Source organism: Pteronotus mesoamericanus, unplaced genomic scaffold (genome assembly GCF_021234165.1).
Source record: "Pteronotus mesoamericanus isolate MK-2021 breed Mesoamerican mustached bat unplaced genomic scaffold, CSHL_Meso_final contig_68, whole genome shotgun sequence".
Taxonomy (NCBI): domain Eukaryota; kingdom Metazoa; phylum Chordata; class Mammalia; order Chiroptera; family Mormoopidae; genus Pteronotus; species Pteronotus mesoamericanus.
Genome location: NW_026555234.1, coordinates 24,328,174 through 24,472,352, shown reverse-complemented (window position 1 = coordinate 24,472,352; position 144,179 = coordinate 24,328,174). Strand labels below are relative to the sequence as shown.

At 36.2% G+C, this 144,179-nt stretch overlaps 1 protein-coding gene and 1 pseudogene across 5 annotated transcripts; one reads left to right on the top strand and one right to left on the bottom strand.

Moving 5' to 3' along the window:
- Nucleotides 1–34,891: 34,891 nt before the first annotated feature.
- PDS5A (PDS5 cohesin associated factor A) lies at nt 34,892–135,059 on the top strand. Of its 5 annotated transcripts, none has more exons than XM_054582072.1 (33): nt 34,892–34,987; nt 35,849–36,026; nt 62,042–62,245; nt 63,101–63,187; nt 63,901–63,998; nt 65,240–65,366; nt 67,282–67,362; nt 68,222–68,362; nt 72,536–72,651; nt 78,023–78,117; nt 79,025–79,170; nt 81,274–81,425; nt 82,811–82,924; nt 85,176–85,257; nt 86,472–86,520; nt 86,990–87,129; nt 90,989–91,104; nt 93,079–93,184; nt 95,433–95,593; nt 98,224–98,347; nt 99,185–99,343; nt 102,206–102,274; nt 103,422–103,558; nt 106,515–106,638; nt 106,778–106,982; nt 107,444–107,558; nt 113,622–113,754; nt 114,721–114,840; nt 117,153–117,215; nt 117,947–118,092; nt 119,031–119,139; nt 126,950–127,302; nt 132,445–135,059. In XM_054582072.1, exons 2-33 carry the CDS (start codon nt 35,889–35,891, stop codon nt 132,446–132,448), a joined length of 4,014 nt encoding a protein of 1,337 aa, XP_054438047.1. In that variant the 5' UTR covers nt 34,892–34,987; nt 35,849–35,888; the 3' UTR covers nt 132,449–135,059. The 5 variants fall into 5 exon arrangements, 4 of the variants coding, with proteins under 4 accessions (XP_054438047.1, XP_054438046.1, XP_054438048.1 ...); XM_054582071.1 differs by lacking the exon at nt 34,892–34,987 and adding an exon at nt 35,053–35,103; XM_054582073.1 differs by lacking the exons at nt 34,892–34,987; nt 106,778–106,982; nt 107,444–107,558; ... (5 more) ...; nt 126,950–127,302; nt 132,445–135,059 and adding an exon at nt 35,053–35,103 and having other exon boundaries at nt 106,544–106,633.
- LOC129077442 (40S ribosomal protein S7-like) lies at nt 62,342–62,974 on the bottom strand (annotated as a pseudogene).
- Nucleotides 135,060–144,179: the final 9,120 nt, after the last annotated feature.

Genomic DNA, 144,179 nt, shown 5'->3' with positions numbered 1-144,179 from the left:
TCAGAGGGAATTACAAAAAACTACAGGGAAACTACAGGGAACTTACTTCAAACTCTATCAGCATGAAAAAGGACGTAGAAACTACCAATAAGAGACAAGAGGAAATTAAAAATGCAATCTCTGAGTTGAAGAATACAGTAGAAGGAATAAAAAAACAGGCTAGATGAAGCAGAGGAATGAATCAGCAAGCTGGAGGACAAAGTAGAAAAAAGCTCCCAGAAAGAGCAAGAAAATGAAAAAAGGCTCAAAAGAATGAAGAGGCATTGAGGGAAATGCAGGACAACCTGAAACGTAATAATATCCATATAATAGGGATACCAGAAGGAGGAGAAGAGGAAAGGATAGAGAACCTGTTTGAAAAAGTAATGATGGAAAACTTCCCTAATTGGAAGAAAGAAAAAGTCACACAAGTCCAGGAAGCACAGAGGGTCCCATTCAGGAAGAACCCAGTCAGGCCCACTCCAAGACACATCATCATTAAAATGGCAAGTATCAAAGACAAACAGAAAATCCTAAGGACAGCAAGAGAGAAAGAGGTAGTAACATATAAGGGAGTCCCAGTACGGCTAGCAGCTGACTTCTCAACAGAAACACTGCAAGCCAGAAGGTTAATGGCAAGAAATATTCCAAGGCATGAAAAGCAAAGGCCTGCAAACAAGACTGCTGTACCCAGCAAGGCTCTCAATTCAAATGGAAGGTGAAATAAGGAGTTTCCCAGACAAAAGAAAGCTAAAAGAATACACCTCCACCAAACCAGCATTGCAAGATATGCTAAAGGGACTGCTTTAAGATGAAGAAAAAGAGTCTATGAATACCCAGTTCCTTTCACAGTTGCCAGTACTTGCTATTACCATTATTTTTTAATACATATTCATCTGATTGTGACAGTGATGTGTTATTTTAATTTTTCCTTTATTATTTGTTGAAACTAAACCTGTTTTTGTGATTTCTTGCCTATTTCTATTATTTTTAAAAAGCTTTAAATGACTTTTTGGTATTCTTTATCCATTTTTTGATTAAATGTTTGTAGAATTTTTTTCCTAAAAAAAAACCCATTAACCTTTTTGTAGATGTGTTGCAAATACTTTCCTATTCCATTAGTTGTCCTTTACCTTTTTTATATGTATATTACTGTACAGTCTTAAATGTTTAATATAGTCATATTATCAATATTTTACTTTACAGCTTCTGGATTTGAATATTTTACTTCAGGGTAAGAAAAATATTATTTTGTAAATTTTCCTAAAACTCCTTAGATTCTACATATTGATTTTTAACTCACCTGAATATTTCTTGTATAACATGTGAAATAGGGCTCTATATTTGTTTTATTTCAAGTAATAGTGGTCCACGCACCTTATTTGTTGAATAAGCCTTATTTTACCAATTGATTTGAAATATCAACTTTTATATTTTATAATTAACTTTGACATTAAAAAAATATATATGCATTTAAGGAAGAAAGAAAGAAAAAGAAAGAAAAGAAAGAAAGGGAGATGGATCTCCCACCTTTCGTGACAACATGAATGAAACTGGAGAATATTAAGCTAAGTGAAATAAGCCAGTTGATGAAAGACAAATACCATATGATCTCACCTATAAGTGGACTCTATTCAACAAAATAAACTATCGAACAAAATAAACCCCAGGCATGGAAACATGGAGCAGACTGAAAGTGACCAGAGGTGAAGGGGAAAAAGGGTAATGGTGGAAAGAAGGGGAAGAGACTAGACAAAGAACATGTATGAATGACTCATGGACATGGACAACAGAGTGGGAACTGGCTGTGGAGTGGGATGGGTGGAGAGAGGTAAAGGGGGAAAAATTGAGACAACTGTAACAGAATAAACACGATTTATAAATTTTTAAAAATAATAGACAGAAAGTAGTAACAACTCAATAGATAAAATGTGGAATAGCTGTAAAAGGGAACCACAAAATTTGCTCATAAAAAGGAATGAAATATTGATTCATGCTACAACATAAAGTTTGAAAACACTATGTTAAGTGAAAGAAGCCAAACACAAAAGTTCACATACTATATTGCTCCATTTAGATGTAGAGTCTAGAACAGGCAAATCTGTAGAGACAGAATGTAAATTAGTGGTTGACTAGGACCAAGACTGGGTGGAATAGAGAGTAAGGGCTAATGGGAAAAGAGTCTCATTTTTAGAACATGATAATGTTTCAAACTTAGATTATGGTGCTAGTTGCACAATTCTGTGAATATACTAAAACCATGGCACACTTAAAATGGGCAAATATTAAATTTTCTATTGATTGATTTTAGAGAAATCAGGAGAGTGACAGAGAAACATCAATTTGTTGTTCTACTTATTCGTGCATTCATTGGTGGCTTCTTGTATGTGCCCTGACCAGAATCAAACCCATGACCTCGATGTATCTGGACAACATGTTAACCAACTGAACTACCAGGCTAGGGCTGAAATGGGTGAATTTTATGGTATTTGAGTGATTATTCAAAAAATGTTTGTTTTTTCTTAAAAAGCCAATATTCTTTCCAATAGGCTACTATGTTGCATGGTTATTTCTATTATTATTATTTTATAGGTTTCTCTTAAATATATGTTACATAATACATGTGCTATAAAAGGGTTATACATTTTGATCTACAATGTTCCTTTCAAAACATTATATTTTTACTTCTTTATCCATTTTATCCATTTTAACATAAAATTTCCTATACAGAAAATGGTTTTAAAAGTTCCCAATCTAGTCATGTTCTTGTTTTAGTATTATTTCTATCATATTGAAATTGTAACATTTGCCAGGGCACATTGCAACTATAATATAAGAAACATTGGAGATGAATTTTCCATATACACTTTGTATTTTAAACAAAATTTAAAATATTGAATATAAAAACTTGTGAGTTCTGGAAATAAAATAAATATGATCTTAAAAGAATATAAATATATGTTACTGTTTTGAGTTGAGAGAAAACAAGATAATATGTGTAGGCAAAAAATTCATTGTGCAAAAATGTTTTCTTGCTCTTAAAGTGTTACATTTTTATTTGATTTTGGACAAATATGATTTAAATATTAGAAGGAGTATTATTTTCTGCAATATGTACGTATTTCAGAAATATCATTAAATAAATACAGAGAAGAATTAATCCATTTATATCTGAAACCTTAAACTAACCCAAGGAAAGAGACTTTTAAAAAGAGCTTAAAAGTAGTGCTTCCCTGATTATAGAAAGCATATAAAAATATGTAATGCTTGAAAGAGAACCAAATAAATAATGTGACAACTTTTGTAAAATACAATAAAAATTAATTACTAGAAAATGAATTTTTAAAAAACAAGACATCAAAAATACAAGCTGACTCTTTTTTTTGTTATTCAACAGGCATTAATTATTCTGTCAAGTTGCTATAAGTATTTCTAAATGCTTGTTCTCAATTTCCATGATTATGTGGCTATACACAGGTAATACTCATTCAATAACTAACTCTAGTCTACATCTTCCTCAGAGGTGTGTTATGGCAGGTAACATGAGGTAGCCTCTCTCCCTTTCTTTATTCAGTGGTGACTCTATGGCCTACAGACAGAGCATCTCAAAATAGTTAAGACTTTCTATAAACATGCCAGGACTGAGAATGCCTTCAATATGACTGTTCTTCACTGTGGAAGTGCCCAGTGGTGTACAAGACTCCCCTACGTCATCATAGTTAGTTAAAACAAGAACTCAAAAAATGTTTTAAAATTCACTCTCATTGTATCATAGGGCCCTGGGGCAGCCAAAATATCTTCCTCCTCCAGCCCTCTCTCTGCCAACAAAAATCTTGTAATCAGCAAGGGAGGATCCTTTTCTGATTCTGCCAGTGTGTAATAGTGAGTGTAGAAATTCTCAAAGAATGTTTACTTCTTTTACTTCGTCTGAAGGTTTTTAGCAGAAAAATCAACACCAGAAGAATTTAGAGGAAATGCTTCTGATTCTGCAGGTGCCACATACTATTAGTAAGAAAACTTGTGAAACTAAGTATTATCGGTGTGTCACATTTTACATTTTACAACATGAATCAATAAAGCTCTGGCATCTCAGTTATGCCAGGAGGAACTCTCAATAGAACTCAATCCTATGTTGTCCTAGAAGAAACCAACTGTTGCTATGACAGAGAAGAGAACTCAGGAATTACCTATGTAGGAGCTCTTAGAAAGGCAAACTGATTGGAAGGGTGATTGTGGGATTTGTCTTGACTAAGTAAACTGCTTTTACTTAGGTTTTATGTTTATTCATCATCATTTGATGGGGGTAAGGGATATAGCTGATAAAGAATGTAATACCCTCACCCAGTGCCAGGCTTAGGGTGAGGCAAGTAAGTAACTCAACCTAGGTGTAAAATTTAAGATGTGCCAGAAAATTCAGTAATCAAGATAAATAATATTTCAATGCAATGTTTTTTAGTCCAATGCAGGACTTTTAATTGGACACTTCGACCCTGGCTCAGTTGGTTGAAGCATCATTCCATAGACAGAAAGGTCACAGGCTCAATTCCTGGTCAGGGCACATACCCAGGTTGTGGGTTTGATCCCCAGTCAGAGTGCGTATGAGAAGGTAACCAATTGATGTTTCTCTCTCACATCAATGTTTCTCTCTCTCTCTCCCCCCTCCCTCTTTCTCTCACTCTCTTCCCCCCTTCCTCTCTCTAAAAGCAATGAAAAAAATGTTCTCAGGTAAGGATTAGAAAAAATCAAATTGGTGCAAAACTCCCCATAATGAACACAATATCAGAATTTTAAATAATGATAGAATCAGTATTACTAATTTTCTTTTTTGTCGCAGGCTCCAATAGAGCTAGGCACAAACACTGCTTGGCACTACCACTGAGCAAAGAGAACATGCAGACAGAACTGCTTTCAGACTACTCCTGTATTTTTTTTTTCAAGTAAGTTTAGATAGTGATGACCACAGCAAATGCTAGGATGTCACCTCCACAATTTCCAGGATTAAGATGGCCGAGCATTGACTTTTCTAATCTGTTCTTTGAAATTTCCTCCAAGCACAACTGAAATAAGAACTAGAAACACAAACCCCATCTTCAACAAAACTGGAAATATCTGTATCAGGAAACCTACAATATATGAAGACAAAAAGCAGATGAAGTGCTATTGGATAGGGAATGGCCAGGAGGGGATCTGCCTCAGGCCAGGCTGTAGTGTGAGGGTTCTTTGTGCAGGAAAGATTTCACAACATGAGTCCAGCTGACTTTGAGAGTACATTTATTAAAGCTGGGGACAGTGAAACAAAGGAGGGTTTATGACAGAAGCAGCAACAGGAGAGAGCCCAGGCAGTGCACTGCTTTGGCTCTTTAGAAATGTCATAAGAAAGGAGTGAGCCAAGGTGGGGCTGATGTCAGCTCACTGGAAAGTCAGAGAAAAAGGAGTTCTTGGAGACAGGATGAGGGGGGTAAGCCTGGGACAAGCTGCTGCTGCCCACTGCTGCCCTGGTTGCAAGTCTTGTGGGGACCTTCTGAGTTTAGGAAGAAATAAGAGTTCATGCCCAGGAAGGGGCATGGGCATGTTCTAGAGCAAACCTGCAGTGAGTCTTTGTCTTGAGGGTTTTTAATCTCTCTTCTGTGGGTAAGAATCTTAGGGAAGGGTTTCAGCAGAGTATTTATCAGCTTTCCAGGTGTGTTTTTAATATGCTGATGCATCAAAATGAGCATATAATGGAGTTTGGGAATATTCTTTGGTCTGCTTTACTGTTATACTTTTATCTTGGGTCTCTCTGGCTTCAATGGGATTTTCTCTTTGTCCTCCTGACTTCATTTGTCCTTGGGTTTACCTGGCACAATGGCATTAATTGAGTCTTTATTCTCTATTTTCCCAACCAGGGTGATTTAAGATATGTATTCTCTGGTTAGGGAAGAAGGGTGTAAACCATTTGCTCTCAAGTGTCCTTGGTTAAGAAAGATAATGTCTTACAATTCATTAGCTGGCTGTAAGTTGTTCAAATTGTTTGGCCTTATTTAATTTTCTTGTTTTAGTTTCCCTATTCTATTTGCCCAGGACTTTTCCTAGCTTCTTACTATCCTGGAATAGTGACTAAATTAGCAGAGCAGAGGAAGCCAAATATTGTGGGAGGACACCCTCAAGAAGCTTGACAACCCATCCCAAGAAGGCTTAGGAATCGAAGCCTGTACCCTGGAAGATAGGGGTAGGAAAAGGCATTGAAAACAATGGGGAGGTGTCTGAAATGATGGTGGGTGGGGGGAGCAGTTAGCCCTACAAGCCCCTCCCCGACTCCCATAAGTACTTTATCTGGGAAGAAACAACCTGAGAGGCTTCTGGGGGAGCACCAAGCAGGAAGAGGGCAGGGGTGAGGATTTAATGAAAGTCTGCACACTGAACTGTGAGATTCTTCAGTCTCCTGTGCTGTGGCGCCAGCAGCCAGGCTTATCCTTCCCAGACAGCAGATTAGAGAGGCTCTTCCTCTAGATACACAAAATTACTGCAGAGAAAATACCTACACAGACTGACATTTGGAGGACCACACCCTAAAACTGGCTGACCACTGACTCAATCTAAAAATAAGCCCACAAACTGACCAAACTGGCCCTCTCGCACAGTTTCCAATCAGCTTTGCAGTGATTCATTTAAAAATCTGAATAAACATCCAAGGATCACCAGGTCTTTGAGGAAATTCCAACAGTAAAGACAAACCAAAACAAATAAACCAGAAGGAAAAAAAGAACTCAGAGGAAATAGATAATACAGACAGTTGAAGATTTTTTTCAAAAAGTGAATTAATATTCTCAGTGAGGCAAGATTTGACACCCATGTAACAAGACTAAAATTCTATCAGGAAGGGAAGAAGGAAGGAAACATTTAGACTTAAACAGAGGTGCTCGGGCAGAAAAGGGGAAATGGAGATACCATTATTTTGAGTATTCACTAACACCAGGCATTGTGCTAGGAACTCTACATGTATATAATTTATCCTCAAAACAATCTTATGAGGTAGATACTATCATTTATCTCTTTTTTATAGGAGAGGAAACTAAAAGAAATGTTAATCAGGTAGTAAACAATGGAATCAGTGTCTGCTAGCTCTAAAACTTGGGTTCTAATTCACTATAATGAGACTTTAATCAGAACATAATCATTTATGAAATTTAGATCCTTCTAGAGACGCCATGAAAGCAATTTAGGGGAGTAAGAGTATGGCTGTCGCAAGAAGGTGAGCAGAGGAGTATGACTGAAGAGTGAAGGCCAGAAAGCTAATTAGGAGACTCATGGTAGTCCGGGTAAGAGGTGTTTAGGATCTGAGCCAGGCTGGTTGCCGAAGGATGAAAAATAGAGTGCAAATTAGAAGAAGGAAAAAATGGAAATAGAATTATCAGTTCAAATCCTGGACAGTCCCCCAAAATGAAGAAAATAAAAGGAATTATTGGGATTTATTGACTTAAATTCTCACCTTGGGGGCATGCCGTGGAGAGGAGGCTGGCTGTACTCTGCATGTGTGTGAAGAGCCAAGTGTGTTGGGAGTCTGGGTCTGTGAAGATTTGAGCCAACTCGAGTGAGGAGCGAGAGTCTTTTCATTTTGTTGCTGACCCTTGTACGTAAAAGGTCATAGAGGAAATGCACAGGGAGGTTGTGGGAAACAGCTATTGAGGATGTGGAAGGAGGGATAGGGGTGACCCGTCATTGGGCACATGCCCAGACAAACACTGCAATGAGCCTACAATGTCTTTCTGCTGACTCACAGTAGTGGTAAGAGAAGTGGCTATGACAATGGTAGCAGACCCTCAGCTTCAAGGGTGGATATTTGAGCTTTAGCCCCCAAGGTTCCTTGGGAAACTCAGTGGTCAGGGTCTGTTGATGGCTGACCCAGCAACGCATAAAAAGCAAATAAAACAGGCTCTCTGGTTTCTCTGAGGCCATTGTTTTCAGGCCTCAGTAAATCTCCAGGGTTATTAGACATTTCATGAGTAAAGACACTTTTGGAAGAAAATAAACTGTCCCTTAACCACAAAATGGAGGCTCCAGCTGTTTAATTGGAATACTTAAAAAAAAAAGTGACCAGTGCAGTAGCACATCCATAAAATATATCTCAGGCAGAGGAAACAGCATGCACAATGTTCAGAGTTCAAAGGAAAACACTGATTTGAAACTGATTATACCAACAATATCCTGCTACATCCATAAACAAGATGCCCCTCCTCTTGTATTGTTTGTTTATTCTAATTAATAAGTGAAGTGTAAAGTTGGAGGAGCGATGACAGAAAAAAAATTAAGATGCCTAAGAGGGGTTATCACTTGAGGTCTTGAAAGACATGTTAAAATGTCTGTTCACTGTCAGTTTTTGATTCTGGAAAATTCTGAGTCATTATCTGTTTGCATATTTTATTTTATTCTATTCTCTTCTCTGAACCACTTAGAAATATATTAGCTCCTCTTGCTCTATTAGTGTCTCTTAACCTTTGATGGTTTTCATTTCTTTAGCTCCCTATACTATAGCCTATATGTTTTCCTTAGATCGATTTTCCAATTCCTTAACTCTCTCTTTAGCCAGTTTAATCACCTGTTATACCTGGCCAAAAATTTTAACAATGACTACATTTTTCCTTTTCTAGAAATTCTGTTTGTGATCTTCTTTTCTGTCTTTATTCCTCCTCCTTCTCCTCTTCCTCCTCCTTCTCTTCCTCTTTTGTGGAATGGTAAATGTTCTTTTCAAAGTTCTGATCTTTCTTCAACAATTTCTTGTTTTTGCTCTAGTGTTTTCAATTCCTTAGTATATGTCTTTATAATTTTAGTATATACTTAATTTATAAGCTCTACTAAATAGTCTAGTTATCTGTGATCCTTAGGGGCCTCCTTTTGCTGATTATTGTTTCTTTATTGATGGAGGTTAATCATTTCCCTCTGTGTTTTGAAATTTTTATGATAATCTAATATTCAGCTGGGTTTTATTTTTTTGGAAATCGCATATTAACAACAGACCACATTTTTTTTAATCAGTTTTACTGAGATATAATTTACATAAAATAAAATTCACTAACTTAAAATGTAAACAGTTATGTAACTACTGCCATAATTAAAATATAAAATTTTTCATCACTTCAAAAAGTTCCTTTGTGCTTCCTGCAGTCAATCTTTCCTTACCCCTGGTCCCAGGCAACCACTGATTTGCTTTTTGGCATTGTAATTTGCTTCTTTTAGAATTTTATACTAATGGAATCATACAATATGTAGTTCTTTGTTTTGAATAATTTCATTTAACACAATCCTTTTTATAATCTTCAATGTTAATAAGTATATCAGTAACTTACTCATTTTGTTGCTATTCCACAATTTAACTATTCACCAATTGATGGACATTTATATTCTTTCCAGTTTTTGATGATTATGAATAAAGCTGATATGAACATTTGTATATAAGTCTTTGTGTAAACATTTATTGTCATTTCTCTTGGGTAAATACCTAGAAGTGAAATTCCTGGAATGTATGATAGATGCATGTTTACCCTTGTACGAAAATGCCAAACTTTTCCAAAGTGGCTACTTGGAAACTGCCAAGCTTTTCCAAAATGAGCATTTGTACCCCCCCACTCCCAGCAACATATGAGAGTACAGTTGGTCAACATTCTCAGTGACAATTGGTATTATCAGTCTTTAATTTTAGCCATTCTAGTGTAATAGTATGTCATTGTGATTTTAATTTGTTTTCCCCTACTGACTAATGATATTAAGCATATTGTCATGTGATTGTCACTCTTTTTTTTTTTTTTTTTGTGAACTGTCAGTTCAAACCTTTGGCTGTCTTTTTTTATTATACTGTTTGTCTTCTTTTTATTGAGCTGTAAGTGTTTTTTAATATAGTCTAGATACAAGTCTTAATCAGATATACATTTTGCAAATATTTCCTCTCAGTATGTGGCTTGTCTTTCATTTTCTTAGTGTTTTTCAAAAAGCAATCATGTTTAATGTTTATGAAGTTCAATTTCATAAATTTCTTTTCTTTTATGGGTTGTGCTTTTTGTGTCCTATGTAAGAAATCTTTTCTCAACCTAACTTTTCTTTTGGAAACACTTAGGTTTAGGTTTCTGCTCCTTTTCAAATTAATTTTTTATTTGGTATGAGGTAAGGATGAAGTTTTATTTTTATGTTTTGCCCACAGATTCCCAACTGTTCAATGCCATTTTTGAAAAGACTGTTCTTTCTTCCATTGAATTACCTTGGAACATTGACTATATATGTGTGGGTCTATTCTTGGACTTTTTAGTCTGTTCTGTTGATCAATACATCTATCCTTATGCTGATATCATACTCTCTTGATTACTGTAGCTTTATAGTAAATCTCAAAATCAAGTCACATGTATTTGTCAACTTTGTTCTTACTTCACAAGATTGTTTTAGCTATTCTGGGTCCTTTGCATTTCTATGTAAATTTTAGAACCTGCTTGTCAGTTTCTATAAAAAAACTATATGCTGAGATTTTTGTCTGGTATTACATTGAATTTATAGATTAACTTAGGGAGAATTAATATTTTATCAATATTGAGTTTCTAATCTATGAACACAACATATCTATTTATGTAGATATTCTTAAATTTCTCTCAGAAGAGTTTTATAATTTTCAGTGCACAGGTCTTGTACATATTTTGTTAAATTTATCCTTAAGTATTGCATGATTTTTTATTCTATTGTAAATAATATTTTTAAAGATTTTATTTATTTATTTTTAGAGATAGGGAAAGGAAGGGAGAAAGAGAGGGAGTGCCACATCGATGCAAGAGAGAAAAGAAACATTGATTGGTTGCTTCTCGTACATGTCCCATCCAGGGGCTGAACCCATAACCTGAGCACGTGCCCTGACCAGGAATCAAACCGGCAACCTTTTGCTTTGCAGGAAGACACCCAACCGAGCCACTGGTCAAGGCTGTAAATAATATTTTTAAATATTAATTCCAATTGTTTATTACTAATAATAAATACAACTGATTTTTGTGTGTTGACTTTATATCCTGAGAGTTTGTTGAACTCAGTTACAGAATACTTTTCTGTAAATTCTATAGGATTTTCTATACAGATGATCACACTACTCAAAGACCATTTTTTAAGTTAAATTCTAACTGGGAGTTCCCAGACTAATAACTAATATTCTGGAGATATATATTCTAACTCTAAATCTAAGTGAGGTCAGATTGGGCTAGAAGTTATAAATTGAAATAGAATTATTTGCTTTTTACTGTCTAGATCCCAGGCTATGATAGACAAGCTTTTTTGTCCTTTCCTTATGCCAGGAGCAGTGTTTTTCTCAGTCCACCTGTCATTGAGCCTTTGATTCAATCCCAGCTCCCTACCTCATGAGATGTCAAAGCCTTATTAAATTTCAAGCCTCATTGTTATGAAGATGGGAAAACCCATCTAACCTTGACCTGGAGGTACCTCAGTGAAAACTCACATCCTTCTTGCTTTGGTTTTACCTCCTATGTTGGCTCCCAAGTATCAGTTATCCATTGCTGCATAACAAACCATGCAATGATTTTTTTTTTTAATATCTCACAGGTCTTTGGGTTGCATGAGGATTTTCTCTGCTTCATTTCACCTGGGGTCATTAACAAAGCTGCATTGAGCTGGAGGGTCCAAGATGGCCACTCTCATGACTGGCAGTCGGTGCTGGCTATTGGCTTGTGCATGTTTGTTGTTCTCTCCATGGCCTCTTATCCTCTTCTAAACTGGATCAACTTCTTTATATGGTAGTCTTAGAGCAGTGTTCCAAAAATACTAAGTGGAAACCATAAGGTTTCTTAAGGCTTAGCATTGGAAGTCATATAACATCATTTTAACCACACTCTATTGGTTACAAGGTGTTGTATGATACAGAATTTGACTAGCCTCTGTCCCTGATTCCTGGGAGAGAGACAGTAAATCACTGGCATTTCCTGAGTAATAGGAGTGCCTTTGTAATCCATGAACCTTTGGATAACATCTAAGCTTATGCTATGAGAAGAATGACTAGGATAGGGGTGGTCACCAGAAAGACCAGCTATGTGATGAGAGGATTGGAGCTTTGAGCCAGCCCAATCTCCAGCAAGGAGAGAGGAGGCGGATATTGAATTTAATCGTATGGTCAATGATTCCATTAATGATACCTATGTAATGAAACCCCAATAAAACTCTGACCCCCAAGCTCAGTTGAGCTTCCTGGTTAGTGAATACACTGAGGTGCCAAGAGGGTAACACAACCAGATTCTACAGGGAGAGGGCATGGAAGCTCTACATTCAGAACCCTCCCAGACTTCGACTTATGTGTCTCTTCATTTGGCTGGCCCTGACTTACATCCTTGATAACAAAACTGTTATTGTAACTATGGTGCTTTCCTGAATTCCATGAGTCATACTAATGAATTACTGAATCTGAGGGTGGGTCATAGGAGCCCTCCATATTTGTAGCTTGCTCGTCAGAAATACAGGTGGCTGGTGAATTTCACTTGTGGCTGACATATGAAGTGGAGCAGCCTTGTTGAAGATCATGCCCTTTAACCTGTGGAGTCTGACAGCAACGCCACTTTTTTGCTGGCTCAGCTCTTCTTTTAAAAGAATGTTTCTTATATTTTATCCAGCACTTCTAGATGTTTTACAAAGAGGTTTTTCCAGTTACCAGTTCACAATATTATCAGAAAAAGAACCTCTCATTATTTACTGTACATACTCAAGTGCAGTAGTTAGAGGCTAAGAGGGAAGGGCTAGAAGGAAAAACCCTTCTGTGTCACTTTCTGTGCCAGGAACACAGAAAGATCTATTTGAAAGAAATCTAGACAATAGTTAGAGAAGATGATGGGACAGGAAGAACTGGTTAAATGTGTGAAAAGAATGAATTATCTTGGAGGCTGGGATATGGTGTTGATTTTGAGCCAAAAAAAAAATAAAAGTATAACACAGAGAAGAACATCATGTGAAGAAATAGAGACACAAAGAAGAGACTATGTGATGATGGAAGCAGAGATTGGAGCGATGCAGCTGTAAGCCAAGAAATACCAAAGACTGCCAGCAACCACTGGAAGCAGAAAGAGGCAAGGAAGGATTCTTCCCTAAAGCCTCAGAGAGACCACAGCCCTCCTGGAAACCAGATGCCCTTGCTTTGAGACTTCTGGCCTCCAGAACTGTAAGAGAATAAATTTCTGTTATTTTAAGCAAAGTAATAATTTGTGATACTTTCCTAGGGCATGCCAGCCCTAGGAAATGAATAACCATGGGGCTGCACATTGGCAGAAGAGAATGAAGTCCTGGACATAATAACCAATATCAATTATCCATTGCTGCATAACAAACCATGCGATGATTTTTTTTTTTAATATCTCACAGGTCTTTGGGTTGCATGAGGATTTTCTCTGCTTCATTGGCTTGTGCATGTTTGTTGTTCTCTACATGGCCTCTTGAAACAAGGTATGACAGCAGCGGTGACGATGGAGAGAGCTGAGAAACCATTTTCAGAGCAAATCAATAAGACTTGGAGACTTAAGAGCTATGTGGACAAAATGAGAGGGAAACAGTAAAGATCCAAAGAGCTAAGGAGCTTCTATTGATGTAACAAAAGACCAAGAGGAAGGACACTGGTTCACAGGCCGTGTGTAGAGGCCCGTGGGTTTAGCTATTATGTGAGTAACATAAAGGACATCTGGGAGAATATTGGTTGGTCTCTGCAATGCGTAACGACAGGATTCATCCAGGGAAAAGTGGATGATTTACATGGAGTATGAGCCCAGGCATGCTGCTTCCCTCATTTGTCCCTTGTTGGAATGTACCGTGGTAAATCACAACTTCCAAACATCTTAGTTAAACAGTCCTTCCACTGTAGCTAGAGATCTACTTCTGTGTGCAGAAATTCCGCTCCAAAACACATTCACATGGGTTTAGAACTATTACTAACTGTGGAGAACTTATGCTTTATTTCAAGATCTTTTGAAAAATAATCAAGACACGCCGAAAAAAAAGTATGAAATAAAGAATAACATAGAAGAAACAAAAAGTATGTACAGCAAATTAGGAAAAGACCATAGAAATCCTCTCTGGAAAGAAAATTTCTATAAGAAAGATGTCGCTTCTGAGACAAAAAAAAATAAAATACTTCAAAATACTGTTGTTGTTTTTTACCTACAGAAATAAAAATTCACTGAAGGCTGTCATGTTTGTACAGTGTCAATTTGAAGTCACAGATACAGTAACTAAAATCGGAATACTCAGACAGAGATGCACATGGGAGTAGCTGACTTTGCCTAGCAGGCCTCAGCACACTGGTTGTTTTCATGCTGCAACTGCTCCTGCTGAATGTGCAGATACACTAAAAGTACCAGGGGTTATACAGTGAAGCTAGAGTTACAGGTCACTGCTACCAGGTCAGCCCTTTTGGGGAAATAGGAAAGGGACAAAGGAAAGTAGGATTAAGACCATTTGGCAGAGGATAAAGTGTCCATTAGGTAGTTACAAATTCCTTTTTTGACTGAAGGATGGAGACGAGATCAGTTCCCCATCTTTAGGCATCAGCAAGAGCCCCTTCATACCTGGATATCCTCTGTCTCAAAGTCTAGTTCATGAATCAGGGGTGTTGGTGATATGGAACTAAGGCCAAGCTGCTGCTGTGTCTGTGTTGAATTACCTGATCCAGCTCTTCTTATCTGTGGATGCTAGAACACAGGTACCTCAGTGAGGTCAGCAAAGGATCAAGTAGGTATTGAACTGTTCTTTGTACTTTTATTAAAACTTCTGTGCAACACAGAGCATATTCTTGCTTCTGTAGTACAGTGAGGTGGGAGAAATCTTGAACTAAAATCCTCACATCTCTTATGTAAGAATGTTAATAGCACCTCTATTTATAATTGCCAAAACTTGGAAATAATCCAAATGTCCATCAGCAGGTGTGTGGATAAATAAATTGTGGTATATCCTTACAATGGAATAATGTCCAGCAACAAACACCTACAAATACATGCAACAGGATGGATGAAATTCAAAAACATTATGCTCAGTTAAAGAAGCCTTATCGAAGAGCATATCTGTTGTATACTCAATTTTATTTACATGAACTTTTAGATCAGGCAGACTCATCTGTTGTACTTATTCGCCACCTTTTCACTGCTTATGGTAAGCTAGTTATTATACATTAGCATCCTTTTGGTTCTTTGAAGTCAGTAAGTACCTCCCCCCTGAACTCCTGTTCATATTCTTCCCCCTCAGTGCAATATTCTTTTTCCCCCCCTTCAATCTGAATTACTCCTCCAGTTTACACATGCTTTTTTCCCCAAGGAAATCCTCCCTAACACCCAGACTTAGGTCAGCTTTCAGAACACCTTATGCTTCTCTTTTATCACAATTATCCTAATAATAAATAAATAATTATTGATACAATAACTTGTTAGGGGTCTGCTCCACCTTAGACTATTAAGATCTCAATGTCAGGGACTATCTATGTATATTCATGGTTCTATTCCCAGTCTCTAGCACCATTCTTGAAAATATATAGTAGTCAAGTAATAAATATTTGTAGATTAAACAACCAAATTAATGAATCTCTCCATATTTTCATATTCTCATTTTCCAAAAATTTGGTGATCTTTGATCACCTTTTCATATGACAGTTATTTTGTTATATTATTGTCTACACAGAGAATAAAATAAGTATTCTTCTCTAATCTGGTTATTCAATTTTTTTCCTGTTGCTAGTTTTTAAGAGTTTATCTGGCTCCAAAATTTGTTTTAGCAACATCATATAAATTGTTAGAATCATCATCAAATTTGGGAAACGCCCCATCCAGTTTCTTTTGTGTATGAGGTACAAGATTACAAGGCATCCAAAGATCTCTTGTGCAGTGACAAACCTTAAATACTCTGTCTGCATTGTCAACATTCATTAACAGTTTTCTGTAGGAGAATCCTGGAAGCCATTCCTACACTAGGACAACTGGCAGTAAATTAACCATGCACAGAAATGATTGCAAACTAAATTCCACTAAACTCCACTAAATCCAAACTAAATGTCCCAAATACAACTTCCCCTCAGCCAGATCCCAAAAAACATTTAAGGACACTCCAATGTCTCCTAACATGAGAGAAGTACTAAGAAGGGATAGTCAGAGTGGATAGAGACAGTAGTCTTAATCTGTTGTAGTTACATTTACAAATTTTACAAAGGCTTATGACAGTGTGACTCTGCTAAGGTCCTTCCCAGGGTGTAAAACTTCAACTTTGTTAGCTTCATCGTAAATCCATCTCTGCCTACTTCGTTGGATTGTTGATAACATTAAAGAAGACATTAGCTGTGAAATCACCTTTTAAACCATAAAGTACTGTGCACAAGATGATTATAATGACGATGGGCTCCCAGCCTCCATCAAAGCTTTGACTGCTGCCTATATGTCTGAAGATACCTAGTTAACTGGTGGGAAGATCTAAAGAATCCTATTTGCAAGAAAGGAGGAGCTCTGGTGAGAAAATCTATCTTAAAATGAAAGCCAAGATTGACCCATTCGACTCAGTAACAAAGCCCTTGGTGTCCACAATAAGAGGGGATTATTTTCTAGCCAAGCCTTCTGTGGACCATGTCTCATCCCTTTGTGTGTTTTGGGTGTATTATGAATAAATACTAAAATAATTATTTCATTAAAATGACCTTGTAAGTCATTGGGACAAGGAATTTTTTTGGAAAACTTTCCAAAACTCCACAATTTCTTAGAATTTTCAAAGGTCAGAGTGATCTCTTCAAACCTTAAAAGAGATCAGTTGCCTGAATAATAAAATATTCTTAATACAGCCTATGCAGTTTCATATTCAAATACAATAAGAAGCTATTTATTTGTATGTGTTTTTATATTGTTACACATAATTAAAGCAATGGTATTTTTATTAAAACATTTTTAAGTTAGTGTGTGATACTCTCACATTTTTCCTGGGTCTTACATTGAGCCAATCCATTTTAGAGTTGACATGATTAGATCAATACTGGGAAAAGGAAAGAAGAAGAAAGCAGCAGATTCTACATTTAAAATGTTTTAATAATATTTTTAAAAATCTAATTCTATTCCATTGTTGCCCTTAATTCCTTCTATATTTGAAATGGAGTCCAGGAAAATAGCAGTTAAAGTCTAATATGATTGGTTGTGACTCTTAAAGTACCTCCTTCTCTTTCTCTTCTTTTTATGCACATCACTTGACAAATGTTTTGATTCATATCTAATGAAACCCCCGAACTATGCCTTGAATAGGGAACGCAGGAATGGTATAGTCCAATATTAAATAACCATATTGTTACCCAGTCAGGCATATACACATTGTCCAGAATGTTTTTATTCAATTGAACAAATATGCATTGAGTGCGTACAGGTGCCAGGCATCGTTGCAAGCATGTGGGAAATGTCAGTGAACAAAATAAAGATCCCTGCCTTCACACAGCTTATATTCCAGCAGAATGAACACAATAGTCCATTGCTTCAAGTTAATGTCAGATCTCTTAACTCAGATTCACAGGAAATTAGAGTTTGGAAAGGGTTCCTCTATTCTCTTCATACCAGCCTCACCAACTCTCAATGGGCAGGGGTCCTTCCATCTAGGCCCACTTGGCTGCTCTACCTGGCTATCTCTCCCTCTCTCAGCCAGCATAGGAAAAAACATCCTCCCCTCTAGCCCTACCCTTTCTTTTCTTCTCCCTCCAGTGATTCGTGCACCCTTTCTCCAGGATTCTATCTCTTCATCTCCACCTCTGGCACAGCCTGGAGCCAGTTGGCTCTATTCTACTTTAGATGAGATCTGGGATGTGTCAAATCCTATCAGTGGAGAATATACAAAAAGATTTTCACATTGAAAAGACTGACCTCCCTCATGTGTTAATATTCCTTTTTTTTTTTTTTTATCCTCACCCAAGGACACTTTTTTCATTGCTTTTAGAGAGAGAGGAAGGGAAAGAGAGAAACATCTATGTAAGAGACAAATATCAATCAGTCATCTCCCACACGTGCTCCAATGGGGGATCTAACCTGCAACCTAAGCACGTGTCCTGACTAGGAATCAAACCTGCAACCTTTTGGTTATCAGACAACACTACAACTAACTGAGCAACATTGGCCAAGGCAATATTCTTTTCTTTTTTTAATCAAATGTACTAGGGAGACATTGGTTAATAAAATTGTATAGGTTTCGCGTGTATATGATTCCATAATACATCATCTGTATATTATACTGTGTGTTCACCAGCCCAGGTCAAGTCTTTTTCTGTCACCATTAATCCCTGCTATAACCTCTTCTACCCCCACACCTTCATGTGTCAATATTCAAAAAGAGTCTCTGTCTCTTCCTCTGTATTCACTCACACTGCCAAATGCCCTTTCTGTTCCCCATGGTAAGTGGTGTGCCCCAGGAAGGGAACAGCATATGGGGAGGAAAAAAATGTCTGTCCTGCTCACTAATATTGAGATCAGGGATGCAGATCAGGACATAGAAATGAAGTTTCTTGTGGATAACTTCAGTTTATCTTCTCTATCATTTCATGAAAAAAAGATAAAAATTGTGTTATGAACTTTGAACTTATTACTATATTAATTATTTATTTATTATAAATTATTTATTAAAATGTGAATTGTTCTATTTTTAAGATTAAAGAAGTCAAAACTCTGAAACTTGCATTTAAAATATCAATCCTGATGCTATGAAGAGGGTTTTTTTTACAGGTTGGTGGGTACATTGTGAACTGTGTGTGTGTAAATATAAGGAACTCAACGTCAGTACTACTTCAACAGAGATAGAGCTTTGGTGGAGATTTTTTGGAGGACATACCTGGTCTATGATCCAATAATCCTTCCTTTATCTGGAAATTGTCATTGATCTCCCAAATCATTAGCAGTTGCTCATATAGAGGTACGTTTTAGACATGATCCTAGTCACCTGGCCCCAGTTGGTTAGGCCAGGCACGGACACCTGGAGAGACAAAGAATAAACATTAAGCAAAATAAATAAGTAAACTATTTACTATGCTAGGTGATAAATGCTATGGGGGAAAAAAGGAGTAAATTTGTTGTCTGTGGCATCTGGAATTTGAACTAAGAAGTTCTAGTTTTGTCCGGGCCAATCTAAAGTGAAGGAAACCTACATGCAGAAGATGAGGGGTGGTTCTTCTGCATGCCATGTGAACTGAAAAGCAAAGAAGGGGTGTGTCTCTCCAAAAAGCAAATAATGGAGCAGGTGTCCAGAGATAAATGGACAGCACCCTGATAGCTTTTCAGTTCTTACTTCCATTTCTTTCTTGAGGCATAGCTGTAATTTCATTCTTGGGTTCTCTGAGATACCACATTGTTTATCTATCTATCTATCTACCTATTTCCTGCTCAAGCTAGCTTCAGTTTCCTATGTTCCTTGGAACCAAAGATAACTAACTTATAACAGTAATTATAATAGTTTTAACAGTAGTAGCCAATATTATTAAGCACATACTATGTGCCAGCCATGGTGCTAAGCACTTTAGGTGCTTTATCTCATTTGTCACATTTTTTAAATAAATTAATTTTCCGATTTTAAACATTTTGGAACCATTTTATTCTGGACAAACTTTTTCAGGAAGTTTGGAAAGCACATGAGATTATGAAGAGAACTGCCGGTCCCATGATCTCATTAATGAGAGACAGCAATGGTTAACATTTTCTTTTTGCTTACACCAAAGAAAATTCTTCATTCCCCACTATCACCCCAATTCCATTGTCTTTTGTCCATACTTCTGCTTCCCAAATCAGTAAATTAAGATAGCACAAATACATGGAAATATACTAATAATATTTCAATAACTCAAGAAAACTCTAAATTGCCCATTGAAACCAGGGAAAATATCTTGTCCGTCTTTTTGTCCTCAACATTTGCTATAGAATCTTCCACATAGTAAGTGCTAAGTGAATCAATGTCTCAAAACCCAATTTAGCTCTTTCCACCATCTCGGAGCCTGCGGAGGCCTGCTGGGAACAGGACTCTATAACCACAAATGTGTCTGCAAGGCTGTGGGTCAAGGCCTTTTTTGCCAGCCATAGGCAGGGTCTCTGGAACCGGAGGAAGCACATAGCTCTTCTTAAAACTGAAGGTGTTCATGCTCGAGATGAAACTGAATCCCATCCAGAGAAGAGGTGTGCTAGTGTGGGCAAAGCGCAGAACAACACACTGACTCCTGGTGGCCAACGGAACAAACCAGAACGACCTGGGGAAAGGAAGCTCGCGCTCACGGAAACAGTTACTGGTTTGTGCTAAATTCCAAAGCAACCTTCCTGCTAACGCCATTGGACACAGAATCTGTGTCATGCTGTACCCCTCAAGGAATGAATCGTAATGAAAAGTAAATAAATAAAATGAATTTATTCTCTTGTGTTTTTGTTAAAAAGAAAAATCCTGTTTTATAGAGGCTCTTCACTGGCCTCTCCCCATTCTATTTTTTAAAAACACAACAACTCACATGGAGATGAAACTAACTTTCATGGAAAGTTCTCGTCTCAATACATGATAGGCTCAATCAATCTCTGATTCTACACCTACAGTTTTGCAAATTTACAGTGGCTTTCAGATTGACAAATCCTGAGGCACTGGGGTATGTTCAAACACCAAACATTTCCTATTATGTTCACTATCTTGGGCTTTCTAAAGACTAAAAAGAGAACTGACTTAGACTAGAAATACTTTCAATAGAGTGGGAGGAAACAGAGTTTTCTGAGTAAGTTTTAATTTGTCCAAAAATTCAATTAATAGGAAACATCTTATCCTGTGACAATCATGATAAATCTGTTATGATTAGAAAGTGAAATAGCTCTTATTAAGTTACCTGAAGAATTATTGCTTAATTTTCTTTGGTCTCTGGACAAGTTTATGCATAATTGAATCTGAAGAGTGCTTCTAAAATAGTACTTATATAGGTAGACCACATTCCAAGAACAATTCAGTCTCTAGAATTACTTGGAAAAACTCTGATGACAGAAGTTGCACAAATTCAGCAAATTCTTTGGACAAGTCAGATAGTGCTGGCTACCAGTTTTGATATAGTTACCTTTCTAGTTAAACCAGAAATTTGAAGTTCAGCTACTCATTCTTACAATCTGCCACAGTTATTATAATGGCACTTGGTGGTTATAGTCATAGAAAACATTGCATTTATAAAAATTCTTCATTAATAAAATGAACATAAAATAAGTACTACTTGATTATTGAACAAAGTGACCTTGCTTTTAGTCCTTTAAATTTTGCACAGCTTCTTTTGGAACATTACATATTCTCATTTCTAAACTGCAGTTTCCTAAATTCCATTACATATTCTCATTCCTAAATTCCAGTTTTGGACTTTTGCATATAAATATGCAAATACTGACAAATACTTTGGGCCAAAGCTTGGTGGAGCTGCCTGCCAACCAACGGTTCCATTTTTGCAGTTTCTCCATCTTAGTTGTGTAATTATTTAAATATTTGCTTGCATATTGTTCTTATTTCATAAGAATATAAGTAGAAAAATGAAAATGCAGATTCTAGAGATAAATTGAGCTTCACAAACAATTGAGAACAATGTAGAAATAAGACGAGCTGTTGGTCACAGCTTTTTAAATGTTCTACAGGTCTCTTTCAAAAGCCAAAATTTAGTTTCAAAAATGGGAGTGATGAAATTTGCTTTCTTACAGCTACTAACCAACGCACTTTAAGACAAATTGCATGTATGGCTGGTGTATTAGTTTCCTAGAGCTGTTGTAACAAAGTACCACAAACACAGCATCTTAAAAGAACTGAAATTCAATAAACTCAAGATGGATAAAAGACTTAAATATAAGCTGTGACACCATAAAAGTCCTAGAAGAGAACACAGGCAGTAAAATTTCAGCTATCCCATGCAGCAATATTTTTGCTGATATATCTCCTAGGGCAAGGGAAATAAAGTAAAGAGTAAACAAATGGGACCATGTCAAACTGAAAAGCTTCTGTATGGCTGAAGAAAACATCAGCAAAATGAAAAGGGAACCAACCATATGGGAAAATATATTTACCGATGATATCTCGGACAAAGATTTGATCTCCAAAATATACAACAAACTCATACAACTCAACACCAGGAAGACAAACAATCCAATTTAAAAATGGGCAAAGGATCTGAAGAGACAATTCTCCAAGGAGGACATACAGAGGGTCCAGAGACATGAAAGGATGGCTCAACATCAGTAGCCATCAGAGAGATGCAAATTAAAACCTCAATGAGATATCACCTCACCCTGGTCAGAATGGCCATCATTAACAAATAAACAATAAGTGCTGGCAAGGTTGTGGAGAAAAGGGAACCCTAGTGCACTATTGGTGGGAATCCTAGCACACTGTGGAAAACAGTACGGAATTTCCTCAAAAAACTAAAAATATTTTTTGACCCTTTTGGCCTGACAATTCTAAGGCTGAGATTACACCCTAAGAATTCTGAAACACCAAAAAAATCTATGTACCCCTATGTTCATAGCGGCATTATTTCCATCAGTAATGAGTGGATCAAAAAAAACTGTGGTTCATTTACAGAATGGAATACTAGGCAGCAGAAAGAAAGAAGGCGCTCCTACTCTTCAGAACAGTGTGGATGGAACTGGAGAGTATTGTGCTAAGTGAAATAAGCCAGGCAGTGAAAAACAAATACCATATGATCTCACCTATTAGAGGAACCTAGTGAACAAAACAAACAAACCAGCAAAATAGAACCAGAGGCATGGAAACAAGTAACAGACTGACAGTGACCAGAGGGGAGGAATTAGGGGGAGAAGGAGTGAAAGAAGGAGAAGGATCCAGTTAAATAACATCTATAAATGACCTATGGACATGGACAACAGAGTGGGCATTGACTGAGAGCAGGGCAGGGAGGGAGGTGTGGCCAGGGCAGTGGAGAGCAAAGGGGGGAAATTGGGACAATGGTAATAGAACAACAATTTAAAAAAAAGAAAGGAACAGAAATTCATTCTCTTACTGTCTGGAGGCCAAAAGTCCAAAATCAAGGAATCAGAAGGGCCCTACTCCTTAAGGCGAAATGGAGGACTACTTTCTTGCTTTTTGCTTCTTGCTGATAATCTTTGGTGTTCCTTGGCTTGCAGCTCCACCACTCCAATCTCTGACTGCATTTTCACCTGGCCTTCTTCCCTACATGTCTTCCTATAAGGACACCAGTCATTCACTTAGGGCCCACCTTCATCCAGTATGACTTCATTTTAACTTACCACATCTGCAGAGACCCTACTTGCAAATAACGTCACATCACAAGGCTCCAGGTGGACAAGAATTTGGGAGGCACTGTTCATTCCAGTAAAGCTGGGTTCATGGATCATGGTTACAATTTCATTAAGTCCAATTGTTAATTCTAAATCAGGTCGTTTGGTGGTTAAAGATCAGAAATTTATTCAAATTAGCTCAAGTAAAATGGATTTTTACCATAAGAAAATAATTCTTATGCGGAGTCCAAGGAAAACCAAACAATAAAGACAGTAATTAGGGCAGTTCAGGTTTCCTTAGCATATACCCATATGTAGAGAGCTAAAGGCCTTTACCATTTTGCATTGATATAATTCAGCTAAAATTTCCATCTGCTGCTAAGTCTTAGTTCATAGAGAGCCTCTCCCATGATATTTTGTTTTGCTCAGCCTATGAATGGCATTTTCTTGATTCAGGTGTCACTGTAGGCTCAGTCAGCTGTTGAGTATGTGTGTGTGTGTGAGAGAGAGACACACACACACACAGAGGGCAATGGGAACGGGGAGAGATGAAACACAGAATATATAGGGCTGGGATAGGAACACTTCTCTTAACAGTTTGCAGGAGGGGAGATAATGACTATCCTCTCTAATACATTTTGGTAAATGAATCTCTTCTGCCTTTACTGTAGTGAAGAAGTATTTGTCATAAGTTTACTTTCTTAATTATTTTAATCATATAAAACAATAGGAGGCTGACATCTCAAGCTTTATAATAAAAATATACTGTAATGTGATTGTTCAAAGTTTAATTACCCTGAAAATTCTTTCAGTCCCATAATCATTTATTGTCCTAGTATTAGCAAGTTCAGAAAGGGCTGCAAAGTGTCATCTATATAAAATATAGCTCCAAATAATTTCTCACTTTACTACCACTATTAGAAAGAAATATCAGGAGACTTTGGGGGGTAGTACTTCAAAAATATTAAATTATAATTTTTTGAAATTCCTTGAGTTTGTCTTATTTATTTTTTAATGTTTATTGTTGATGCTATTACGGATGTCCCCTACCCCCACCCCTGCTTTGCCCACCTCCACCCAGCCACCACCCCCAATTCCCTCTGGCCATCACCACACTGTTGTTTGTATCGATGGGTTACACATATACGTTCTTTAGCTAATTCCTTCACCTTCTTTCATACAGTCTCCCTCTCTCCCTTCCCCTCTGACAGCTGTCAGTCTGTTCCATGTGCCCATGCCTGTTTTCCATTTTGTTCGTCAGTTTATTTTGTTCATTAGATTCCACATATAAGTGAGATCATATGGTATTTGTCTTTCTCTGACTGGTTTATTTGACTTAGCATAATACCCTCCAGTTCCATCCACGCTGTCGCAAAGGGTAAGAGTTTCTTTTTTATAGCCACATAGTATTCCTTTGTGTAAATGTATCACAATTTTTTTTATCCACTCATCTACTGATGGGCACTTGGGCTATTTCCAAATCTTGGTGATCGTAAATAATGCTGCAATGAACACAGGGATGCATATATTCTTTCAAACTGGTGTTTTGGGATTCTTAGGATATATTCAAGACCTGGGATCAGTGAGTCAAAAGGCAGTTCCACTTTCAATTTTTTGAGGAAATTCCATACTGCTTTCCGCAGTGGCTGCACCAATCTGCATTCTCACCAACAGAATGCAGATTGCACCAACCACTTGTTGTTTGTTGATTTATTGATAATAGCCAATCTAGCAGGTGTGAGGCGACACCTTACTGTGGTTTTAATTTGCATCTCCCTGATGATTAGTGACATTGAGCATCTTTTCATGTCCATTGGTCCTGTGTGTGTCCTCTTTGGAGAAGAGGTCCTTTGTCCATTTTTTAATGATCGCTTTCCTTGTGTTGAATCATATAACTTCTTTATAGATTTTGGAAATTAACCCCTTATCAAATATATCATTGGCAAATATGTTCTCCCATGCAGTGGACTCCCTTTTCATTTTGTTGATGGTTTCTTTTGCTGTGCAGAAGCATTTTAGTTTGATGTAGTCCCATTCATTTATTTTTTCTTTTATTTCCCTTGCCCTAGGAGACACATCAGCAAAAATATTGTTATGAGAGATGTCTGAGACTCTACGGTCTAGTTTTCTTCTAGGATTTTTACATTTTTGCAACTTACATTTAAGTCTTTTATCCATTTTGAGTTTATTTTTGTGCATGGTATAAGTTGGTGGTCTAGTTTCATTCTTTTGTATGTACCTGTCCAATTTTCTGAACACTATTTATTGAAAAGACTGTCTTTACTCCATTATATTAATTGGTCATGTAGGTATGGGTTGATTTCTGGGCTCTCTGTTCTGTTCCATTGATCTATATGCCTGGTTTTTTGGGTGTTTTTTTTTTTTCCAGTACTAGGCTGTTTTGATTAAAGTGGCCTTGTAGTATAGTGATATCGGGTATTGTCATCCTCCAACTTTGTTATTGTTTCTCAAGGTTGTTGCAGCTATTCGGGGTTTCGGTTTTTGGTTTTGTTTTTTGTTGTTGTTGTTGTTCCATGTAAGTTTTTGGAATATTTGTTCTAGATCTGTGAAGTATGTCATTAATATTTTAATAGGAATTGCATTGAATTCATAGATTGCTTTGGGTAATTTGGACATTTTAGTGATAATAATTTTTCCAATTCATGAACAGGGTATGTGCTTCTATTATTTGTGTCTTCCTCAATTTCTTAGTTCAATGTCCTATAATTTTCCAAGTATAGGTCTTTTGCTTCCTTGAAATTTTCCTGGGTACCTTATCTTTTTGTTGTTGTTGCAATAGTACATGGGATTGTTTTCTTTGTTTCCCTTTTTGATAGTTTTTTATTGGTGTATAGAAATGCCAATGATTTCTGAGTATTAATTTTGTATCCTACTGTTTGGTCAAATTCATTTTTTAGCTCTAGTAGCTTTTTGGTGGAGACTTTATAGGGCTTTCTATGTACAATATCATGTCATCTGAGAATAATGACAGTTTCACTTACTCCTTTTGCCTTATTATTTTTTTTCTGTTCTGGACTTTAGTTGTCTGAATTGGATTAATTATGATCCTTGGGTTATAAATACATCCCTCATTGGTACATAGATTGCCCTCACTCATTTATACATTCATTCATTCATTCATATAATGAACATATGAAAAGCCACCACTCTGCCCAAATAAAGCTTTAATAAGTATACATCACCTGGGCAGTGTGGCTCAGTTGGTTGGAGCATTGTCCCATATACTAAAACGTTTCTGGTTCAATCCTTGGTAAAGGCACATACCTAGGTTGGAGGTTTGATCTCCAGTCAGGGGATGTATAGGAGGCAGCCAGTCAATATTTCTCTGTCACATTGATGTTTCTCTCTCTTTTTTCCTCTCTCTCTAAAAGCAATGAAAAACAAATGTCCTCGGATGAGGATTAAAAAAAAAAAAAGCATATATCTACCCATGTATTCATTCTCTTGTGCCCACGTCTCTGCTACCCCTTGTTCTTGGGGGTAACCATAACCCTGAGCCTGGCTTTGGAATTTTATAAACAGGTTATCATGCTATGTCACTAAGGTTTACCCATGTTGTTTGTGCCTGTAGTTTCTTTCATATTTGAAAATATTTAGTTTTAATTTTTGCTGTCCTTGCTTGCTAAATAATACTTAATTTTGATTAAACAACTCTAAAGAAGCTAATATAATTAATGATGCATTTCAAACTTCACCCTTAAAATTAAAGAGAGATGTGCAAGGAGACTGATATTAGACAGAATTCAAATAAAGTCTTTAAATTACTATGACAAACAAGGTCATCATTAACATCTTTATTATACTAGACCAAAATGATTCAGACTTCATTTTTTTTGTCTTTATCACTCAGAAGTCATTTCATTCACTACAGATATGTTATTACCTTATGCCTAAATATATTTAAGTTTTAATAAATCTAAGCCAAGATGTCAGTGGTATCTGGAAAGACACTAAAATTAAAGTACCATTTTTTAGATTCATGGTGAGTATGACACATTGTTTAAATTTCTCTGTGACCAGAGGTATATGGATGATTCATATTTATAATTTGTAAAATTACTCAGGATAGATTTAGCAAGTTAACTTTCTGGTGTGTATATGATTTTTATTGTATTTTTTTCATTGCCATTTAGTCCCTTTATCACTCCCTCCACCTGCAGTCACAACACTGTTGTCCATGTCCATGAGTCCTCTTCCTTTTTGCTCAAACCCTCCACCCCCTACTTTCTCCACACCCTTAGCTGTCATCCTGCTCTCTATCTCTGTTTTGCTTATTAATCCATTTTGTTCGTTAGACTCCACATATGAGTGAAATCATATGATATTTGTCTTTCTTTGGTGTATTTCACTTAGCATAATGTTAGCATATAGTTGTTCATAATATTTTCTTACAATCCTTTGTATTTCTTTGGTGTCAGTTGCTATTTTTCCTCTCATTTCTGATTTTATTTGTGTCTTCTCTCTTCTTTATGAGTATGGTTTGTCAATCTTGTTTATCTTTTCATATAACCATCTGTTGGATTCACTGAGCTTTTGTATCTTTTTTTTAAGACAGTATTTCATTTATTTCTGCCCTGATTTTTATTATTTCCTTCCTTCTAGTCATGTTGGACTTTGTTGTTTTTTTTCAAGTTCCTTTAAGTGTAAAGTTAGATTGTTTATTTGAGCTTTTTCCTATTTTTTGAGGCAGGCCTGTAATGCTGTGAACTTCCCTCTTAGGATTGCTCTCCCTGTATCCTACAGATTTTGGATTGTTGTGTTCTCATTTTCATTTGTTTCAAGGTATCTTTTGATTTCTTCTTTGATCTCATTGTTGACCTATTTGTTGTTTAATAACATGTTATTTAACTTCCATATCTTTGTGTGTTTTAAAGTGTTCTTCTTGTGATTGATTTCTAGATTCATAGCATTGTGGTCAGAGAAGATGCTGGGTAACTATTTCAATCTTCTTAAATTTATTAAGACTTGTTTTGTGTCCTAACATGTGGTCTATCCCAGAAAACATTCCATGTTCACTTGAAAAGCCTGTGTATTCTGTTGTTTTGGAATGAAATGCTCTGAAGATATCAATTAAATCCATTTGATCTAGTGTGTTGTTTAAAGCTGCTGTCTCCTTGTTGATTTCCTGTCTAGAAGATCTATCCATGGAAGTCAATGGGGTGTTAAAATTCTTGCATTTCTGTCAATTTCTCCCTTTATGTCTATGAAAATTTGCTTTACATATTTAGGTGCCCATATGTTGGTTGCATAGATGTTTACAAGGGTTATATCCTCTTGCTGTAGTGTTCCCTTTACCATTATGTAGTGCCTTTCTTTGTCTCTCACTATAGCCTTGGTATTAAAGTTTATCTTGTCAGACATAGGCACTGCTACCTCAGCTTTTTCTTTTTCCTTTCCATTTGCATGAAATATCTTTTACCATTTCTTTACTTTTGACCTTTGTGTATCTTTCAATGAGGTGGGTTTCCTGGAGGCAGCACATATGTGGGTCTTGCTTTTTTTATCCATTCAGCTACTCTACGCATTTTGGTTGGAGCATTTAAGCCACTTACATTTGAGGTGATTATTGATAGATAATCACCTAATTAGGGCCATTTTATTGTTAGAGTAGTTTCCTCTATTTTTGTGTTTCTTTCTCTTCTTCTTCATAAAGCAAGCCCTTTAACAATTGTTGCAGTACTGGTATGGTGTTAACAAACTTCTTTATTGTTTTTCTTGTCTGGGAAGCTTCTTATTTCTCCTTCAATTTTAAATGATAGCCTCGCTGGGTAAAGTAGCTTTGGTTGTAGGTGCTTGCTTTTCAACACCTTGAATGTTTCATGCCACTGGCCTGAAATGTTTCTCTTGAGAAATCAGATGGCAGTTGAATTGGTGCTCCCTTGTATGTAGATACCTGTTTTTCTCTTGCACCTTTTAGGATTCTCTCCTTGTATTTAAGCCTTGCCAGTTGAATTATATAGTGTCTTGATATAGGCCTCTTTGGGTCTAACTTGTTTGGTACTCTCTGAGCTTCCTGGATTTGTATGTCTTTTTTCTTCACCAGATTAGTGAAATTTTTGGTCATTATGTCTTCAGATAGGTTCTCAATCCTTTGCTCACTCTCTTCTCCTTCTGGTATTCCTATGATGCAGATGTCGTAATGCATCATGTTGTCCCAAAGGTTTCTTAAGCTCTCATTTTTTTTTAACTCTTTTTTTCAACGTTGACTTCCAACTCACTGATTCAGTCCTCTGCTTCATCTAACCTACTCTTTGTTCCTTCCAGTGTATTATTTATTTCAGATATTGTATTCTTTAATTCTGACTGGTCCTTTTTATGGTTTCTATGTCTTTTTTCATGCTGTTGAGTATCCATATAATCATTACCCTAATCTATCTGATAAATCACTTGCCTCCATTTCATATAGTTCTTTTTCTGGAGAATTCTCTTGTTCTTCCATTCAGGGAATGTTAATTGGGGTTTGGGGACAAAGAATTTTCCCATTTTGGCTGCTTTTTTGTATTTGTTTCTATGTATTAGGTAGATCTACGAAGACTCTGGTGTGATGTTACACACTGCCTGTGATTGGTCCTGGGCCACCTGTTTGGAGCTATCAGCAATCCATAGCTTGTGGCTACCCCTGCTGGGCCTCGGTGTGTATAGAAAGAATGAGGCTGTGCACCAAAGCTGGCTTTTTCCAGCACTGGGCCCAGGGGCGGGTCAGCTAAAGTCCCAGAGATCTGCCTCTGCTTGCAGACTTTCTGTTAGTCTTTGTCAGTGAAAGTCTTCCAGCTGTACTCCTAAGCAGCAAGGCAGAAGCACCACAGGGTGGGGGAAGAGTGATTCCTGTGGGTGGTGCTATTGCTTCCCCTCAGGCTAATTCCACTTGGAGGGGAGGAGGGGAGTTCCCTGACTGAGAAAGATAGCTTCTGTAGTATGGAGAATGACTCAGCACAGGGATCCCCACAGCTGTTTCTTCAGTTTTCTCCCCAGAGCCACCAGCCCCACACTCCCCTCATGCATCTCTAGTCCACTCTGCCCTCCCTCTGCCAGAGCCCAGGGTAAATGGCTACAAATAGAATTTTGTGCATTGGCTTTTTGGAGGCTCTCTGTATCTCCAGCCATCTCTCCCTGGTGAACAGAAACCCCACTGCTTTTCATAGCTGTATGTTATGCGGGTTCCTTTCCCAGTTCTGGTGCTGTAGGTTGGGGAGCCCTGCTTGAGGTGTAGACCCCACATTCTCAGGGGAAATCCCCCAGCCACTGAAATATCCCTCCAGATCTTCAGCTGTCACCCATGGGAGCCCAGCCAGCCCTCTTGAATCTCCTCCACACTCCTTACCAGTCTCATTGTGGTGATGTGGCTTCTACCGTCTCTTTGTGGTTATAAGGCTTCTCTCCAGCTAGTGTTTAGTTGGTTATTCAAGATGATTTTTCTATAATTTAGTTGTAATTCCAGTTTGGTCCTGGGAGGAGGCTAGTGTAGCTTCCACTTACTGCTCTGCCATCTTGGGTCTCTGCAAGTTACATTTCAAATTGAAAACCTAACTAAGTAAGTTATTTCAGATAAATAGAATAAGCACACTTTCTCAAACTGCTTTAAATATCTTAAAATTTTTGCAATTTTTTCTGTTTTGTTATATTTTTACCTTAGTTCACTTTCACTATAAATGGCTTTAGTCTCCTATTACCCCAATTCATCCTTTTAACCTATCACTGTGCTCCATATCTACAGCATTCACTATGAATACAATTTTTCTTCTACCTTCATCTGCTGTCAATCACTCCTAAAACTCTATACCCTAGAACCTCACTGTCCAATGCAGTAGCCACTAGCTATATATGGCTGTTTAGATTTTAAAATTTAAATTAAGCTATATTAAATTAAATTAAAACTTCAGTTCCCTGGTTGCAGTAGCCACATTTCAAATGTTGTAGAGTTACGTGTAGCTAGTGGCTACTGTGCTGGACAATGCAAGTATGGAACATTTCCATTGTTTCAGAAATTTTATTGGACAGAATTGTCCCAGAGTTTGCATCTGGAATTTCTATATAGAAAGAGTCTGGTTAGCAGTATGGTTGAAATAGGGATTTAGGGATTTATTCTGAAGCTGAATTAGGTATTATTCTGTACATAAATTGTATGCTTAGATGTGTGTATATGGGAGGGGGGCTGATTGTAATTATGTGTGGTTAGAGTAAGGCTCACAAAGCCACTCCTTTATTCAATCATTGTTCTGACCACACCAAACTCCACCCTCCCCCCAAATTGCACTTAATTAGCTAAGTTCACCTTAAGGCCTTTGTTCACCTGCAGTTATCTCTATTAGCTATTGCCCTACCCACAGCAACTACTTACCACAATAACTCACCATTCAAGGTCCAGCCTCAAATGCCCCTTCCTTTGGGAAGCTACCATAGGCAATGTAGTTCAAAAGCTCACAGACAATGTAAAAAAGCTCACAGTTCAAATCCCTATTATGGAATATATCACAGCCTTGCCTAGGATTATGGTTCATTGTATGTCTGAGTCCTCCAATAGATCCTGACCCTACAAGGACAGAGACTTTGTCTTTGTTTTTTAGGTATTTCCCCAGTGCCTAATACAATAACTTACCCACTGCAGGAGCTCAGTAACTGTTCATTAAGTTAATTTTTAAATAGCTTGGATGTCTAAAAGACATCCTGACCCTAAATCTGCTCCAAGCGTAGTCCTCCCATTCTCAGTTAGTGGTTACATTATCCTAGTTACTCAGGTCTAAAACTTTGGTGTCATCCTTAATTTCTTGACTCTTCTCTTTTTCTTATGCCATTTTCCATCACTTCCACTGTTATTATCTGGTCCTTATACCATCTCTCATTGAAATTTTTGCAGTTGTCTTATACTTGGATTATTCTATTTCAATACATTATTTTCAACCCACTAGCTGTACTGATTCATTATTTATATACACACATATATATGTATAAATTCATGTCCCTGATTGGTGTGGCTCAGTAAGTTGGAGCGTCACCCCATACAACAAAAGGTTGGGTCTCAATTCCAGATCCTGGCACATACCTAGGTTGCAGGTGCAATCAGTGGTTGGGGTGCATATGGGAGGCATCCAATCAATGTTTCTCTCTCACAGCAATGTTCTCTCTCTCCCCCCCCCACTTCCTGTTTCTCTAAAATCAATAAACAAGCAAGTAAACAAAAAAAGAGAACTGAAAAAATTTTTTGTTGGGCTTAGTATGTGCCAGTTACTATTCTAGGCACTTTACAAATGTTAGCTTATTTATTCCTTATAATGACCTTCTGAAATAAAAACTATTATCCCTATTTCAAGATGAAGAAAATGAGGCATAGAAAAATGATGTAATTTGTGCAAGGCTGCCTAGCTCATAAAACTTAAATCATATCACATCACTTCTCTGTTTGAAACACTCCGATAATTCCCCATTTCAGTCAGAGCACAAGACAAAAGCCAAAGGCCTAAAAGGTTATGTGTGACCTGCATCCCCCATCATCTTTATTTGCCTCCATAGCAGTTTATTGAGTTTATCTCTCCTCCAACAAATTAAGCTCCACCAAGGCAGGCAGGAAATTTTGTCTACTTCCCCACTACCAATTTTTTTTTCTCAGTGCCCAAAACAATGTCTTGCATACTAGGACCTCTTGAAATAATTGTTGCACAAATGATTCTATCTCATTTACTGTAAGTGGAAACAAATGTTTAAGAAAAGAAGTAAAAACAGAAATCCTGGGAGCTTATTATATTTTGAGCTCATAAAGTCAATATTAACAAAATAATAAGTTGTATAAAATTAAAATTTGTGGGCATATACAAGACTCCATTTAATAATAAGTAAATTATTTAGAGCAGCAATGAAAACGAAAATCATCACCCTTTGTTAGCACCACACTCTAACCAACTGAGCTAACCAGCCACCCAGCAAGAGCATCATTCTTTAGTTATTTAAATGACATTTTAAAAACCCTGTGATGGACAGCCTAAAAATAGAGGAGGTTTTGGGTGTTTTAATAGTTTGGATAAATGCAATCTTGAATGGATTCTGCCAACTACTCTAAATGCCCAAGAATAAAGCATAGGCTTTTAGGCAGAGTTCTAGCAAATCAGCAACTGTGACACCTTAGATTCCAAGATAACTGGGATCTCCCTTGTGTAATGCCCCCCAAAAAAACAGTTCAGTGACGGCAGTACCCTTAACATTTTTAAGATCAAGTAAATGATGTGGAAAAAAACCAATGAGTATCTATCAAGAATAATTTAAATGAATAATTGCATATTATTTTAAACTATGGCCATTGTCAGTTTCAAGAGCTGGATGCTATTTTATATTAATTTGTTTTTTCCCAAGTCCATTTTCTGATATTATGTGCTTTTGAGGTTCATTTGCTCAACTTTTTACATTAAATTGCTCAAACCCACTGCACTGTGTTTTCCTCTCTATGAAAGAAAAAGTTATTCTCTGGTATATTTATAAGATTCTTTAAAAAATGAGTTCTTCCGCGCTCTGGCCGGTGCGGCTCAGTTGATTGGAGTGTCCTCCTGTAAACCAAAGGTGGCGGGTTTGATTCCCCGTCAGGGTACATGCCCAGGGTCCCTCCCAGTTGGGGGTGCCTCTAAAATCAATAAGCATGTCCTCTGGTGAAGATTAAAAAGAGAGAGAGACAGAGAGTTCCTCCATATTTACAAGAACCATCTAGCAAATTTTTAAACTTACTTATTTCTGGGTTCCACGGTTTGGGAGTGGAGCCCAGGGACTTTCATTTCAGACCCTTGTCTGAGAACCACTTAACTCTGCTATTTTTATATTTTACAGCTTTCAAAATATTAACTTTAGAAATCTAAAGAGGAGAGGGCTAACTCCGGTGATTGTCAGAAGGTACAAGAATGAGCAGCCCACGTTGTGCCATGTTACAAAACTTTTCCTCAGTTTGCAGATCTTCTTTCCCTAGGGAGGAAAGCAGTTCTCTTTCATCGAGTAATTAGCCGCCTTTCAACAAGTTCCGCGCAGGTCCCTCAGGATGACCCCCAAAAGTCAGGAACTCATTTCTGCGACGAAAGTTAAAGCTCTCTTCGTCCTGCATGCCCTGCCAGCGCCTCAGGGACCGGGTTCGCTTCCCGCCACCCGGGCTCCTCCTCTGCTTGCCTTTTGGGTCGCGTCTTCCCCAGGGCGCTCCGCGCCGCAGGTCTTGGCGCCAACCGGGTGGCGGCGCTGTCCGCCCCACGCGCGGCAGGCACGGGCCCGAGGGAGGCGGAGGCACGGCCGGCAGAGGAAGGGGTGGGAGCGAGGCGCGCGCCCTGCTCTCGCGTGCTCTCGCACCGCTCGCGTGACGGGCCGGTGTGTGTGCGAGGCGTCGGCTCCGGGGTACACGGATCGCCGGGCGCGCGCCGCTGAGAGGGGCGTCCGGGTCCGGGTCCGGGTCAGCGGACCCGGCCGGCGCGAGGTGCGGACGGGCGGGCAGCGGGGGTCCCGGGGGACACAAGCGCACACGGTCCCGGAGGAGCCTTCTCCGAGGCTGCTCTTCCTCGGCCAGACGGAGAGCGGCAGTGTCTACCCTCCCAGCGCACATTCGCCCCGCGTCTCCCCCCGCGGCGGCTGCTCCTCCTCGGCTCCGCCAGCCCAAGCGCCGCTCCGGGGCGGGCGGCGGCGGCGGCGGCGGGACCCACGAAGCCGCTTTGTGTGCAGCCCGACGAGGGGCGGCGGCGCAACCACCTGACAGAGGCCCGAGCGCTGGATGCACCTTCCGCCCGCATGAGGAGGAGGAGGTAAAGGCGGCGGCGGCTAGGCTCCCGCCCTCGGCTGGTGAAGGGAGGGGACGGAAGGGGAGATCGGGGGGTGGGGGTGAGGGACCGAGGCCCGGCGGGGCTGCCCGGAGGTGCTGGTAAGGCCTTGGCGGCGCGGGACGGTGCTTGGTGGCCGGGGGCAACAGAAACCGCTGGGGTCCCTTAGCCGAAGTTGAAGGAACAAAATGTGAAGTGCGGAGCCGCGTCAGCCGCTTCCTTGCGTGGGGTTTGGGGTGGAGGGCGGCTTGTTTTCTCCTCCCGCGGGGGTGGGAGAGCGGGACAGGGGAGGGGAGGAGCGTGGCGGGGACGCCGGAGGTCCCGAAGCTGGGCCTGGCAAGGGCGTTCTTTCCCGGGAGCCGCCGCTGCGTGTGGGTCCAGTCTGGCCCCTAGTTTTGAGGCCTAAGCCGAACCCTATAGGCCTCTGGTCTCCTTTCCCGAAGGGGACCAGCCGTACGGACACTCGGCGTTTCTCTCCGATGGAGCCGGGGCCTTGGGGGCCACGCCGGACTCCCGAGGCCGCCAAACTTCGGACCTCCGTGCTTGGGGATGGATTTCATTGTGAAAGGCGGAATGGGAAACTCCTGGCGCTGCTCGGCGCTTCCCGCGGCCGCAGCGGCTGTTCCGGAGAACCCCGTGGGCCCGGAGCTGGCGGGGCCCGCGTGGGTGGGGGTGGCGGGGCACCCGCCCGGGTCCAAGCCCGGGGAAGGAGCGGGTGGTGGGGCTGCCGCCTCGTCCCCGGCCTCCGGGGAGATAGGGCCCTTTGCAGATTAGAGATTGTTGAAATGAAAAAAGAGGTTACAAAGTCGCCCCTTTCCCGCTGAACTTTTGTTTTCTGACCGATAGAGGCCGGTAGAGGACTGTGAAAGAAAAGTTGTCCCCCAGGATGGACTTCACCGCGCAGCCCAAGCCTGCCACTGCCCTCTGTGGCGTCGGGAGTGCAGACGGGAAGATTGCTTACCCTCCGGGGGTAAAGGAGATCACCGACAAGATCACCACCGACGAAATGATCAAACGACTGAAGGTAGGCGGGTGGACGGAGCCCCCACGCTTCAGACGTGCGTGGTAGGAAGTGCTCTCTCCGGTGGTGGGAACTGCTCTTCTAGGCCTGACTTTTAGAGCTTCTCTTAAGAGGCTTGTAAAGATAGCTCATCTCCTTTACTCCATCTGAAAGGTATTCTATTTTGGCCGTATCTTTGAATAATAAGTTCTGTGGTTGGGGGCGGGGAGGGGGAGCATAACCATTATGGAAAATGAAAAAGAGTGTATGTATGTGTTTTTTATCTTGTTTTTTAAGCATAAGAATTCAACTTTTAAAGTTTTTTTTTCCTAGAAATAGTTATGAGGATATTGTTCAAAGTAGCTTACAACCTTAAATGTAGGTAATAATTAGTCTAGGAAATCCTATTTTCATCAGCTTCTGAAGAGACTTGATTTAAGTACAAAAGTATTTTGTCAAAGTGTCATAATTTTATAGTTATAAACTTAAATGTGTGTATAGTATGGTTAAGCTTTGAGAGGAGGTACTGGCTTTTCAAAATTCAGGCTTGAAGTAAGGTGATGCTTTAGGTGCACATGTTCAAAGAGTTGTAAGAAAGACTTATGGCTCCTTTTGTAGAGAATCAGCTTATAAGTAGGTATTTAGTTTAAGTATGGTGGTCCTAAGGTCAAAATTGGAAGTTTCAGCTTTATATTGATCAGTTTTTTGCTGTGTTGCATGGGCATAGATTGTGGCCACAGCCTTGCAAAGTAAACTCTGTTCTTATTAAGGGATCAACTTGATGCAGTGGTTCTCAACCACCATGTCTGTGACCCCTAAGAGGACATTTGCCAATGTGGAAGACATTTTGGTTGTCAAAGTTGTCTAGATTGGAGCAGGGAATCCAGCTAAGAAACTGTTGATAGTAGTCTAAGTGAAAGGTGTTAAAATCTTGGCGTTCTGATAATGGGAATAAAGAGGTAGGGAATGATCCAAGGGACAAGTCAAAGTTAGAACCAGACCTGGTGGGAGGCTAGGGAAGATACAATGTTAATAGTGTTTCTACCGTAGTGCTATGTATTTTTAGGGAATGATCTTGCCCCTTTCTTTGCTTTTAGAGCTTAGTATAATGCCTAGTAAATGTTTACAATGTTGTGAATGCTTAATGAATATTCAAAGTATTCTTTAAAAAAAATTTTTTTTTTATTGATTTGAGAAAAACATCTATTTGTTGTTCCACTTATTTATGCATTTATTGGTTGATTCTTGTATGTGCCCTGACTGGGGATTGAATCCGCAACCTTGGCTATTGGGAGGACACTCTAACCAAGTACCAGGCCGGGGCCATTTTAAAGTATTCTTGTAGTTTAATGTTTAAAAATCTAATTAGTTGTTGTCTCTTTAAGGTGTAGGACACAATACCTTCCTTTAAAATAAATCTTGATACTAAATATTTTACAAGAAGTGAGGTGCTTAATTGATGATCCATAAGGTTATATTGAGTGTTTCTGAGATGTTGAAAAATTATAAAATATAAAACTGTTAAGTAAAAATTTTATTAATCTTTTTAATTGTATTCATGTGAAAAATATTAAAACTTAAATTCTAGAGCTGGATAATCTGGTTTAAAAAGTTATGACTGTACTTACATTTTCCACTTGAAAATAGATTAAATGGCAGAAATACTGTGAACCAAGTCCAGAATGAGCATTGGATTAGAATATTCATTATGAGTTCTTTTGGAAGTTAAAATTGATGTGCATATTAACTAATTTTAATTCTATGCTAAAATTTTGCTTTTCTGAAGAATTTTTAAGATTTTGTCTTCCTCCTGCTTTTCTAAGTCTATTTTGGAAGTACCATTTTGACTTTTTAAGGATTCCTGTTTAGTTAAAGTATTACTGTCTCATTTGAAGTGTAGCTTTTTAAATAATGTTTAACTGTGTTTTTGATAATTTGTGTTTTAGACCCTTAGGCAGATTTTATTAATTCAACAATTTATTATTATTGTAACATAGCAACAATGTTCAAATGCTTTTTAAATACAAAGAGGGCTTAAAAGCAAATGGAATCTTGGTCCGTGGAATTCAGAGATATTTGTCTAATTCTGTTCAGTTTAAAGAACAAAACAAGCATTTTTATAGTGAAAACATAATTTTAGAGTTAAAAGCTCTTAAAAGAAATTCTGGGACTCTCTCTGTTTACAGATGATAAAAGTTAGGTTCAAAGTGGCCAAGTAACATTTAACAAGATCATTAATAGGGCAGGTTCGTGGCAGAGCCAGAGCAGTAGCATTATATTTATTTTTATTCTTATAGCTACCTTCATCTAAGAAGTAGAGCTAAGAAGCTGTGGTTTTTACTGTGCAATTGAAAACAGTAAAATGAAAAGGAAAGGGAATCAATGAGAGTTAGTCGGTCTTTTGCAGGGAGATATAGGACAGCAATTTTTTCTTTAAGCGGGAGAGAGAGAGAGAGAGAGAGAGAGAGAGATTGATTTGTTGTTCCACTTATTTATGCATTCATTGGTTGGTTCTTGTATGTGCCCTGACCATGGGCTGAACCCGCAACATTGGCATATTGAGATGATGCTCTCACCCATTAAGCTACCCAGCATAGCCTAGGACAGCATTTTTTTTTTAACATTAGAGAAAAACTATTGTGATGCTTTGAAGCTTCCTTAAAGATAATCCTTAGAGGATATCTCTGAAGAGCTAAGGTATTTTTTCATATATTAGAAGTTTTGATTTCTAAGAAACTAAGTACTTTTAAGTCCAATCGCATTGGCCTTCTGTCAGTTCCTTGAACATGCCATATTTATTTCTGCCTAGACAGATCCCACATTATGTCAGCCATACGTACCAGTCTTGTCAATTCATCTGTCATTTATTTGTTGTTCTTAAGGGAAGTCTCTTACACAAGTACTCTTATAACTCCATTAGAAGAGAGAGGGGAAGAGAGAGAGTGTGTGTATGTGTTCTCCATTGTATTATCCATTATATACTCTTTTAATTTCTTCACATCACTTATTATAGTTGTGATATTACACTTATGCATATGTTTATTTGGTTTGTCTCCCCAACTTCTCTATAAGCTTTGCAAATACAAAGCTTATATTTATTTTTGCATCCTTACAGTGCCAAAGTTAATGCCTGGCACATACTTAGGTGTTCAACAAATATTAGTTGAATGAACAAATAAATAGTTTGAATTAATATTGGATTAGAGAAATATTTTTATTTTTGAAAATGAAAGATAATATGAAAATATTTTGAATTATTGGGTTGGCCAAAAAGTTTCTCTTTTTCCATAAAATAAAAAACATATTTCCCATTTTCACCAATAATTTCACTGATTTAGATATTTTGAGTATGTTGGCTATCTCACATATGGTATAACATTGATTATTCTCAATTAATGCCTTAATTTGATTGCTATCAACTTCAGCTGGTCTACTGGACGGTAGAGCACCATCCAGTGAGAAATCTCCAGCACAAACTTCACAGACCACTCTTGACATGTTCAGTCACAGCACACAGACTGCACAAAAATCTTTTTTTTGTATTTCAGTTGCATTTTTAACCTTTCTTGAAATAATAAAATATATGCTGAAATTGTTGCTTATTTTCTTCCATCTCCAATATTAAAATGGCTATATAAAAGTTCACCAATTTTGATAAGTTTTTTAAATGCAGGCTGATATGACAGCGGTCAAAATACAATCTAACAAAATTGTTTCCAGTGAAGTTAAAGACAATAAAGCACTACCACAGCCATCTTACCTGAGTGTGGGGTGGGGGGGAGGGGAAAATGAACTTTTTGACCAGCTCAATGCAACTAAGTACCTTACCTGTATACTAGAGATGATGAAATACATATTTAGAATTTTAGAACTAAAGTGTAGATATGTAGCTTAGAGTTTATTTGGTTTTGTTTTAATTTTCCAGATGAAGAAACTGAGTCTGAGACGTTGTGACCAACCGTAGTCACATAAAGCTGAAAATTGTCCTTAACGGTTTCGTTACATAGATAAGTTAGTTATATATTAATTGACAGATATTAAAAGCCATACAAAAGTTACTTGGCTATTTTGGAAGGACAGCAGTTTGCTACCAATGTTACATTAAGCGTGAAGGTCTATAGTTCACAAAAAGCCTTCCTCTTACATAGTTGAAGGTTCTGAAGCTAATTCAGAGATCACGTTTGATAAGTTTTATAACACGTTCAATATACACCTATGAACAGTGGTCTATAAAGTTCAATTATGTGATTCTGTCCACAGTTGGTTATATACAGTCAATCTCTGATCACGTAATACTATAGAACTATGTGCTACACACACTTTTTGTTTGTTTGTTTTTTGTTCCTTGCTTTCTTGCTGTTTTGGAGTTGGGAGGTCCTTGATAAGCCTTGGTTTTTAGAGGGAGGGAGGAATGGGAAGGGTAAAATTTGTTTCTGATATCCATTTCTTATTACCTGATTTCAGAGCTCAGTGCTCTAATAGTCCTCTGGCCACAATTTCATACCCAAATTAGCTATATTTATTATGTCACAGAATAAAATCCAAATAATTACTACCTTGTTGCTAAGAATTAGGAAAGATGAAATAATAGGATTTTATTGTTCTGAAAATATACCCCATTTTTCTCCCATCAGGTATTATTTCTGCATTTTTTTTTTTCACTCGACTATAATCTTTCTCTTTCTGTCAACCATTCTCTCTCTTCCCCACAGTCTCACTTCTGCTTTCTATAGCCTGGCCTGGCCTGTTTGATAGTAGGAATTAAGATATGGTGGGCTTGATTTAATGTAGGGCCTCCCCCTTTTTTCATCAAACCTAGGTTGAGAGAGGGGAGGACTAGATTAGGGACAGGAAGCCCATAAATTCTTTCCCTTTTCTTTCTTCCAGGTGGACTCCAGAAATACTTAGTTTGGTTGTAATTTTCACCTCCATAAATGATTTTTATTTATCCATAATTGCCACATGGCATCTTAATGTTACATAAAATTCAGTATGTAATTTCACCTCTAGATTCCACTAAGAATTAAAAAAGTGGAGAGGCAAAATTTCTTAAAAATCAAGCCCTAAGACATAGCCAGTATGTGTTGGTGAAGTAATAGTGCAGGACAGTTCCTATTTTAGGCTTGATTTGTGTAGAACTATTCTGTTTTTCAGTTGCTCTGTAACAAACTACTCCAAATCCTGTGGTTTAAAACAGCAACCTTTTTTTGTGATACAGAGCGAGAGAGAGAGAGAGAGAGAGAGAGAGAGAGAGAATGAATATGCGTGTGTGTGTGTGTATCAAAATTTACCATTTTATTAATTTTTGAGTATGCAGTCTGTGGCATTCACAGTGTTGTACAACCATTATCACTTTCCACCCCAGAATTTTTTCATGTTCCCTAACCAAAACTTTTACCCTTTAAACAATAACTCTATATTCTCCCCTTCCCCCAGCCCAGGCAACAACCATTCTTCTTTTAGTCTCTATGAATCTTACTACTTTATGGGTGGAATCACACAGTATTTGTCCTTTTGTGACTGGCTTATTTCACTTAGCACAGTGTCTTCAAGGTTCCTTCATATTGTAGTATGAGGCAGATTTTACTTTTTAAGGCTGAGTAGTATTTCACTGTATGTATACAACATCTTTTGTTTATTTGTGCATCAGTCAGTGGACACATGGGTTACTTCTACCTTTTGGCTACTGTGAGCAGCTTTTCTTATCTCACAGTTTTGTGGGTCAGGAAGTTGGGCAGGGCTTGGCTTGATTGTTCCTCTGCTCCACATTGCTTACTGGGCTCACTCCGTGGTACTCAGTTGGTAGTCTAGAAGATCCACACTGGCTTCTCTCAAACACTTGGTGCCTTGGTAGGAACAACTAATAGCCTGGACTCAGCTGGGCCCTTTTTCTTGTGTGTGTCATAGCCTTAGGGCTTCTTCACATGCTCTTTCCAGTAGGGTAGTTGCACTCAGGGCTCCAAGACAGTATGAAGGAAGGGAGGAGGTTGCCAGCACTTTTAGAGGCTTGATTCAGAATCGGCAGTGTCACTTCTAACTTACTCTACTAGTTAATGTAATCACAGCCCAGCCCACATTCAAGGGGAGAAAAATTAACCCTACTTCTTAATGGAAGAAGTAGGAAAGAATTTATAGCCATCCTTAATCTATCACGGGAGCTCTGATGCCAAGTCAAAGTGTACCAACTGTTCACTTTTTAGCATACTTATCAACTTGAAAAAACATTTAATCTCAAAAACAATAGTATGTATTTGCAGCCAACTAGCTAGATATATAACATTTATTTTAAAAACTGTAAGAAAAAATTGTAGGAATTGTTTATGTGCTAATTAGAAAAATTATGGGGGAGACTTCTAATTTGATTTTAGAAATGTTTCTCATATTATTTGAATTTTTACTGCAAAGTATTACTGTCTGATTATAATGATGATTTTTCTATCCCTTTTTTTTCTATCTCAACTTTTTATTTTTGAGACATTTTACACCTCTAGAAATACTGGAAAAAATTGTGCCTGCAACACTCATATCCTTTTACTCAGACAACATTTGTCTCCTTGGCTTGCTTTTATGTTACTGCACACACAGACACACACACACAACATACTTCTTTGTTTAAGAGTCACTTGAAAACAGGACATTCCATCACAGAATCCTTCAGCATTCTTCTTAGAACAAGGATGTTCTCCCACTTTTCACAATTATTATCACACTCAAAACATTTAACATCGATGCAGTGGTATCCATTATACTGTCCATAATAAAATTCTCCCAGTTGCCGTAAAAAAAGTTGGGTTGCAGTATAGTATCACATGCTTTTATCTTGTCTCCTTAGTCGTCTTAACCTACAAAGTTCTCTCACCATTTTGGCAGGACAGAGAGAGTTTTGAAGCATTTGTCTTAGAGGAGTTCCATGTTTTTGTCTCATTTCTTCATGCTTTGATTCAAGTTGATTTTTTTTTTTTTTTTTTTTTTTTTTTTGCAAACATACTGTGCGAGTGGTCTTGTATAATTATTAGTTCCCTTTGCTTTATATCAGGCGGCATGTATATTATTTTGTCCTATTGGTTATGCTAAATATGATCACTTGGTTAGAGATGGTCAGTACTCTCCATTATAAAGATACATTTCCCTCCTTTGCAATTAGTAATATTTAAGGTGACAATTTGTAAAAATAATTTGTTTTTCAACAGTTCTTATGTAACCATTTTAGCATTCACTTTGATGATTATAACATGTTGGCTTATTCTGTCATTCCTTCTACATGTACTAGCTGTCATTCTGTAAAGAAGAGCCTACCCCCCACCCTCATTTAAAAAAAATTAGTCATGGATTCTGTATTCAGTGCATTATAATTCACTACTCTCTGTTTCTTTGAGAGTCAAATTGGTTGTCTTTTTGAAACTTCTTGTGTCTTCTTGATATGTCTTTCTGAGTTTTTGAGCACTTCTTTGTTTTCTGGTACAAGATGTTCCACCTTGTGCTTCCCTGCCCCAGATTTGGATCGGTAATAGTCTCCAAAGAGCCCCATTTTCATCTTAGTAGGAAATGATATTTATAAACCAAGATCTGAGCATGGGCACTATGTTCACATTGTTACTAGGATGTGATTTCTTTAGGCCCTTTCAGTGTCTAGAACTAGAAAATATATACACATATACTTTAAATCATGAGTTCAATTTGCCTACCTTCAACTGAAACCTAGTATCACAAAATTTATCCTAAACTTCCCCCATTCCATATTTGTATCATCCTTCTCTTAGAGTGTACACTTGTTTTCCTTTGTGAAATTGATTTATTCATACTACCCTACTGTAAGTACAAAAAAATTCAGACCTACTATATCAGTATCTCTTGCAAGATTTCTTTATAATTCTTTCTGTCGCATTAAGGTTATATAGAGTACCATGTTAATTACTTGAATTTAAATTTTTTTGTCTGAGTGGTTATGTTATCAATTTTATATACAATTTCTTTCTGTTTATATTCAATCAACCAACTCTTTATTTCCACTGACATATTGCTTGATGTTTTTTATTATAAAAACACAACATAAAATTTATCACCTTGACCATTTTAACTAGTATTAACAATATGCACATTGTTAATACAATAGATATCTACAACTTTTTCATCTTGCAAAACTGAAACTCTATAACCATCGAACAACCCCCCCTTTTCCCTCCCAGCCACTGGCAACCACCATTCTACTTTCTAAAAGTGTGCATCCTTTATATTCCTTCTGTAAGTGGAAACATACAGTATTTGTCTTTTTCTGACGGGTTTATTTCACTTAACATAATGTCTCCTTAAGACATCTCCATGTTGTAAGCATATGACAGGATTTCCTTCTTTTTTTTAAAGGCTATTTAGCATTACATTGTGTGTGTGTGTGTGTGTGTGTGTGTGTGTGTGTGTGTGTGTGTACATGCCACATTTCCTTCATTGATCAATCCATTGATAGACTTTTAGGTAGTTTTTACCTCTTGACTATTGTGAATAATACTTCAATGAACATGAGTGTGCATGCATTTCTCTGAGATCATATTTTCAATTCTTTTGCATGCATGTATGTATATATAGAGATCTATGTAGATATCTACATACATATACATATCCAGACTATATATTGCTGTGATCACTGGATCATATAATAATTCTATTTTTATTTTTCTAAAGAACCACCTAAATTAGGTTTTCTGACCCAGTTCCACAGTGGAGTGGGGGGTTTCCCAAGAACAAACAGTTCTCAAACACCAGCAGGTTGTTCCAAAATGCAACTAAATTCTGATACTATCTACACAGAGGAAGCATCATATTCCACAGGTTAAGGATTCAGTCCTACAAGACAGTCTCCCCAACTCCCCAGTCACACTTTAGATGCCAGGTTACCTGTGCTTCTGATCGAATGACCACAGACTGGTGATTCCAGACACCCCTTCCAACTCACAATGCCACTCACAAGTCCAGGTTGTCACCAGTACTTCTGACCAATTGACTGTAAAGCAGTGGTTCCCACAACCCCTCCTTAGGTTTAAGTTGCTAGAATGGCTCACAGAACTCAGAGAAACATGTTACTTACTAGATCACTGGTTTATTGTAAAAGGATATCACTTTGGAACAGCTAGATGGAAGAGATGCATAGGGCAAGGTATGTGGGAAGGAGTGTGGAACTTCTTTCCTTCTCCAGGGACACCACTCTCCCTGCATCTCCATATGTTCACCAACCCAGGAGCTCTCTGTACCCACTTCCCCTTGTTTTTTATGAAGGCTCTGCTATATAGACACAATTGATAAAATCATTGACCATTGATGATTGATTCAACCTCCATCCCTTCTCCCCTATATGAAGATGGGGGTAGATGAGACTGAAAATTACAACTTCTAACCACATGGTTGGTTTTATTAGCAACTAGCCCTCCTCTTTGGGTGCTTTCCAAAAGTCACCTCATTAACATAATGAAAGATAACCTTTTTTTCACTCTTAATACTTAGAAAATTCCAGAAGTTCCTGGAGCTATGAGCCAGGAATTGTAGGCAAAGACCAAATATATATTTCTGTTTTCTTTTCTTTCCAGTTTCCTGCCCAAATTCCATTTTTATTTATTTTTTATTGATTATGCTATTACAGTTGCCCCCCTCCAGCCAGCACCCTCTGCTCCCTTCAGCAACCCCTCTCCTTTGTTCATACCCCTGAGTTGTGCGTGTAAGTTCTTTGGCAACTCCGTTTCCTATACTTGCTCTTAACATCCCCCTGCCTATTCTGCAACTACCAATTTGTACCTCTTAATCCCTTCACCTTTTTTCCCATTCCCCCAGACCACTCTCCCACACTGGCTACCACCCCAGTGTTCTCTATATCTATGATTCAGTTTCCGTTCTGCTTGTTTGCTTAGTTTGTTTTTTAGATTCAGTTATTGATAGTTACTTATTTATTGCCATTTTTATGTTCATAGTTTTGATCTTCTTTTTCTTGAATAAGTCCCTTTAACATTTCATATAATAATGGTTTGGTGGTGATGAACTCCTTTAGCATTACCTTGTCTTGGAATCACTTTATCTGTTTTTTGATTCTAAATGATCGCTTTGCTGGATGGAATAATCTAGGTTGTAAGTCCTTGCTTTTCATCATTTGAATACTTCTTGCCAATCCCTTCTATCCTGCAAAGTTTCTTTTGAGAAATCAGTCTTATGGCTACTCCTTTGTAGGTGGTTGTCTGCTTTTTTCTTGCTGCTTTTAAGATTCTCTCTTTATCTTTAACCCTTGGCATTTTAATTATGATGTGTCTTGGTGTGGTCCTCTGTGCACCCATCTTGCTTGGCACTCTGCATTTCCTGGGCTTGTATGTCTATTTCCTTCACCAAATTCGGAACATTTTCTCTTATTATTTTCAAGTAGGTTTCCAATTTCTTGTTCTTTCTCTTCTCCGTCTGGCACCCCTGTGATGCAAATGTTGGAATGCTTAAAGTTGTCCCAGAGGCTCCTTACACTATCTTTGATTTTTGGATTATTTTTCTTCTTGCTCTACTGATTGGATGTCTTTTTCTTTTTTATGTTCCAAATCATTGATTTGATTCTCAGCTTCATCCATTCTGCTATTGATTCCCTGTAAATTGTTCTTTATTTCACTTAGTGTCTTCTTCATTCCTGATTGGATCATTTTTATGCTGTTAAAGTACCCACTGAGTTCCTTGAGCATCCTTATAACCCGTGTTTTGGACTCTGCATCTAGTAAATTGCTCATGCCATTTCATTTAGTTATTTTCCGGGAGTTTTGCTCTCTTGTTTCATTTGGGCCATATTTCTTTGTCTTCTCATATGCTTCTCATGTCTTCATCATGTTTTTACAGCCAGAAGTTACGGTGACTTACCTTCCTGGCGCTGGAACCCTGGGCTCGGTGGTCTGGTGTGGGGCTAGAATCCCTTGCTCCTGAGATATCCCTCCATTTGATATCCACCACACGTGGGTTTGGGACCAGCTCATTCAGTGTCCCCACGTCTCTGCCCCTCCTACACACCTGAATGAATGTGGTTTCTTTAATTCCTTAAGTTGTTTGGCTTCCATACAGCTCGATTTTCTGATGGTCCCGAGTGATATTTGTTCTGTAGTTGAGCTGTAATTTTGCTGTGGTTGTGCGAGGAGGCAAGCCGTGTTTACGTACACCTCTATCTTGAGCAGAAGTCTAGGTCACTATTCCAAATATATATTTCTTTACAGATCATAATACTGGACCACCACTGCATACTGTTTTCCATAGCAGTTGCATCCTTTTATTTTCCCTCCAGTGCATAAGGATTTCAGTTTCTCCACACCCTCACCAATGCTTGTTATTTTCTGTGTTTTTGATAATAGGTGTTCCGACAGGTGTGAAGTGATATCTCATTGTGGTTTTGATTTGCATTTTTCTGATGATGAGTAGTGTTGAGCATCTTTTTATGCTTGTTGGCTGTTTGTGTATCTTTAGAAAAATGTCTGTTCAGGTCCTTTGTTCATTTTTAAATCAGGTTATTTTGTTGTTGAGTTGTAGGAGTATTTGTATCCAGTGTTAGTGGTTACCTTTCAATTCTTTTTAATTTTATATGCTTCAAGAGTCAGAACTTACAAACTTACAGTTTTCATATGTCTTAGTCCCATCTTATCTCTTCTACTCCATTTCCACATACCCAGCCACTATAAATAATCATTTTCTTGGTCTCTGGTTTATCTTTTCAGTGTTATCTCCCTTCTTACTTAAAAGTTAGACTACTATATATACATATCTTGGAAATCACTTCATATCTGGAGGTCTTTTTTTTATAGTATTCCGTATAGGTGTGCCATAGTAGTTTATTCAACTAGTCTCTCATTGTTGCATTTGAGATTGTTTCTAATGTTTTGCTATTACAAATAATCCTAAAGTGAATAACCTTTTTCACATGTTGTTTTGTATTTTTGGAGGTGTATCTTTAGGGTAAATTCCTAGGAATGGGATTGTTGGGTGAAAGGGTAAATCTGAAAGTGATTTTGTTAGAGGTGTCCAAATTCTCTCTCCATGGGGGTTGTACCATTTTGTGTGTCCACCAGCAAGTATAAGAATGCCCAGCTTCTCAATTAATGTATATTTTTAAAATTTTTATTTATTTATTTTTTTAGAGAGAGGAAGGGAGGGAGAAAGAGAGGGAGAGAAAAACATCAGTGTGTGATTGCCTCCTGTGTGCCCCTTACTGGGGACCTGGCCTGCAACTGAAGTATGTGCTCTGACTGGGAAGTGAACTGACAACTCTATGGTTCACAGGCCGGCACTCAGTCCACTGAGCCACACAAACCAGGATTTCAATAATGTATTATTAAGTAATACTTTTAAATTAGCAGTCAAACTGGCTAATTTATATGTTGGAAATGAAGCCATTTTATTGCCTCCTGGCAACAAGAGAAATTCTTTATGGGAATGAGTAAATAAATATGTGCCACATTTAAGTTCAGAGGGGTAAGAACTCTATTTAGATTTCTCTAAAAACTCAAAGGAACTTGAGTGACTTTTTTTAGTTTAAAGAAATGAGGGCATAGAGATGGAGACAAATATTAGTAACAGATGATATTGAAATCATCAAGCCTCACCTAGGTCTTAATTCAAAACCTTGAGTTAAATAGAAATTAGGTGAGGTCTTATTAAAAATAATGTATGAAATAGAATACTAATAACATGATTTATTTTCCCTATATCAGAAATCTGTAGATGTCTAAGGAAAAACTGACCAGTGCTCACATTAGGAGAACAGATTTAAGGACATTAATGAATTTTGTTTCTATTAGCTTTTAATTTCAGAGTTAATTGTTTAAGTTAAATACTACTTTGACTGAGGTAGTTGGCGCATGGAAGTATGTCTGTTTTAATTCCCCAGTCAGAAAGGTAAAATGTGTGGAGTTTATACATTAAATAAAAACCTAACAAGTTTTTATTTGCTGAAGACAACAAATCCAGAAGTTCCTAGATAACAGTTTCAATAGAAAGCCAAATACAAAGATAACAAAGGAATTTACTAAATTAAAAAAAAAAATTTTTTTATCCTCACCTGAGGACTTTTTTTTTTTTTTTTTAACTGCTTTCAGAGAGAGAAAGGAAGGGAGGGAGAGAGAGACAAATATCAATGTGAGAGAAACATCAATTGGTTGCCTTCTTGTACACACCCCGACTGGGGCTCAAACCTGCAACCTCTGTATGTGCCCTGGCCAGGAATCAAACCCATGATCTTTTGGTCTTTTACATGAAAGCAGAGTTTCCCAGCTGTTGTGCATCTACATAGTAGAGGTGTGCCTAAATACAGAGACCCTCACCCTTTGCAGGTTACAAATATATCATTTCTTCAATATGTGATATTTAAAAGTTGGGAACTGCCATAATATGTGGTGATGTTCATGTTATAAAATTATCAGTAAGATTAAACATTTAAATATGTACCCACGTACAGGGCACTGTGTTGGTGCTGATAAAACCAATCCTTAAATAGTATTAGTCCATCAGGGGAAACAGGATTTATACTAGACTAGCACTGGAATCGATTTCCATTTATGTGAAGAATATATGAGATTATCATATAACTTATAGGTTAAATGCCAATTATATGATAAGATTGTATCTGTTTCTTTGGATAAAGAAATACTAAGAATTTTGATGGTCAAGAAAAGTTTCATGGAGAAGGTGACAGTTGGACAGGGATTTGAAAGCTCAGACTTTGGTAGGCAAATGGGTGGTAAAACATGCCAGATGAATAGCAAGACAAAGACTGAGAGGCAGTGGCAGGCTTGGTGTGTTTGAAGAAAAATGAGTAGAACAGTTTTGCTACAGCTAGAGCATCTTAAAAAAGATGTTTGGGAGGAAAAAAGAGGACAGTACCTATGAAATTATTAAAGTTCTTAAATGCCAAAGAAAGGAATTTGAATTAAAAGAAAATCTCTTAGGTATTTGAGCTGAAGAGTGATGTGTCTAAATGTGACCAAGGTACATTTAGAATGCCTGTAGCACATGAATGCCACCTTTTCTTTGTGGTCAGTTTGTGGCCTCTTTTTATCCTCTAGTCCAGACCAGATAGCATCTTTGGTTGAACAGTAATCTGTTTCTAAGTGATACTATCTGAATAAATCAGTTAGTTGCTGAGAGTTTTATCACATGACACTAGGTGGGAAGACTACAGATGAGTAAAATTTAAAACCATGGTTAGTAGAATTTTATGTACTAGATTAGTATACTATGAATTGGATTTCTATCACATATATTCAGTGTGTGTTTTTCCCAAATTTCCTAGAATTTCTGTGGAAGGAATTCTAAGTAAACTGATGCCAAATAATTTTGTTAGGTTTAACACTTGAAAATTAAATTCAGTGGCCATGTATAATTGTCCTGTAATTTCAAATGTTTGTTGAATATCCTTCATGTAGCCACTATAAAATAAGTAGAGGTGAAATCATCTGCAAAAAGAAAATCATTGATTTAAAATGTTTAACTTGAGATTCCTAAGGATTGATTCGGTGTATATAAGGAAACTACCTTGTTTCTGCGAGAAGTTTAGAAAATTATTTTCTTCTCAAACCATCTACCAAAATCACTATGAAGAAAGTAGTAAAAATCATTAAGCAGTAATAAAATAAAATTGATTTTAGATTGGAAGTAATGTTATATAATTTGGTCTACTCTATTCAATTCTCATCCTTTAATTGATATTTTATCAGTTTTTTTAGGATTATAATTTAGTTCTTAAATGAAAAAGAAAGGAATTTGAATTTTTTTAAAAAATCACTCAGGCATTTGAGCTGAAGAAAGATATGTCTAAGCATGGTTTAAACTTCTTCCAGAAACAAAGTGGTGTCCTTATATACACTGCTGCTGTCTCAATTGTTCTTTGTGTTTTTCTATACTTTCTTATTTATTTTTCAATTGCTAATTTTTTTAATAGATGCTATTTTTTAGAGCAATTCACATCACAAGAACATTAAGTGGGAAGTACAGAGTTCCCAACAACTCCCTGCTTTTCCCCCCTCACCCCACCTCTTATGTCAACACATCACATCCATTACCAGAGTAATATGTTTTAGTCCATTGCCAACATTAACATGTCATCATCACCCAAAATTTATATTCCTATTTCTTTAATAAAATTTAAATTTTTATTTATATTGTAAATGTATTAATTTTCGTGGAACAATATAGTATGAGTATATCCATGTCATTAGGTAATCCTTTAAAACTTGATTTGTTTAAAAAAATTATTTTTTAGCCCTGGCTGGTGTGCTCAGTGGATTGAGCACTGGCCTGCAAACCAAAGGTTCACTGGTTCAATTCCCAGGTGGCACATGCCTGGGTTGTGGGCCAGGTCCCTGGTGGGAGGTGCATGAGAGACAACCACACACAGATGTTTCTCTCCCTCACTTTCTCCCCCCTTCCCCTCACTCTAAAAATAAATAAATAAAATCTTTAAAAAATAGGAAAGATTTAAAAAATATATTTTTATAGCAGTTTCAGTTTCATAACAAATTTAAGGGAAAGGTACTGACATTTCCAATGTTTATACCTCCTTTCCCCACACATGTGTGGTGTCCCCATTATTAATGTCACTCCCCAGAATGATATGTTTGTTGCCAACAATGAATCTACATTGACACATTATACTCACCCAAAAGTCCATAGCTTACATTAGGGTTAACTCTTGGTGTGCATTCTATGATTTTGGACAAACAATTACACACAGAGTACTTTCAGTGCCCTAAAAATCATCTGTGTTCTGCTTGTTTATCCCTCCCACTATCCTATACTATATTTTTTAGCATGGAAAAGCCCAGGTGTTTATTGTTTACATATTGCTTATCTTTTCTAACAAAGTTAGATTTATTGTCCTCTCAATATTCCTAACTTTGACTTTTCTTGTTTGGCCAAGGTAGCACTAAGTGCCAAATATACTCATTTTAGGTGGATGCAGAAGATTTTAAATCTTGAAGATAATCAGCATGCTCTAATCTAAGTGAGTGGTTCTAAGATTTTCAGGGTTCTTAAATATCAACTGGTGCTTTTGTTAAGAATCAGATACCCATTAGTCTCCTCCTCCCCCCAAGCAAATGTAGTAGTTTGGGAATGGGCTCAATTTTTTGCATTTTCCCCCTGCATTTTAAATAAGTCCTTTAGATGATCTAGATACAGAGAATATGCATTGAGAATCCCAGAAATGTACTTTACTTTCCTTATTGGTAAATTTCATATTAACTGTTCTCAAAAATTTTGTCTGAAAAGGATTTCTAAAATTAGTTATAGGATATTTTAAGTTAAAATTCTTCCCAGAAACAAATACTATTCCCTTACGATTTTTAAACTTAGCTTTATTCTGAAAGAATCTGAATCTTTTTGGAAGGCACGGGACTATGTATGCTATGACCTTTTATCTTATCTGGTGGCAATCTATTATTCAGAACTCTGTTAAATCTACAATTCTGTTAGACAGTTTAATTAATAGTTATAAAAATGTAATTTAACAAAAGTAGTCTCTAAAGGTAATAGCTTACAAGCTCATTTGATGGGTTTATTTACTACTGAAAGTGGACATTCTGGGTTTCCAATGAAGTTTCATTAACATTCTAGTCCTCCTAATTTGCGCCAACTGCTACAAATATAGCATGTTGGAATTTTTTTAAAAAATGAAGTTGAATTGGTAGTTTATATATATTTTACTAATGACTATTTTACTTTTTCCAAAAAAAGAGCATTGGTAACATTAATCTGTTTTGCATTTTAAATATGGCTCTCTAAAACTAATCATTCTTATTAACACATGATGTGATTCCTGTGGGACTTCTGAATCATCCTGTGATTTTATTACTTATCATTTCACTTTAAGTATTTGCAAATGGGCAGTGCTTGAAATATATGATGGCAATTAAATAGAACATTTCAAAGAGTAAATTGCTGTATCCCTTAGTAAGAGAGATTACTTAGTTCTCTCGCTACCCTCAAGATTATCCCCTTTTTTGACCCTGATGTGTCTTTTGTGTTTTTCTTTGTATTTATCTTGTTTGGGTTTCTCTGTCTTTCATTGTTATTGAAAAATACTCAACCATTATCTCTTAAATATTTCTTACTGTTTTTTCTTTCATTTCCTGCTGTATTTCCATTCTGTTTGATAATGTTCAACAGTTTAATGTACGTAGTTTCCATTTCTGTGCTGAAATTCCCCATTGTTAATGCACGTTGTTTACCTTTTCCCTATATATTTCTGGCTGCTTTCAAGATATTTTCCTTTTTCTTTGATTTTTCAGCAGTTTTACTATTATGTCCTGATGTGTCCTCCTTTGGAATCACTGAGCTTCCTGGATCTGTAAATTTGTCTTTCACCAGATTTGGGAAATTTTTGGTTATGTATCTTAAAGGATTTTTCCTGCCCCTTTCCCTTCTTTCTACAGATATGTTAGATTTTTTTTATATGGTCTTCAGATCACTGGAGCTCTGTAATTTTTTTCAATCATTTGCCTATATGTTCTTCAAGTTTGATCATTCCTATTGGTTTATTTTCAAGTTTACTAACTTTTTCTTCTGGTATTTTCAACCACAGGTAGAGCCTGAAAAATGTAGTCATAGGGAGTGGGAAATCCTGTGTGGCATTTGCTGTGTGTTCTACCTCTTTTTAAAATATATATTTAATTTATGTAAAGTGAATAAACCTTAAGTGTAACATTCTATTAATTTTTATGTATGTGTACACACAAAAATCATCCAGGTCATGATATATAACATTTCTGACATTCCAGTAGGCTGTCTCTCTCCAGAGACAGACACTATTCTGATCTCTGTCAACTTATCTTATTTTGGCCATCAAAGTTCATATAAATGGACATACGTTTTTACTTTTTTTGCCTGTAAGAGTAGAATTGTTCGGTTATGTGGTAACTCTCTTTAGTCTTTTGAAGAACTGACATACTCTTCCAAAGTGTGTGCACCATTTTATATTCTCACTTGTAGTGTGTGAGAATTCCAGTTTTTCCACATCCTTGACAGAACTAGTAGTTATCAGACTTTTTGATTCTAGCTAACCTGTTGGATGTGAAGTAGTATCACATTGTAGTTTTGATTTGTGTTTTCCCAATGACAAATGGTGTCATGAATTTTTTCATGAGCTTATAGTCGTTTGCATATCTTCTTTGGAGATATATTTATTCAGATCGCTTGTCCATTTTTATATTGAGTTGTCTTTTTAGTGTTGAATAGTAAAAGTTCCTTACATAAAATCTAGATACAAGTTCCTTATCAAGTATATGATTTGTAGAAATTTTCTCTTGTTCTGTGGGTTGTCTTTTCATTTTCTTTTTTTTATTGTTGTTTTTTAAAAAGATTTTATTTTATTTATTTTTAGAGAGAGAGGAAGGGAGGGAGAGAGGGGGAGAAACATCAATGTGTGGTTGCCTCTTGCACACCCCATACTGGGGAGTCTTTTCATTTTCTTGATGGTGTCCTTTGCGGTACAAATGTTCTTTATCCTGAGGAAGTTCAATTTATTTATTTTTTTTCTTTTGTCATTTACATGTTAGGTGTCACATCTAAGAAACCATTACCTAAATTATGGTCACAGAGATTTGTGCCTGTTTGAAGAGTTTTAACTTTTAGCTCTGACATTTATGTCTGATCTGTTTTGATCAAATTATTTAAAAATTGAAACTGATTTAAAAAATTGTTATTTTTTGTAGATAGTATGAGGTAAAGGTCCAAGTTTATTCTTCTGCATGTGAGTGTCCACTTGTCCCAGTATCATTTATTACTGTAATGGCTGTTGTTTCCTCAGCACCATTTATTGAAAAGGGAATTCTTTCCCCTTTGAATGGCTTTGTCACCCTTGTAGAAAATTAGCTGACTGTTGATATATGGGTTTATTTCTTTACTCTTAATTTTATTCTATTGATTTTAATGTCTGTCCCTGTGTCAGTACCACATTGGTTTTATTTTCCACCAGTTTTATTGAGATACAGTTGACATGCAGTAGTATATAAGTTTGAAGTGTACCACTAAATAACTTCATTTACATATATTGTTAAATGATTACCATAGTAAGATTAGTTAAGATCGATTATTTTGTATAGACTTTTTAAAATGTTTTCTTTCTTGTGATAAGATCTTTATACCATATTGATTACTGTTATTTTGTAGTTTTGAAATCAGGAAATGTGAATCCTCCTACTTTGATCTTTTTTTAGGGTTGTTGTAGCAATTCCACTGAATTTTAGAATTAGTGAGTCAATTTCTACAAAGAAGTCAGCTTGGATTCTGAAGAGGAGTGCGTTGAATGTGTATATCTGTTTGGCGACTATTGCCATCTTAAGAATGCTAAGTCTTTTGGTCCATGAAGATGGCGCATTTCTTCATTTATGTAGATCTTTTATTTCTTTCAAAAGTGTTGTGTAGTTTTCAGACTATTGGTTTTGTATGTATTTTGTTAAATTTATTCCTAACTTATTCTCTGATGCTATTGTAAATGGAATTGTTTTCTTAATTTCATTTTTAGACTGTTTGTTCCAAATATTTTAGAAATTTGAGTTTTGTATATTGATCTTGTATCCTGGAACTTTGCTAAACTCATTTACTAATGCTAATTGACTTTAATATATTCCTTAGGAGATCATGTAATCTGTGAATAGAGATAACTTCTTTTCTGATCTGTATGACTTTTATGTCTTTATATACCCAATTGCCCTGGCTAGAACCTTCAGTATTATGTTAAATAGAAGAGGTGAAAACAGATACCCCTAGTCTTGTTCCTAATCTTAGTGGAAAAGATCCAGTCTTCCACCATTACGTATTATGTTGGCCGTGGATTTTTCACAAATGCCCTGTATCATGTTGAGAAATTTACCTTCTATTCCAAGTTTCTTGAGTATTTTTTTCATCAAAGGGTGTTGGATTTTGTAGAATGCTTTTTCTACATCTATTAAGATCAAGTGATTTTTTTTTTTGTTAATATGTATATTACATTAATTGATTTTCTAGTGTTAAACCAACCTGGCATTCTTGACATAAATCCTACTCGACCATAGTATATCATTCTTTTTGTATGTTACTGGATTTGGTTTGCTAGTATTTTATTGAAGATTTTTGCATCCATATACATAAGATATACTATTCCATAATTTTCTTGTAATAGCTTAGTCTAGTTTTGGAAACAGGTGAATATTGGCCTCATAGAATGAATTGGAAGTATTTCATTATTATCTTTTACTTTTGGAAAAGTTTGGGGAAAATTGGTATCCTTGAAATGCGCAGTATTTAACAGTAAATCTGAATTAAATCTGGGCCTGGGCTTTTCTTTGTGTCTGTAGTTTTCCTTTATAATCCTTTTCAGGTCAGTAGTAATACTCCCTCTTTCATTTCTGAATCTGGTCATTTGAGTCTTTCTTTTTCTTGGTCAATTTAGCTAAAGATTTATTCATTTTGTTGATGTTTTCAAAGAACCAACTTTTGGTTTTTCCTTTCTCTAGCTGTCTCTAAGTTATTTTGGGCAGAAGTATTTTCTGGCAACTGATTTAGGGAACCTTTGCCCAGTTTCACTTCTCTGTCACTGTCTACTCTTTCCCATCATCCCCTTTTTATCTTGCCCCTGGGGAATTTCCCTGGGCCTACTATTGCTTATCCACTGGCTCTCACTGCTTGTGCCATAATTAATTCCATCTGTTTTTTCCCCACGTACATAAACTTGTCTGCTTAAGCCCCATTTTTTCTTTTTTTCTTTTTTTCCAAATTCTAATTCATTTAACCTTAAGAAAAGCCAACTGCTTTTCATTGCATATTTTAGTAAAGATCTTAAGTAATGATGATTAATCATTTTAAGAGTAGGACCCACCTTTATCAAGGAAAAGGAAAGCTGGAACACTTAGTTAAATTAATATATTAAGGACATCTATTGAGCTGCCATGTGCTTCCATCTGAATTCTCTATCATTGTCTTCAAGTATAATACATTGTGAGAAAGGTGGGCTTTTTATATAATACATAGCTCTTCTCTATTTTTAAAAAATTATCTCTAGTCATTTTGCATTACTACTTGTCCTATTATGCTATACTATATATAATATAGGTTAAGAGTGCTAAGAGTAATTACCATACCACCTATATTTGAATTTTTATGCCTATGAGTAAACTACTTATCCTGAGTCTCATCATCTGTTAAATGGGGATGTTAATAATCCCCCACAAGAAATCATTGTATTAGATAAATTAATAGTATATACATTTAAATTACTTGAAACATTACTTGGTACATAGAACTGAGTAAATTATAGCTATAAGTACTATTATAAATACTTCACTTATTAAAAATATGGTTTCTGAATTGAAAATCTTCTCTGTTGTATGAGGATCAAACTGTAGAATAATTCATTGGTTTAAGTTGTGTTGCCTTCACTCATTTTGTCTGTCTACCTCACTAGTACCCAAGTTAGAGAACATCTAAGGTTATGTTAAAACCGAAAGTCAAAGGCTCTGAAGCCTCAGTGCAGGTTCTAGACGATGAAGCTTTAAGACTACCCATAATATTTTGGGATCCTAGGAATTTCTCTTGAAACTAAAAACAGCTTCTATGATTGTCTCTGTTGGAGTCAGTATTCAGGTTATATTTAGAACCCTACTACTACTGGTTATCTCTAAGATAGAAATGAATAGAGTAAAACATTTCCTCTTAGATACTTTCAGGAATTATTAAAAGTATAGATATATAGCATATGCTTATTAAATGGTTTGGGGCTGATAGAATGAACCTTTAGTATAGAATTGGGTTTGGAGTTCAGGAAGAAGATAGTGAATGTGTGTCATCTAAATTTTCCATACCATACAACTTAGATATGAAATAATAACCTTGCTTTATTAAAGGATACTAACCTTGACTAACTATGTTAGTAGCAGGGCAAATTAAATTTTCAAGTAGTCTCTAGTGGTTTATTAGAAAAATATGATACTGAACTTTTCCCATATTGAATGAAGTATCTATGTTGATGCTTTGTTGTTGTTGTTTCTCTTGGTAAGGATTTCTATGTTTCTTTTTTGAAAATTATAAATTATTCAATTTATTTAAACAAAAAAAGAAATGACAAAAAGTTCACTCATTTCTTCTACCCTTCACCCTCCTCTGTCAGCCTCTGTCAACCACCAGCCTGTTCTCTGTATCTATGAGCTTGGTGTTTTGTTTTTAAGATTCCACATATAAGAAAGATCATACAGTATAGTATTTGTCTTCTCTGTCTGGCTTATTTCACTTAGCATAATGCCCTCCAGGTTTATCCATATTACTGCAAGTAGCAAGATTTCATTATTTTTATAGCTGAATAAAAATAATTCAGTATGTGTATGTATATATTCAGTGTGTGTGTGCATACACACATACATATGCAGCATTATTTATAATAGCCAAGGCATGGAAACAACATAAGTGTCCATCAACACATAAATGGATAAAGAAATTGGGGGGCGGGGAGGTGTGCGTGTACACACATACAGATTCTCACAAATTTTGACTTGTGTTGTTTCCATATCTTGGCTACTATAAATAATGCTGCAATGAACATGGGGAATGCATGTATCTTTTTTGAGTTAGTGTTTTTGTTTTCAGATAAATACCCAGAAGTTGAATTGCTGGATCATATGGCAGTCCTATTTTAATTTTTTGTTTTATCTTAATATTAGCACTAGTCTTGAAATGTATACTTATTGCATAGCTAACAAGTCAGAATTTCAGAGAGTTTTGTTCTCAGGCTTGGTCAACCACTAAAGTCAAGAGCATGTCAAAAAGTAAACTAACGTTTCATTACTTCATAAAATGTCATGCACTTATATCTTACTTTATAAGACATGTAGAATATGTCAGACTTGGCCCATAGCTCATATGAGATCACAGTCTTCTTGAGGACACATGATTTTTATACTAATAACCACACCACAGCAAGGAGACACTGACATAATTGCTTTGTAATTGCTTCAGTGTTATCATTTCAAAGGAGTCAGTGATCTTTCATGAAGACTAGGATGATCAAGTAGGTTTTCAAGAAGAGGAAATAGAGTTTGGGCAGAAACTTTAAGGACAAGTAAGATTTCAGTGTATGCTTGAGGTGAAAAGTATAGTGAGGGGTAGAAGCAGTTATAGGACATATTCACGTAAACATATTTCTTCAGGAAGTGTTGGAGTTTTCTCTAGGAGTTCTTTTTTTTTCCTGTGCAGAGCTGTAAAGATACTCAGGATATTTTTGGAAGATAATGAACAAACCAATTTGACTAAAGAATTAAAATTAATGTAACATTTTATATTTACATATAAATCTATACACATGTATTCAGATGGGATAAAAATAGGTTTACAGTTGTGAGTACATAAAACAATTTATTCTTGTATTATTATTTATTATTATTTTCTATACAAATAATTGTAAACCTACTTTTACCCCATCCTGTATATACATACATACATATGTATAGCCATAAAAGGTAAAGTTATAAATTGATATGATGTTTTAAATGTCACAAGGTACTAGGCAGTGGGAAATCATTGTTTGAATTGGTGTAAACTTAAAATAGATGTTTTTAAAAGTAACTTAGCCCTGGCTGGTGTGGCTCAGTGGATTGAGCACTGGCCTGCAAACCGAAAGGTTGCTGGTTCAGTTCCCTGTCAGGCCACACGCCTGGGTTGCAGGACAGGTCCCCAGTTGGGGACATGCAAGAGGCAACTAATAGAATTGACGTTTCTGTCACATATTGATGTTTCTCTCCCTCTCTTTCTCCCTCCTTTCCCTTCTCTCTGAAAATAAATAAATAAAATCTTTAAGAGTAACTTAGAAGGACTGTGTTTGATTTTGAGAATAAAGGAGACTAAAATCATGTATGAGGTAAGGAAGGGCCTTAAACTAGATGCGAGAACAATGGGATGTAGTTTTATCGACTGTATTCATTATGAAGCTAACTCACTTGAAATTAGCAGTCTGGGCTCTTAAGTGTAGTAGAGTTTTCTTAAAAGGAATTTACAATCTATGTGCAATTAAAAGACAATAATAATATGATGAATTTGTCAATAAGTTGCTTGATATTGGAGCTCTAGGTCAAAAGTTGCACAATGTGTTGGACTCCATAATTAGAATGTATATTATGTAAACTTTTAAATTTTGTAGTTCTAGTGGCTTATGCATTAATTGTGCCCCTCCCTGCCTTATCTGCTTCTCTCAGGTTTCACCTCAAATGTATATTAGATAAAATAATTTATGTTACAAATAATTATATGAAACTAGAAAGGAGTATATTTTGGCAAACATTTCAGTGCTTATTCTTATCTGGCAGTCCATGTGTGTATACTTAGTGAGTGAACCACTATTTAATATAAAAATCGTAAGGCTTATTGAACTCCAAAAGTTACATGTTTTTACCCAGGAGGGATGGATTTTTTTTGTTGAAAGATTAGTATTTATGTAGAGATTGTCTGAACTAGTCATTTCATTCATAATTCAACAAATCATGCTTCAGATAACTGTATAACCTTGACTGATTATACAATATCAAGCTACAACCACCCAGCTAAGCCACTCTCCAATTCCTTTTCCACAGGAATTTTGTGGTAAATAAATGTTTATTATTGTTTGGGGGTATTTTGTTCCATAGCAATAGATGACAAATACACATCTTCCATCTTCTCAACTGACAAAAAAAAACCCACATCTTTTTGTTGACTCCAGTATCCTACATAATAAAATGTTAAACTCATTATTTGTGGCATTTAGGAGTACAGTTTGCCCATTTCACTTCATCTCTCATATCCCACTGAACTTGCTCTCTTTCACAATATTTGGTAAGATGTTTCTAATGACTTGAAAGTTATGCTAAGCTAGCTTTTATGGATATATCAACCTTGTTAGTAAGGCATTCCTTTATTGCTACCTTTTAACTGAAACTATATTTAAATGTCTTTCATGAATATAAGTGTAAAAATTGAAATAATACAGGGTGGGGAAAGGTTTATAATAGGTTTAAATTGTGTGTGAAACAGTTTATTCTTGTACTATTATTTATTATTGTATTTTCCCCATGTAAACAACTATAAACCTACTTTTGCCCCATCTTATATAATAGCAAATCACTATCTGGCAATTCACAAAGTATTATGACAAAGGTATTAACAGAATTAGTGGGAAAATGATCACTTTAATGGGGACAGAAAATATTTGATAAAATTCAACCCTTATGGTAAAAAGTCTTGGCAAAATAGAAAAAGATGTATAAATTCAGTGTTTGACAATGATGACTGGTTAGGTAAAATCTGATTTATTTAAAGAAATTTGAAGGCATGAGGGAATAATCATGATTTGAGGGAATAACCATGATTTGAGGGAATAACCATGATTTGATAAATGAATAAAGAATTACAGTATGGTTATTTGCATCTTTACAGAGAAAACAAACCAGCAAAATAAAATACTGGTTGAGAAATTATAGATTTTTAAAATTATACTTTTTGCACTTTAGAGTCATTCTGGAATGTGCATTTGTTAATTTTGTAACTTTTTAACAACAACAGGTTATTTTATAATTAAAGCTTTTAAACAGAAATACAACTACATAAAAATACTTAAACATGGCTTTCTATTGTGAATAAAATAGCAGTTTTAAGGGGCCTAAATGTGAAGGCATCTTTGATAATAAAATATGAAAGAAACATAATCAGTGATATTGCAAAATATCAAATGAATTTGGTTGTGCATGTAATGCCAAAAACTTTTTACCTGGGCTCGATATAAAATGAATAATGAGAGTCTTAGGTTCTTCATAAATCTGGGACAAATACAGGTGATGTGTCTGTGAGTAACCCAAAAATTTATAATTGTTTATGCTTATGTCTTTACCCAAGTTCTTATTATTTACAAAAATTGATTGTGAATCCTCTGATACTAATTGACTACTCATTTGTGTTATAATGATAACTTTAAAATATATATATATATATATATATCCCCTCCACTGACTTCTGAATATCAGCAGTTGATTATATTTTTCTTGTATACATTTTTACAGATGGTAGTAAAAACTTTTATGGATATGGATCAGGACTCAGAAGATGAAAAACAGCAGTATCTTCCACTAGCGTTGCATCTTGCATCTGAATTTTTCCTCAGGAATCCCAATAAAGATGTGCGTCTCCTTGTAGCATGTTGTTTGGCTGACATCTTTCGAATCTATGCCCCAGAAGCTCCATATACATCCCACGATAAACTTAAGGTAAATAACAATATTTACAAAGTTGGTTTACTTTTATGGGTTATATTGCCCTTAGGAACATAGCTTTCATATTATTCATCTTGTCATAAGATTATATCATAAATTGCAAAACAAATGAACTTTTATGAGCCAGCTGCCGTCCAGTTTCGTGTGGATTTTCTTGTCCACAATTTTGGGAAAAGCAAGTCCTCCAGGATTACTTTATGCAAGGTTGTCAGAGTGTATAGCTCCTGGGATGCTTTTGCTTATTCTTTGTCCAGCTTTTTCTAATTGGCTTAGTCAGAATTCTTTTCTGAGCAATAAAGACAATGTGCTTCCCACTGAACTTTTTCTCCAACCCATTTACTAGCCACTCTTGGATTTTCTGGAAAGACCAGTTGAGGAACTAGAACAAAAGCTGTAATAGCTTTCTAACCACCACCAACTCAGTATCCTTGGCCATTGTAATGTTCAGCTCCTGTAGCTGGGCCTTGAAGTCCAAGTTCATCTCCAACTCCAACAGAGCCTGGGAGCTGGTAGAATCAAACTCTTCTGGCTTTTCACTGTTGTGCTTCATGATCTTGATGCTCAAACTGAATGTGGCCTTCTCCTTGGTGAGCACCAGCCAGAGAACAGATATAGTTCTAGTGAGAGCTCATGAAATCCCGTTCTTTATTTTTGCTTTTAAAGAATGTAATTTTATATGATTTGTTCTTTTCCAGTTACTTTGAATAGGCCAGTTCCAATCATTTGGCTAAAGGAGAATTTTCTTTTATTGTAGTTTGTAAGAGAAAATGTATGTATGTAAATATTAGTATACTGTGAAAGAATAAGTATTTGTGTCTAAATTAATATATTTTATCATTTTTTTAACAGGACATATTTTTGTTTATTACCAGACAATTAAAAGGTTTGGAGGATACAAAGAGTCCACAATTTAATAGATACTTTTATTTATTAGAGGTAAAAAAAATTTTTTTATTTAAAAAAATCACTCTAGAAAATTCTTCTTTTTTAAAGATTTTATTTATTTACTTTTAGAGAGAGGGGAAGGGAGGGGGAAAGAGAGGGACAGAAACATCAGTAACATCTAGGCAACTGGAACCTGGCCTGCAACCCAGGCATTTGCCCTCACCAGGAATCAAACCTGTGAACTTCTGGTTCACAGGCCAGTGCTCAATCCACTGAGCCACACCATCCAGGGCTTGAAAATGCTTCATAGTAACTTTATAATGTAAAATGAATCATTTTGTTTTATATGAAGCTCACTTAATAAATGGTTTTTATTTACTTTTTGCTTCTCGTATCCTGAAAAGATAAAGTATATTCCACTGGGAAAACTTACGTTATTTGAAACTTTATTTTCATCCTTTTGTTTTTATTCTTTTCTAAATCAAAATGATTAAGTTAAATTAATTTTCACTGCTTTTTATATTTTGTATGTTATATATGTCTAACAAAATAGTATTTTTCAATTAGACAAGGTTAATGCCAACAGATACATGTCTTTTTAAAGATCAGAGTGCGTGATTACTTTTAACAATTGTAATTTTATATGTTGCACTTTTATAAGCTTTAATTAGATTTTTTAATTCTAAAAACTTAAATTTATTAATGAATTTGATTTTGTATAACTATTCTGTGTGTGTAAATAATTTTTATTTTTTTATTTTAAGAATTTAGCTTGGGTTAAATCATATAACATCTGCTTCGATTTGGAAGATTGCAATGAAATTTTTATTCAGCTTTTTAGGACTCTCTTCTCAGTGATCAAGTAAGTTATTTTTTTTAAACATTTCTGTGTGTCTCTTCTTCTTGTGCTAAGATCTTATACACTAAGATCTTTTAAAGTTACAAGGAAATATTTTTCTTAGAAGATTTAATATGAAAATATTTTGGGAGGCATGCAAAAGTAATGTTTTTCTAAAAGTTACAGAAAACTGTGTATCTAATGACATGATTATTTTCCCACCAGTTTTAAAAATGTTCATTTTTGCATTTTACCACTAAGTACCCAGCAGGTCTATTATACATTATTTCACATTAATTTTTCTTTTAATTATAGGTGAGAGACACATAAATTATATTAAAATTTAATTTGGTCTTGATTTAAACTTTCCTGTATCTATAGCAGTATAACTAAATTATAAAATTTCTCTTGACTTATCTTTGCATATATATTCTGACAAGTGTGAAATGGAAAGGTCAAGTCTTCAATTAAGATGCAGTTATAAGGAGAGAAACCTAGATGTTCTACAAGTTATAACAGGTCTTTTTAGATAAGTTTGTATCAGCAGTAGACATATTTATTGAGGACTGCAATTGACTCTTAGCTGTCTAAGGAAGCAGGACCAAAACTGATTCGTGGCTTTATACCTTGTTGATTTTTATTTGTTTGTTAGAAATTCTTTGAGAGATATCAGGATGACATTATTAGAACCTTCTAGTCATAAGTTCTAGTAAGCATTTTCTATCAGACTTTTGATTTTTAGTACTGGTGAACTAAAACTTCTAGTGGCAAATGTATGTAGCATAAGTTACATGTAAAGCTTTAGGCTTTTTTGTGTGTTTATATTTTTATTTTGGAGAATGTATTAATATCTGAAAGGATAAAAAGGATGAAAAACTGTCTCCCTTCATTATCTTGTCTTTTTGTTGTTGTTGTATTTTGGTATTTAAATTTTTATCATGTTTTAAAATCTAGGCCCATGTATGCAGTGACGGTCTTTCTTTTGAGTTGACATTTTTGTTTTTGAATTTAACTTACTGCTCAAATCCTAATTATGTAAGGTCTTGATTTTTATAAAGTACTTTACAACAATACCTAATAGCTAATTTAATAGTCAGCAGGAGGAGAAAGTAAAGAGAGCAGACACAATTTCTTTGCCATTATTCGCATGGTTCCCTCAACTGAAAATACTTACACATCTGACAAAGTTGTTTTAAACTGGGAAGTTTAATATTCTTTTTGTATGCCTGGATTTTTTTTTCCTTTTCTTCTGTTTCCTTTTTCAGCAATAGCCACAATAAGAAAGTACAAATGCACATGCTAGATTTGATGAGTTCTATCATCATGGAAGGTGATGGAGTTACTCAAGAATTATTGGACTCCATTCTTATTAACCTCATTCCTGCACATAAGGTCTGTATATATGAAAATATTAAAGGTTAATATGTAAAGGTAATAACACATATGAAAAATAATTATTCTTCACCATTTGAAATCCTATATAATTATTCCTACTATTACTCTTCAGCCTGAACAAAATGGAGTAACACGCATCAGTCTTGTAGCTATTGTTTTTGGAAGATACATTGATTAACATATTACATTGTGGGGCATCTTCATTAAGTGCCACCCATTTCCTGGAAAATTAAAAGTGTTTCAAATTCACCACTCATATCAATTATAAGGGGTTAGAGTACTGTCTTGGTTAATTTGTTGCATTTTGTTTTGTTTTGTTTTTTAAAAAAAGAAAATGTATTTTCTCCTTTGTAACATAGATGCAGAACATAGGAATTTGTATTTCTTATCAGAACCCATACCCTACATTTTTCTTAAGCACTTTCAGAAAAAGATTTGGGCAGAAGCAGGAACTATGTTTAATGTTAACCAGTTACTACCATTAGTTAATTACCATTAGTTACTAACATTAACTGTGGTTAATGTTAAGGAGAAAGATTGATTAGGAGCTATATATTCCTCCCCATTTCCTTTTTCTCTTTTGCTCTTCTAGATCCTCCTTAGGAACTGAAGGATTTTAGCTTCCCACAAGCTCCACCACGGGGCTATACTCATGCCTACCCTACTATTGATAATTTACTCTCCTGCTCTTTTTCTCTAATGGTTCAGTGACCTATTTTCAGATGTTAGATGTAATTAATTATAAATTCTTCCTCTCTTGACTCTCTGAGTCTCCAGATATTGTTTGCATTTTATTGATTCAAATGAATCTGCAATTGGTCAAAATTTTGAGAGTATGGCAAAGGGGTATAATATATGTCAGGCAAAATAAGAGAAAGAAAACTTTGAGAGGAATAGATAGTGCATTTGGTGTTTATATTCTAGTTAGTATTTTTATGAGTGGGAAATTAAATACCTATTCAAGAAATAGAAAGGTAACCTTAATATTGAGCTAATCTTATCCCTTTCCCAGTAGAATAAAAGCTTGAAACTAGGGTCAGAATTCTGGTTTACTGCCTATTGGTGCAAATAAAGTTTTATTTGAGCACAGCTATGTTCATTTCTTTTTTATTTTGTCTATGGCTGCTTTTACACTATAGCAACAGAGTTGGGTAGTTGCAGCATTGACTATGTGGCTCACAAAGCCTAAAATGTTTACCACATTGCTCTTGACATACAAAGTTTGCTGACTACTGACCTAAAGTATAGGGCTTCCTAGTCTCTTTTTGGGAGAAGTGCAAAATGATGGTGAATGAATCTCCATTTGGTCCCAAACTTCAAAGTATATAGATGTTAACAGGTACTCTCCAAAACAAGAATTCATTTTCATTAATTTTGTAAAAATTAAACATGTATATTTTCTACTCTTTTTTAGACCCTTTAATATGTTAAAGTGCATTGGAAATCTTGAAGAGCAAACAGTATTCAGCATTTCAAAATATAATTAATTGACAGTTTTACTTGGAAAGCTTTCCATGTCTACCTCTCTCAGAGAACATGTTGATCAGACAATAACACTGAGATTGCGGGTTGGGGTACGGGGGCGTGCGCGTGTGTAGGATGCATGGGTATAATTGCCGATTCTATTTGGTTAAAAAAACCAAAAAGCTTTGGGTCGATTTTGAGTTTAGTAAAACTAAACTTGATATAGGGTTGGGGTTTTGGCTAACTGGCATATTATTTTAGTTTTTGATTCATAGTTGTGTTATTTCCAAATTCTGCATTTAAGACCACTTGACTAGAGTATATTGGGTAAAACCTTGAATGGGATTCCATTGTATTTTTTGCTTGTAGATTTGAAGACTAGTGTTCTAATGGTGCTATGGTAAATTCACCAAATCATTTGGAACTTTGCGTATTTTTATTGTTTCAGAACTTAAATAAACAGTCATTTGACCTTGCAAAAGTCCTGTTGAAAAGGACAGTCCAGACTATTGAGGCATGCATTGCCAACGTATGTATTTCTGCCTGTTTTTATTCCATAGTTGTGTAATTCTTAATCCATGTACTAATTTATTAGAATCTTTCAGTGTATGTTTATTTAGCCTATAAGTAGCTTCATTTATTTAGAACATACTTTTGAAGAGCAAAAGAAATATCATTTGATGATACTATCAGAAAAATATATGCTCTGTCAATTGTATACAACTGCCTCTTTAGCATTTTTAAATTTAATACTTTTTTCTGAGCGTATATGTGTGTTGGCAGGGAGTGGAGGTGTCATTTAATTTGTCTTCTTGGTAGTCTCTGTCTTTTCCTAACATTCTTTTAAATTATCAGTTAGCTTTTATAGCATCAAATTTTCTTTCTTTGTCCTCCAAGTCAAAATGTACTTGACTTCCTGTGAATATTTTTTTTTTAAATCATCCCCACCTTTAAATACTCTTCATGACTAAAGTCATGGAAAAATTGGTTACACTCCAATAAAAATATAATAGATTAAGACAAGCATTTTTCTCTATTAGAAAATTTCCTATAAAATTCTCTGTGATGAATTACATAAACTATCTAAATTGTTTTTGTTTAATGAAAGTCAAGATTCCTAGAAATATCTTAATTTGAAAGAAAGCCAACAACCAAATTCTTTTTTACCTTTCTCCTCCATGTAACATTCATAGTTTGATGTCTAGAAGTTTATTTCATCTCTTTTGGTAACTATCATATCATATATTAATTGAAACATCTGTTTCATCCCCTTCAGTTTTATGTGTAATGCCTAATTATATAGTTTTTTAAACACATGTTTATTTAAAAACCTATCCAGATTTTCAAATGAAATGGATATTTTATTTTTGTTTTAATATCTCCTATAGTTTTTTAATCAAGTCCTGGTGCTGGGAAGATCGTCAGTAAGTGATTTGTCAGAACACGTGTTTGACCTGATTCAGGAACTTTTTGCTATAGATCCTCATTTATTATTATCTGTCATGCCACAGCTTGAATTCAAACTGAAGGTAGGACTGACTATAATTTTTAAGGCCTTTAAGCTTTCAAAAAAAAATATATGTGACAGTTTTTCTTTAGCTATGAAAGAATAAAATATGAGTTAAGGTATACATTTTTAAATCATTTGAATAAAGCAGTATCTCATATGGGTCAGAATTTACATTGCAAAATTATAATATAGCTAGTTGTTAAATATCTGATAAACACAATGAAAGAAATAGAACTTATAGCATATCAGAAACTTACTATACATGTTGTTATTAAATGATATTTATTATTATATATGTTTTAGAACATCAAAAGTTTTCAAACTGAGTGCTCATAGGGTCTTCATTACACCTATATGACCCTTTCATAGTATAGACCAACGATGAAAGTTTTATGGTATGACTTGGGAGTGTATTTTTTTATAACTAAACAAGAAATTTATAACTCCTCAAAAAAATATGAAAAACTTGACACCTGATCCCCTCTCCTGGCTTACAGAAGATAACACCTTATGTTTGCTTAATATTCTGAACTTTCTGAAGAAAAGCTTTTTATATTCAATATTTTATTTGATCCTTAAATCAAGCTATGGTATAATTAGGACCAATATTACAGTTTTTTTTTATTGTTGTTTTTAAGGTAAATATAAGAAGAAATATTTTGCCTAGTTACACAGTTAAAATAGATTTGGGATTAGAACTTTGTATTTTAGACTCTTAAAACATGTATAGATAATTAAAAATTATTCCACCTGTCTTTATTATAAGCATTTGTTATTAGTATAAAGGAAATTGGTAGAAGGCTTCTAAGGAACTCTGTTGTGTGAGAAATGTTATACAGAGAACATGGTCTTATTTGTTTATCAAGAGTTTATTTTAACTATAGCCTTAAGATGTTTCCGTTCCAAATTATGTCTAGGTATAAAGCATTAAAATATTTTCTTCATTCTATTCATAGAGTGTGAATATGAAAAGTCAAGCCTCTTTAATCCTTAAACAAGATTGCCATGATAGATGGTGGGAAGGATTTAGAAACTAAACTTTTAGATTTCCGAATATGGACTTAATATAAACGAAGCTAAGCTCTAGTTGTTGTTCATACCCCATTCTTTAGTATGTTCATTTAATCTAAAGCAGATGTGTTAACAATAGGTTAACAGCCTGAAAAGAGATTTTATTTGATAGATTTTATTTTAAAATCTTATACAGGGACCCTCCTCTCTTTAGTTACTAACATTGAATGGGTCAATAAGTTTAAAAGTCAAATTTTGTTTATAAGTTCAGATGTATGCTTTTTCTTTTGAGACATTAGGTCCTTGTTTCCACATGAAAACAAAATGACTAAAACTAAGCAGTAGCACCTTCTTAAATGACTTGTGAGTTTTTCATTTTACCACATTCTCCAATTACTCCTTTATTTTATACCTTCTCTTCATTGCTACAATTTGATTTCATAGGTATACTTTAAAGGTACATGAACAAGAATTTTTATAAATTTATTAATTCCTTTATAAAAATTAACACTGTAGTGAGTTAATGTTATATCTTGATTTTTGTTTTTCTATGTTCCTAGATATTTCACGTCTTTTTTAACTTTATACTGAATTAATGTTGTATCTAAATAGTAGTAATAATGGAATATTTGTTTATTGTCTTACAACAGGTGCCATCACCTGTATTCTTATTTGCTCCTGACTGCAAACCCTAGACTGTACCAGTATTACTTTTCTCATCACGAATGAAGAAACTGAGATTCAGAGTAGTTTAGGTACTATCTATATATAATTAGGGTGCCCCTTTTTGAGTTACTGGTATGTCCTAAGCAGGTAGCCTAGGAAGTTTTTATGACTGTGGTGATTATTCTGTAGTTACATTTCTGAATCATATTGCTACAGCTTTTAATAGTTAAGAGTCATAGGTCACAATTTGTTTGATTTTACTCTGTACTGGACCACTGCATGCAAATGTATACACTGTCCACTGCATAGGCCCACGAAGTGCTATTCTCAGAATTTTCAGGGCTCCCCTGGAGTTGTGCTACGTAACAACCTTGGCTCTAGTCTAGTAAAATGTGAAATTTACCACATTTACATTTAAGACATTTTTCATGGCATGCCGAGAGAAAGAGAGACAGACTTTTACCTCTGTCCCCCAAATTTAAAAACATTATAACACTTACAATTGCCTTATTTTTGTTGGAGTAAAAATTTTCAGAGAATTATTCTGACTCACTTATTTTGCAATTAGAAATAATAATAGTGGATGAAAAAAAAATAAAATCTAAGAATAGCCTTTCGAGTTTTATTGGTTTTTTTCTTTTTAGAAAGTCACTAATAAATGATTGATGCAGAATCTTTTATTTTTATCCAGTTTTAATTATTAAGCTATATATATTTAAACAATATGTTGTATAATATCTTAATTTTACACTTTGCGACAGAGTAATAGTATAGCCATACATAATTGCATAATTATTTTTGTACCAAAAAACTTACCATTACTATAATCATATTCTGGCCTCTCTCAAGGAATTTATTTAAAATTTTAAACAGTGGTGGTAGTGGGGACCGCCTGAGGGAGCGAGGTATGCTGGCGGAAGGGAGCAAAGAGGGGATAAGTGGGACAGCTGTCATAGCATAAACAGTAAAATATTTAAAAATAAACAAACAGTATGGATGAGTTCTCACTTATTTTTATTTCATCTGTGTAAACATTATCACATCTATAAAGTAGTTAAATATATAGATGTGAAATGTCACATCATTTGAAATAATCACTAAGCTACTAAAGTAGTCACTTGCAAGTAGAATAAAATTTCCCCTTATTCTAGGGTTTGACATTTAAGGGAGAGAGTGATTTCTTTAAAAAAAAAAATAAGTCATGTTGGCTAGTTAATAGCACTTACTCAAAGGCAATACTAAACTGCATCATCATCTCACTTGAGAAAAACTTTGCTGAAGAAAAGTCATTTTGCAATTATAAGTGTTAAAGCTTGATAAAGTTTTTGTTTTTACATATTTGATGCATGTGCCTATTTTACCTATAAAAATCCCTATTCCTGAAAGTTAACATATTCATTAGGAAAAAACTATGTGCCTTGGTCTTTTATTTTAATAGTTCATTTTTTATTGTATCCTTTTTTCCATTACTATTTGTCACCCCTGTACCTTCTTCTACCTCCACACACCCACCTCCACCCCTGCAATCACCACATCATTGTCCATGTCTATGAGTTCTTTTTCTTTTTTAACTTACTGTCTTTTCCCATGAATATTTGTTTATTATATCTCTAGTATTACTTTAAACACTATATTTGAACACTTCAAATCAGCATTTGCTTTTAGTTTCTAGTTGCCTTCCATTGCCTTTATTTTCCTAGGAATATTTAATTTTGTTAAAAAGTTTCACCCACCGTATGGTTTCATAACAATTTAAGGCATCAGTAGTGAAACTGGAACAGAAAATTCTTAACTCATGTTGATTCGAGATAAGAAAATAGGAGGCCCTCATCAAAAACAACTTTCAAGTTTTCCTTTTTTGTAGTATTCAGTTCATTTTTAGATCCTCTTAACATTCTTGAACATTCTTGCTCTTCAATTAAAATTAGTTTTCCTAAATTTTGACATTCTTCTGTGTCTTGTTCTGCAGTCAGTAGGGGTCCCTTGATTAAGGGGTCAAAGAAGGGGAAAGTGGGGGTCATCTGTAATAGTGTCAACAATAAAAAATAAATGAAATTCACATATCAAAACTTTAATTGATATCGGATTATATTGGAGCTCAAATTATGGGACAGGTTTTTTGTAAAGAAGGCTTATTGGGGTGGGAATTATTGGCAGCTTTGCCTTTCACAGAATTTTTTTCTAGGAATATTAGGGAATGTTAGAATGGAATGATCACCCTCATACTTCTACATACTTCATACTTCATACTTCATACTTCTAGTTAACGTCTGTGTTAACTGCAAACAAGCAGTGAAGTAGGCATAAATTAGCATTTTAGGAAGGTTTGAGTAAGAGTAAAGAGCCAGATCACCTAACATACAATCAAATCAATTTCTACATAGTAAAAGAGAGCATGTATTTTAAAGTCTCATTATAAGCAGAATAGGAAATTGTAGATTCTCAGGAATGTTTCATTTTATTTCCTGTGATCTGATGAATTTGCAGTATTCAGTTATTTTCTCTTTTCTCTTAGAGCAATGATGGAGAAGAGCGATTAGCTGTTGTCCGACTTTTAGCTAAATTGTTTGGTTCTAAAGATTCTGATTTGGCAACACAGAATCGTCCTCTTTGGCAGTGTTTCCTTGGACGGTAAGAGAACATAACAATTTTATGGATTTTTTAATATTTTTGAGGACAGTCAATATGGTCCACTTGATTAAAACCATGAATACTAAACTTTAATTGATAAGTTTATTTCTTTAGTATCTTGTGTTGCTGTCTTTCATGGAAAATAAATTATGAGACAGATTTTTTTGGGAGAAAGCTTATTACCCACATCTTTTTAATCTTTGTGATAAATAATGTCATTAGAATAAATAAGTAACGTCTAAAAATGTTCAAAATCTTGAGATTTTTATTTATTGATTTAAGAGAGAGAGAGAAAAACATCACTTCCATCAATTCATCGTTTCATTTATTTATGCATTCATTGGTTGCTTCTTGTGTGTGCCATGACTTGAGATCGAATCTGCAACCTTGGCATTTTGGAAATACATTCTAACCAACTGAGCTACCTGGCCAGGGCCAAAGTCTTAATATTTTTAAAAATAAATCATAAATTGAAGACATGCCCATGCCATTTTTTAGTCCAACTGTTTATTTACTAGTGCTTATCTTTTAGATGTATCACATATCTAATTGCATGATGTGTTTTGAACTAATTTGATATTATGATTTTGAAATTGAAAATATCATTCCTTTCCACTCAAATAGATTTTATCTTCCTTCACAAGAACTTAGAGTTATTATATTCTATCAACTTCATGGTTAGGTTGGAAAAAAATCTATGAAATGAATTAAATTCCTCCTTCCATTCCCTGTACATATTGATTTTCTTCACCTCAAACATTGATTGAAAAGTTGATTTTTACCATTAGTATTTTGGATAATATTTGAGATTTATTATTGTTTAATTCAGTTGATTCAGAAAAATGGGCTCAGAAATTTTCTTAAAGTAAATTCAACATAATACTCTTTATAATAATCTTAAGTTAAATATTAAAATATAACAAACAGCTTTGACTGGTATGGCTCAGTTGGTTGGGGGCCCTTCCACACGGCGAAAGGTCACTGGTTTGATTCCTGGTGGGACACATTCCTGGGTTATAGCCCAGTACCCCACTGGGGCAAGTGCAAGAGGCAACAATTGATGTTTCTTTCCCTTTCTCTTTCCCTTCTCCTCTCACTAAAAATAAATAAGTAAAATCTTTTTAAAAATTAAAAAATATATATATAACAAACAGCCCTGGCCAGGTAGCTCAGTTGGTTAGAACATCAACACAATATGCCCAAGTTGTGGGTTTGATCCCCATTCAGGGCACATACAACAATCAACCAAGATGGGGGTGTAGGCTGACATGGCTTGCCTGTTCCTACAACCACATCAAATTACAAATAAAATATAGAACAACCATCTCTCTGAGCCATCACAAATAGAGTTGAATGGAAGTCTGACAACTCCAGAATTAAAGAAACCACATCCATTCAGACTGGTAGGAGGGGCAAAGATGCGGAACAGGCTGGTCCCACACCCACGTGTAATGGACAAAAATTCTGGAGGGAGTGGGAGCAAGGAGTCCCAGCCCCACAACATACCCCCGAGTATAGGGTTCCAGTGCCAGGAAGATAAATCCTCACAATTTCTGGCTGCAAAAACCAGTGGGGATTGAGTCGGTGGAAAAAACTGCTAGAGCCCCAAGCATTTCCTCTTAAAGAACCCACACATGGACTCACCTACTCAGGCTTACTTCCTCTGAGCACCAACAATGGGAGAGCAGCTTGAAAAGCAACAGTGGCATCCAGGGAGAAACTGAAGTGGTTGGCATGAGGCAAGCAGAGGCTATTGTCCCTTGTTTGAATCCTCACCCCACAGCCGGCAAGCTGGTACCATATCTGAGACTCCGTCAACCTGGCTGACACTGTTTGCCCTGCCCTGGAGAACCCCTGAGACTCCGCCCCACCTGACTTAGGTGCCCATCCAGGCTGCTTTTCCCATATGAATGGCTGGTCTTGGCGTATGCTCTGCAACTTCCTACATCCTCTCAAACAAGCAACAGCTGGCCTAAGTGAGACCAAGGCCTTGCACTAGCAGCAGCCAGCCTAGGTTCACAACTTGGCTTCACTTGGGAATCTCCAACACCAGCACAAGTAGCAGCCATCTCAGATTGCTTTATAACTCAGGCAGGGTGACCCAGGGTACCACTGCACCACTGGGAAACCCCAGGGCCACCACACCTAGCTATAGACCACATCAGAGCATTATCACCCTGCCCTGCACAGCTGATCCTCCATGGACGGTAGAGGGCGGTAGTCAGTGGTCACAGCCAGTCCTTGCAGCTGATTGATCTGGTTAGATCCTTCCCATTGATCTACCAACAGTAATCAAGCCTCAACCACAGAGGAGGGTGTACTCAGCCCACAAGAAGGGTACACCTCGAGTACCCGGCTTGGGCGATAGGAGAAGCTGTGCCATTGGACCCTACAGGACACCTCCTAACATTAGGCAACACTGCCAAGACATGGAATCAAAGCAGTTCTACCTAATACATAGAAACAAACACAGGGAGGCTGCCAGAACAAAGAGACAAGGGAACATGGCCCAAATGAAAGAAAAGATCAAAACTCAAGAAAAAGAGGTAAACGAAATGAAGATAAGCAATCTATCAGATGCAGAGTTCAAAACAGTAGTTATATGGATGCTCAAGGAACTTAGTGAGGACCTCAGTAGCATAAAAAAGATCCAGTCAGAAATGAAGGGTTCACCAATTGAAATAAAGAACAATTTACAGGGAAACACTAGTAGAGTGGATGAAGCCGAGATTCAAATCAATGATTTGGAACATAAGGAAGCAAAAACAACCAATCAAAACAAGAGAAGAAAAAAGAACCCAAAAGAAATGAGGACAGTAAGCAGCCTCTGGGACAACCTCAAGCAGTCCAATACGTGCATCATAGAGGTGCCAGAAGAAGAGTAAGAGCAAGAATTGGAAATGTATTTGGAAAAATGATGAAAACTTTCCTAATTTGGTGAAGGAAATAGACATGCAAGTCCAGGAAGCACAGAGAGTCCCAAAAAAGATGGATGCAAAGAGGCCTACTCTAAGACACATCATAATTAAAATGCCAAGGGTTAAAGATAAAGAAAGAATCTTAAAAGCAGCGAGAAAAACGTAGTTACCTACAGGGGAGCTCCCATAAGACTGTCAGCTGATTTCTCAAAAAAAGCTTTGAAGGCTAGAAGGGATTGGCAAGAAATATTCAAAGTCATGAAAAGCAGGGACCTACAGCCAAGATTGCTCTACCCAGCAAAGCTATCACTTAGATAAAAAGACAGATAAAGAGCTTCCCAGGCAAAAAAAAAAAAGTTCACCATCACCAAACCATTATTATATGAAGTGTTAAAGGGACTTATTTAAGAAAAAGATCAAAACTGTGATCAATAAAATGTCAATAAATACATATCTATGAACAATTGAATCTAAAAATCAAACTAAGCAAATAAGAAAAAGACAGAATCATAGAAATGAAGAACATTTTGATGGTTGCCAGATGGGAGGGGTATGGGGGAAAGGGTGAAGAAGTGAAGGGATTATGAAGTACAAATAGGTAGTTACAGAATAGCCATGGGGATGTAAAGTACAGTATAGGAAATAGAGTAGCCAAAGAACTTACACACATGACCCATGGACATGAACAATGGTAGGGTGATTGCCTGAGGGAGTGGGGGCAGGGGGAAAGGGTGAAAAAATCAAGACAACAAATAGCATAATCAATAAAATAAACTTTTTTTAAAAAGAATCAACCAATGAATGCATAAATAAGTGGAACAAATTGTCTTATATTTTTTCCTCTCCCCGCTCCCTGTTTCTCTCCCTTTCACTTTCTCTAAAATCAGTAAATGCAAATTTTAAATATGTATGTCAAATCTGAGAAATTTTGAGCACTGACATAATGACACCTTAAGTTATTTGCTCAGAACAGGCTGTTTTGAAGGTCTTAGCAGAAATAACTAATATTTGAATAATTAAACTTGAATTCTAAGAATTTAGAATAGAAAGAAATGAAGTAACTGTACTTGTCAATATACAGAGGAGTGATTCCTTCCTGTGATTGACAGTATTTATAGCAAAACATTTAAATAAAAATTCAAGAATCCATTTTTTTACCTGGGTTCCTTGTGAAAACTAAATCAACCATAAGAACCTTCTTCACAGTTTCAGATTCACTACTATCTTCAACAATGGGTCTCTGATTCATAGAAACAAAGAAGTATTAACAGTCTGTTTTACTGTATTTTTTTTAAACTGTTTAGCAATACATATTGTAATGGTTTGTAATTTACTTGATCATAAATGGCACTATTTTATTTTTTTCTCTGGCAGTTAGAAAATTATAAATCCTATATGCAAGATTTTATTAAAATATGGTGATTATCTCTGGATAAGAAAGTAGAAGGCCATGGACATTAAAACATTTATTAAATAATTTTAGTTTAATTGATTATTTTTCAGATCACTTCAAAAATAAAAATATCTCTTGGTATTTAAAATCACATTATTTATGCCCTGACTGGTATGGCTTAGGTGGCTGTGCGTCATCCTGCAAAGCAAAAGTTTGCTGGTTTGAATCCCCAGTTAGGGCACATTCCTGGGTTGTGGGGTCAGTCCCTGGTCTAGCCACTTAACAAGAATTAACTGATTAATGTTTCTCTCTCACATTAATGTTTTTCTCCCTCTCTTACTCCCTCCCTTCCCCTCTCTCTAAAAATAAAATCTTTTAAAAAAATAAAATCACATTATTTATAAGTGTTTTTTCAGACTGCCCAATAGTTATTCTACATTTGGGAATTGCTCAGCTTATCCTTATTATATATGCAGTTTTAAATTCACATGTGGTATTTTATATGTATTGAATTTTTACAGTATCTTATACTTTTACAAGAGCATTTTAATGTTGGTCCTAGCCATATTGAAACTTTGTCGTTAAGGCAGCATGACACATGCTTGCATGCATTTCAGGGACTCATTTTTGAACTTCTGGCCCTGCCTCATGTATATATATGATGTACTTTCTGCCTCTGCCCCTGTAGTATTTTCCTGGTATAAAATGTTTTCAGGTATATTTTGTGTGTGTTGAACTATTTTTGTTTGTTTGCTTTGTAGTGTAATTTTAAGCTCTTAAATTTTTGTCTCTACAAAGTTGGTAGTCTGGGTTAAGAGTTGTGTTTAGACTATTTTTTGTTCATTTTAGCATGGTAAACACTATTTTTTCAAAATTTTTTGTGAAATGTATCAATTTACTTTATATTTTTTCTTCATAACATGTTAACTGTCATTATAGTCACATTTTCTAATCAGTAACTTGTTTACAGGCATTTACATAATGTTAGATATATATATACCTTATTTGAAAATAATTGTTTTGCCTTACAACTAATATTTAGCAATTTTTTTTTATGTAGATTTAATGACATTCACGTTCCTGTGAGATTGGAAAGTGTGAAATTTGCCAGTCACTGTTTAATGAATCACCCCGATTTAGCAAAGGATCTCACAGGTAAGGTAGAAGGTTTATATTACAAATATAAAAGTAATCACACAAATATATTTTAGATGTAGCCTTTAACCTTAACTTCAATTTCTGAATTAGGTTTTAACTCTGATATTATTTTAGGTGTATGTCAGCCATGGAATAGTAAATGATTTCATGTTTATACAATAAACATTACATTTGAAATCTTAATATTGTAGCCCTTTAGAATTTTTTGGGAAACATAGTTTAAGGAAGTAGGCTCTTATATCTTCTGAAATCATTCTGAGTACATGGTAGTTAAACATGGTAACACATCAAATAATAAGTAGGAAAGTGATTATCTTCTGGACTATACTGGAATTTCTCATTCTTCACTTGAACATAGAGCATTTGAACCTACTTATTTGGTAGTAGCAAACAGATGGCTTCTATCAAAATGCTGTTCACCAAAAAAGAAGTACCATTTTTGCTTTGATTTTGTTTGTATTGTAAATATTTAGGAATATTTTAAAGGTCATAGAATGTTAATTCTCTATTTTATATTGTATTATATGCAGATATACACCTATCAGCAAACTAGCTATAAGCATTTTTACTGTTTTACTTTTAAGTCTTTTAATTTGTATTGTAACTTAAATTATGATCTGTTTAATCAGGTATTACATAGTGACTTGACTTTCCTAGAATAGTTGATGTAAAGTACATTATTCATTAAGATAATGACTGCACAGTAATAAATTCTATGGTATAGTTTATTTTGTTATTATATAGGGCATTGCTGCCTCAAAGATAAAATTATTTTAATTCATGCCACATTTTACAAACATGATTTCAGTATGGACAAAAGCTTAAAGTATTAGTCTGTTCTGTGATTCTGAACATGACAGATATCGTAGCTAACATTTATCTTGTTTTTTTCCTTTTATTACAGAATATTTGAAGGTTAGATCACATGATCCAGAAGAAGCTATTCGTCATGATGTCATTGTTACCATAATAACAGCTGCCAAAAGAGACCTTGCCTTAGTAAATGATCAGCTACTTGGCTTTGTAAGGGAAAGAACACTGGATAAACGGGTAAACTCTGAGAAATCTTATTCTTTTGTAATTGCTTTGTTTAAATTGTTTGCTAAGTGCAACAGAAATTATTTTCTATTTAAAGCTTTTTGTATAAAAATCAGATTAATACAATGCCAGATAAAGAGCTAGTAATTTGTATTTCTGTGTTTTTAAATTATCTTTATAAATGAATACATTGAATTCTGTAGCTTTTCAGATCTTAGGCATGGATTTGACTTCTAGCTTACCTAGCTTACCTTTTTTAAAAAAAATAGCTAAATTAAAGTTTTGTTTTGCCTTTTCACTTATATGATGAGTTTCAAAAGAGTAGTGGTTGATCATCTATATTTATTACCTATAGTTAGCATTTTCAAAAATGACTTATTTTATAACTTAGGTGGCTCTCTCATTCATTAAATTAAAAGAGTATCTCCTATGACAGTGATGTTTTCATATTGCTACGCCAATCTGAGGGCAGAAATGATAGTTGTATGTTTATTTATTCTTTTCATGTGATTTCCTCCATGTGGAAGCAGTTAAAAATGTGGGTTGACAGGGGAAAGTTGTATTAAGAACAGCAATAGCAATTGTTAAGGCACAGTGTCATTTATAAGCATAAGATAGTCATGCAGTGCAGACTGATTAGACATGCTATTATTAACAACTTTAACAAAGGTTGCCTTTGCACTGTGCTATTTTATTTAGGGCATATTTGAAAACCTGCTCTTCTCCCAAATCTAATAGGTTACCTCTAATTTCGCTGGTAGAAGGATGATATTTCTTGGTTATGAAATAAAGCAAGAGGTATTCTTTAAGTTCTTTTAAAATAGTCAAGAGGCAGTTTTGTATTATGGACACTGTTTAACTTGTTCAGCTATATCAGTAATTCTGAATTTGAAGTTTTCCCCCTTGACTTTAATTTAAATAAATGATACTTTCTCTAGTGGTTAGTTGGTAATTGACTCACCCCACAGCCCACACACACCTAGTTTAAGGTATTGCTATTTGTGTTATTTCCACTTTTTAGAAACATTTCACTCCTATTTCTGTCAAGGTTTAAAGTTTCAAAAAGAGCAAACGAATGAATCTTCCTGAGACTGCGTGATATGATAGGGTCATAATAGCACTTACTAGCCATTTTAGGTGTAATAAATTAAATGACCTTGGGTATAGCCTTTCTGAAATTTGCTTTCTCTATAAACTGTAGGGACAGCACTTAATCTTAGGTTTTACTGCTTGAATTATTTAGTTTCATGTAAGAATTGTCAAAAGCCATCTGTTACCTTTATATGGCAACAAAGTTTCATTCCATCCACTAAATAGCCTATAAATGAGAAAATGATACAAAAATTTTATAAGGGAGTATTAACTTAAAAAAACAAAGATAGTATTTTCTGATTTGTTATTAAGACAAATATCTCTTTTGGTTATTGCTTTTATTACATCTTACTACGATGGTTCTAACTCTGCATTTTTGTAGTCTCTTTTTCTGTCCATCCTCCTCCTACCACTTTTCTTTCCAACTGGTAAACCATCGCAAACTCTGGAAGTCCAAACATTCTTTCACTAACAAAGATGTGCCTAGATAAATCATTCACCCTTTTAATTTATAAAGCGAGGAAGTTCACTTAAAATGATCACTAAGGTGCTCTCCAACTTAGTTATTCTAGGATTTTGGTACTAAATTTTGCTCTTGTCCTGAGCTAACATCAAAAGGGATATAACTAAGATAAATCATTCCTTTTTTTTTTACAGAGTGAATTACACACTTTATTTTACCTTTAGTTGCCTTTAAAACTTAGCCAAATACTTTTTAGACAGAATTGAATGAAGTCTTCTGTAAAATTTATTATTGCTTGACTTTGAGAGAAATAAAAATTGGCAGATGATTTAGCTATATTTACATTGGATAATTTCTAAAGTAGCCTGATTTCTAAGTCAGAACATACTCAAAATTGTTGGTAAAGCAGTTTGTCTGCCTCTTATGAAAAATAAATATTGTGCCAGTTTTTGTACACATACATCTAATTGTACAACCTAGTAAAGAATTGGCACTTTTTTTGCAGATTACTATACTAAAATTTGTTATCTAGCTCATCCAATAAACTTTATACTTTCTAGTGGCGAGTAAGAAAAGAAGCTATGATGGGTTTGGCTCAGCTTTATAAGAAATACTGTCTTCATGGTGAAGCAGGAAAGGAAGCTGCAGAGAAAGTCAGCTGGATAAAAGACAAACTTTTGCATATTTATTATCAGAATAGCATTGATGACAAGTAAGTAATATGTTGATAGAATGGTTGAATATAAAAGTGCTTTTAATTTTTAAAAAATACAATTTACTTCTATTAATTTTTTAATAACTTCTAAGTCTACAAACTATTTTTTGTATATTTGTATATACTATGTTTACGTAAGACTCTAGCCAAGATTAAGGTAGCATAATAATAGTGAAATAGGCACAGGCTTTGGAATCAGACCAGAGACCAAATATTCATTCTGCCATTTATTAGGTATGTGCTTTTGCACTTCTGTGCCACCTCAGTCTTACCTAAAATGGAGTGATAATAAAGCCTCCCTTAAAGAGTCATCATGTGGATTAAATAAAATAACGAATTAAAACCCCCAGCCCTATTCCTGGCAATATGGCACTATTCAATAATTGTTTGTTATTTTTCCTTTTTGCAACACTGTAAGTACCAGTAGAGAGGTATTACTGTGTTGTTGTTTTTTTTATTGAGATATAATTGACAGCTATATTACTGTCAGGAAGACAACACATTGAATCTATATTTGTATATATTCTGAAATGATCACCACAATAAATTTGGTTAACATTCATTCCCATACATAGTTAAAATTCTTTTTTTTTTCATGTGATGAGACCTTATATTGATTTCATTGTCTGAATGTTACTTATTATTCTATATTGGATTGTAATAATGATTTTGGTTTTTGAGGAATACTTGGTACTGTGTTATTGAATTAGACTGTTTTTGCATCATTGGATATGTATTTTATTGCTTAATGAAGAGCCCTGTATTATCTTATTCCAGTGATACTGAATAATAAATATAAGCTTAGCAAGACTGTAGAAAGAAAAGAGATCAAATGTACACAGGAAAAACTTAAGATTTCAGGAAGTTATATGAAGGAAGATCCCCCTAATTATTTTAAGTGACATGAGAAAGGAGCTAAACTGTAATCAAAGGAAATTGATGGTGTTTTTTAAATAGAATTGGCTATTCTTGAGATCCTGGCTTTATATATGTAATTTGATATAGCTCTAGATCGAAGACAGAATAGGTAACCTAATACCCTAGCACCTCATGTTTAAGAATAACGTATAACCCTTTTACAACACTTACCAGACTGAGAAATTAAAAAGTAAAGTCACAAATAGGCACTTTAGCTCTAAATGTAAAAATAACTACTTCCAAGGAAAAGAACTGATCACATACTGATGTTTGTCATTGTATTTGCACACATACATATTACCATTGGTATGCTATCTTTGCAGGATGTGGTTAAAATACAAAATAGCTATTGCTTGTAAAAAATTAATAGTGTTATTTGGGGTTTTTCTGTTTGTTTCATAGACTGTAAAGAAAAATATCCAAAAATAGAATAATTGTCTTATTTGGGAATTTTTTTTCCATAGGCTGTTGGTGGAGAAAATCTTTGCTCAGTATCTTGTCCCCCACAATCTGGAAACAGAAGAGAGAATGAAATGCTTATATTATTTATATGCTAGTTTGGATCCAAATGCTGTCAAGTAAGTTACTTTTTAATGATTGATTGTGGTATTTCTTAAATTTAATAAAACTACTTCATCTTACCTAATTTGTTGTTGATGGAGTTGTTGCTTCTGGTTGAATCAAGAACCTCAGATAAATATATATAGAGAGAAACTTTATAAGTTCAGGTTAAGGCAAACCCAGGAATATTCCTTTATGCATAGGCATATGAGGGGGAACCCAAAAACCCTCAAATTTACTTATAAATAGTTTATCACATAGTTATAAATAGTTATAGTTTAAACATGTATTCTCACATGTTTTAACTTCAGTCACTTTCAAAGTACCCTCCATTTGATACAATACACCTATCAAGATGTTTTTCCTACTGCTCAAAACAGTTTTTAAACTCATCAATTTTGATGCCTTTTAGTGCTTCTGACGTTTTTTTGTTTCACCTCTTCCACATCAGCAAAACGTTTTCCTTTGAGGACTTTCTTCATCTGGAGAAATGAAAAAAGTCACCCAGGGCAAGATGGGATGAATAGGGAGGGTAGGGCGTGGGGGTCATGCTTATTTTGGTCAAAAACTGCTGAACACTCAGCACAGTATGGGCAGATGTGCTCCTAAATCATCCATTATGAAATGGCAAACATGTTTAGTCTTCCAGAAAAATTCACTGAAGCCAAACACAGCCTCTCACAACAAGCCAGCTGGCACTCTTATAGAACACTCACCTAGCAGGGGAGCCCTGTACTACAAGGGTCCTGCCCTCCAGAAGACAGTTCCAGTCTTTTTTGAGGGTCCCCCCTCATATTTGGCAACTGAGTCAGTAATACAGTTTCAGGGATTCAGGTAAGTCCCCATGTCAAAATTGTCTTTTGTCCACGTGTTGACTGGGGACTATTGGACTTGCACAAGCAGCCTGCAGTAAGTTTATGATTTGTGTATATCGATTGTTATAGGCCTTGTTCAGTTTTTCTGTAGTTATCCAAGTTAAATTTCCATTTCAAAATAATATAACAAAATCTTGTTTTCCACCACAAGGAAAGAAATGATGTTTTCTATTTTATAAAGTATTTAGACACTGAATTACACTGTCGGAGCTTTACTGTGCCAAGCCTCAGACCAGTTCCTTTTTAGGCATATATATCCAAATCATGTCTATGTAGAATGACCATAAATATATTTTCTTCTGAATTATTTGTGAGTAGTTTGAAGACTTTGGATCCCTTTATCCCTAAATACTTCAGTATATATAGCCTAAGAACAGCGATATTCTGTTATGTAACCAGAGTACCCTTATCAAAATCGAGAAGTTTAACATTGATACAATATTATTTTCTAATCCTGCTTGTATTCAGATTTTCTCCATTATCCAAATAATGTTCTTTATGGCTTTTTTTTTCTCTTTTTAGGTTTATACATTGCATATTTGGTTGTCATGTCTCTAGTTTCTTAATTTCAAACCATTACTTGGTCTTTCTTTGTTATGACTGCAATGGTTTTTGGAAGAATAGTAAGCAAGCCAATTTTGTAGAACATTCCCTCAATTCGAGTTCATCCAGTCTTTGTTAGATTGAAATTATGCTTTTTCAGCAGAAATTCCGCAGAGGTAGTATTGTATCCTTAGTGCATCATGTTAAGAAGCATTAGCCATTCTTTTTAACAGGATCCACAAATGGTTCCTGATACTCTAGGTAGTAGTAAATACCTGGCCTAACGTTTTGGTCTCTGTTTATATTTCAGAATATTTGACAAAGAATACTCAGGGGTAGACTAATTTCTCAGAGGTTCTGTGGCCATCTGGAATTACAGAGTGGGTTTGTGAGAGAAGAAAATCTGCTTTCATGGAGAGAAAAGAGTCTAGAATAAACACACTAAATTTAAATGTGGCATCTCAAATCTGTATCACTTAGCCTGGCATGAAAAGGACTTTGTCATCTCATCCTTTTCTGTAGTATATGCCATGCACTTTGATAACATGTTATCTTTCTTTGTACTAGCACATTCTAGCTACCTCTGTTTAGAATGTCTTTTAATTCTTTCATTTACCTGGCAAGATACTATATATCCTTCTAAAATTCTCGAATACTTTCTCTCATAAAAAGACTTATATATACCTTTTTACACTAAATTAACTTAACCCTAATAAATGAATTTGCTGGTGCTTAAAATTTTAGGTGGAAGAATGGTGCATCTGTGCCATGCAACAAGGAAAGTAATAAAGTTGAATAATTACCAGTATTGTTATATGTACTTTTTTCCTATTTACAACTGTATTTACAGAGCTCTCAATGAAATGTGGAAGTGTCAGAACATGCTTAGAAGTCATGTACGAGAACTACTGGACTTGCACAAGCAGCCTGCAGTAAGTTTATGATTTGTTTAAATCGATTATTATAGGCCTTGTTCAGTTTTTCTGTAGTTATCCAAGTTAAATTTCCATTTCAAATTAATATAACAAAATCTTGTTTTCCACCACAAGGAAAGAAATGATGTTTTCTATTTTATAAAGTATTTAGACACTAAGATTTTATACATAGTTTATCAATTTTCAAATAATTAGACTTATACCTCAAGATAAAGATATATTAGAGGTAATAATTGTTTCACTCCATGATTTTTGCCCTTCAGTGGAGAGTCAGTATCAAATCAGGTATAAATCCTATAAACATGCCAAGTTCAAATTAACAAAGAAATTTTACTCAACATTTTCTGGAAGATGAGGGAAAGAAATTTAATAATCTCTTAATATACTTCTAAGTGTGTTTGCTAGAATACATATTCTTAACCAGGGAATCATAGACTGAAATCTTTCAAGGGCCCATGGACACAAAAGCAAGGGTTGGCAGACTATTTTTTTAAATGACCAGATAGTAAAACTCAGCTTTGCTAACCATATACTCTCTGGTGAACTCCTAAACTCTGCCTTTGAAGCGCAAAACAGTCATAGACAATATGTAGATAAATAGTTATGGTTGTGTTCCAACAAAACTAAAAAACAGATGGTCCATGGAACTGTGTTTTACCAATTTCTGATCCAAATTACTCAAATTTCATACAAATTTAAGTCATGCTTTATTATAATAAAAAAGGGAAGTAGTTTTTGGAGGGGAGGGGATTTCCTGAGATTATTTAAGCAATTGGCCACAAAATACCAATAGAACTCTGTTCACCAAAAAAAAATTTTTCTACTCTTCACATTTTTGGTTAATTTTCTTTGTTGTATAGTTTCATAGTAATTTCGAAATCATTGTTTTATATCAACATAATCCTGTTCAATCTTCTGGCATGGTAATTTCCTTATGAATGTTATGTATTTTATAAATTTTTAAATACTTTTTCCTGCTAATGCCTCCTTTTGTTCTTATTGTCTTAATAGTTATTGCTACTACACAGTGTTTTGTTATCAACTTAGGCTGTAAATACTATAATCTTAGATACGGAAATATGAATTATCATTTTCTGGTGGGTGAAGCGTGCTGATTTTTTTAACTTTAAGAAAATGTATAATACTTAGCATGGATTTTCTTACAGAAATTTGTTAGCACATATGACTTTTGTTTTTGTTTTAAATTTCAGTCAGAGGCTAACTGTTCTGCCATGTTTGGAAAACTGATGACCATAGCAAGTGAGTATGTTTATTCACTCTGAAGATATATAATAAATATTAAAACAGACAAATAGCCCCGGCTGGTGTGGCTCAGTGGATGTGCGCTGGCCTGAGAACCAAACAGTTATTGGTTCGACTCCCAGTCAGGGCACATGCCTAGGGTCCGGGCCAGGTCCCCAGTAGGGGTTGCACAAGAGGCAACCATACATTGATATTTCTCTCCTTCTCTTTCTCCCTCCCTTCCCCTTTCTCTAAAAATAAATACATAAAATCTTTTTTTAAAAAAAAGGCAAATTATATACCCATTGGGACTATCATTTTAATTAAAGTCATAGAAATAATCGATTCTTTTCTTAGTAATTTTATTTCTTAGCCCCAGTTAGGCTGATTTTCTCTTGTTGGCTCAACGTTATTTTTAACAAAACCTCCTTTTAGTTTAATAAAATAGTTTTTCTTATGTGATATTGATTCTCTTTTAATTTTATAGAGAATTTGCCTGACCCTGGGAAAGCACAAGATTTTGTGAAGAAATTTAACCAGGTTCTTGGTGATGATGAGAAACTGCGGTCTCAGCTGGAGTTATTAATCAGCCCAACCTGTTCATGCAAACAGGCAGATGTTTGTGTGGTTAGTAAATTATACTACTACATTTGTTTTTCCAACTTTGCTTATAAAAATTTATATTTTATTAAAACTTGGTTTACAGAGATTATTTGTGTGAATTTACCAATATTGTGAGTTCTGAATTACTTAGTTGTATATCTGTGGTCAGTGTAGTTCTCTTTACTTATCTCTCTTCAGTCATATTCCAGGAAATACAATAGAGAACTAAGCCAGGGAGATTGGTCCTAGGAATTGAGCGAGATAAAATGCTTTGTATTTAGTAGACATTCGTTAAGTAAATAAGAATTGTCTAAATGCTTGTGTGTGCATGTATTTTCTTCTCCCATAGATTAATATGAAAATAACCCAATAAATCAGCAATAATTGCATTGCTATATGTGTATTTATGGATACGGTCATTCCTATTTAGGCTTTCATCCTCATCCTATTTTCGGATTCTTTATTTTATAGAAAACCAGTATCATTGGAAATATCAGGAAGGAAAACTTTATTTATTCATTTATTTAGCATTTCATGGGAAAGTTCTGTGTTTGAATTTCTTTATACTGTTTACTAACAGTGTTCGTCAATATTTTTGAGCCTCATTTTTCTCATCTATAAATACTAATACCTTCATAGGGTCATTAGAAGAATATATATGTCCTAATACATGGCCCTACACTGCTCTTTAGGATTTAAATAAATTGTATTTCTATGGAATTACACATGTATGACAAATTCTGTGTTTGGGACCAGGCTTTGAAATGAATAAGAGAAAGAAAATTTCAAATATGTATGTCTAACTTTGTTCTAGAAAGAATTAGGATGGGATAATTATTTAAGTATGTGATAAGATATAAGGACCAGAACAGATGCATTTACAAAGTTGTTTGAGAGCATTTTTTGTTCAGTCTAGGAACACAGGGTATCTAAGTGGATCTTCTGACCAGTAATTAGGAAGAGATGGGGGGAAGCCTATTTAGAGAAAAGAGCAGTGCGCTCTTCTGTCGACACTAGGGATGTGGATGTGCCAAGTCCCCAAACTGCCTCAGTGTTTACATTTCTGGGCTAAGTGGTTTGCTGAGAACATTTAAAGGTTTCACTTCTTTGGCATTTAGAATTCGAGGTCCAGACTACTGTGTCCTCCAGGTAATCTATTAATATAATTGGATCATACAATGAAATTAATTGCTTGAAAATACCTTAGAAATACCTCGTTTGTATGAATTTATCAATATTATGAGTTCTGATTTGCCTAGGGGTAATTCATTTCATAGGTAAGAACATTGAATTTTAAGGAGGTGAAGTTTCTCCTTCAGTGTTTCACAGCTAGTTATAGTGGTTGAGCTACAAGTAGAGTCTAACCCTTATAGATCCTTGTTAGTATTCTTTCTATGCATTCCATCATTCTTTGCAAGAAGAATCAGTACAAACTGAGTACTGCTCAAGAAACATGGACCTTGAGAAAGAGCAATCAAGTGGTATTTTTGTTCTCAGAGAAAACAGGAATTGAGTTTGAAAACAAAAATGGCAGAAACATGATCCCTACTATTTGTCAGACCAGAAATCTCTAAGAGTTTCCAAATCCAAAAAAAAAATATGGAAAACATGTTTGTAATCAAAATATCTCAGAAAAAAATGCTACAGTCATTTAGTTGTCAATCAGTGCTACTGATTTTAGGAACCAGAAAAGTAGAGTTGAGATCTGCACTTGGACTGGGAAGAGCGTGGTAATAATACCTTTTGGGAGGGAAGTTACCCTGAGGATAGTTAAGTTAACAGGCCACAAAATAGCTAATAGAGCTCTATTCCAGAAGAAAAAATTTCTACTCTTTACAATTTTTAGTTTATTTTACTTGGTGAATGGTTTCACAGTAACTTCTTTTTCTCTTTGGATTAGCGTTGTGTATCGTAAGCATATTAGTTAGTCTATCTGTGTGTTTCCATGTGAAAAGTAAGACTTAGAACTCACTTTAAACACTGTTTAAAGGAAAATGACCACTATTAGAATAGTTTTTGCCATTTTCCAGAATACCTGTGGTCTCTCCAGGGGCTACTTATATTAGTATCCACATTCCTTTTTACCTGATAGTTTCTTTCTGAAGTAGAAGAATCATACAAACAGTAAATTTAGCCTCAGTCATCCTATGCTTTTATCATACCCTTGAGAATCCCTTCTCTGTCCCCCACTAATGTTTACTTACCACTACCTCCTTATTTTCTAAATGAGAATCACCTATCACTTCTCAAGAGGCGAATATTACTCAGTAACAGAATTAGTGGAAATGGAGATCTAATAATTTTCTCCCCCTCTTGTCTTAGTTCCATTCCTAAAAAATTTTAGCAAAAGTACTTTAATCTAATACTATAGATTAATACATGTACCCATGATGATATAGTGAGAAAGGGTGAGCAATGTTATTAAGATATGTGCTTGATGATTTGCTTTCCCTTGGCCTTCAGATTTTGAGTTTCTACCCATTGATTCTAGGGAAGGATCACTTGCCATAGATTCTGCTCTGCTTTCTAATGCTCTAGTACCTTCCTATGACCATGATTCCTATGGCCAAATTTTAATATTTTCCAGGAAGCTTGTTAATTCAGCATTGAGACAATCCTAGGATTGAATTTCAGCTTTACCCTTTACTATTAGTGTTATTTATACTTTGAAAGCACTTTAATGTGCATTATCTTCACAGCTAAAATTTACATTTACTCATCAGAAATAGTCAATTAAAAGGCTTGCTATTAAAGTAAATTTCTTTACCCAGTGCCCAGCACATTGTAACTTAAATCATTAAGTCCTACATTCTTTAGACACTTCTAGCAATTTCTTTTCTTTGTAGGATCTATTTGATGTAATGCTTCTGTCTTCTAACTCAACTATGTTATACCAGAAATAAAAATCTTTATAAATATTTATATATTTTGCGCTGATTGGTATGGCTCAGTGGATTGAGCACTGGCCTGTGAACCAGGGGGGTTGCCGGTTTGATTCCCAGTCAGGGCACATGCCTGGGTTATAGGCCTGGTCCCCAGTGGGCGGCACACAAGAGGCAACCACACACTGATGTTTCTCTTCCTCTCTCCCTCCCTTCTTCTCTCTAAAAATAAATAAATAAAAATCTATTTTTTAAATCTTTTAAAAATAAAATTATATGTTTATGAATATGTCTTTAAAAAAACAAATTGTTGAAATAAAACAGTATTCTGTCAAATTATGAAGTACCGTATTTTGACATGTATAATGTGCTCTTTTTTGGCCAAATTTTTTAGGGAAAAGTAAAGATGCGCATTATACATGGGTAGTACCAGAAATACCTTGTATCTGTTCTTGTGTTTTGTAATTGTTACATAAAATTTCCTGTACTATAATATGTTTAAAAATAAGTGCTAAAATTCCTTTATAATACAAAAAATAAATATCTAAATATAAATACATAATTGAATTAAAAAATTAAAACAAAATATTTTAATAAAATATTTTGGCAAAATATTTTAAAACAATATATTTTTCCTGAAAGTTTGGGCCAAAAATGTGGGTCTACACAGCAAAATATGGTAAACCAATTAAACATACCCATGAAAGCATATTTTGTTTTGTTTCATTTTGTCAAAAACAGCATTAAAAATTGTTTACAAAAGAATAATTTCATAAGACAAAGGCATAAATCATACCACATTACCCCCTGTTCATTCTCCACAGTCCAGATTTTGCAATGATTGATTAATGGGTGTATAGTTTTAGTCAGAGTCTAAAGCAAAAAGTTTTCTTTTATTTATGCTGGTTTTGAATCTTTAAATGCTTTTGATGCCTACAATCATACTCATTTTGAAAAACATGAAAGTGAATACTTACGGTAACACTCTTTCCTTTTTTTAGAGAGAAATAGCTCGGAAACTTGCAAATCCTAAGCAGCCAACAAATCCTTTTTTAGAGATGGTCAAATTTTTGTTGGAAAGAATTGCACCTGTGCATATTGATTCAGAAGCCATAAGGTAAGCTTAGGAAATAATAATCATTCAAAAAAATAATCTGAAACTACAGTGTTATTTTTAAATTCTCGATTCCCTAAGGATACCTAAAAAGGTTCCCTGTATACCTTTTTAAAGGGAGAAACATCATTCAAGTTGAAAGAAGAGCCTTTTCATTTTCCCAATATTAGATATTTACTATAAGAAAATACATATTTCCATAAAGACTTAACTACTTGTAGCAATGTTATCTATATCTTTAAACTAGAAATACCATCTATACAATGAAATACTTCTTAGCAATGGGAAGGAAGAAACTACTGATTCTACCAACACCAGTGGAGCAATTTTAAAAGCATTATATCACATAAAAGGTGTCTGCCACAAAATATGAAATTTTAGAAAAGGTGAAATTATAGCAACAGAAAGAACAGTGATTGCCAGCTTGGGAAAAGAGGATTGACTACGGAAGGGGCATAAGGCTATTTTTTGTTGCTATAATAAAAAAGAAAGATGAATGGGTAAGAATGGAAAAATTAGAACCCTTCTATATTGCTGGTGGGAATGTAAAATTGTGGGGCTGGTTTGTAAAACAGTTTGGCAGTTCCTCAAAAGTAATAAAGAGTTACCATATGACCCAGCAATTTCACTCTAATATTATATGCCCAAGAGAATTGAAAATATATAAAACCTATATATGAATATTTATAGCAACATTATCATAACAGCCAAAAAGTGGTAATAATTCAAATGTCCATCAACTGATGAATGGATAATTGCCTTATATGTATATACTGGAACATTATTCAGAATTAAAATGAAGTATTGATACATGCTACAGCATGGGTGAACTTCAAGAACCAGGTAAAATCTAAAATTAGGTTGAAGTAATGGTTGTACAACCCTGTGAATATACTAAAAACCATTGAATCATACATTTTAAAAAAGTGAATTGTATGGTATATAAATTATATTTCAAGCTAACACTTATGCATACATCCAATTTGTTTTTCAAAAAATGTTTTTGTATTAATTGAATATTTTGTATTAATTGAAGTTTTAAAATTATTTTTGTGATGTTAAAGGGGAAATGAAAGTAATAAAAGTGGTTTAAATTTTAACACCTGTGCATTATATATATTTGTACTTAAATATTTTATTAATAATTTTATTAAAACATGCACTAATATAACACCAAAGGAAAAATATTTAACCTAAAACTTCTCTCATTAGCTTCCACTTGTTGAATATTGACTATGTACTAGGCCATTTGCTTTAATTATTATGTTCTCTAAGGAAGATAGTACTTCTTTCAGTTTACTGATGAGAAAACAGTCTCAAAACCAAAAATCACATCTGCTTTTACTTAAAATAGTATCATGTTTGCTAGTCCAATTCTTATTGACCAAGTAATCCATTGTGATGGTTAGGTACATTTGAAAAACTAATTCTATAATATTGGACAATTAAATGGTTTTCCATTGGTGAATCTGTTCATGAGTATAACATGATGTACCTGATGAATTCCTTCTTTGCAGAAATTTCTAGAATAAAATAACTAATTCAGCAAATTAATTACCAGTGATTAATGTCTTTGCCCATGTATTTGTTTTTTGCTTTGAGTTGATTATCTTATGTCCATTTAGCAATTGCCATCTTGTTCTCTTAAAATTGTAAATTATCTCTTTACATATGGAAATGAATATCAAAGTGCTTATACTTATATAAATATATTTCTAATGTGTGCTTTTAACTTTAGTTTTGTTGTTTTCCACTAGAGTTGTTATTATACATTGAGTTAAGGGTGGGGGAGATAAACTAAAAATAACCTCAACTATTAAGTAGAGAGCAAAGTTTAAAAAGTCACAAAATAACTTTTTCCCCCAGAAACATATTTGAATCTAATGTTTAGATTCTGTGTACATCTTGTAACAATGCAATTAGGATACAGTTACTAATCTAATGGTGTTACTAATTTAGATTTTCTTATATTAATAGTGCACTGGTAAAACTGATGAATAAATCAATAGAGGGGACAGCAGATGATGAAGAGGAGGGTGTAAGTCCAGATACAGCTATTCGTTCAGGACTTGAACTTCTTAAGGTATTTTTTTAATTGAATTTACTGGGGTGACAGTCAATAAAATTATAGGTTTCAGGGTTACAATTCTATAATACATCATCTATACATTGTATTGTGTGTTCACCACCCTAATCTTAAGGTATTCTTGAAACAATTTTGTCTAAAGGCATTTCAGTAATCATAATTTGAATTTTGTTAAGGGTATGCAAGGGTCAGACTTTATGTCATTGGAAACTATTCAAAAGATTTAAAATTTTGGTAGAAAACATTTTATAATAATGTTTTTACATTATAATAATTTATTTTACATTATAAAATGTTTCAGGGTTTCTACTATTTCATTCATAATTTGCATGTCTGTTGTGCTTGTAACAACTGTATGTGCTAAATGATGTACCTTTTTAAAGAACCTGCATCTGGGGTAGTAGGACTGCTCATGGGAATTATTGTATGACAGCATCTGTCTGATCAGGGAATTTCCAAACAACTGGTAATTGTAATAGGTGCCAAAGAATTCAGAGAATTGAGCAACTAGTAAGACTTAAGTAAGGCAAGACTTTGTAGACAAGGTATGGCTTAATCTAGGGGAAACACAGCATCATCAAAGAAAATAATTCTTTGCATATTTTAGGGATCATTAGGAATCTAGCTTGACTGGAAAAAAAAGATTGCTTTGAGGAGTAATGGGAGACAAGTTTGGTTCCATATTATTTCATAGGGCCAGAAAGGTACTATCAGGGCTTTTTAACCGTGCTTTTAATATGGTAACAGCATTTGATAGAGCTTTTATTGGATGGAGTAAAGAGAAAAAATAGAAGGCAAAGAGACATTTAGACCACTACAACATATAAACTAAGGGAGAAAAGACAAACCAGTAAAATGGACATTAAGTAGAAAAAAAGAGTTGTATTGAAATTGTCTTAAATAATCATTTCATGGAAAGAATTGATATAATGCTTCATGAGAAACATCTTAATTATATTTTAATAATAAGGTTATATTTTCATTTTTTTTAAGATTTTATTTATTTATTTTTAGAGAGAGGAGAAGGGAAGGAGAAAGAGAGGGAGAGAAACATGAATGTGTGGTTGCATCTCGCGCACCGTCTGCTGGGGACCTGGCCTGAAACCCAGGCATGTGCCCTGACTAGGAATCAAACCGGCAACCCTGTGGTTCACAGGCTGGCACTCAATCCACTGAGCCACACCAGCCAGGACTACATTTTAATAATAAGGTTATACTTTTAAATAGTTTTAAGAGTTAAAATGATCTTTAAGATAATGTTTAATAGGTTGTTTGGTTAGGTTTTTAAAATTTGATTTTCCATCTTTTCTGTAGGTAATAAAACCTCATAACTAAATGTTATCACTGTAAACCTCACCAAGTGAGATAATCTCTCCACTTTATTACCCATTAAGTAAATGATCATTGCATAAATTAATGAATACTATATATTATCCACCCACCCCACCACCTACCTCTCAATTTTAACCCTTATTCCCAATATTATGCTAACTAAATTGTTTTTCTGCTTCACGGAAGGTAAACTTTGTAGACATGTTAGATCTAACTTGTGGTGCATTCCTTAAGTATAGGCTGGGACTTAGGTCATAATAAATAGAGAATAATTATATATTTGTAGTCATGATTAAAAGTTCACAATAATGACTTCTTTATAGTTATGATGATTGATTTCACTTTTAAAGAATTTCCTTATAGAGTCTTTGGCCATGAAATAAAGCTTTGGGTTAGCATTTTGTTTACATTACATCACGTACCGTAAAAGAGGAGCCACATTTGCATCATTCTCAATATCAGAATAGACTAAGAGGCTAAGAAGAAAATAGGGCAAGGCTGCCCTTACCAGTGTAGCTCAGTTGGTTGGGCATTGTCCCACAAACCGAAAGGTCGCAGGTTTGATTCCCGATCAGGGCACATGCCTGGGTTACAGCCTGGTCCCTGGTTGAGGGCATGCAAGATGCAACCAATCAATGTTCCTCTCACACGTCAATGTTTCTCTCTCTAAGGATAAATAAATAAAATCTTAGGAAAAGAAAATAGGGCAAGGCTGTATAACAACTATGTTAAGGAAACTACTTCACAGTATTTCTGTCAGTGTCTTATTAGCCACACCTGCCTTCTATAAATGAATCTTTATTCTTTGTAGCTGTCTTATGCAGCTCATCATTTTAAATCATATTTATACGTATTTTCTTTTAATGGATTAAAACCATTGTCTGTACTTCTAAAGCTATATCTATTCCTCCAGGTTCTGTCTTTCACACATCCTACCTCGTTCCACTCTGCAGAGACATATGAGTCCCTGTTACAGTGCCTGCGAATGGAAGATGACAAGGTAGCAGAAGCTGCTATACAAATTTTTAGAAATACAGGTCACAAAATAGAAACAGACCTACCCCAGATACGATCGTGAGTATATATTTTCTCATAATAATCACAAATTTTCTGAGAGTGGAAGCCATGGGATTGTTGCTTCCCTTTCACATAGGAAGACAGGAGAGAAGAAAGACAACTTTTATTTAGAGCCTACTTTTCTTTATTATTTCTTTCATCTCTCCTCTGCCTCTAGTGGTAGGTGGGGTCCTATCATTAGAATATAGGTGGAGGAACAATCTTTGTTTATAAAAATATGATTTTAAAATATTAATAGAGTTACCACAGAATTTAGAATGTGAGTAATATATTTTCCTAATCTATGTATGTTCACCTTTTTCTCTCCAACTGGTTATAAATTCAATAGCTACTGCCTTTATATCCCACCACAGAATGGGATAATCAAGTAGTGGGCTTAATAAAATATTTCTTAGTTGTGTGGTTGTTGGCAGTGGTGCTTTTATTGTTTTGATCTCTCTCTCCCCTCATAAAAATGAAGTACATTTTGATATTTTAATTTTGGCATCTTAAAGAGGTTGTCTTAGGATCAAACCTGTGCTGAGACTGTATTTAGACATCAGATGTGGGAGATGTCTTTTGGAAGAAGAATACATCACTGAGAGCTGTTGAATCAGATGTTCATAGTATATGCAAAGAGTTTGGGGAATATCTAAATCAAACCAGCTTTCCTTCACAGATTAATCATACAAGAAGCAGCCTCATGACTCCTAAAGTTTGTGTTATATTTGTGAGCTAATAGTTAAATTTGAGAAATAATTCAATATTTATTGTAAATTCTCTTCATTGTCAGTGTTATACTGGCTAATATGAAAGAATCACCAAAGTTAGTCCCTGCTCTCAAGGAGTTTATAATCTAGAGATGATACTCTTTATATTTGTACATTATAGAAAAACATCACTGACACAGTAGGGTAGTTTCTGGTGAGTTTTTCAAAGTAGGAAATTTTATACATTTTTTTAAGGTAAAGGATTTACTCACGAAGGAATTCTATCCCAAAGAAAGCAGTGGAGAATGGGTATAGCTGTTAAGAGTTAACTTTGAATACAAGGACTAAAACTTCCTTTTCTAAAAGACTAATTGGGAAGGAGGGAGACAATCACTGAAAAACAGCACTGTAGACCTCAGTCACAACACTGATGGCCTCGTGGACCTAGAGCACACGAGAAAAGCGAGGGGAAATGTTGAAGTTGGTTTATATATCATCATTTCATTAGTCTGAGAAGAATCAATAATGCAATTAACAGGAATTTGAACAACACAATATCTTCCCTTGTTATTTGTGTTATTTATAAGAACTGTAACACTCATAGATGAGTTTGTGAAAGAAAGACTTAAGCAGTACTCCACAGAAACTACTTGGACATGGACATCTCTATCTGAAAATTCCAAATCTTCATGGAGAGGAACATAGCCTATTCATATCAGATCAAACTTACACTGACTAGCATATGTTCCAGAGGTCTTTTTATTGTTATCAAAGTACATGTCATGGAGTCTGAGGTATTGCTCCTTAATACATAGCTTCCCATTATCATAAGAGAACCCTTTGTCACCACTGTATTTAATACCACTAACCTGTTATAAAATAGGACCGTTGCATTAAATGTACAACAAGTATCTTTCCTTAAATTTTTATTGTGCCTTACAAATTTTCTTCAGATTTCTATACTTATATGTTCATTGTCAAAAGCTGACACTTTTAAAAATATTAAGAAAGAAGTTACTATTAACATTTTATATCTATTTTTATGAATATTTTGTCTATCTCCTTGATGTATATATCTATTTTTTATATTAATGGGTTGATGCAAACATGCTGCTGTCTTCATTCCACTTGTTTTCCCATATCATTATTTAACATCTTAAGACTGTTTGTTGTATGTATTTCCACATTGTTCTATAGAAAGATTGTTTTACATTGTAAGTATGGAGATAAGTACATAGATTTTGGAACAGAAATGCTTATCATCAAATCCCAACTCTACCATTTCCTAGCTCTGTCACCCTAAGAAGCTTAAATAATATTTTTGTGCTTTAGTTTTTTCATGTTTATTGACTGTAATTATAATTTTCTTTGAGTTCTTTGAGTATTAATCCTTGTAAAAATATTTAGAATCGTGATTGGCAATCGTGATTATTAGCTGTTTTATTAATCTTCTACCAATATATATGTGTCTACAGCTTTGCATTCTTTTTTTCACCGATACCATCACTTCAGCTTTTTAATAAAACTTGGTCTTTCTAGTTTTTCCCCATAGCTGCTTTAAAATAACTGAAGGGGATTGTAAAAAGAAAGTGAAAAATTAATACCTACTTAGAAAGTAAATGTAAAAATATGGCATGAAGCAAGTTTTTTAATAAATTAAGGGTAGCTTCTTTATTTCTCCATATTCACAAGATAACTTTAAAACAGAAATTGTCCCCTGAATTAGCTTTTTTCTTGAGGCAGTATATTTCTTGAATTATGCTTGGGAACAGAGAAGGAGCTTTATATACTTCAGTAGATCTAGTAATTTTTAAGAGAGACTTTTCTACCAGCCTTCATCCAAATAGTTATAGAAGAGGGCATAGGAGACAACCAAAAGAACTACTTGTGGTTTATGGGCTTTTTTGGTTTTTTTAACTGTGATATTATTTTTTACAGGACTTTAATTCCTATTTTACATCAGAAAGCAAAGAGAGGTACTCCACACCAAGCAAAACAGGCTGTTCACTGTATACATGCCATATTCACAAATAAAGAAGTCCAGCTTGCACAGATTTTTGAGGTATATATAATATGTAGGGTGTGTTTACGTTGACTTTTACTTTTATGTTGTGAAGGTAGGATTTTTATTTTTTTTATTTATTTATTTTTTTTAGTTTTTTATCTCACCCTAGAATATAAATTTCATGGGAGCAGGGACACTCTCTGTTTTATTCAGCACTATATTCCCAGTCTTTAGATCTGTAGACCAGTCTTATATGTTCAAATACTACATTTTGTGTGCTTGTGTTTAAAACATTTTACTTAATTCTAGCTTAATTGGCTCAATGATCTATTTATCCTCAAAAGGTATTAATAGATGACTTTGAACAACCAAACGTAAACTACCTGACACCCCTACCTGAAAATTAATCCTGTTTGACTTTCCTTATGTATGCTTCTTGGCCTAATTCTACTACTATGAAGGTATTCCAATTATTGTAAATTGGATACAATATGAACGGGACCCAGTGAACTCTGATTGTTTTATGGTTCATAGTCATTTAAAATCTCGCCACAGAATTAAAAAATAATTCCCCAACATAACAAAATTATTGTAGATGGCTTGAAAATAATGCTGATTTGATGATGCAGAAATGTTCTTGTTTTTACTTCTACCTTTTACTTGAGCTTTATGTTTTTCTGTTACCTTTTTCTACGTTCTTTGGTCTTGTTAAATTTTAGTAGGTGAAATAAGAATCAAGTATTTAATATGGCTGAAGTTACTTTTGATCATATCATTAGAACAGATTTGTTTGAGCATGATAAATTCAGGAGGACTCTGAAACATTTATTCTTTCCATAGATTGTCTAGCTATTTACAAAACAACTGGTAATTTTGACTGTTTTATTTTTATAGCCACTCAGTAGGAGTCTGAATGCTGATGTACCAGAACAACTTATAACTCCATTAGTTTCATTGGGCCACATTTCTATGTTAGCACCAGATCAGTTTGCTTCCCCAATGAAATCTGTAGTAGCAAATTTTATTGTGAAAGATCTGCTAATGAATGACAGGGTAAGTTTCACATTTAATTAAATTCAGAATTATGAGAGTAAGACTGCTATCTACATCTTTATCACAGACAGAATTTATGCTTCTCTCTCTATATAATTCTCTTTCTTTTTAAATTATTGTATGTTTCCCTCCTTATTTATTTACTTGATTTCCAAATGACATTCTGACTTCCATTTAGCTATTATTATAACTACATATTAACATTTAAGAGGGAAAAAATGAGGACATGAGATGGATGAATTATGGAATAAAAACTATGAGTCAAATGCTGTTATCCTAACATTTGAAGGACATTATATTTGAGTGCTAAAAATTAGTTTTATCAAGCATTGTTAAAAATGTAAATGGAATTGTATTTGACTAGCATTTTGAAATACAGGGTCCAGCAGAAGTAACACCTGCTTAAATGTGGTTGGTAGGATAATAATATGGGTGTCATAAGTTGTAGTCTTAATTTGAACATTTCACCTAAAATGTTATATGGTGTGCTTGAATATGATGTTGTTATGATACAGAATTACATGCTTATGATTTTGTAATAAAGGATTTTGTAATTAAAAAGGGACATTATTTGTGCCGGACCCTGCATAATTACTTCACACTTTGTCACTAGATTTATGTATTCTGTGTTAGTTATTGAATTGTGTGTGTGTGTGCATGTGTGCACATGCTGATTTATTAGCTCTGAGTTGGAGCCCAAACACACCCGATTAATTCTGCTTTACCAAATGGACCTAAATTAAAGAGTTATTTAATAAAGACAAGCCAATCTTAGCTGCTGAAACATTGTGTATGACTTCCAGTGCAGTGCTGACTTACCCGGTTTACCTAATGCTTCCACGTGGTTTGATGATCTTCAAGCCCTCAGTATCTGAACTTAGTTGGCAGTGCACTCCCCTTCCCCCATTTGGATGTAATAGGCAACAATGGAACAACATGACCATCTCATTCCTATTCCACGTTTTTGTGCTGTTATTTCACTATTGATAGATGTGATTGGCAAAAAGTGTGAAATTTAAGGCACTTCTTAGATAACTTAATTGTTATTGCATCCTATGTTAAGATGGCTCCTTTTTTGTGATAAAATAAACTTCACTGTTTTTACTATTAAGTGTTCAGATCACCTATGCTGTATTCACCCACATTCTTGTTCTTTTTGTTGGGTGTTTTTGAATGGTTTTTAAAAACAAACGTATGTTTAATAACATGTATACCTCCTGTATACATGGGAGATATCCAGAAAAGCTGAGTGAGTCTTCCAAAATGGCCCAAACTACCACCTAAAATATTGGCCCACATTGTCGTGTAACCAGTCACCACCATCTGCTTCCAGAACTTTATCATCACAGACAGAAACTCTATTCATTAACCAGTAACTTCCCATTGCTTCCTTCCCCGCAGCCTCTGGTAAACTCTGTTACACTTTCCGGCTCTATGAATTTGCCTGTTCTACATACCTCTTATAGAATATTTGTCCTTTTGTGTCTGGCTTATTTCACTGAGTATAATGGTTTCAAGGTTGTGTTATAGTATGTATCAAATTTCATTTTATGGTAGAATAATAACCCATTGTGTGTGTAACCTGTATTTTATTTATTCATCTGTTGATGGGCACTTGAATTTTTTCTGCCTTTTGACTATTATGAGTAATGCTGATATGAACATCTGAATTCCTGTTTTCAAATCTTTGGGATATATACCTAGGAATGGAACTGTTGAGTCACATGCTCCTATGCTAAACTTGTTAAGGAATCAACAATCAGCAGTACACAAGGCTTCCAATTCCGATACATCTTTTTTTTAAATTTGTTGAGGTTTCATTGGTTAATAAAATTATATAGTTTTAGGGAAGTTGTATAACTCTGTAAAAGATTTTATTGCTTTATTTTTAGAGTCTAAAGAGGGGAAGGGATGGAGATGGAAAGGTAGAGAAACATCAAATGGTTGCCTGTCACACACCCCCAACTGGGGACCTGGTCCACAACCCAGGCATGTGCCCTGACTTGGAACCAACCCTGTGACCTTCGGGTTCACAGCCCAGCGCTCAATCCACTGAGCAGCACCTGCCAGGACTGTTTCTAATTCCTCTTTGTGGCACTATTCTTTTCTGGTTTTTGTTTTTTGGGGTTTTTTTTTTGTTTGTTTGTTTTTTAATGATAGCCATCCAAGTTGGTAGGAAGCGTTATCTTGTGGTTTTGATTTGTTTCCCTAATTACTAATGATATTGAGGACTTTTTTAAGCGCTTTTGGCCATTTTTCTATTTTCTTTGGATATTCACAGTCCTTTGCCCACTTTTAATTGGGTTGTTTGTTGAATTGTAAGAATTCTTTATATATTCTGAATATTTAAACTCTTATCAGCTATTTGCTAAACCCAAGGTCATGAAGATTCCCCCCTATATCTTCTGAGAGTCTCATAGTATTTTTAGCTCTTAAATTAGATCTTTGATCCATTTTGAGTTAATTTTTGTGTATGATATAAGGTAACAAATGGGTCAGCTTTATTCTCTTGCTTATGGATATATAGGTTTTCTAATAACCATTTGTTGAAGAGACTTCTTAATAATTGACCTTAACATCCTTTTTAAAAATCAATTGGTCATAAATATGAGGGTTTTGGGGTTCTCTACTTCATTTTATTGATCAATGCCTATACTTATGTCAGTACCAACCACACTGTCTTGATTACTGCTGTAAGACCTCTTGTATACTTCAAAATCAGGAAGTTTGAGTTCTTCAGCTTTGTTCTTTTCTAACCTATGCTTGGTGACTTTGCGATAGCACTGCATTATTTAGCATGAAAAACTTAATGGGCAAAACTTAAATTCTTTCTGAAAATTAAATTTATTCAATTAACTGTAGTCAACAGGTGAGAAGAATGGAAAATTATGGTCTCCAGATGAAGAGGTTTCCCCTGAAGTACTAGCAAAGGTAAATTTTTGTAGGTCTTGATAAGATTTATGTAGAAATAATGAACATTCATAGATATCCTTTTCTGAACATAATAGTTAATAATCATTTTTAAATGAGGTGGTTTGTTTTTAAATTGGAATTTGTTTTTCTCAAACTAGTCATTGTGTTCTTTATAGAGGGAGATATGTCTGCATCTTTTGTAGACCTCCCTGCCTGCTGAAACAATTTCAGTGAGGCTGTTTTAGTCAGAGATTGTTTGCAGAATCTTGATCCTCGAAGACATCTCAGGTGTAGCCTTCCCACCACTCTTTACCTACCTACAAGCATATGAATATTAACTTGGCAGAAACAAATGGCTGTCATCATAGTGGTAACTTCTAACAGATGTAAATTGTACCTCATGAAGCTAATTTTTAAAGTGGTAGTGTTGGGATTTAAAACTAGACTTCTCCATTATTTTCTTCTTTGATAGTGTTTCACCTTGTATAATTTCATAGTCATCATTATTTCATCAATTCCTTTTTCCAGGTTGTCAATAAATACAGTAAATAATACTAGATCTTTTAGCTAGTGCTTTCACATATACTGGTAACAATCTTTTCAGTATAAGTCTACAAGTAATTATGACCCAGATAGTTATGGAATCTCCTAATTTTTTTTCATCAGAATGTTACGTGAGACTATAGATTTGATGGTTTTGTCAAAATAATTTTTCAGTACTACAAAAAAATACTACAGTGTGTCTAGTTATAGTTATTTTTAATCACTGTAATTGGTATAGTGTAAATAGTTATTTTAAACAATGTATTTTTAAATAAGTTGGGCAAGTGTTCAAGTATGAAAGGCCGGAGTTGAGGAACCAGACCTTGGGCAAATTATCTGTCATAATAATGTCTCAGTTGCCTTATTGTGGAAATAATACTTCCCTCATAGATTTGCTTGGAGATTAAATAGGTTAATACATATACAGCCCTAGGAAAGTGCCTAGTGTAGATTAAACAGAATAAAAATTAGTCCTTATTGTTATTATTACTATTCTACAGACTTGTTTAATAAAGCATGTCTGGTGGCAATTAAGTAATCTCACCTAATTAACATAAATTAATCTTCCCTTTAATTGGAATTTCAAGTTGCTTTCTTTTTTTAGCATGTTAATATTTTATAGGTACAGGCAATTAAACTTCTGGTAAGGTGGCTGTTGGGTATGAAAAACAACCAATCTAAATCTGCCAATTCAACTCTTCGGTTACTATCAGCGATGTTGGTTAGTGAGGGTGACCTGACAGAGCAGAAGAGGATTAGGTGAGATTTTTCTTCCTTTTCGATTTCTTTAGCTCAAAATGTTGGTAGATCTTACAGAGGAATTATTCACCTAATTAATATTGAATGTTGTAATTGTACTGTGTATTTTGGAATTAAATTTTATGTATATTCTTGGGATTTATATTTCAATAGTGATGGTATATTTTACTTCACTCTTAAAGACTAAACTCTTTCCAATAAATTTTTAATCATAATCACTATAGCAATGACAGCTTCAGCATTCGGTTCAATTAATCAATTATTTGTTGAACTACTCTTTGCAAAACACTGTGAAAAGCATTGCAGTAAAAACAGGTAAGATTCACTTCCTGCCTTCAAGGAACTTACCCACCCTGTAGTATAGTGATTAAAAAAGTGGAGTGACTTGGTACTGTGAAAGGAATAAAAATTTTAGTGGAGATTCAAAGAAAGAAGAGTTGCAGCCTCCTGGTGGTTTATAGAAGACTATACAAGGTTCTACAAATACAAAATGAATGTTTTTTATTTCTACGCATTTTCACTCTTCAAATCTGTGAAATTACCATCTCTTTTTTATGTTCTTTTTAAGATGAAATAAAAGTCAAAGCCTTTATGATAGTAGCTTATTTTAAATTCTTGATATACTAAGTTTTGAAAGTAACAACTGAAATAACTAAAGAGTTCTACTTGTGATGCACTCCTACTTTAAAGTTTGTGCTAGTGGACAGAATTCATTATTCATTTATGCATACAATATTTATTGAGCACTCTCACATCAGGTACTGCTATATTTTTTAAACACACAAAAATCTTTCCCTCCAAGGAATATGCATTCTAGTAGAAGAGATAGAAAATGCACAATTACAGTAAAGATGATGAATGCTTTGATAAACTGAAGAAAACTACAATAAATTATTTTTATCATAGAATAAGCCAAGGGTAGCTTTGTATCAACAGATTGAAGATTAGAACTGAGTTAGGAACAATGAGGCGTTTTAAATTTGAGGAAACTACGTGTGGTACATGGCAAAGGCTTGATAAAATGAACTCTTACAAGTCAATGGTAAATAGGCAGGATCCCTAGTAGAGATGAAGACTACATTTTATTCTCAGCTTACTTTTTCAAAATGTTTAACATCACTAAATACAATAAATACAATTTAAACTTAAATGATACATCTGGCCTATTGAATCAGCCAAAAAAAAAATTTATTTTTGATTTTGGAGAGAGGAGAAAGGGAGGGAGAGAAACATCGATCAGTTGCCTTCTGTATGCACTCTGACCTGGGACTGAACCTGCAACCTTTCAGTTTGCATGATGATGCCCAGCCAGCTGAGCCACCCCAGCAGGGACTAAAAATATGTATGTATTTTTAAAGCAGTCGTTGCTTCATGGGATCAAGGAAATAGGTTCCCTCATTACTCCAGTGAGTATAAATTGGCACGGTCTTGGCAGGACAGTTTGGCATTTTGTGTCTACTCCCTTAAAAATGTTATCCTTTGATTCTATTTTTACACTCATGAAATAATAGAAGAATCATACAAAAATATACACACAAGCATGTTTTTTCCAGCATTTTTGATCATCACAAAAAATAGGAGACTGTTTAATTATAAAACACATGTCATGAAATATTGAGCAGATCATAATTAGATCTTACATATTCCATGGTTTAACTTGGGCTGTAGAATCAGAAGCATACTATTCTACAGTCAATTTGCTAGCTGTGTGAACTTGTATCAATTTTTCTAAGCCTCAATTTTTTCACTTTATAGAGTGGAAATTAAATAAGATAAAGGCCATAAAGTGTTTCTCATGCTGCCTGGCACAGGGTTAAGCACCCAAACAGTAGCTATTATTTTTTTGACCCCATATTTTGCTGTATATAATGTGCATCCATGTTTTTGTGCACATTACACATGGGGTTATTATACCAATGGTATGTAATCATCATACCAATGCACATCCTTATTTTTACCTCAAATATTTACGCCAAAAATGCACAGTATGTATGACAAAATATGGTTATTCCTGAATAATTTGCCTCAGAAACTGTTTAAGGGGCCCTCGTTGCTACCAGCGCTCACTTTGACAATCTTGACAGTCCTGTTATCCAAGAGTGCCATGTTTCCTCCTCCTGTATGCTCAATAGTCCCTTGTGGATTCAGGCCAGATTTCCACGTTTCCTGCAGTCTTCAAAACATTAAAGCCATGCTATCTTCCACATAGAAGTTGAGGTAAGAAGATTGTCCTTTCATCCCATTCAGTGTCGTATTTTACTATTTAGTAATAAAAGGCCACTGAGTAGAGAAGGGAGTGCATGAACCTCCTAGGTTCCCTTTCAAAACTTGTTGATGCAAAAGGAAGTCTTCCCCAGAGATCAGCACCTGAGATGGACACTGACTCTCATCTCCATATTCCTTTCCTTTTAGATACTTGTCTGATATCTCTCCTCTTCTGATACAAGTCAGTTCCTAACTTCTAGCACCTCCATTTTGTCAGACATATGTAGGCTTAAGGTATATTTTTATTACATGTATGTATATATGCATATGCATTTAAAAATTGTTCGAAGTAGGTTTTAAATAGGTGATTTTTTATGTTGTTTTAATCAAATTTTCTACAATGAATGTATATTCATCTTAAAATGAGAAATATAGTTCCTAATATAAATGATTCTTCCTAGCACTGTAGTTAGTGTGTTTGTGATCATAAGCAGAGTTTCGTGGCTGTGGCAGAGAATCTAAGCTAGAGTATAACTAAAAATGAAAATAAATAAATTTATTATCAGATAGTCACAGTGAGTTGAGCCTTTTTCAGTGTTGAGTTCAAGGACTCAAAGTAGCTTTCCCGTATTTGTACATTATGTCATTTTAAGCATAAATTATGCTGAAGATCTTAATACTCAAAAAGGGATCAAAGCATTTTTATAATGATAATGGTTATAGGAAATGTTTATTTCTTTTTTGTTTATAGTAAATCTGATATGTCTCGCTTGCGATTAGCTGCTGGTAGTGCCATAATGAAGCTTGCTCAGGAACCTTGTTACCATGAAATTATAACCCCAGAACAGTTTCAGCTCTGTGCACTTGTTATTAATGTAAGTAACAATCTTATTTTGTCAATTACTTGGTCTTCAGAGTTAACTATATTTACTTTATAGATGTAGATCCATTTACTGTATGGATTTATGCACAAAGGGATTGTATTTAAGTATTTTTGGTTTTGTGCCGCTGTAGGATGAGTGCTACCAAGTAAGGCAGATATTTGCTCAGAAACTACATAAGGCCCTTGTGAAGTTACTTCTTCCATTGGAGTATATGGCAATTTTTGCCTTGTGTGCCAAAGATCCTGTGAAGGAGAGAAGAGCACATGCACGACAGTGTTTACTGAAAAATATCAGTATACGCAGGGAGTACATTAAACAGAACCCTATGGCTACTGGTGAGTAACTTTGGAAGTTCCTAGTGTGCAAATACATCTTGTCAGTATGTCATTTAGCGGGGAGAGTATTGTATACATCACTGGGATTTTTATAGAATGCTATCAGTGTAATTATGATGTACTTAAGTTCTGATCTCTGAGTCCTCTTTTTAATGCATAATATTGTTCAAGGGAATTGCATTTTTTTTAAATGGGATCCAGCAGTATGGCTTGAGTAGAACACTTTGCTCAAATATCAGCAGGTAAAGAATTATTCTAGCTTTGCCAAGGACCCTCTGTGTCATTTTATTCTTTTGGCTTTAGTATCCTTTAAAATTATTTTGGTATTAGGTTTTATGTTGCCTGTAATTTAGAATAACTGAAGGGAAAAAATGGAAACTGAAGTGGTTGAAATGCAAAACTAGAGAAGGATTTTATAAAAGCTGTTATTACTGTTGTTAATAATAGTATTTTCATTTCAGAGAAATTATTATCACTGTTGCCTGAATATGTAGTTCCATACATGATTCACCTGCTAGCCCATGATCCAGATTTTACAAGATCACAAGACGTTGATCAGCTTCGTGATATTAAAGAGTAAGTCATGTTGACTTTCCAGAATTCTTATAATTATTTTTACTTTTTAAAAAATGCTAAATTTTTTCTTACTATTCCCATTAGAATAAAAGCCTTTTATAATTTTTTATTTTATTTTTTACTATTTGTATTAACATGAACTTTGGTTACTTCTGTTTTACCATTTAGAAGGATATGTAGCAAAAATCTTTCTCCTTTAAACTAAACTTTACTTTCAACCTCAAAAAATAATGCCTAAAAAAATATGTATGAACACACAAAATATTCTGTGGCAAGACTATGGTAATACAAAATTAGATTTGTTACATCAGTCAGGTTTGTCTCTAGAGGAAAGATAGGCAAGTAAACCATTACAAAACCCTGGTTAAGAAGTGTTCTTTATGTAAAATAGAACATTGTATATGATGCAGGGTAAAAGAGTGAGAGATGGCTTAGGATTGTCTACAAATGCCCTCCAAGAAACTTTAATGCAATATTTACTTTCCTTCCCATTGCTGGCTTTTGCTTTGTACTCTTAAATTGGAACTTCCCACTTGTGTTTGAAATATGATTTTTCTTGGTGGGATGTTAAGTTTTATTTCAAGTTGTAATCAACATTTATTTCTCTCCCTTGTAGCTTTGGTCACTGGAAGTGTGTCAAAAATCTTAACAATTGGGAGGGATGTTCTATCTTGTCCAACATTACTGTTAAGGATCAGACTACGAGATCCTTTACATTTTGAAGGCTTGTAACTCTGTTATTGTTGCATCCAACACATCAGTCCAGTGATACTGTCTTTATACAGTAAGCCCCCCGCCCTTACCCACGGTTTTACTTTTCACAGTTTTAGTTACCCATGGTTAACCATGGTCTGAAAATAGTAAATGGAAAATTCCAGAAATAAATAACATAATAAATTCATAAGTAACAATTGCATACCGGTTTGAGTGGTGTGATGAAATCTCGCACCTCTCACGGCATCTCTCCCCATTCCATCCAGGACATGAACCATTCTTTTGTATAATTGTTCCATTTTATTAGCTATTGTTAATCTTTTACTGTGCCTAATTTATAAATTAAACTGTGTCATAGGTATAAATGTATCGGGAAAAACAGTATATAGGGGTCAATAACTATCCATAATTTCAGGCATCCACTTGGGGGTGCTGGAACATATTCCCCACAGGTGGAAGGGACTGCTGTATTTCAAATGCTTGAAAATAAGTCTACATTAATATATTTTTTAAGAAGTTACAGAATTAGGTTTCAGGAGACAGGTTCTAATCACAGCTGTGTGACTGGAAAGGGTTCCTAGATTCAGTTCGCGCACGCGTGCGTGCGTGTGTGTGCGTTGGGGGCTTCCCCATACCAACAAGCAATTTTTGGACACCAGTAGGGTGTCTTAGAATTCAATTTAATTCTGACACTATCTCACAGGTACAGGACTTAGTCCCACAAGACCACCCTCTACTTAAGGTGTCACTGGGGTATTAAAGTTCCATACTATTGTGGTATCTCTGTATATTTCTCCCTTTAAGTCTGTTGATATTTGCTTTATATATAGGTGCTCCTACGTTGGGTGCATAAATATTTACAGTTGTTACATCATCTTATTGGATGGACTTTATCATTATGTAATGCTCTTCTTTTTGTCTGATAACATGTATAGCTACTCCAGCTTGATTTGCATGCAATGCCTCCCCATCCCCTTACTTTGACTCTATGTGTGTCCTTAACACCTAAAGTATGTCTCTTAAGGGGATCATGTAGGTGGTTTTGGGTTTTTTAATGCATTCAGCCTCTCTGTCTTTTAATTGGAGAATTTAGTCCATATAAAGCAGTTATTGATACATGCTTATTGCCATTTTCTTCATTGTTTTCTAGCTGTTTTTGTAGTTCCTCTCTGTTCCCCTCTTCTCCTGCTCTCTTCCTTCGTAGTTTTGATGCCTGTTTTTAGAGGTTTGCTTAAATTCCTTTCTCTCTATCTTTTGTGTATTTATTGGAACAGTTTAAGTTGATAACAACTTAAGTTTGAGCCCATCCAGAAGCTCAACATTTTGACTCCTCCACCCCCATTTTATATTTTTGGTATCACATTTTTCACCTTATTACCTTTTTCTGCCTCCACTCATTTCTCCTTCTGGGAAACATATAATGTGAGTGTTAGTCTGTTGGATCTTGTCCTGTGTGTCCCTAATGCTATTGTCACTTTCTTTAGTTTTTCCTTTTTGCTGTTCTGATTAGGTGATCGCCACTGCCTGCCTCCAGGTTGATCCTTCTGCTTCATCTGGTCTAATATTAAACCCCTCTAGTGTATTTTTTCAGTTCTGTTACTGTGTTCTTCAGCTCTGTGACTTATATTTGGTACTTTCTAAGATTTTTCTCTTTCTTTGTTGAAGTTCTTACTGTGTTCATCCAAACATTTTATGACTTTGGCTTTGAACTCTTTATCAGGTAAACAACTTATTGTCATTTCATTAAGGGTTTTTTTAAATGAGGTTTTATGTTATTTGTTTATTTGGAACATATTCCTCTTCCTTCATTTTGCTTGACTCTGCGTTGGTCTCTATGCATTAGGTGAAACAACCACCAGTGGCTTCTTGTGGGGCTTTAACTTTTTTAAAAGTTCAGCTCTGCCCCAGCTCGTCGTCATTTCTCCACCCTTGTGCTCGTCCAAGCAGCCTATTATATTTTTCACAGCTTTAAGTAATTGATGATGTGCCCAGACCTGTCAAGGTCAAGGGAGAGGATCTAGCACCAAGATTTAGGCTGACTGGAAGCCAGACCCTCAGGCAACAGCTCTTAAAAAGTATGTAGTTATATACTGTCCTGCCAGGTTGCAAGCATAAGCCCCACTGTCCACCAGAGCCAAGCAATCTGGAGGTGTCCACTGGGAGGCAGTTGCAAAAACCAGGGCTCCGGACAAGTATACAAGCTCCTTTCTGAGAAATAGCAGCGCGCTGGAGCAAGGCAGAGGGTGAATGCCAAGCTGGCATCCACAGCCTATGATCCTTGAGAGCAACTCTGTGGACTCTGCTACATGTGTGCCCAACCTGAACCCTGCGTCCAGGACAAGGAAGGAGGCTTCTTTCACAGGAAGTCGGGGGGCTGTGCCTCAGTCCACTGTCTGTGCAGTGTCCTGGGGATGGTAGCCACCCAAGAATTGTCCCTCCTATTGCCGCAGTCCCATGGGACCAAGGAACACGAACCTCTCAGAGCCATTTGATCAAAGGGAGTCCCCTGGGTGTCACCCACAAAAACTGACCACTAGGTGCATATAATGCTTTCCTCTGAGAGACATTGGTGCTCTGGAGTACGGCAGAGGGTAAGCACAAAGATATCGCCTACTTTCTGGGTAAAGATTATAGATAGCTCTGAGATGTGCTTCATTTGAGGCCTGCCCCTCAGGCCACAGTCATGATGATTAGCTAATAGGCTTCCTTCACAGCAGCACTGAGCTCCTGGGTCTGTTGATCCTTGCTGTGCCCTGTGGGTGGTAGCTGTTTAAGAACTCTTGGGTACAGTCCTGTGGAATCCATAAGCGTAAGTTCCACACCAGAGCCAGGCGATGTAGATTTGTCTCCTGGAAGCAGTCACAAAAATCAGAGCACCAGACAAGTATGCGTGCCCCTTTCTGAGTGATACCAATTATTATAGTCCCACGTGACCAAGAATACAAGCTCCCCTGGACTCCAGAGCTGGACAATGAAGAGGCATCCCCTGGGAAGCAGCCACAAAAATTGGTGCATCAAATATATGTAAAGGGTCCCTTCTGGTGCTGCTGGTTTTCTGGAGCATGGCAAAGTGAGAGTACTAAGATGACACCTGCCAGTCTCCATCCCTAGATAATATTCTGGCAGGTCCCTAAATGCCGTGTGTTAAATTAGCTGCCTGCCCATTGGGAAGAGGTTTTAATATAAGCGGGTGAATCTCCTTCACTTTAAGTCTGGGCATGATCAGTTGCCTCTTAGCTGGGCCCTGGGGCAAGTGAGTTTGGGCCCACGAGCCCATTTCAGATTGCTGCCATCTTGTGGGTCTTAAGATGCAAGCCTTGTTGGTTTTCAAAATTAGATGTTTTGGGGGCTCCTCTCTGAAGTGTCTTAAAAGTTGGGGTGCCCGATGTGGGGTTTGAATCCTTTGGTCCTCAGGGAGAAGTTCCAGGTTTTGAGTTTCCTCTGGCTTATGGGTCACAGCATTGGGGTTAGGGGTTATGGTAAGATTGTGTTTAGCCTTTCCTGCCCACTTAGATATGATTTTCTTCTTGTTGGCCCAATGTGTGGTCATCAATCAACCACCCTTTACAGTTTTTGACGTGGAAATTTCTATATGTAGCTATAGATTCTTGTGTCCATGGGAGAAGGTGAGTTCAAGATCTTCTGACATCGCTATCTTGAACCAGACCAAGCTTTCTATTTTTTTAAAAAATTGATCTTTTCTCTGATTTTTCTGTCTATTGGTGAAAATATAGTATTGAACTCTGATTATTATTGTTAGCACTACCTGTTTATCTCTTTAATTCTGTCAATTTTTCCTTCATAGTTTTTGGGGCTCTGTTGTTAGGTTCCTATTTATAATAGTCACAGCTTCCTGCTGGATTGAATCTTTTATCAATATAGTCCTTCTGGGTCTCGTAATTTTTTTTTACTTTAAATTCATTTAGTCTGCTAATAAAATAGACATTAGCTCTCTTGTAGTTACTGTTTCCATGAAATATATTTTTCTATCCTTTTATGTTCTTATATGTAAAGTGAGACTCTTGTAAACAGTGTATGGTAGGGAATTATTTTTTCTTAATTCATTCTGATCTCTCCTTTTTAACTGAGAGATTTATTTTCATTTGAAGTATTTACCGATAAAGAAAGGATTTACTTCTGCCCAGTAACTATTTGTTTTCTCTGTATCTTAGGTATACTTTGTTACTTAGTGATTCCAATTAATATCTTAAACTTGTAACAACCAACTTTTGAAAAATAGTAACTTAGTTTCAGTAGTATACAGTGTACTCCTATATCTCTCTATCCCACTCCCTTTATGGTATTATTGTTATAAGTTAAATCTTTATACATTGCTTCCATTTATAGAGATATTTTATACATTTGCCTTTAAAACGCATATTTAAAAAAGAATTAGAAATCAAAGTATAATAATGCTGGCTTTTACACTTACCTATGTTGTTACCTTTACCAGTGTTCTTTATTTCTTCTTATGGCTTCAGGTTACCGTCTAGTGTCCTTTCATTTTATCCTGAAGGACTCAATTTAGTATTTCTTGTAAGACAGGTCTACTAAAAACAAACTCCATTAACCTAATGCTAAACTCCCTTACAGTAGTTCCTTAAAACTTACATAGGATATAGACAAAGAAGTACACATAGATTATCATCAAGTGATTTGTCCCCTGTTGATGCAGTAAAGCAGTAGACCCATGGCTGCCTGGGAATCATCCTGGAACTTATTAAAAATGGCCCTTACCCTAGGTTTGTCGATTTAAGTTCCCAAGTGAATCTAATGTTCATCCTGATTTAGCATTCATTTTTACTTAGAAATTCAGATGTCCCCTTCAGATACTTGATGGATTGAGTGTACAGTAACAAGTGGAAAATAGCAAAACTGCTTTGAGATGTGATTTGTTACTATGCACATCAGCCTCATAGCACATTCAGTTCAGAATTATGTCACAAAAAAATTACATATTTATCCTAGTCCTTCTGCATAGCTTTCAAATAGTCAAAATGGCAAGACTCTGCTGTGTGCTGGTTTGCTCATCATTGCCAGCCATTAATATACATGAAATCATCTAAATATTTGTTCAATACCTATAGAATGAGTCTTTTTGTTCCTCATGAAACTATCAGATTTTTTCATATTAAGGTGTGTTTTCATTATATTTAATACTTTGTGATTTAATTTTCCATTGAATTGAATATTATTAACAGACTATTTCTACTAATCGTTAGGATTTGCTTTATATTTTACTCTTACTATATTCAAGTGACAGAGCTTATAAGAAGATAATTAATCCATTTAAGCAAAAATGCCTACCTTTAGTCTCTTTAATAAGTGAATAATATGTTTACCATTTAGGTGCCTATGGTTCATGCTTGAAGTTTTAATGACAAAGAATGAAAACAATAGCCATGCCTTTATGAAGAAGATGGCAGAAAACATCAAGTTAACAAAAGATGCCCAGTCTCCAGATGAATCCAAGACAAATGAAGTAAGACATATATGAGGCCAATGGGTAGTAAGATGTTATAGGAAAAAATATTATAGTCCTTGTCCCACTTGTTTTTTCTATTACATGCTATGTTAGATTACAGAATGTTTGTACAAATATATGTTTATAGTCAGTTTTTATTGCATTTTATTACAATTGAATTCTATCCTTTGAAGACTGTTTATTACTCTGAAAAAGACATTAAAACTTCTACAGAGTAAGGGAATAAGAACTAATAAAATTACAACTATGTTGTCTTACAAACTTTTAATAAGAATTACAGATAAGTAGGTATTCTTTTTATGTTTCCTTTGGTTGAGTTGGATTTGTTTGTTTGTTTGTTTTTTAAGATTTTTTTATTTATTTTTAGAGAGGGGGGAAGGGAGGGAGAAAAAGAGAGAGAAACATCAATGTGCAACAGGTACATTGATCAGTTGTCTCCCGAATGCCCCCGACCAGGGACCTGGCCCACAACCCAGGCATGTACCCTAACTGGAAATTGAACCAGCAACCTTTGTGTCAGAGGCCGGCACTCAATCCACTGACCCACACCAGCCAGGGCAAAGATTTTATTTATTTATTTTTAGAGAGAATGGGAGGGAGAAAGAGAGGGGGAAAAACATCAATGTGCAGCTGGGGACCTGGCCCGCAACCCAGGCATGCCCTGACTGGGAATCAAACCTGCGACCTTTCAGCTCACAGGCCAGACCTCAATCCACTGAGCCACTGTTTGCTATTTTTAATGCATAGGTGGCATTCATGTTAAGTTAAAGGTTTTTTGTTTGTTTGTTTGTTTACCAGGACGCTACATAAGAATAAATGTCAAATACAAATGTGAATTGTTCATGGAATAAATAACCACATATCGTTCTTTTGATTCCATTTTATGCATTGGGTAATATTGGCTCTTGCAGTTATTTTGCACTACTGAAAGCTATATATGATCTTTCTTTTTTTTCTCCCTAGAAACTTTATACAGTATGTGATGTGGCTCTGTGTGTTATAAATAGTAAAAGTGCTTTGTGCAATGCAGATTCACCAAAGGATCCAGTACTTCCAATGAAATTTTTTACACAACCTGAAAAGGTAATTTTCTTTCCCCTCATTTTTCTACCACACAAACTGATTTAAATTTCAGTTACCATCACCACTAGTGGCAAATATTGGATTGTCTTGACAATAGAGTAAAAAAAAAAAAAAAAAAAATACCTCTGCGCGTTTATGAAGAAATGGGAAAGTGTCTTCCAGAGCCCTGAACACTATCATTCTCACCTTACAGAGTAGGAGAATACAAATCAAGCTTGGTGGTGGTGTTCTTAAGTGAGCTATTCCTTCTGGATATATCTAGTATGTAATGTTTGATACAGTGTGAATATATATATACACATTCATATATATATTATGTATATATACAATATATATATGAAATGAAAATTTAGAATGAATGGAATTGGTTTTGACAATGGATAGACCTGGATTCTAATCAACCACGTCTAACTTGAGAGACTTTAGACATTAACTTTTCTAAGCTTCAATTTCTTCATCTGTGAAATGCAGATGATACTAATACCTGTGAATAATTACTAGTATGATAACTAGGTTTATCAGTTTGTCACATAGTACGCATTCAATAAATTATGTTAGTAATTAATACATAGTATATTTATTTTACTATCAGCAAAGTAATTTTTCCATGTAAATAAGTTTTCCAGCCAACTAAAGCTCATTGAAGTCTTCCACCTATTTTTTTTTAATTAGTCATAACAAGGAGAGAAAGAATATTTATTGAGTAGTGAATATTTTTCTTTTGACTATTTCCTTTAATAATGACTCACTATTACTGTGTTTTAAAACGTTTTAAAAATCCTTTATTTCCTACTTTAAAGGTGGTATTTTAAAGTTTAACTTCATTGTGCTTTGTTTAAAAGACAGAATTCTAAATATTTTTAATTGGAAAATATATAGCATTTAAATTTTTTTTACACATTTTTAAACCTGAAGATGTCCTTCAGAGGGTACCTACCCCATAGTATTTTACAGAAAAACAGTACAGGAAGCGGAGCTTCCTACTTTGAGTGCCATACTTTGACAATTTTAATCAGATTTTCTTTAATTATTTAGTATTTGCCGTTTATTGTGCCTGATTTTTTATAGGCATTATAAAGATTGCAAAGTTATTTGCCCTCTAATTGAATTTACTTATCTTTACAAATATTCTTAAGTGAGCTCTTGACTTTAAATTTACTTTATTGTTTAACCAGGACTCTCATGACTGGAATAGTACTCAAGTAGACTCTTCATGCAGTAGTGATCCCATTCTCAAGAATAAAATTGTTTTGTCACTATGCATAATTTTAATAGTTTTTTTTAATTTGATGTTTGAAACTTACATGTTCTTAGCCCTCTTAATAATAACTTAGGTTTTTTCTGTTTTCAATGAACAACTTTCCTCATTTTCTTTTCTATGCTAATCTGGTTTAAATTGAAACACCAGCTAAGATAGTGAGCCTAGTGAGGCTATAGTATATCTTCATGAATAAAATAAAAGAACTCCGGTGCCCAGGCCTTGTAACGTTTATTTTAGCTACATAAAAGCCTTTGTGCAAAAAGAAAAGGAAAAAAGATACAGCTTTTCCTAGAACACATGCCAAATGTGTTCTTTCTTTATGGGCGCATTTAGCCCCTCTGTTCTTTTCCTAGAGCACTAGTATGAAGTAATATAGTAAAAGAAAAAGTTACTTTCTTGATTTTAAATCATTTTGTTTCTGTGACATGATTATGGTTTATCTGTGTACTGTTCCCAGGATATTTAATAGAGAGGCATCAAAGGATCAAATTTGAACTTTTTTTAATTAATTTTTTCTATTTATTGATTTTTTTGAGAGAGAGAGAAACATCAGTTTGTTTTTCCACTTATTTATGTATTCATTGATTGATTCTTGTATGTGCACTGACTGGGGATTGAACCCACAACTTTGGTGTATCAGGACAATGCACTAACCAATAGATCCACCCGGCCAGGGCTGAACTCTTCTAAGTTTTATATAGATATAACTTTCAAGAAAATATCTTCAGTGTCCACATTTGGTTTAATTCATTCAGCAACTGGTCAATATCACAGCTGCCAAAGAACATTATAATTCACTTAATTAGATTTTGGCTGTGTATTTACTTCCTGATTTGGGCAAAATCAAAATATGAAAAAATGTGAGTGTTTTATTTTAAATGTGATTTAAGTAATTTTTCTCTGACAGGTGCCTAAGTCTTATGTGCTGTTGATTTAATTTTAAAGCTAGACTTAGGATATGGTTCATTAAATATGCTTTGATTATTTGATTAATTGATATGTAAGCACAAACGTAATAAAAATACACATGTTCACTTTGATTTTTTTATAGGACTTCTGTAATGATAAGAGTTATATTTCAGAAGAGACCAGAGTACTTCTGTTAACAGGAAAGGTATTGTGTACTAGATAATTTGAGGATCTTCATCTCATGTATATATTACTTGTGATATTCTTAGAAATAACCACTAACTGTCCCCCAGATTTTATAGTTCCTGATTCTTAGGGATCATATTGTGGATTGTATCATCTAAAGCATTTGTTCTCTTAGGCTTTTTTTTTCCTCCATGAGCCACTTTGTGTTCTCATCAATCCTGATAGGCTTCAGGTTATTTAGAATCCACAAAGCAAATTTTCCTGAAAAGTAGTATAATAAATTTAGATGTGTAAGATAAAGAGAGGAAATAGCTTTAAAGTATTAATGAATTAGACAAGTTATACTCTATAAAAATACTAATATGACACCTGAAAGAATAAAGGAAATTTAATTTCTGATTAACACTGTCTGAATTATTACTATATATATACTCAATAGTTTATTTGTAATAAATTTTGTCTTATTTATTATATTCACTGTGTTTGAGGGACACTTTTATTTTGATTGAGTAATAAGGAATAATTAAATATTGCCTAGCTATTAGTAAATAGAGGTAATACTTATGATGTAAAATTATTGTATTCAGATAAACACAGTTTTACAAAATTATCATTTTTAACAAATTTAGGATTAACTTTCGAAAATAACAATTTCATGGCTTAAGCTAACCAATGTCTCTTACATGTGCCTAAATTTATATGTATTCTTTCAGTAAGGTATAAAATAACAGGCATATGTATAATTTTTAGCCAAAACCTACTGGAGTACTAGGTGCAGTAAACAAGCCTTTATCAGCAACAGGAAGGAAACCGTATGTTAGAAGCACTGGAGCTGAGACTGGAAGCAATATTAATGTAAATTCAGAGCTGAACCCTTCAACCGGAAATCGATCAAGGTAATTCTTTTCTCCAATTTTTTTTTGCTATAACTCACTACTCAGTATCACAAAAATGGACTTTAGGAAATGTTTTGGTACAAAATAATCATGCTGGATTTTCGTATAAATAATGATGTAAATCGAGAGTATACTACAGCATTCTAAATATGTAGAAAAGTTAAATTTTTATAATATAACTAATTTTATTCTGGCCCATGAAATTTTAAGAATAGACTCAATTGGTGGTGTTTTAAATACAATCTTAGCAGTAGAACCCCAAAATATAGAATAAATTAATGTGTAATCTGTGGTTTACAGAGATGGTGAGGTTCAATCACGTCCCCTGTGGCCTCATGCAGCCCCCACCTATGCAAAGCATTAAGAACAGACTGGAGACAACTATACTATAATCTGTCTTGCATTTTTGTTTTGTTTTAGAATATTTTCACCCCCTAAGAGATAGGCTTAGAATAGTTGGGTTATTTTGTTTCTTGACAACTAATCTTTCTCTCAGATGGTTTTAGGTAGCCGTATTTGTTTTATATTAGTAAGGTCAAATGAAAATCAATAACACAATAGAGCCCAGTGTATGGAGTGCCAGCCTGTGAGCCGAAAGGTTACCAGTTCAATTCCCAGTCAGGGCACATACCTGAGTTGCAGGCCAGGTCCCCAGCTGGGGGTGTGCAAGAGGCAACTGACCAATGTTTCACTCACACATCAGTGTTTCTCTCCCTTTTATTCTCCCTCCCTTCCCCTCTCTAAGAAAATTAATTTTTAAAAAAATTTTTAAATAACACAATATGAATAAACCAGTGGCCTGTAACCACTGATCTGAATCTTGCTAACATTACTTCTAAACCAGCCTGAGCCTCTATTTCTTTATTGGTATAGTGAGAGAGCAAACTTTCTGTGCATGTGGTGACATAAAGAAGTTTTGGCTTATTTTTACTCAACAGGGAACAAAGTTCAGAGGCAGCAGAAACTGGAGTAAGTGAAAATGAAGAGAACCCTGTGAGAATTATTTCTGTCACACCTGTAAAGAATATTGACCCAGTAAAGAATAAGGTAAATTTCAAAATTTAATAGATTTCTCCTGTGAAGGTTCTAATACAAATTTCATAGTAGGGCTAAGAAACCCACAGCCAAGGTTAATGTATACTACATATTATACATGTGTGTATAGCACCCCTTGCTATCTTTAGTGTCCAAAAATGATTCTGCCCACATCTACTCACTTCATTTTACAAGAGTTTATGCAGTCACCCATAATGGTGTATACCCACAATACTTCTCCCCTAAAAGAGGAGGATTTGAGTTTTTGAGATCTTCCTGTCAAAAGTTTACCGACTTCTGCCAGAGTCAGCACTGTTTTGCTTCTGTTGTATTTTTAAAAGTTTATGAATTAACCATTTTAAATGTGTTTGAGCTTTTTTTAATAGCTCCATTCTTTGTTGTTGACCTTTTAACTATGGCATCCAATTTTCTTAACCATTTTTTAGTAGGACAGAAAGAGGTCTGACATTGGTAGGAGCGTCAGACAAACCTGAGTTCTGAATCCTGGCTCTACTGCTTGCTGTCTGTGTGTTTACATGGGCAGATTGCTTGACTTCCAAGCTTCTATTCAACTGTAGGATGAAACTGATAACATTCCTCAGTAGGAATGGCATGAAGACACTGTCATTTCTCTTCACACAGAATTATATTCTTGACATATTTATCTTTGTATTGCCCACCATATATTTATAGGATTATACAGTTATCCCATAGTAGTTGAACTTTTTTCTATGCACATTTATTATCTGAACTCAAACTGAATAGATAAGGATACGTTTTGGTTTGTGTTTTTTTTTCATTTACTGTCGACATTTTAAAATATTATATATTAATTTCAGGTGTCCAGCTTAGTAGTTGGACATTTATATAATTTATTTGGTATCCCCCAAGGATATATTTTAGATCAGTCTCTCATTATCCGAAATCTTTCCATTTGCTGTATGACATTCAATAGATCAGTAAATTTAGCTAACAAGAAACCTCTCATTGTCAAAATTCTTGGAACTCAGAAATCGATAGATTTTGATATTGTTGTATCCTTGTATAGAATTAAATAGTCTTGTATAAACAAGTTTAGATGCAAAAATGAATGTTGCCACAGTCATTCAATGAAATATTACTTATAATACATAGTAAAAGGTGGTACAGGGATATAAGTGTTTATCTAGTCAAACAGTTCCCTATCCATAATCATTCCAGCTTCTTCTGTAAAACTCTTATTTACAATAAATTGGACATTTAAATTCTAAATTCTGAAAGACTAAAATGTTATGGTCTGATTGATCTATAATAGTATATTGTTCCAAACCATTACTTTAACTTTTTCACGCTACAAAGGAATGTTTTAACAAATTCTCTGTAGCTGAAGAGATAGAGGTTGGCTGTATTTTGGCAAAGTCTTCATAGTCTCTTTGTCAGGTCTCCCATAAGTTGATATGGTCATTTCTTTTTAGGGTCTGGTCCTCAGCCTTGTAGGCTCAGTAAACTATCTTGTTAGTAAACTAAAAGAAGACAGAGACCTAAGGAAATGTTTCTTGCTAGCTAATTTCTCAGAGACTGATGCATAAACCAATATTTTAGTTATGTATTTGAAAATTATCCATCAAACTGAATATGCATGTTACAAATCAGCACATTCTCTCCTATCGTTTTCTCTATGAGGGAAATCAGATTTTAATATGAATGATACATAAGGGAGATGGTTAAAAAAAGAACCAAAAACATCTGTGGATTCAGGCAAGTAATACTGTCAGTGTCATCCTTTAGGAATCTTCTTCTTGGTACCTGTAACTGACCAACCGATTTCCTGTTCATTTAGCTTGTCCATGAGTTCTTTATACATATGCACATGTACATAATCTTAAAATGTGTAAATATTATCATGTGTAATTTTTAATGCAGCCCATTTTTCCCTGTTAAATGGCCTCATCTGCGTGTTCGTTTTTTTCTCCACATCTTATTTTCACTTATTATTTTATGTGTGAATACACATATTTCCTTTCCCCCTTTTTGCCACTACAAACAATGTGACATAAAATATATACTTGTGGTTTTATTTTTATGGCCTCAGTTCCTAGTAGTGGGATTACAGGGCCAAAGGGTAAATATTACAGAGTTTAGATACTTTCATATTGCTTTTATGGGAAATTGGAACACTTAACATTTCTACCAGCAGGGTATGGGAGTAATTTTCTCTCTACATGTCCATCAACAACAGGCTTTACAGTTCTGATTTATTCTTTTAGTCTCAAGTATCAAAACTAATGTCCTACTATTGTTTTAATTTTCATTTCTCTCATTACCAGTATTTTTGCTGACCTCTTGGACATGCTTTTCTGTGACTTGCTTGTTCGTATTTGCTTATTTTTAAATTATCTTTTTATTTTTTTGACTGAACTTCTGATGCTGTAGTAGTTTTACCTTCTTGCTAACATTCTTGGTCCCTTCAATCCAATAACCATGTAGCAGCCAATTTGATCTTTTAAAACTGTAACTTGGATTATGTTTGTCTTCTGTTTAAAGTCTTCGATGACTTTCATTAGCACTTTAAAAAATTCAGTTTCTTAACATGTTCTATAAGGCATTCATGATTTGGCCCATGTCTTCCTCTCTTACCTTACCTTATACCACTCTCCCATGACTCCTTCTGTCCAAGATCTTAAATTTTCCAGGCTCTTTCCCTCTCCAGGTCCTTTTATGCTGCCTCTTCCCTCTGTCTGGAATACTTCGGTCTGGAATACTTCACTTTTTATGTGATGAGTCTTGCTTTTATGTTTAAATAATTCCCCAAAAGAAATTGGTATTTCCTCTGATTTTTTTCAGAATGCCCTGTTCTTCAATGTCTTCTCACTTGGAGTAATTTATACTTAAATGCTTATTTGCTTTTTTAAAAACTAATCACATACCATGCTATCTACATGAGGATAAGAACATTATCAATTTTGATCCCAAATCTGTACCCAGCAGCCACCGCACCTAATAGGCATTCTGTTCAATAAATCCTTCCTCTTTAGATTTAATGATACTTGGTGGTTTCACTGACCCATCTTGTTCTGCCCAGAAATCTCCATTCCAGGGTGAGTTTGCATATCTGTTCTCTGATCCATTGTGTATTGTTTTACAGTTTAATTCATGAGGACCACCTTACTCTTGTTTTTCATATGTTACCCATTCTCTTAAAACGCAGTTTAACATTAGAGTAATCCCTAAAATGAAACAATGATATAGGGATTTTCATATTTAAATTACTTCTATTGTGAATTTTCATTTAACTAAATTTTCTTGAAACTTGATTTATAATATTTTTATATCATTTTATTATTTTCAATTACAGTTTACATACAATACTATATTAGTTTCAGGTGTATACCTGAGTGATTAGACATTATATAATTTACTAAGTGATCATCCCAATAAATCTTGTACCCATTTGACATCATACATACTTATTAGAATATTATTGATTATATTTCTTATGCTGTACTTTATATCCCCATGACTATTTGTGGCTACCAATTTGTACTTCTTAATCTCTTCACCTTTTTCACACTACCCCCAACCCTACCTCCCATCTAGCAACCATTAAAATGCTCTATCTATGAGTCTGTTTTTGTTCTGCTTGTTTGTTTGTTTAGATTCAGTTGTTGATAGGTATGTATTTATTGCCATTTAATTGTTCATATTTTTAATCTTTTTTTTTTCTTCTTCTTAAAGACCCTTTAACATATCAAGTAACATTAGTATGGTGATGATGAACTCCTTTAGCTTTTTCTAGTCTGGAAAGCTCTTCCTGTCCTTCTATTTATTCTAAACAGCCCTGACTGGTGTGGCTTAGTGGGTCAGGCATCATTCTACAAACTGAATGGTCGTCAGTTTGATTCCCAGTCCAGGCACATGCCTGCGTTGCAGGCCAGATCCCCAGTTGGTGGGGGTGGGCAAGAGCCAACCAGTCAGTGTTTCTCTCACAGATCGATGTTTCTCTTCCTTTCTCCCTCCCTTCCCCTCTCTCTAAAAAATAAATAAATAAAATCTAAATTCTAGCTTTGCTGGGTAATCTTGGTTGTAGGTCCTTGCTTTTCATCACTTTGAATATTTCTTGTCAGGCCCTTCTAGCCTTCAGAATTTCTGTTGAGAAATCAGCTGACAGTCTTATGGGAGCTCCTTTGTTGCTTTTAAGATTTTCTCTTTGGCACGCGGGTTGGTGTGGCTCGTAGGTTGAGCACTGGCCTGTGAACCAAAAGGTTACCATTTTAATTCCCAGTCAGGGGTTGTGGGCCACATCCCCAGCTGGGTGTAGAGACAACCAATCAATGTCTCTTTCTCTCACATCAGTGTTTCTCCCTCTCTTTCTCCTTCCCTTCCCCTCTCTCTAAAAATAAATAAAACCTTTTTTAAATAAAGATTCTCTCTTTGCCTTTAACCTTTTGCATTTTAATTGTGATATGTCTTGGTGTGGGCCTCTTTGGAGTCATCTTGTTTGGGATTTTCTGTGCTTTCTTGTATGTATATTTCCTCCACCAGGTTAGGGAAGTTTTCTATCATTATTTTTTCAAATAGTTTTTCAACTTGCTCACTCTCTTCTCCTTCCAACACCTGCATGATGCAAATGTTGGTGTGCTTGAAGTTGTCCCAGAGGGTCCTTATACTATCCTCATGTTTTTGGATTCTTTTTTCTTTTTGCTGTTCTGATTGGGTATTTTTTACTTCCTTATATTACAAATCACTGCTTGATTCTCAGCTTCATATAATCTACTGTTGATTCCCTGTAAATTATTCTTCATTTCAGTTAGTGTATCCTTCATTTCTGACTGGTCCTTTTTTATGCCGTTGAAGTTCTAAGGTCACCTATTCTTCGCCTAAGTTCATTGAGCATCCTTATAATCATCATTTTGAATTCTGCATCTAGTAGATTGTTTGTCTCCATTTTGTTTAGTTCTTTTTCTGGAGTTTTGTTCTGTCCTTTCATTTGTGATGTGTTGTGGTTTTTTTTTTTTTTTTGGTCTCCTAATTTTGGCAGCCTCTCTGTGTTTGTTTCTGTGTATTAGGTAGAGATGCTACATTTCCCAGGCTTGGTAGAGTGGCCTAATACAGCGAGTGTTCTATAGGGTCCAGTGGCACAGCTTGTCTGTTCACTGGAGCTGGGCGCTCCAGACGTCCCGCCTCCCTACCATGTGGGCTGTGTGCTCTCTCCTGTTGTTGTTGAGCCTTAACTGTTGTTGACATGTCAGCTGGCATTATTTAACCCCAGGCCAATCAGCTATAAGGACTGGCTGTGACCACCATGGGGGATCAGCTATGTAGAGGATCACCCCAAGGATCAGGACTGACTTCAGCAGGGCTCTAGTGCCCACTGAGCCCACCCCTTGAGTATGTCATTTAGGTGGTGCTTTGACACAGACTGAAGCTGTCCAGTGGTGTGTTGTCTCTGGAGCCTCCCACAGGATGCAGGCCAAGGTCCGCCACCACCTGTGCTCTGCCGGGGGCCACTAGGCACGTGCTACAAAGCAATCTGCAGTTCACCGCTACTTGTGCTGCATTTAGAGGTGCCCAGGTGAGGCCAGGCTGTGAACCAAGGCCTGCTGCTGCTAGTACCTGGCCAGGGCAGCATAGCAAGAGGTACAGTGCATACAAAGGCCAGGTGCTGCTTGTTTGAGAGAGTTCAGGAGAATTTGAAGCAAGAGCCGAGACAGGTCATTATATGGAAAAGCCACTGGAAAAAGCTTGGGTGGATCTAAAAGTTGGATAGGGCAGGGCCTCAGAGAATCACCAGGATGGGGCAAACAGTAGTAGGCTGGGTAATGAAGATTCAGAGCATATGGGTTCTGTGGGCAGAGGGCTTAGGAAAGAAACAAAGTTTTCTGCCAGCAGTTCTGTTTGGGAGGAAGCTGCTCCTCCAGCTCTCACCCTGATGCTGTACTTTAGTTTCTCCCTGTATGTCCCTGGTTCCTTTTGAGCTACTTCCCCAGTGCTGGAGCTCAGAGGAAGTGAGTCCAAGTAAGTTCTTGTGCTGCAGGCCCTTTAAGAGAAATGCCTAGGACTCAAGAAGCCCACTGCTTCCCTCAGCCAAAATCCCTGCTGGTTTTTACAGCCATAAGTTATGGGGACTTATCTTCCCGGCATTGGAACCCTGAGCTGGGGGCCTTGTTTTTGGGCTGGGACCCCTCATTCCTCGGCGGGGAGGGGTGGGGTATTGCCTCAGCCGAGGTATACCTCCTGACTTTTAACTGCTGCATGTGGGTGTGGGACCAGCCCATTCTGCATTTTTGCCCCTCCTACAGTCTTGATGTGGCTTTTTCTTTGTATCTTTAGTTGTAGGCCTTCCTGTTCAGCTAGATTTCAGGCAGCTCTGAATGGTGGTGGTTCTATACTTGTATGGGTTGGCCAAAAAGTTCATTTAGTTTTTCCATTCAATGGCTCTAGTAAGTGCTTAGTTGTCTTTAACTTCAATCTCGTTAGATTGTATTGTGACAGCTGTCATATCAGTGTGCATTTTTTTACAAATTATCAAAATTGGTGAATTTTTGTGCAGCTACTTCAATATTGAAAATGGAAGAAAATACGCAGCACTTTCAGCATATTATGCTTTATTATTTCAAGAAAGGTAAGAATGCAACTGAAATGCAAAGCATACACGCAGTATATGAAGAAGGTGCTATGACTAATCAGGCATGTCAGAAGTGGTTTGCGAAGTTTCTTGGTACTATTGACATTTTGACCAAATAATTCTTTGCTGTCGGGCTGCCTTATGCATTGAAAGGTGTTTAGCAGCATCCCTGGTCTCTGCCCACTAGCAGCCAACAGCGGGAGATAGCCCACATACTCGAAATACCCAAATCAGTAAAGTTACTGGTAAAAATGAAAAATGTGTCTTTTATTTTACGGAAAAAACTAAACAGACTTTTTGGCCAACCCAGTATTTGCGATGTGGTTGTGGGAGGATACAAGTACCACAGTTACTTATGCTGCCATCTTGACCAGAATCCGCTACAGTATTTTTTTTCCTAGTCATTCTGAAAAGATTTTCTGAGGGAAATTTATTAATTGAAAAGGTATATCCTAATTTTTGGATGATGATAGTGCTCTTTTGTTTTCCTTGAATCAATTAAAGTTTTAACAATTAAAATTACAAATTGGTTCTTAAATGTCCTTCGTGTAAAGGTCACTTTCATTCTGATAACTGTTGTTCCTCCTACAGTCCATTGTGTCTATTATTCTGAACATTTTAGATATATGTAATATATACGCTAAACTAAAAGGAGAATAAAGAAAATATTAAGAAAAAAAGTAGAAGGTTAGCCCTAGCTGAGTGGATCAGTTGGTTGAATGTTGTCCCATATACTAAATGGTTGTGGGTTTGATCCCCAGTCAGGTCACATACGGGATTTTAGAGAGAAACGAAGGGACAGAGAGAAACATTGATGTGAGAGAGAAACATTGATTGGTTGCCCCCCATACGTGCCCCAACTGGAGATGAGACCCACAACCTAGATGTGTGCCCTGATCGAGAATTGAGCACACAACCTTTGGTGGACAGGACAATGCTGTAATGCCAGCCGGCCAGGGTGATTTTCTCTATTTTATGTATTCGAACTGCATTTTTAATAAGCATTTATTGAGTGCATTATATGTGTCAAGCACTGTGGTAGAGACCATGCTCAAATCCCTACCCTCAAGGAGTTCACATTCCTCGTTGGCTGCAAGTAGCTAACAAGAAACCCTGGAATCTCAACTCCTTTAAAATACATTCACAGTACTTATTTCTAGTACAGAATTATTGATATTTAAAAATTTCTGTTTATAGAATTGTTTTGTGCTCTTTTAGGAGATTAACTCTGATCAGGCTACCCAGGGCAACATCAGCAGTGACCGAGGAAAGAAGAGAACAGTAACAGCAGCTGGTGCAGAGAATATCCAACAAAAAACAGATGAGGAAGTAGATGAATCAGGACCACCTGCCCCTTCAAAGCCCAGGAGAGGACGTCGACCCAAGTCTGAATCTCAGGGCAATGCAACCAAAAATGATGATATGAGTAAACCTCTTAGCAAGGGAAGAAAGAGAGCAGCGGTCAGTCAGGAAAGCGCTGGGGGATTGGAAGCAGGTAATGCCAAAGCACCCAAACTGCAAGATGTAGCCAAAAAGGCAGCACCAGCAGAGAGACAAATTGACTTACAAAGGTAATGTACATTATTCTTTCTGAACTTTTAATTTAGGTATTTTGTTTTATGCTTAGTATGTGTCTACCACCCCCAAACACTGAGGCATTTAGGAGTGCAAACTGCCCTCAGTTTTCCTGAGTAGTTTATGATGGCATTTCTTTTGATTTTATAACCTCCAGGACATTGATTTGAAGGCAGGTTTCCTTTTTCTTTTGGTTAAATTTTAATTAGGATATGGTATTTTGATACATCTGTTTATTAGCAAGGATAGTAAAGTAATTTTGGTGTCCTTCACATACTTGTATGAGGTTTACTTAAAATAAGTGGCTACCTTTTGGATACAGAAATCCCAGAATGGAGAAGTTAGTAGTTTTGACATATGAACAAGGTATATTTCTACTCCTTCTTTTGTTAGAGTCAATTTTAATATAAGTCAACAGCTTAGCGCCATGCACCCCAATGAAACAACCTCACAAGCTCGTCTTTAATCATTCTCGGGCTGGAATTTCAGACTTTCCACAATGTGACAGTGGCGCCCCAGTTGGAGATCTAGAAGTTGGCTTTTCCCGTACTGGGCCTATAGTTTGAACTTAGCCCTGCCCACCCCCACAACCCCTGCTTTTTCCTTGCACACTTGCACCTAACTCGTCTCCCGCCTGAAGGAGATTGTAAGCACCTGCGTTTCTTTTAGGAAAGCGCCAGCTCTTACCGTCTCAGGGTACCCCCACCGCCCTGCTTCAGTCTTTTCATAAAGCACAGTGTCGCTGAGGCACATACGTTCGTAAGTGCATTTTAAAAATTGTCAGTTATGAAATTCTGACTTTTGAGGCTCTTAAAGTTTCTCACTTAAAATGTCAGTGTCTCTGACCACCTTTTACAGTATCTATCTCAGTGGCAGCACATCCAGGCCCGAACCTAATCTGAATAATGGGTGTTTCTCTGCCTGGGAATCCAACTGCGATGCTTTGGTTCGCAGGCCGGCACTCAATCCACTGAGCAACCCAGCCAGGGCTAAGAATTATTTTTATCATTACTGCATAAAACAATGAAATTCTGACACATGCTACAACATGTGTAAGTTTTAAGGATAATATACAAAGTGAAATCAGCCCGACCGAAAAGGACAAATACTGTATGACTTCATTTACATGAGTCTCTAGAGAAGTCGCATTCACAGAGGCAGGAGGAAGCATGGTGGTGGCCAGGGCCCGGGAGGAGGGGGTGGGTGGGGTCAGTGTTTGTGGCTGCAGAGCTTCAGTTTGGGAAGACGAAACGGTCCAGAGACAAGTAGCCGTGGCTGCCCAACAGTGAATGTACTTAATGCCACTGGACTGAATACTTAAAAATGATTAAAATGGTAAATTTTATTACATGTATATTTTATTGCAATAAAAAATTGCTACGTAAGAATAATAATAGCTAACACTAATATAGTGCTTATTAAGAGCCAGGCTTAATCCTAAGCTTTTTGTTAACCTATAATATCCTTAAAACATCTCTATGTGGGTAAGCAGTATCATCCCAGCTTAGATAAGGAGAAGGAAAGGCAGGCATAGCAGGTCCATGTAGCTTTAGTCCGTTTGCTTAAATAGTGGAGCCAGGTTCCGTGGAGCTCAACCATTATGAAGCAAGTACAACCCTATGTCAGAGATAAGATTAGACTTGAAAACAAATGCTTTCTTAGGTCATCTGGCCAGTGCTACCCAGAGCCGGACTTTGAATCCACAACCCTTGTTGACTGCCTCCGTACACTAACAGTGGTGGCTACCGTTAGGTTTCTCGAAATTACGCAGTATTTTGAAACATTTTTAAACTGAACATTCAGACTCTATTGTTTTTCTTCTTAATATGTAAAAGATGCTTTTCAAATATGGGATAGACAGACACACTGAAACAAAAGTTACTTGTTTGTGACTCAGCTGATGTTTTAACTGTCCCTCAACCTGAGAAAATGTTGAATAGTCACAATTGTGAAGGTGCCAGCTTTGTTTCTATTTCATGAGGAACTGTAGCTCCTACCTTCCTACAAAATTCTAAACATATTTGCAGTATTAGCTGTGATTGAGCTATATTTTCCTGAGACCTGGTGAGGATCAGATACAGATTAAAGCCACATTACTGAATAATTCTGAATATAGAATTAATATAACACTTTGAATCCTCCTCTTAAGGTTATCATTACAGTTTCAACCAGCTAATTAGTAAAGGCAGAAATAGAGTTGCCAGACCTGAGAGCCATCAAACACTACCCCTCTGAGCTGAGATGAGCCCAGGGTGACGGAATCTTCTCGCTTCTTGCCCAGCAGTGCAAAGCATAGCCTCGGGGCCTCACACTGTGCAGGCAGATCCGAAGGGCCACACTAAAGGGGTTGACCCTGGATTTTAAGCTTGAATGCAAGACTTTGTTAAGTAGGGCCCATCCTCTTGTGTTTCTCAGTGGCCTGGCTTTCTGACTCCAAATGCCGTTCCTTTCCCCACCACTACCTGGCATTCTGCACGCCTTTCACTTCCTTAGTGTTTTCACTTCCCAGATGGTCCGTTCCTGCCCCAGTCACATTTGTCTCTGTAAAGTAACATCTGCAGAGAGCCTCTCCTAATCTTCTCTTCTCCGTGTGCCCCTGTCAGTCTCAATACAGGATCCCCTCAAAGTAGCTAGTCTATACCTAATGCTGACACCAACCTCTGGAAAAACGCACCCAGTTTTATTACTTGGTATTTATATTATCATATTGTATGATTTTTACAATTTTATTATCAAATTAATGAAAACCATTCTTGAGGCCCTAGTATATGCCAACCACAATCTAGATGCTTTATTACTCCATTTAATCTCTCAGCCCTGTCACACACAGCTCTTGATAAATGGCAGCCTCTAGAGCCATTTTAATGCTGCAGCCGTCACTTATAACAGTGTAGCAAGGGCTAAACCCTCTAGAATTGCTCTTACTGGCAACATAATCGTAAAAATTACTTTTAGTATGATTCCTACTTATGTAATTTACTTACTGACTCAAGGATGGATATTTTATTCCACCAGAACATGGATAGTATGTACAAAAATTTACTGGCGTAGATTTTATTTCTTAATAGGGGATTTGATGCTGAGCATTTTAATTTGTCGACTTAACTGTAGAACTTTTTAGATTCCTTTGGATTTTTGCAGTAAATGTATTCCCTTAGCTATTTATGGGGGGAGGGTATCCAATAAGTGTCCTTATTTATATTTTGAGGTGCATTTGCTACTGTTACTTCTTAAGAGAAAATTCCTTGAATTCACTATAAGTTTATAAAAATCAGCTGTTGGTATAGTATGGTCAGGAAACAGTATCTGAACTGGACAATTAATGTTGGCTTTCTAAGTTTTGAGTGAAAGATTGATCATCACTTAAGTTGTTCAGTTCACTTGCTTTTCCTCTGTGTTTTTGAGCTGTTATCCAAATGGTAAACAATTCCAAATGTTTTGCATTTAAAATGTGTTTTTATAGGTCTGCTGATTCTTGATATTTTGCTTATGCATACGGCCAAATTCTTCCACACCAGTAATGAAACAGTCCCTAAACTTGGGATTTCTGGGGAAACTGTGCATTTAAAGAAATTACCTATAGGATGGCAGACTACAGTTTTCCCACCTTTGGATTACTGTGTTTGTTTTAGCAGGCCTAGTGCGGGAGTGTTCGAGAATCTTGGAATTTCTGTTCTTTTAAGCAAAGAATTTCCTGTCTTGGCTGGTGTGTTTCAGTTGGTTGGAGCGTTGTCCCATAATCAAAGGGTTGAGGGTTCAATTCCCGGTCAGGGCATGTAGAGGAGGCAACCAATCAATGTTTCTCTCCCTTCCTCTCTCTCTAAAAAAGCAAATTAAAAAATATCCTTGGGTGAGGATTTTTTTTTTAATTTTTAAAGAATTTCCTGATCATGTGCTTATTTGTATATTGAGAAAATTTTCTCACATCACATGGGTTCATATTTTTAAAGTAACCCCTAAGTGTGTATCCTTGTGTATTAAACAAACATATATCAGTTTGCTATGAATATTCTTATAGTAACAAGTGAACTTTTATCAAAATAATATGAAATTTTTCAGAAGCCAAGTGCTCGGAAGTGATGGCGATTCACTTTGGGACATAGAATCAAGTCCAGGAAATTCTTCCAGGGAGCTGGACCGTTTAAAAGTCTGTGAGAGCAGCCAGGACGATACTGAGGACTCAGAGCTAGTAAAGGAAAGCTTCCTGGAGGTGCAGCAGGCAGCTTGCAGAGGATCCTTTGATTTCATATTATTAAACTTGTTTTGTATATTTTAACAAGTTAATTTCATAATCTCTTGTAAGAATCTTAATCACCTAGCCCCCTTTATTAAAGCATTGTTATTTTTATGATATGTGTATGTAGTGTTGGGGTTTGGGAATATAAGTAAACAACTCCCTTATTTTTCTTTCCAAAGTTTGAAATTCTTGAGGAGATCTATATAGCTGATTTAAAATGTGGAGTAACATTGGCCAGGCGGTTATTAATGCCTTGCCCTTAAATTGAACAACCACAAGCAGACCAGAATCTAGATGAGGCCAAGCCTGGTGTGTTCAGTTCCTCCCCTCACTCCTTCACCTGTTAGATGGGTTCTTCCCCCTCCCTAAAAGGAGTAGGTGCAGGGAGAAGAGAAAAGACTGCCTCCCATTCCTTCATGCTTCCAGAGATCAGAATTTCCCTCTCTGCTAGTGAGGGATTCCTCTAACTTTTTAACAGAATTAAGCTAAATTTTCCTCCTTGTTATTTTAGTATACTAAAATGTATTTGTTTACCCAGTTCAGAAGTCAAAACTTATTTTGCTGCTTCTAAATTCATTTTGCCATAATATCCAGTAATTTTTCTTCTATAATATTTTGAAAGTATTAATAAAAAATGACAGTTATTTCAAATAGCTTTAATTTTATTGATGTAAGCATATCGGGCATTGGATAGCGGCACTTAATGGTTGAAAATAAAAATTTCTTCATTGGCATTTTGTTTGCATATTGTTTAGAGGAAGATTCTTTAAACCAAGTCAAGTCTCAGGTGAAAAAAAATATTTTCAAATTTTAGCTAATAATTACAGAAATGAAGTAATTCTGGTTTGTTTTCCTGTTTACATCTTTTCTAACTTTGCTTTCTTCTACTCCTATCCCCAAGGTAAAAAGAAAATTCATTTGCAAAGGGAGAAAATGAAGGCCAAACAGAAGCGGCTCCAGCTTCTGCAAAAACTTGGATTCAAAATATCCCTGAACAGAAAATGAAGTTGACTTCAGAACACACACTTTCTGCCTTGGAAACTGAGAGAAACCATTACTTAATTTCACATGGCCCTCTGATGGAAGTGTACAGCAGAAACTCGAGAGAGAGGCTAAAAGCAACTCTATTCTACCCTCCCCCTAGACTTTTCTTATGAAAAGTCAATAATTAAGCAAATTGCTTAACACTTGGTTCCAGTTCCGGCATATCTGGAGTTTAAAGGCATAAATCCACCATTAATTTCCATGCTGCAGTTTTCATTTTAAAGAAAGTAACAGGATGTCCTTACACTGACACTGAAAATTTATCAATTTTAGAGCCAGGAGTTCCCGTGTTCCACAAGAAAAAAGTAGAAGTCTACTGAATTAATTTTTTAGAAGAAATAAGATCAGATGAAATATTTCTTTGTTTTTCCTTTTGGAAACTTTTATGTATAATTCTTTCTGCCTGCCTACTTTTCTGCAAAAATGAGATGTACAGATTTCAGTTCCCTGCTATGAAAAGTGATGTGGCAATTTTATAAATGTTGCTTTCTGATTTTTATCAGAGTGAGAAAATAATTAAAATTATTATTGATTTCATATCACTTCATATTTTGATTTCCCCTCCATTTTAGTTTAATATAATTTGCAATAAATGTACATATTGTTGTTTCATAAAGCATATCATTTAAAATGGTTTTTACTCCTGTGATTATGTTGGAATATTTGGAATTTTAAAGGAGTAAAGACTGTCCAGTATTTGGTTTTATAATGTTTGTCACCAGATTTTTATTGATGTAAAAAAAATCAATTTTTTAAAATAGTTGGACTTTGGCAGCTTTGTAAGGAAAGTTGGAGGTGTTTAGGGATTGCTATCAATTTTCAGCATTGTGCTATTGGGAAATAACTGTTGCTTTTGTCTGGCAGTCTGGGCTCCATTTTTATGTTTATTTTAGAAGACAACTTTGGCATCAGTATATTGTTTCTTGGCGTTGTTCAGAATAGGTAATGTGTGCACTTTTGTGTACACATAATCATATTTAAGTTTTTTTCCATAAAATAAATGCTTCTAGATGTCATATGGTAGTCTTTTTTAATCTTTTTATCATGTTTTCTTGTGAAATTTTTTTATGTGAAAGGGCTAAAGTCATTAAAAAAAAGATTACAGTCAACTCTCCATTATCTATAGAAAATAGTGATTATGCCTCAGGTTTTGAATTTTGCAGTAGTCATAAACTTAAAAGAACGAAGGCATATTGTAAGAGGTAATTCAGAAGAAACTTAAAGTGCGTCCTTTCTCACGCTCAGAGTTGTAGCCTGCCCCTAGCTTTTTCTCAAAGCCCTAGCTGAACGTGTTCACTCGGTTTCTTTACACATACCTAGCGTGGATTAGAGGACGTAAACAATGTCTGCGTTATAACTTGGACTTGATAGGCTGTAGTCTACATGGGATGTAAAACAAACTGTCCGAAAAGGAGGATTATGTGAAATGTGAAATTTACTGGTAGTGAATGTCACTTACATCCTCTCAGATAATCAAGAGTTGGCTGTATATTGACTGAGTGAAAGATGGATAATTCTTTTAAATATGCATATACACACATTTAGGTATCAGATGATGGTTAGGGAACAATGGATACCAGTGATAGAAAAATATCCTAAAGGGGCAGAACAAGCTCTGCTCTTCCTTATTGCCTCTTTTTTATAACCCTTTAGAAGTAAAGTATAAGATATTGCCTCCAACATGCTGAAAAAATATCTATGCATAAGCATCAGAGAAGTCCCTCAAGCAATCAGTGGACATGTTCTATTTAGAAAGATTTTAAAGTTCTCTTAGCCTCAGACAACTTGATTCTTAACGCCATGAATTTGTCACCAATGAAAAGCACACTGGTGGGGACCTCTTTTCTCTCCGCTCCTTTTGTTTGATTACTCAGCATCACAGCTGACTAAATGACTTAGTGTTGTCACACATAATGTAGCAGAACCATTTGCATCAGCTGTGGCTGCTTAGATTTCCGCAGGAGAGGAGTTAGCTGCAAGGATCGGGTCCAAATATAGATGTAAACGGCCCGCCTCTGATTTTGTAATATCACGCAGGTGTCTGACACTAAGGGAAGGGAGAGGAGGATGAGAGGAAGAGCGAGCTGATGGGGAGGGACTTGTGTAAGGGGAATTTGTCGGTTTTCCTTTGAAAAAGGAAAAGGTAAAATCCCTTAGGAATTTGGTATTTACATCTCAGAGAAATACAACACAAAGTGCAGACTTATATTTGAGAATTAATGTTAACCCTTTGTGTCTAGTTTGAAGCTTCTTGTATTTGTCTAAAACTACAAGCCAGAATTTTGTATCTCCTTTGATAAAAAGTGTGTATAATGTAAAGTAGTTTTGCATATTATTGTGCTGCATATGGGCTGAATTTTTAAAAATTTTTTAAAGACTTGAAGCAGAACCTTGTAATTTGTGTAAATGACACATGTAAAATCCTACCGTAAAATGCTAAAAGTATGCATTGTTTCAAATAAAATCAAGAAATGCAGCATTATATAATAGTGTGGAGCCCTGAATATTCATGTATCTCCTGGTACGTCACAAGCTGATAAAACGTCTCTGTTTATTCTCTGTTCAGATTCTGGAGTCTGCATATCTTCCTAAGAGTCAAATGCCACCTTCAGACCTCCTGGCTGACTGCTCTGACCAGGCTCACGGTGACTGAAGGGAGGGCGTCATAGATGATACATGCAGATGAACATCTGGGAAGCTTTAGAAGTTGCTTTTCAACCTCAAATTTTTAAAGTGACCTTTATGTGTACTATATGTGATACATCTCTTTATCCTAAATTTTAAATATGTTTATAATAGTTTAAAAACTACTTTATGGAGAGCAAGTAGATTACATACATGTGTCTGGAATAACAGGTGAACCAGATGAGAATCTAGCACCCCTGGTTCCGTATTTTACCCTCAGTGGGATTATCATTCCACACCTTGCTGCTTGTATTGTCTCAGGACTTCCCTGTCTTTTGCTATTAAACTATCGGTAGAAACCAATGGAAACTTAAGTCTCCAGCAGCCTGACAAGGAGCTTTGCAGCCAGCCTAGATAGGAGTGAGGGCGTTGCCTACAAGAAGTGAGAAGTTTCCCACAAGCCAGCAATCATGTAGAACAATAGAGGTGAGCACCTGTAACCACACAGCTCCTCAACCTGTAAAGCAGAGCTCCAGTGGTTCTCTCCCGTAAGAGTAATAACTATCACGCAGCATCTTAATTTGAAGTACAACAGGACCATGTATGAGGTCCCATTTCTAAGGGCCAGGAGGGTGATCAGGAGTTCAGTTTTCGCTATTTCTCAAATGATATTTCTTTATCAGTGCTGATTGCTGACTTCAGGCACTTGCCTCACCCTCATCCTCTAGTTACTCCCTAGTCAGGACCATGCGTTGAATGAAATCCATTCCTTTTAGGAAACTATTCTGTACCCATTTTTCCAGGAGAAGCCTGAACAGCAATCAACTGAGGTCAGTTATACACCTGAGTGCGGTAATGCAAGAATTGTGGGAACCAATAAGAAAATTTAAGGGGGGGGCAGCGATTTTCATCATTACAGGTATTTATTTAATCTGTACAGACTAGGCACAATGCCAGGGGCTGACATTGCAAACACCAAATCTGGTGCCTTAGAAGGACTTGCAATAAAAACAATAGGCCAACAGGTAGATGTGACTGTTCCTGGTGACACATTAACTCTGGACTTCAGAACCCTGATAGATGCTGTCAGAAGCAGAAAATCCCTACCTTTTCTATACAGAGAAGTGCAATTTTGAGACTTGTGAGACACAGGTCTGTCCCTAAAGAAATGATTGGGCTGAGCAGGTGCCCTCTCAGGGATGAGCTGGAGCTGAGGCAGGAGGTGGCTCCCCAGATGGAGGAGGTGACTGTCAGGGTGGGCAAACCCCAGTAGGGGAAGGGCCGGAAGACCGCTGCTTGAGCAATGCACACAGCGTGCGAGCAAAGTGCCAGGCACTGCTCCCTTCACAGGCTCAGGAACACCTGGTCCCAGCCTCCAGCCTCTGCTCACCCACCATCCTGAGAGCACCCTCCGCCACGCACAAATGCGATGTGTGGATAATTCCTATGGCTTCTTTGGACAAACTGTGTAACTCCAGGGACTTAGTGGACTTGTCCAGGACGCACACTTCGGTGGGGAACCAAGCACCCATTTAAGTTTTGCTCTGAACTTTTTTGAGACAGTCACCCTGGTGTCCACGCACACCCTAGCTCCTGACACCCTGTGTCCCAGGAAGACGTGCACAGCTTTGCCCTCTGGCTTCCCCTGGCCTGGGACAGAGCGTGCCCTTCACAAGAAAGGTAGCTGCAAAGACAGAAGAGGACCTGCGCTTTTTCATCCCACTCAGGCTACGGGCAGAAGGCGGAAGGCTCATGCTGCTAAAGCTCCCAGACAGGACCATTTTCACAAGACTCTTTCACAAAGAGAAGCAGGATGGGCCCAGGGAGCCTGGGGCTCTGCATTTAGGGCCATTCGGCAGCTCAGTTTAGAATTATGGGCAGCAGGGCCGGCCTCTCTTTAGGAGCCATGGCTCGTCAGGGTCAAAACTGCACAGGTCACCCTTTTCTCTGCACACATCCACACAATGAGGGTCTTCTCTCCGTCACAGGGCGTCCCCCTACACCACAGGGAGTTGAGCAGAGCCCGGTCTCCAAAGCTGATTCAGAGGAAAACTTCCACAAAGAGTTGATAAACTCAAATATTAGACTGTCTCCAGCCTCCTGTGAATTCCACCTCTCCATCACAGTGGCAACAGAAATGGTGGTGGAGGCTTTGCTGGTGCGTGATTTCTATCTTGCTGATAATCTCAGCTTTGTCTTTAGAGGGTCAGAGTCACCTAAACCTCATGGCTCCTCTGTAAGAATGAAGGAAATTACAAATATTCCACAACAATTACACGGAAACCAGAAGAAAGCCATTGTGCAAATGCATGTCCTTCATTGCCATTTGACTTTGGGTTCTGAGAGTGGGAAGCAGAAGATGAGAAAGAGTTCTGCTTGAGCTCACTTTCATTTTAATATCCCTGCTTATGATTAATATTTTTCAACAATAGTTGAGCAGAGAGGCTCAGAAAAGGCTGGAATTGCCACCCAACCATCTGCGTCTCAGGAAAGCTGCACAGCTGCGAGAGCACAGATTGCTTGGGTGCAAATGTTCGTTCTGTGAATTCCGGCAGGAACCCTAAAGACTGGGGTCGAGTGCCTCCCAGGGTCCAGGGGTAGCAATCAGGAGGTGATGGAAATGGGCCTTAAAATAATGCGGAGTCCACGAGGCCAAACCGGGTTTTGCTGGAGAACAGGGGTCCCAGGAGGCCTTAACACCTCTCCTGGATACTCAGCAGGGCGCAAGCACCCAGGGGAGCCCAGTGGGGGAGCTAGAGAGGCTGAGAAGGGCCCAACACTGTAGCGTGTGCACTGGGCACACAGGCCTCCATTTGTGCTGGGACTGGTCGATTGTGTGGAGGAGACCAGAATATTAAGTGTTGCTTCCTTGGGTTCCATAAAGCTCCATGCCACTGAGATGCTTTTCATTTTCCTCACACCAAAGGCCTCCCCTTCCTCTCGTGGGCCAAGGTTCCATCGGGCTCTTTGGAAACAGCCACTCAGCCCCTTCCCACCCATTAGACCCCATCAAATTAGAGGGTGCTGTCCCTGATGGCCTTGTCGGCCCTGGCTCTGTTCTCACCATGAAGAAAGGGAGGCAGGGAGAGGCGACTTGTTCTGCCTGACATCTAGTTTCCCAGCCCACACCAAAGGCTAATAAAAGTGACTTTTATCAAAAGCTTAGCACTTTACTTATAGACGGGCATATTTAATTCTCCCAATAATCCCCATAAAGTGGTCACTATGTTCATCTCCGTCTTACACAAGCCATTGAAGCTCAGAGGTGTTCAACAGTAAGCCCAAGTGTCCTCAGCAAAATTGGGGCACTTTAAGCCCAAGAGTTTAAACCAGACTGTCTGACTACACAACTCAGTGTTTCCTGCCTACGCATCCCACCGGGTTACTGAGAGGCCCACAACCTCTCTGAAGCTGATGGTGAATGGAATGTGGGAGGAGGAAATGGATAATGAATACAAGGTAGAGAGCAGAAGTTGGGGTGAGACCGTCTACTGAATTCTGCGGCCTCCATGCACATTCAGCAAACAAGCAATTAAGATAAAATTAAGTGTGACTCCATCGATCGGTGAATGGATAAACCAAATGTGAGCTAACCAGATGGAGAAGCAAAATGTGTGAGAGTATAGACAATGGAATACTACTTAGCAACCAAAAAGAAGGAGATACTTACTGGTCATGCTACAATATAGATGAATCTCTAAAACACGATGTAAGTGAAAGAAGACATGAAATGAAGACAAAGAAAGACAAAACATGACATATTGGTCACTTCCACTTGTGAGAGATCCAGAGAGAGCAAGTCTACGGGGACAGAAGGTAGATTAGTGGTTGCCTGGGACGAGGGCTAAGAACAGAGACTGACTGTGAACGAGTCCATGGGGTGTTCCTGGAGCAATGGAAAAGCTCTAAAGCTGGATTGCAGTGATGGTTGTACCACTCAGTAAATTTACCAAAAACCAGTGACTTATACATTTAAAGGGGTTGTATTTTATGGTATGTAAATTGTACCTCAATAATTAGTTTAAGATAAATGAGACATCTTCCAAAAAGTGCTTAACTATACAAAGCAAAGCAGCATCTGCTTAAGTACAGATCCCCGTGAGGCTAAAGGGAGGTAAATATCGGAGGCACCTCACAACGCAGGGCCAGCAGTAAGTGCGCGTCAGCTCGCAGCTGTCGTCCCTGGTCAAGCGCGCGGCAGGCAGCCCCAGCTCCCATAAGAATATCCCCTTGGGCGACAAATGAGGACTCCGATACTTCTGTTCCTGCTGGTTGTATCTGTTTTCCAGGCTGTGGGCCAAACACCCCACTTCTGTTCATTGGTCTTTCTTGAGCCAGGCTGCCAAGTTTCCACTTCCTCACATTCCTATACAGTTCAGCCCCAAAGAGGCTGCCTCTGTAGTAAAAGCTTCTCATCGGTTGCACAGTCAGGACGCTGAGCGCCCTCTTTGTTCGGAGAGCCACCCCGCAACTGCGGGCCGCCCCTGGAAAAGCTGAAAATACCACACACTCACTCTCCTGACAGCCCGCCCCCCACCCTGGGAGCCGGGCCCCGGACAGGACCTGGGTGTCACCAGCCTTGGAGGTGTGGATTGGGACACAACGGAATGGGGACACGCCATCCCGGGAGCGTCGGGCGGCGGTGTCCCACGTCCCGCCGCCGGGGGCCCAGGCGCCGCAGGCGGGCTGGGGCGCCCCTGGAGCTGGCCGTGGACGCCCATCGTAGCAGGGGCAGTTGCGTGACACTCTTTTCTGCGTTGCTTCAGGCACTGTCGCGTCCAAGATTTCCCAGGGGCAGAGCCACTCACTACCCATGAATCAACTTTCTCTCTTCTTGAATTAGCTCGAGCTGATTTCTGGCTACTAAACCGGTACCGGACGCCGCCGCAGGCAGCAGACCCTCGGTGGGGGCGGGGAGACCACCTGGATTAGCTCCGGGCCGGGGGAGGGCACGAGGCAGTGACCACCTGCGGGCGCCCAGGGATGGGCCTTCAGCAGACCGCGGCCCCGGGGGATCAGCTCACCACCTCCCCCCAGATTCCGGTGTTGATGCCCTACCCCCAGCGCAGCTGCATTGAGAGACAGGGCTCTTCGGAGGTACCGAGGCTTCCAGGAGGTCCTCAGGGTGGGGCCCTTAGGAGGCTCCAGAGGCCTCGCTTGTGCGCCCTCCCCACCTGCATTCCCCGAGGGAAGGCCGCGTCGGGGGCAGGAGCGGGCCATCTCCAGTCCGGGAAGGGAAGGCCGTGCCGAAGGAAGCCCCCCAAGCGTCGGGCCTCCTCGGTGACCGCGACCCCCCTCAGCAGGAGTAACCTTGGCCGGTCTGGGTCCAGCCGTGTTTTCCCCCCTATCACGTGGGACAGGGAGTTTTCTCTTTTTCTAGCCCCAGCCCCATCTGATCTTCACCACTTCTCGGGATGAGGGGATGCTTTTCCCGCCCAGCAGCGACAGCTTTTGTTACGGGGGAGACAAGAGCCCAGGCCGCCAGCGGGGCATCTCCCGGAGGCTTATCTCGGGGCTCCAGCTGCACCGGCCCGGCCAGCGCCGAGCGGGCCCTGGAGCAGCAGCCGCGCGTCTGCGGTCTCTTTAGATTTCAGTCCGTTTGTTTACTAAGTTCTCTGATGGGTTCAAGAAAAGTTACGACTTTGTGGATTGCTTTTTCTTGTGAGGGTAGGAACAACGTTCTTTACAGCTTTCTACATTCCAGGCGTTAAGACAGAGAAGCCCCTAGATTCTATATAAACAGAAAGAGAAACTGAACTTGTTATTTCAATTTTGTCATTTTGAGTTCATTTATAATTTTTTTTTTGTATTAAAGTTGGTAAGAATCAGTCCTGAAAAGCAAAAACACTGACAGTATTGCAGTTTCTGGAATATACAGTGATAAGTGACTGTAATGAAATTCTGACACACTTATACTTATTTCAAGACTTTACCTTTAATTTTTCTGCTGCTTCATGAAGCACTCTTGACAATTAAAACTGTTCTTTACTCAACTATGAGGGAGGAGAGATGACAAATTGGGTACAATCTTTTTTGAACGTTAACATAGATCAATTTTGACAGTATCATCAGTGTATTTGAAGACAGCTCAAAAACAGAAATTGGCATATCATTCATTGTGCAACAAGCTAATACGCAGGTTTCCCACTTTTCTCAAAAAATATATTAATGCAATTTAAAACTTAGTCTATTACTTTTTCCTGTAAAATTTTGACTATAAATATATATATATACATACATACATAAACACACAGGTGTGTGTGTGTGTGTGTGTGTGTATGAAGTTGAAGGAAATTCTCATTGTGTACTTTTTTGTATTATTTCATGATCATTGAAAATAACTTTGTAGCATAAAGGGTGTTAAAAAATGATCCACTCCAGGTGTTTAATACACAAGGTGCGTCACTGATAAAAAAAATTGTTACAGGAATGATTATTAGTGTGACTGATCTGTGTTATTAAATAGGGAAATCATTGCTGTTCCACAATACTTTAAGGGAGGGTGTGGGAATAAGCTGGGGAGACTAAGGATTGCAGCAATAAACTGTATTTTTTACTATAGGATTTAAATAACATATTTACATATTTCAGTAATTTGTACATTTAAAATATACATTAATATATTTTAAACTGTTTTCCTCTTCTCTCTTCTGTATTATTTTGTATATAGCTTTTTTGCACTTAATTTTTCAATTTAGTCTGCAGGTCACATACTATCTAGACTGGATCAGGGTAACAAGAGAAATAGACATCACTCAGAGACCCGGCTTAGGAATGAACACAGCACTGACTGCACTTTGATTTAGTCCCTCTGAGAGGCGTAAGCACTTTGGGTTATACAACAATCTCATGCTTGCATAGTACTCTTGCTCTTTGACCTAATAAACCTCTTGACTCTACTCTCTTCTCCTTGGACCTAATAAAACTATTTTACTATTAATTTATTCTACTTGCTTTTAAAATATACCTCAAATCTTTTTTGATGCTCGACAAGGTAGAAATAAAAAGAAATATGGAAAGGAGTTAGAGTAGGAACACACCCTTCAAAGAAAAATACAGCCCTGGCTGGTGTGGCTCAGTGGATTGAGTGCTGGCCTGCAAACCAGGTCACTGGTTCAATTCCCAGTCAGGGCATATGCCTGGGTTGCGCACTGGGTCCCTGTTTGGGAGCATGTGAGAGGCAACCAGTTGATCTTTTACACATTGATGCTTCTCTCCCTCTGTCTCTCCCTCCCTTCCCCTCTCTCTAAAAATGATTAAATCTTTTTAAAAAATACAATATATGGCCCTTATAAACAGAGCTCAACCCACTTTCCCTTTTTTCCAACTCACTTCCTAAAATGGCCTTTCATCTGCCTTTCACAGAGGCCTCGAATCTGATCACTAAGACCTAGAATTACCCAAGCCCTTTGGGGTTTCTGAGTTCAGGCACCTTACATTCTTGTTTGGCTATTTAGGTGTCTTGTGTTTCCAAAATTTTGTGTATGAGTTCAAACTCTCTGGTTATCTTTGGCATGGTTTCTAAATAGCACCTTTGGAACTATTTCCACAGACCAAGATGGTTCATAACAAGAGAGGTTCCCATCTGAAGACAACACCGCCAGTTCTCTGCCAGTCTCTGTGCCAGGGATAAAGGCAAAAGAGACATGATTCCAACCCTTAAGGAGGAAAAGACCTAAAAACTAATACAGTATGATGTGTGCTATAATGAAGGTTCACACAAAGAACTATGAGAGTGTAGAAGAAAATTTACTGTGCCTGAATGAGAGCGAGTTCAGAGAGACAGAGAGGCAGCTTCGGAAAGGCACCATTGAGTTACATAGGGTTTCATCCGAATGGAGACAGGGATTTCAGACTGAGTAGGAAGATAGTGCAAATATGGATTTGGAGAGAGTTGAAATCCCAGCTACATGATTCATTAGCAATGTATACATGATCTGAGGCAAATCACGTTTCAGCGTAAGTTCTTCATCAGCAAAATGAAGGTTTGCCTGAAAGATTGCTATGGTTCTTCCTACTAACAGGGTATATTTGCAGCCATCTATACCAGGCAAGAACTCCTTCAAAACAGTAACAATACATGATACAGCATTTTACATCCATCTTTATATATTTCTTGATTATAATCCATACATGTTCCATATCCCAGTGTTCCCACCAATAAAAAATAAGTATATTGTTCATCACCCCCACATCCTCACTTTCTCTCTGCACTGGCTTTTCTCCTTTTGTCATAAAACATGCCTGTACACAAGTTTCTCACACCTCAGAAGACAAGTAAACCTTCACCTGACTACTTGGTAGTTATTTCAATTCCTCTTTTAAGAGCCAAACTCTTCTGAAATGTTTTTTAGCTCACTCGTGTCCAACTTTAATCCAAACTGCACAGAGATTAAAAAACGCTAACAAAATGCTGAAACTGTTGCCCATCAACACTGACTAGCTCTAACCAGCTCTTTTTGATGCTGTTAATATTGCTGATGGTGCCCTCCTTAGTACCATCTTCTGCTCCTCAGGATATTTAATTCAGTACACACCCAATTTATTTGACTCTGGTTGTGTGCCTACTATGTCTCATGAGAGTAACAAGATTGTGCTTAGGGAGTCTACAATCAACTGGGGTAAACAGCTAACAAGGATATAAAGTAGAATGTAGTACAATACAAGAAGTTCTATGGGAGATTTGGAAAGGTTCATGGAGGTGGTAGCATTTGGAGGTGGACTTAAAGGATAAGATTTCAATTTATAAACATGGAAGGGATCGTATCGAAAAGAAACAGTAATTTTAAATGCTGAGGCAGGAATCACAATGTGTTGAGAAACATTACTGCAGGGAGAAAGTAAAACTTTTTTTTTTTTTTTTAAAGATTGTATTTATTTTTAGACAGAGGTGGAGGGAGGGAGAAAGAGGGAGAGAAACATCAGTGTGTGGTTGCTTCTCACGTGCCCCACACTGGGGACCTGGCT

What these genes read in the sequence shown, in the direction of transcription:
- PDS5A (XM_054582072.1), top strand. Translation starts at nt 35,889, where the DNA reads ATGGACTTCACCGCGCAGCCCAAGCCTGCCACTGCCCTCTGTGGCGTC. An exon ending in ACTTGCACAAGCAGCCTGCA is followed by an intron (nt 85,258 to 86,471) that starts GTAAGTTTATGA and finishes TTTAAATTTCAG; the next exon opens with TCAGAGGCTAACTGTTCTGC. An exon ending in AACAGGCAGATGTTTGTGTG is followed by an intron (nt 87,130 to 90,988) that starts GTTAGTAAATTA and finishes TCCTTTTTTTAG; the next exon opens with AGAGAAATAGCTCGGAAACT.